We start from the raw sequence: 144,179 nt of genomic DNA, 5'->3' as shown, positions 1-144,179 counted from the left end.
TGCCTCCCGAGTGCTAGGATTAAAGGCATGCGCCACCACCGCCTGGCTGGTAGTTGCTTTTTAAAAGATAAAAAAAATCTACTTCTTGTCTTATCATATCTATATTCTTCCTTTTTTACTTTTCAGAGTAGATTCAATAACCTACCCTTTTATTCTATCATGTCTGTATCCTTTTCTTTTCAAAAGAAGAACTCTGAATCTAATCTCATTTGTTCAACTTTCCTCCTGACCATAACCAATAACAACTTAAAATCAACCCCCTAAACAATGACAAATATCCACTATCTATAGTGATACTTTGTTTGTGATATAACAAGTAAAGCATGCCTGAAGATCAGAGTACAAAACTAGCCACACAAGTCAGCCATATGAGCCAGTGGTGTAGAAAGTCCTTTTGTCTATGTGTTGCTTTTAGTGGCTAATGAATAAAGAAGTTGTTTTGGCCAGTGACTTAGAAGAATAGAACTAGACAGGGAAACCTAAACTGAATGCTGGGAGAAAAAAAGGCAAAATAGGTGAGAAACCATGTAGCCCCACCAGAGACAGATGCTGGAACTTTACCCCGTAAGCCTCACCCTTATGGAGATTCACAGATTAATGTAGATGGATTAATTTAAGATATAACTTAGCCAGAAATACGCTTAAGCTATTGGCCAAACAGTATTGCAAATAATGTGGTTTCTGTGTGATTATTTCCAGGGTGTGCTGCCAGCAACAAACAAGTGGGCTCCTACAACAGGCAAGGCAGTGGTGGTATACACTTTTGATACCAGCAACCACAGTCATTAGCCAAGATTTCATAGAGGTAAGATCTCTCTAGTGTTGGCTGCTTTGCTTCTCTGATCTTTCAACTTGAACCCCCATATCTGTCTCTGAGTTTTTATTGTTCATGCTACAATAACCCAATGAATGATGAAAAACCTCTCATCCCACTTCTGGTGAATGTGGACTTTGAATTCTTAAATTTACTTCCTGCTGTTTGGGGGTGACAGCATCTTTAGAGGATCCTGAAAAGAAAAATTTGTATTAATTGTCATGTCCTGGGAGAGATGGCTTTATTATTTGTTCAGTCTCTGTGCATAGGGAAAGTGCGGGCTTACCTCAAGTCTGGACCAGAGTGATCTGTTAGGCTGGATCATCTCAGTTGCCCACCTCAAAATTGTTCTCAGCAGTTTGTGGTCCAAAATTGTTCTTTAGGTAGTGTTTTTCAGCTTATCTTAGTGGTATTATCATAGTCCTGGAGAAATCATTGCTGTGTGACCCCATCCTCCTTATAGAGACTTCAAAGGTCGCTGTTAGGCATGCTCATGGTTCACTGCAGAGAACTGATAAAGACTCAAACCTGAAATTATGTACAGGAAGGTAGATGAAAACTTTTTCTAGAATTAGTACTCTATATGATCATTGATATCATGGCAAAAAGTTTAAAACATATAATTTTAAGATAATATTTATACCTTAAGAAAAGCTGTTAAAGAGTCAAAATAAAACCAAAAGATTATGAAATTAGTGGCAGTAAAAAGTCCTTAAATATTTGTTTTTCTTCTGTCCCATATCTAACATGAGACAGAGATTTTGCTTTCATAAGCAGACATGGGTCTAGAGAAGGAGAGAGGCACACTCCAACTCCAAAGCCAAATTTAATCTTTAACTAGACTGGTACTATAAGAAAGACCATTTGCATTGTATGTCTGTACAGAATAACAGAGACAAACATTTGGGAAGATTTATAAAATCTTATCCGGATGAAAATGTGATATACCAATAGGGCAATTTACTCTTTTTCTTGGGATATTTTTTTCTGGATTATTTATATTTTTTGTTCAGATGTCTCATTTGTCCAATAGTCTTTGGATTTCTTAGCTAGATACTGTTATTCTCCTGGAAAGACAAAAAAGAGAGACAGAGAGAGAGAGAGAGAGAGAGAGAGAGAGAGAGAGAGAGAGAGAGAGAGAGAGAAGAAAAAAGAAAAAACCTTTCCCCAACCCCAATTTTGGAGAGGTTCTCTTTTGGCAAGTTATACTGATCAAATAAAAAGCATTTGTTAATTTTATAGGTCAGTTTAAAAAGTATTATCTTTTTAAATTAAGAGGTATCTCCTGTTCAAATCGAATGTTTATCAATTTAGATAGTATCTGTAGTTTTTCTTCTTCTGTGGAAATGAAAGCAAAACTCCTTCCCTAATGTAACACATGTCCTTGTTTCCATTCTGAGGTCAACACATCTTTAAAGTATACTGGTTGATTTAATTCCATATTTTTTTTCTATAATCCAATGTCCTTTGCAGCTGTTGTTCCTTTCTCATTAGCATTTAATCTATTTCTGTTTTGATTATAGTTAGAAAATTATTGCTTCTTGGAATACCTTGTCTATAACTTCTAATAAGGTGACCTGTTTGCCACAATTGTAACATTCAACATTTTGATTTTTCCTCAAACCCCTGGAAATCACCTCTCTTATCTAAGCATCATTATGGTCATAAGATTCAATATTGACTGTATTTCAGTTCCATTTTTCTAACGGTGCTGACCTTGCCTTTAAAGGCCTAATTATCCTTTTACATTGAGAATCAGAATTTTCAAAACTCAGAGATTCAATTATTATTTGTCTAGCTTCTGAATTTGGTATCATTTTATTTACGACTGAAGTCAATCTTTGTAAGAAATCCATGAATGTTTCCTCTGGGTCCTGTTTCTTACATGATGCAGAGGTCAAACTTTCTCTGCAGTAATTGTGTTTCCCATTTTCTAATCTGGGAAAAAACTCTCCCTTTTAGCTAATCCCTCCCTTAAGAATTTCCAGTTTTCTCACCAATTCTGCCACTGTTGCTGCTGAAGATGTAGAGCTTATTGCTACTGAGTAGAACAGTAAAAGCCTGACTGTATTTTAAGGCAACTACCTAGTCTGGCAGCAGCCCAAGTAGGGAGTCTGGGAAAGGCCCACCAGGAGAGAAGAAAGGAAACCCTAGCTGGTAGGGCAGTGACTCTAGCCATGTGTAGCTCTGATCTATGCCAGTGGCTGTAAAGTCACAGTCAAATGACTTTTTCATGAATTTGTACCCCAAAAGTTGGGTGCCAGGTGTAGTATGAATCCTGAAAACCCAGAAAGAGAGATTGGGGTTCAAGATGAAGATCAGAAAAGCAAAGCAGCCAACTACTAGAGAATTTCTACATCTACCAAGATACTGTCCTCAGCAGAGCTGCAGACTGCAACCCTGAGCTCCTGCCTCTTCTTGTCTTATGTTCCTCTCTAGTGCTGGGTTAAAGGTGTGCACCACCACTGCCTGGTCTCCATGGTTAACTAGTATGGCTGCTGGGATTAAAGGTGTGCACCACCACTGCCTGGTCTCCATGGTTAACTAGTATGGCTGCTGGGATTAAAGGAGGGTGACACTGCTACCTGGCCTGTGTGACTGATTAGTGTGACTAACTCTGCACTCTGATCTTTAGGCAAGTAGTATTTATTAAAACACGAATAAAATATCACTATAAGTACTTGCACTGCTATGTTTCCAATGACAAAATCATGGCCTAGGTACAAACTGGGGACAATTATTCTTACCCTCATTCTGTAGATGTCAAAAATATAGAGTAGAAGTTTAAATTAAATTACTTACATCTACACCAACAATGACTGTATCAAATAATAACTGAGGACCAGAGGAGATAAAAATGTAGAAGAGGAAGCCAAGTGTGGTAGTATACACCTATAATCCCAGAAATCAGAAGGCTGAATTGTCAGAACTATGTAGCTTGAATTCTAAGTGGTCTTAATAATAAAAATCCAGAGTCAGGTATCAGGGTAAATGCTGAAAGATCAGAGAAGTAAAGTAGCCAATCAATAGAGAGACTTTTTACCTCTACCAAATCCGCAGACTGAAAGGAGCAAGATCCTGTCTCCACAAATCCTCAAACTGAATGTTCTGACCTCCTGTCGCCTCCAGCCTTATATTCCTCTCTCTGTCCAGCCATAGTGTTATAATCTGCTGGCCTGGTCTGTCACCTAGGTACCCTTTCCCTTTAATAGCTAAGCCCTGTCCACTCCCAACCCCCTCTTCTGCTGAGACGAGCAGATCTCCTGCCTCCTCTCCAGCCTACCTCCCTCTCTCCCCTCAACTGTCTTGTTCTATTTCTCTCTCTCTCTCTGTCTCTCTCTCTCTCTCTCTCTCTCTCTCTCTCTCTCTCTCTTTCTTTCTTCTTCCCATTACTCCCTTATCCCCTTCCTCCTTCCCTTTTCCCTCCATAACCCACTAAATAAACTCTATACCCAAACTCTCTCTGCGTGGTCTATCTGTCTCCCATGGAGGCCTCAAGTCACCCACCAGGGGATTGGAAGAGGCTTTTGGTGACCCACTGCTGACCTACTAAGTAAGGTCTTGGGTGACCCACCAATGCCTCATCAAGGTCCCTTGTGGGACTGGCCTCAAGTCACATACATGTGAGTGACTCCGCCTCCCTAGTGCTGGGCTTAAAGTTGTGAGCCACTAGTACCTGGCTCTGTTTCTCTTTTAGACTGCATCAATACTGTGTAGCCCAGGGTGACCTTGAACTCACAGAGATCCATCAGCCTCTGTCTCCCTAGTGCTGGGATTAAAGGTGTCTACCACCATTGTCTGGCCTCTGTTACTAACTAGTGTGGCAAGCTTTATTTGTTACAACACAAACAAAATATCATCACATTGAATCATGAGTTCAAGGCTAGCCTGAGGCATGTAGCAAATACCAGGCTAGTCTGAGCTACCTAGAGGAATTCCATTAAAAACAAGCAACCAAATCAGTGGGTAAAGACACCTACTGCCAAGGCTGTTTCCATTCCTGTGGCTAATGCAGAAGAAGAAAGCTGATTTCTTCAAGTTGTCTTCTGACCTCCACATGGTATGTGATTATCTCCCCACAAACACAAAGTAAATGAATGTAAATTTTTTAAGATTTATTTGTTTATTATGTACAGTGTTCTGCCTGCACACCAGAAGAGGGCATCCGATCTTGTTACTAATGGTTGTGAACCACCATGTGGTTGCTGGGAACTAAACTCAACCTCTGGAAGAGCAGCTAGTGCTCTTGATCTCTGAGACATCTCTCTAAGGTGGTTTTAAATAGAAAAGAAAACCATGAAAGAAGGGAAGATAACACAAATAAATTAATGTTTTTGAGGATCAAATGTGACAAGAAGGGTTACAGGCAATGGAGATGGAAAACTACAGCTGCCCAAACTTCGCAGTGAGAGTATGTGCTAACAGCATTGAAGTTCTGAAGTATTACATGTCGCAGACATATTGGATGTAGCTCCTCCTCCACTTTATATAGTGCTGAGAACGAAGCATACTTCCAGTTAGGTGAAATACTGGCTGGGAAGCACCCTGGCTCCAGAGTTCCTATAATGGAGGAAGCAAGCTAGAGTCACTGTAAGAGAAGAAGCAGCACTGCTCCCCACCAGCATTTTACTTAAATAATAATTTCACCTGGGATCATTTATAATGGCAGCAGGATCTTGACATCCCTGTAATGATCTCTGCTTTACAGGAAGTAAGTGGAGGCTTACATCATCAAGAAATCCCTAGGTCATGGAGCTAACCTGGTTGCCATGTCTGAAAGATGGGAACCCTTAATGAAATGTAATTTTGAGATTGTGACATCAGCACCAATACTAGGAAAATTACATTCAGGACCATCTAGTTAAACTTTATTTAAAGAACATACTACAACAGGACTGTCAAAACAAAAACTGCCAATATTCTTTTATAGCATGATATTTAATGATGTGGGATTCCCCTTTGTATGCTGTGAATACAATTGATTAATAAAGAAAACTGGCTTGGCATAAAAGGACCAAAGAATAGAGGTAGGCAGAGAAAACTAAACTGAATGCTGGGAGAAAAATAAAAACCATGTAGCCCTGCTGGAGCCAGACAGAACTTTATCCGGTAACTCACAGCTACGTGGTGTTACACAGAATATTAGAAATGGGTTAAATTAAATTAAAGTAAAGTAAAATTAAAATGTAAGAGCTAGCTGATAAGAAGTTAGAGCTAATAGGTCAAGCAGTGTTTTAAATAATATAGTTTCTGTGTGTTTATTTTGGGATTAAGCAGCCAGGAACTAATAAGTGGCCCCCTCCTCCAACAATTTAATAATATTTAAAATCCTGGATTTTAAATAAATTCCCTGAACTAAAACTAACATGGCCATAAATTTCATCCTTTTAAAATGCAGTTCAATGATTTTTAAAAGTATAATCATGTTGTCCACTTCACCACAACCTAATAGCAGATTATCTGTATGAATCCAGAAGAAAATCGTCTACTACCAGTCACTTCTCATTAACCAAGAACCCTCTGATCCTAAGCAACATGATCTGTGTTTTGTTTGTTATTTATTCCTATGGATTTATCTATTCTGCATACTTCTTGTGCACAGAATCATGTGATATCTGTCCTTTCATTATCTAGTATATTTTAAATGTTCACCTGTATATGTAATTGCTTTATTTTATTTAACTTTATCCAGTGTTTGCCTGAATGAGTGTGCAGTGTGCATACACCTGGCATTTGTGGAGACTAGAAGAGGGAGTCAGACTTGCTTGAACTGGTGTTGCGGGTAGTTGTGAATGACTACACAGATGCTGAGAACCAAACCTGGATCCTCTGCAAAAGCAGAGAGTCCTCTTAACCTTTGACCCACATCTTTATCACTTCATTCTTTTCTGTGACCAAAATATTATTCCACTGTGCTGGATATACCACATTTTATTGACTATCCATCAACTAATGGGCAATATAATCCTGCTATGAACCTTGTAGAGTGTTGTGAAATCCACATTCCCTGTACCCCTAGGTCATGCAAGGGGTGGAATTGCTGGGATGCATGGTAACCCAGTGTTTACCTCCTAGAGGAACTGCTGGATTATTTTTCACAAGGGCTGCACCACTCTGTGTTCTCAGCAGCTATGTACCAGGGCTCCAATGTCTCCACATACTGGCCAGCATTTGTTATTGTCTACGTTAATGATCCCAGGTGAAATTATTTAAGTCAAATGCTGCAGATTTTCCAGTGGCAGCAGTTGGCAGCCAGCCATGAGACCATGCCACAGGTCCCTGAGTGGTGGTAGTGGGCAACTGGCCATGAGACCATGCTGCAGGTATCCGAGCAGCAGTAGGCAGTGGGCAACAGTCCCGAGAACAGCCAGACCTGGTGCAGTTCTGCAAGTGGCTGCAGGGGTCCATGAGGAGCAGTGAGTACCAGGCAGGCAGCCACATGGTGGGTGAGAGAACTCAACAGGGCAGCCAGCCAGCAGATGGAATGGCAGGCACACCATGAGACCCCTCCTGGCCATGCTGCAGGTCTCTGAAGGTGGCTGGTCCTGGGCAGGGAGCCATGTGGCTGGCCCTGGGCAGGGAGCCATGTGGCTGGCAAGAGACATGTGGAAAGGCACACCATGCAGAGTGAAGTTGGATATTTATTTAGTGGGTTATGCAGGGGAAAGGGGGGAAGAGCAGAGAGAGAAAGAGAGAAATGGGGGGAGAGAAGTCACAATAGAAGCTACTTCTCTGAGAGAGAGGCAGAAAAGGGAGGAACTCAGACTGGAAGCTGAAGATCAGCTTGCCTCAGTGGAAGGGGGAGGGAGTGTGCTTGGCTTGTCTCTTAAAGGGACAGATCATTATATTCCCATCTCTTTTTATAATAAAAAAAAGTGGGAAGTTAGGCACCATAGGTTAAAGGAATTGGGGCAGTGGATTCTCAAGACTTCTTCTTGCTTATTTGTGGGCGTCATATTTTAGGGGAAACCTGAGAAGGCTGGGTGCTAGTCACATTCTGGTATAACTGGTCTCTTTGCTTCTGTCCAGTGTTTGTGGTATGGAAATGTCTGGTGTCTCTTATACCTGTTTAAGTTATTAGCAGAATAGAGAACAAAGTTAAGTTAAGGAAAAAAAATGGGATCAGAGAATTGAGAGGGGTGTATCTGATCTGTTTAAGGTGGATCTTTTAATTTGGTTCCCTGGAACTCACAAGAATTTTTTGGGGTTTGTGAAAACATAAGTTTTAAACAGCAGCAGAATTACTGTGACAGATGTTTTTGCACAATTAAAAGTATTTTTAAGACTATGGAAGGCAGCATGAGAGAGAAATTTGATAATTTGTTTTTGTCCTCACACCTTTATAACTTGCAGGTACACACCTTAATAACTTGTATTTGTATTTTACTGAATTTGTTTGGTGAAGTTGTCCTTTTAAACTGATAAAACCTTTCAGCTGTCAAACTGCATCAGAGATCTTTGAGAAGGATGGAATTTTACTTGAGTTACTGATTAAAAATGACAGAGAACTTACTTGGTTGGCACCTAGAGCTACTCCTCAGGGTCCTCTATGGTTGCTGAAGGTCACATTTGTCTTGTGCTATTTAGCTCAGGGCCTTCCAGGCTCCAGAAGATCCTATGGGCTAATAAATCTGTAGGAAGATAAACCTACCTTGAACTAAGCAGTTAGGCTGTCAATTCCAGCAATTCTGTCTACTGTCTGGAGATCTTAAGTTTAGACGAAAGGCAGTTTTTCCCAGTGGTCAGCATTTGGCATTTGAAGTGAATTACAGACGGGCGTCGTTCTGTGCCCATCTGTCTTCTGTCTTCTTTGGAGAAAGTAGAGTGCTGCTGCTAGGAGCCAACCTTTCTCTTTTTGTTATGAAAAGTTTTTTAATAATTAAATATTTAAATGCCATAGTCCCCAGATATCTGAGCAGTTGAGAGCTGTTTATCAGGTGTAACAATGGTATAGAATTTTCCTGGAGTGCTGGGTCTGAGCTTAACTGTACTGGCTCTTAACTTAACAGGTAAGATTTATACTTGTAAAAAGACAGAAAGAAAAAGACTGCATGCAACAGAAGGTTAACAGCAGAATGGACAATAATAGAGAACAGCTAAATATATTTTAAATCAGGGTTGAATTAAATATTCTGTATTGTTGTAAGAGACTTAAAAGTACATACCAATTTAAAACATGAAATTTATTGTTTTTGTAATGTCCAAATCCACAAAGTCCCCACAAAAGCCAACAAGGAAACTGAGTCTCATATGTAAAGGCAAAGAGCCTTTATTTTAATCAAGTTTGAAAACTTGGTCTTTTCACATGCCCAGCGTATTGGAATAACCAGAGAGCCCTGAATTCAGTTAGAATTGGGTTTTTATAGTAGTAAAGGTGGGAGTGAGGGGTTTCTGAGGTTTTAGGACCTCTGATTGACTGACATTTGTCTAGGGGTGTCTTGGTGAGTGTGAGCTGGCAGGTGGTCCTCTCTACAGCAGTTAGAATGTTAGGCATTTCCTTTGGATGGTCTGTTCTTGGGTGGATGGTCTGTTCTTGGGTCAGGGAATCTCAGTTTGTGGTTCTTCCTGCAACTAGGCATTGCCTCAGGGTAAACTACTGAGACTTAGGTCTCCATTTAAATTTATCCATGGCCTAGTTCTACACTGGCAGGTGGTAATGGTTGGAAGTAAAGAACTTCCTTTGCTGACCTGCCCATACTTAGCTTATCATGGCTGGCCCCCACAGCTTTATAGTCTGAAATGAGATACAATGAGCAGACAATAATAACATTTAACAGTAAACATAGGTATATTTAAGTTACATGTATGAACACACACACAAAGTGAACAGGAATTAGGTGAAGTAGATCCTCTTGTGGGCCCTATCAAAGGCATGCCACTGCACAAAACACACATGCAACAGAGTCAGCACTGGGAGACCAGACAGGAAATATCTCAGTAAAGATGGCAGAACTTGGTCACCTGACCTGGCTCTCAGTCAAGATGGCAGTAAAGTCACCTGCTCTAAGTTAAGATGGTGGTAAGGCCACCTGACTTCTGTCAAAATGGCAATGGACACATGTTGTATGGAAAAGCCACTCATACAAAATGGCAGTGAAGTCACCTGCCCTCAGTTAAGATGGTGGTAAAGTCACCTGATCTCAGTCAAAATGGTAGCAGAATCACATGCTATATGGAAAAGTCATGATTTTTGAGCTGCAGAGATCTTAAGTTTAATAATAAGAAGACCTAGAGGCATGATCCACCCTACTATACCATTATACCACAAGACACAGTGGGGAGCAAAATGCTGAAATTGAAAACAGTCATCTCATGGATCCAACCAATCTTGTTGGCAGCAGAAGCGGTGGCAGTGACAGTTTGAAGAAACTCCTTCCATTTGCCTGTGCACTGACCGTAGTTAGAAGGCTCCCACAAAAGTGGAGCCAGCAGGATATCGGCGGAGTAATGGTAAGGACTAAAGAAGTAGGGCATTAAGGTCTGGTGGTTTAGAGCCTCTAGAAGGCATCCCAGGGGGATGCTGGATTGATGGACATGGATGGCTTGTTAACCATAGCTGAAACCATGAAAACAATGACACCACAAGGCCTATAGGAGCCATCTCTCCTCTATAGGCAGGGTGTGAGTCAAAGGCAAATACTTCAGGGCTTGCAGTGTCCTCTGTCTCCAGGCAGGTGCTAAAGCCTGACTGGCTCTGGTGGGGGCGACTCAGAAGCCGGAGAGGCCAGAGGCTGCTCTGAGTGGCCTTTCATGATGGGGAAGAAAGAAAAGAAAAAGAAAAAAGAGAAAGAAAAATCTGAGGGACCCTGGTTTCCCAGTCTTAGGAGGACTGATTATTTTGGCTAAGGGAAGCAACCCAGAGATAAATGTCTGGGAAGGGCCCAATTGTAGCCATAAAGACCATGGTTGGGGGCTGTCCCCTATTTCTAGGAACACTGGGAGCTCAACAGTCAATTCCTCAGGTTCAAAGAAATGGTGAAGCTGATCACAATTTGGAAACTCACCAAATGAAGCCAGTGGTGTGAGTAGAAATTACGCTCAGGCAGATGGAATGGAGAACTGTTGTAAAGAAACCTGGTTCTCAAGCCCAGGGTTCCACGAGTCCTCAGCCGGCCTGCCCATGGGCCGGAGGGAATATGGAGAGCCTATCTGAGTAGTGGCACCATTGTTATGGTTTAAGTAAAATGTTGCAGGTCCCCGAGTGGCTGCAGCAGGCAGCGAGTCCTGAGACCATGCCACAGGTCCCCGAAGTGGCAGCAGGCATTGAGTCCTGAGGTCACAGCAGGCCACGGAGGCAGCTGAGTCTCTGGCAGGAAGCTGCATGGTGGATGAGAGACCTCGACAGGGCAGTCAGTCCCACAAGAAGACACAGATGGATGAGCATGCCACGAGACCATGCCGCAGGTCTTTGAAAGCAGCTGGTCCCAGGTAGGGAGCCACACGGTGGGTGAGAGAAAGATGGATAGACACACCATGCAGAGTGAAATTGAATATTTATTTAGTGGATTATGGAAGGGAAGGGGAGAAGGGGGAAGAGCAAAGAGAGAGGCAGAGAGAGAGAGAGAAACAGAGAGGGAGGAAGGGGAGAAGTGCAAAGAAAGGAGAGACAGAAGTTGCCTCTTAGAGAGAGAGAGAGAGAGAGAGAGAGAGAGAGAGAAAGGGAGGGACTCAGTCTGGAAACTGAAGATCAGCTTGCCTCGGTGGACAGGGGAGGGAGTGGACATGGCTTGTCTCTTAAAGGGACAGGACAGACTATTACATTCCCATCTCTTTTTTATAATAAAATGCAGAAGGTTATCTCCTTGTGTTTTTATTGGTTTTTTTGTTTTTTGTTTTTTTACTTTTTTAAATAGTTTATATGTGGACAAACTCTGCAATTTAACTCTATGGTAATTTGAGTGAAGATTGTCCTCGTGGGCTCATGTGTTTGAACACTTGGTTCCTGGTTGGTGGTACCCTTTGGGAAGGTTTGTTGGAGAAGGTGAGTCACTGGGGTAGGCTTGAGGGTTCAAAAGACATATCGTTCCCAGTGTTCTCTCTCTTTGACCTCAGTGAGCTCTAAACTGTTTCTGCTGCAATGTTCTGGCTCCACCCTCACGGACTCTAATTCCCTGAAACTGTAAGCCTAATTAAATATATAATCTAATATTTAAATCCATATGCTATATTTACACACATATGTACACAGGTCTCCCGGGTTGTGGTATTTTGTCATAGCAATGGACAAATAGCTAAGGCAATTTCTATCACTGTGATCTCTGAAAATCTGGCAAGTTCTCTTTAAAGCCTATGTGATAGATCCAGTCCTGCTCATTCCCTGCGACTCGATCTGAAGATTGCACTGTGGAGTCAGTTGAAGGAAAATGATCATCTCCATGAGCCAAAAGGCAAGTAAATCATCATTTTCATGGCTCGTGGCATTATTACTATGTCACTCGGTCAGGGATAAGAAATATGAGAGACTCAGAAACTCAACTGTGTGCACATTAGAATATCTGGTGTCTACAATATGTCTTTTGATGACTTGCCCCATTCACTTTTAAAACCGGGAAGGTGACAATAAAAAGACTCTGTATCATGTAAAATGACAAATTTTATTTTTCATATTTGTTCCCTCAAGAAGCAGCATTGCAAAGAAATAGCGCCTCTGAAAGCCAGGCCTGCATCATTTATGAGCTCTGCGTGGCTCTGGCAGTGAAGCAGATATTTCCATTCTCAAAACTCAACGCACGATTTACCTTTTATTGGAGCCTTGTTATAAATCCTGTTTCCACACGTGTATGCAAGAGCCGTTTTATATCAGATGTTTTGGCCATAAGAAATGGTTATATGCCGCTGTTCATCAATCAGAACAAGACCCTGAGGTCTCTTTCGGTAAGAGAAGCCTAAGGATGACAAAAGGCCACCCTCTCCTCAGGGAGCCCCCAAACTCCTAGCATTCAAATGCCCATTGCCTTAGTTAGCTATATGGGATTCACTCTCAGGCAAGTTCATGTCAGCAGTTATACAGCTACTTTATCCTCTCAGAAAGAGATCACTAAATGTTCTTTATTTAATCCAAATCGTTATCTGGACAAACTGCAATGGTCTGTCAGAGAGAGAGCTCACAGGTTGGAAGCAGAGAAAAGATTCACTTGCATTGCTTGCATCTGTGGACGGGGAGGGAGTGAGTGGGGCTTGTCTCTTAAAGGGACAAAACAGAACATTACGTAAACCTGCTTCAGAAGACTGCATAAGTCAAGTTCTCCTCTGATTGAGGAGAAAATTTCATCTGTAGGTAAAAATCTCTCTCTCATATCCCTGCTTGTACTCAACTACTTCTGTTTCATTGTTTGCAAAAATGTGTGATACCCTCTCCCATCTTACTGTTTTCCCCACTATGCAGTAAGAATGACCAGGCCCTGGAGTTTTGATCTGTTTTCTTCCACTCTGATAGACTTAGGATGTAAACAGTTTTTAGCTTGTGGGTTTCTGTCAAGTACCAGCCTCGACAAAAATACTTTTTGCCAGTTTAGGGGCATGTAAATTTTAGAAATATAAGTAAAGAATATGAAAACACATAAAAAAATAACAGGACAGAAATCATAGAAAGTATCAGGACGGCATTTTAGTGACTGAAATCCTGAAATTCCTGTGTTTATTTTTCCAAGCTTTTATACCCAGTGTAAAGGGATGGGTGGGAAGAAGGTAATAAAAGACTTTATTAACATGATATAAAGGATAACTCAACACATTCAATGGCTTTGACACTCTGAGACACAAAATCATTAGCATTCTGTTGTCTAGGTAGGGAAGCTGCTCTACATCACACATGCTGATGGATGCCCCTTCCCAGGTGACACCATAGTTACAAAAGCAGGAGCAGAAGTATGTTTGCTTATCCTGAGCACCTGTTAGGGTGGCATGGACCTACTAGAATGAGCTATCTTAGCATCAAAGAACCAAGCCATCACATCCTGTTTTGGGACTTGCCACTACGTTTGTCCATCTAACCTCCAAACTCTCTGACCACCAGACCAGGGGGAAATGGGCTCCACTTCTCGGGCTCCACGGGTTTCTCTCAGCATTTTTGGACAAATGCAAGTATGAAAGTGGCTGCTGTTTATGTGACTGCTTTACTTCTCTGACCTTTCACTTTTTAAAGAAAAAGACATTAGCTTATTTTGAAACACTGAGTCTGGAACAAGTCTCCATACACTCCCTTCCTTTCTGGCCACTTCATTCCACACATCTCTTATTCTGCTTGCTCTGTCTAATCCTGATGATACTGTGTTGTTGGACACCAGTGCTGGTTCCTTTCCAACATAAACAATCATCTCCCTGAGCACCTGCTTCAGATGTGTAGGTTTCGTCTTGCTTTCGTTTTCTTGTTTGCTTTTTAAGGGTATTTTCTTGTTTTTGAGGAGGGGCTTCATGTAGCTCAGGCTCATTGTGAACTCTATGTATGTAGCGTCAAGTGACCCTGGGCTCCTGATTCTCCAGTGCTGGAATTACAGGCACAGGCCACTGGGCCCAGTCTATGTGGTCCCGGGGGTGAATCCAGGGCTTCTGGGTCATCTTCTGTTCTAGCAGTACTTTATCAACTGGGTGAGTTCGCAGATTCTTGGTTTTTATCACCCCCTAATACCAAAGCTTCAATGTGGATGATATCACAGTCATCTGTGACGCAATTAGACAAATTCTCCCTGTCAAATATCTCATTGATGTGGGATTCTCCTCTGAATGCTGGGAATATGTAACATGAGTGGGAATGGTGCCCACGTGGATAACTGCATCCACAGAAAGCCTGAGAAAGCTTGGGAAAGACTAGAGTAAAGCATTTCAGTTTTCAGCCGTAGCAGGAAAAATGCTGCGCTGTTTTAAAATGTTGGCTTCCTGGGCCATCCTGCCAGGGAAAACTCTGACTCTTTCAAGCAGGCAGTCCAGACTATGGAAACACTGTTGCAGCTTGCTTCCTGGCAAGGACCTTGAAAAGCCATAGGAGCTTTTGACTGTTGTTTTCTCCATATTCCTTAGCAAATTAAAGACCCATGTGTTCAGAAAAAGAGAGATATACAGTAAAGAGAGATTCAAACAGAAAGAAAACCTCTAAATGGTTTACAGTGTGTTAAAAATATATGCAGGCTTAAAAAAAAGAGGTTTGAAGCCTTAAAATAAAAAAGAAAGAAAGAGAGTAGTTGGGTGTGGTGGTAGACACCTTTAATCCCAGCACTGGGGAGGCAGAGACAGACGAATCTCTGGGAGTTCAAGGATAGCCTGGTCTACAGAGGGAGTTCCAGGACAAAGATATGCAGAGAACCTGTCTCAAAAAGCCAAAAATTAAAAGTAAAAATAAAAGAAATAGAGGTTAAAATAAAGCCACGTAAAGATGGAAAATACACAGGGAATCTTGATACTGTTTGCTGTTATGCTCTCTTTAAATTGTTTGAATGCTAAGGAAGGAGCAACAGCTGCTAAAAGATATTTGCTTATAAATGCTGCAGAATTAATCCAAGACAGGTATTTTGAAAATACCTTGGCTTCAAAATTGAAGTCAAAAGGTATGTTACTTTGGAGAAGAGATTTTGCTTTTGTATCCACAGAAAATGAGAGGCTCTGGATTTATTCAGAGTTAAGAAAAATCATCTTTGACCAAGGGAGACCACCTGAGCAATCTCTGGTAGAACAGATGGCCCAGATGTCTGAGTTCTACATCCAGAACAGGTTCAAGACTGCTGCCTGAGATGATAAAGACTCACAGGATACTTCAGTCAGGACTTGATCATAACTCTAAATTTTCTTTAAGTCCCCATAAGATTATCAGCGCCCCCAACTAGCAGGAAGTAGCCTGGAATACTACGTCCACATTCCCAAAAAATGGACTATGGATATTTTCCTTTGTTTTTTTTTTTTAAAAGAGGGGGAAGTGGTGCGGGAGAATCATCTGTATTTTGTCAATTATGTTTTAAATAAACGCTGATTGGCCAGGCAGGAGGTGTAGGTGGGAAAACCAGACAGGAAGTGGAAATGATGCAAGGAGAGCAGGAGAATTCTGGGGAGGAGGAAGTTGTTTCTTCCCACTCCTGCCCAGACCACAGAAGCAGCAGCATGTGAGCTGCCCCACTGAAAAAGGTACCGAGCCACATGGCTAACATAGATCAGAAAAATAGGTTAATCAAGATGAGAGAGTTAGCTAATAAGTAGCCTGACACAAAGGGCCAATCAGCTTCATAACTTACAAAGATTTCAGTGTGATTTTTCTCTGGGACTAAATAGCCGGGGGAATGGGCAGGACAGATACACACACACACAAAAAAAAACCAGGCCCCACTCATGTTACAGGAATACCATCAATTAATAAAGAAAACTGTCTTGGGCCTGTGCAGGGAGTAGAGGCAGGCAGGGGAAACTAAACTGAATGCTGGGAGAAAGGAGGCAGAGTAAGAGAAGTCATGGAGCCTCTGCCAGAGGCAGGTATGCTGAAACTTTGCTGTTAGGCCACAACCTCGTGGTGATGCATAGATTAATAGGAATAGGTTATATGTAATAGAAATAATTTCTATGTAAGAGTTAGCCAATAAGAAATTAGAGCTAATGGGCCAAGCAGTGATTTAAATAATATAGTTTCTATGTAATTATTTCAGGGCTGAGCATCCAGGACCCACCAAGCGGTTCTTCCTTCGACAAATTGGCCTCCTTCAACATCTCATGGCTCAAGTTTCTCACTTCCACACTGCGCAGCTGACCACTTAACCAGTGGACCACTGCAACCTTCTCACAGTGAGTTGTGTAACACCTGGGAAGCCTCAGACGCCTATACAATCCCAGGTCATTTTCAAAAAAAGGACTTACATGGTCCTGGGTAGAATTCATGGTATAGAATGTGCCTTGCTACTTGATTAAACTTGTGAGCAAAAATAAACATAACTGTGTTGTGGGTTGGGCAGAGGGGGATTATTGGAGAGTGCTGAGAGGCCTGGTGTGGGAGCCGGCTATCTCTGGAAACCTGCTCTCAGTGTGGTCAGCAGCCAGCCCCACTTTCACACTGAAGCCCCATGTTGTCCTCAGATCTCCCAGAGTCTCCCACCAGAGAAGACCACTTTTTGTAGTGACTAAGTGGCACCAACCAAACAGACTTCAGAAACTTGTCTAAACCCAGATGGAAACAAGGGCATTAGCAAACCATTAGTGCCAAATGTTCCCTCTCTCATCTAGCAGGAGTGAAGGCCACTTCTTCCCGGCTGCATGGCTGCCTTTGCTAGGAACCCTGGATGTATGGACATGTAAAGAGGTCAAATCAAATATTCACTGATAATAAATCACGATAAAGTTTATTTTAAAATAATTATTTGCTATGCATATAATTTTACTCTCTATTAAAGACAAAAGAAAACTCACACAATAATGAAGCGATGCGTGTCTAATACTACAACTCAAAGGCACACTAATGTACTATGTACTGAGAATGATGTGGAAGATCTTTTTTATTATTGTTAATTTTTTTAAAAAAATAATCTTTTCTCATTTTATATACCTATCCCAGTTCCCACTCCCCCTTCTCCTCCTACTCCTCCCACATTCCTCCTACCCCAGCCACCATCCACTCCTCAGAGAGGGTAAGGTTTCCCATGAGGAGTCAATAAAGTCTGACACATCACTTTGAGGCAAGACTGAGGCCCTCCCCCCATATGTATGCTTAACAAGGTATTCCTCCAAAAAGAAGTCTCAAAAAAGCCAGTTCAAGCACTAGGTATAAATCCTGGTTCCACTACAATGGCCCCACAACTGTCACCCACATTTAGTGGGCCTAGTTTGGTCCTATGTGTTATACTCAAATCTGTGAAGTCCCCCAAAAGCCAACAAGGAGATTGAGTCCCGTATGTAAAAGCAAAAAGCCTTTATTTTATGCATATTTGCAAACTGGGTCTCTCTGCATGCCCGATGTATTGGAATAAATGGAGAGCCCGAGCTCATTTAGAGTTGGGCTTTTATAGTAGTAAAAGTGGAGGTGAGGGGTTTCTGAGGTTTTAGGACTGCTGATTGGCTGACATTTGTCTAGCGGTGTCCTGGTGTGGTGTGCTGGCAGGTGATCATATCTACAGCTAGGCATTTCCTTTGGATGGTCTGTTCTTGAGGGGGGTGGTCAGGTAATCTCAGTTTGTGGTTCTTCCTACAACCAGGTATTGCTTCAGGGTAAAATACTGAGACTCAGACCTCTATTAAATTTATCAATGGCTAAGTCCTAGTCTGGCAGGTGATAATGGTTGGAAGTAAAGAAGCATCCTTGGGTGATCTGTTCATATTTAGCTTATCATGGCTGGCTCCTACACTATGCAGGTTCCCCCGCTATCAGCCCAGAGTCATTGTGCTCACACTAGCTCACGTCAGCTGTTTCTGTGTGTATCCCCATTATGATCATGACCCCTATGTTCATATTATCTTTCCTCCCTTACTTGGACTGGTCTCCGGAAGCTCAGTCTGGTGCTTAGATGTGAATCTCTGCATCTGCTTCCAGATGAAAGTTCTATGATGACAATTAAGGTAGTCATCAATCTGACTATAGTGCATTACTCTATTACTTAGAGTCTTATCTGGGTTCATCCTTGGGGATTCCTGAGAATTTCCCTAGTGCCAGGTTTCTCGCTAGCCCCATAACGGCTCTCTCAATCAAGATATCTCTTTCCATGTGCTCCCTCTCTGTCCTTGCCCCATCTCAACCATCTTGTTCCCTCATGTTCTCCTCCTCCCTCCCCTTCTCCCCTCCCCTTCCTTTTCTACACCTCTCCCAATTTTATCAGGAGATCTTGTCTATTTCCCCTTCCGAGGGGATCCATATATGTCTCTCTTAAGGTTTTCCTTGTTACCTAGCTTCTCTGGTGTGGTGGATTATAGGTTGGTTATCCTTTGCTTTATGTCTAATATCTACTTATGAGTGAGTACATGCCATGCTCATCTTTCTGGGTCTGGGTTACCTCACTCAGGATGGTTCTTCCTAGTTCCATACCTTTGCATGCAAATTTCAAGATGTCATTGATTTTTACTACTGAGTAGTACTCCATTGTATAAATATACCATGTTTTCTTTATCCATTCTTTGACTGAGGGGCATCTAGGTTGTTTCCAGGTTCTGGCTATTACAAGTAATGCTGCTATGAACACAGTTGAGCAAATGGCCTTGTGGTATGACTGTACAAATTTTGCGTATATGCCCAAGAGTGGGATTGCAGGGTCTTGAGGTTGTTGATCTCCTATTTTCTAAGAAACCACCATACTGATTCCCAAAGTGACTGTACAAGTTTGCACTCGACCAGCAATGGAGGAGTGTTTCCCTTACTCCCCATACACTCCAGCATAGGCTATCATCAAAGTTTTTTTTTTTTATCTTAGTCATTCTGACCAGTGTAAGATGGTATCTCGGAGTTGTTTTGCTTTGTACTTTCCTGATGGCTAAGGATGTTGAGCAAATCCGTAAGTGTCTTTAAGCCATTTGTAATTCTTCTGCTGAAAATTTTCTTTTTAGTTCTTTAACCCATTTTTTAATTAGATTATTTGGTATTTTGATGTCTAGTTTCTTGAGTTCTTTATATGTTTTGGAGATCAGTCCTCTGTCTGATGTGGGGTTAGTAAAGATTCTTTTCCATTCAGTAGGCTGTCGTTTTGTCTTGTTGACCATGTCCTTTGCCTTACAGAAGCTTTTCAGTTTCAGAAGGTTCTATTTATTAACTGTTGTTCTCAGAGTCTGTGCTATTGGTGTTATATTCAGGAAGTGATCTCCTGTGCCCATGTGTACAAGGCTGCTTCCCACTTTCTCTTCAGTGAAGTTCAGTGTGGCTGAATTTATGTTGAGGTCTTTGATCCATTTCTTGGACTTGAGTTTTGTGCGTAGGGATAAATATGGATCTATTTGCATTCTTTTACATGTCAACATCAGTTATTTCAGCACCATTTGTTGAAAATGTTTTCTTTTTTCCATTTTATAATTTTGTTTCATTGTCAAAATCTGGTGTTCATAGGTTAATATCAGCATCTTTCATTAAATTCCACTGGTTCACCTCTCTGTTTTTATTCCAATACCAAGCATTTTCATTACTCTACTGTAACAGAGCTTGAAGTCAGAAAATGTGATGTTTCTGGAAGTTCCTTTATGGTACAGGATTGTTTTGGTTATCTTGGGTATTTGTTTTTCCATATATAAGTTATGTATTGTACTTTCAAGGTCTGTTAAGAATTGTGTTGGGATTTTGATGGGGATTGCATTGAATCTGTAAATTGTTTTTGGTAAGATTGCCATTTTTATTATGTTTATCCTACCTATCAAAGAACATGGGAGATCTCTCCATTTCCTGATATTGTCTTCAATTTCTTGCTTCAAAGATTTAGAGTTCTTTTCATACAGGTCTTTTACTTCTTTGTTTAACATGACCCCAAGATACTTTATGTTATTTGTGGTTATTTTAAAAGGTCATGTTTTTCTGATTTCTTTTTCAGTCCTATTATCATTTTATAAAGCAGGCCTACTGATGTTTTTTTTTAGTTGACCTTGTATCCTGCCAAATTACTTAAGGTGTTTATTAATTGTGGGAGTTCCCTGGTAGAATTTTTGGGGTCACTTATGTACACTATCTTATCAACTGCAAATAGCAAAAGTTTGACTTCTTCCTTTCCAATTTGTATTTCCTGATCTCCTTTTGTTGTCTTATTGCTCTACTTAGGACTTAGCGTACTATATTGATAGATATGGAGAGAGTGAACAGCCTTGACTTGTTCCTTATTTTAGTGGAATCGCTTTGAGTTTCTCTTAATTTAAGTTGATGTTGGCTGTTGACTTGTTATATATTGCTTTTATTAAGGTTAGATATGTTCCTTGTATCTCTGATCTCTCCCAGACCTTTATCATGAATGGGTGTTGGATTTTGTCAAAAAGGCTTTTTTCAGTTCAGCATCTAATGAGATGATCATGTGGTTTTTTTTTCATTTCAGTTTATTAAATGGTGGATTACATTGACTGACTATCGTATGTTGAACCATCCTCACATCTCTGGGATGAAGCTAACTTGGTCATGGTGAATGGTTTTTTGATGTGGTTTTGGCCTCGATTTGCCAGTATTTTATTGAGTATTTTTACATCATTGTTCATTTGTGGGATTGTTCTGTAATTCTCTTTCTTGGTTGAGTCTTTGGATGTTTTGGGTATCAGGGTAACTGTAGCCTCGTAGAAGGAGTTTAGCAATATTCCTTATGTTTCTCTTGTGTGGAGCAATCTGAGCAGCAGAGGATTTAGCACTTTGCAGTTCTGGTAGAATTCTATACTGAAACCATTTGGCTCTGAACTTTCTTTGTTTGGGAAACTTTTGATAACTGTTTCTATTTTCTTAGGTGTTATAGGTCTATTTAAACTGTTTATCTAGTCTTGATTTAGTTTGGTATGTGTACATATCCAGAAAATTGTCCTTTTTTTAATATTTTCCAATTTTGTGGAGTACTGGCTTCAAAGTATGATTATTTGGATTTCCTTAGTGTCTGTTGTTATGTTCCTCTTTCATTTCTGACTTTTTTAATTTGGATATTTTCTCTTTGCTTTCTGGTTAGTTTGGCTAAGGGTTTGTCTATCTTGTTGACTTTTTTGAAGAGCCAGCTCTGTGTTTCATTGATTCTTTGTATTGTTTTCTTTGTTTCTATTTCATTGGCATCAGCCTTCAATTTGATTATCTCCTGTCTTCTACTCCTCCTGGTTGAGTCGGCTTCTTTTTGTTCTAGAGCTTTCAGGTGTGCTGTTAGGTCACTAGTGTGATATTTGTTCACTTTTTTTTTTCATGTAGGTACTTAGTACTATAAACTTTCCTTTTAGCATTGATTTCATAGTGTCACATAGGTTTGGGTATAATGTGCATTCATTTTCATTGAATTCTTGAAAGCTTTTAATTCTTCATTTCTTTCTTTCCAAGGGTGATTCACTTGAGCATTGTTCCAGTTCCATTAGTTTATAGACTTTCTACAATTAGTGTTGTTGAATTCTAACTTTAAGTCATGGTGATCAGATAAAATACAAGGGTTATTCCAATTTTTTTTTTGTATCTGCTAAGGTTTTCTTTGTGACCAAGTATATGGTTAGCTTTAGAGAAGGTTACATGAGGTTCTGAGAAGAAGGTATATTTTTTTGTGTGTTTGGGTGAAATGCTCTGTAGATGTCTGTTAAGACCAGTTGAGTCATGACATCTGTTAGTTTTCTTATTTCTCTGTTAAATTTCTCAGACTTGTCCATTGGTGAGAGTGGAGTGTTGAAGTCTTCTACTATTAGTGTATGGGGTTTGATGTGTGATTTAAACTTTACTAATTTTTTTTTACATATGTAGGTGCTCTTGTATTTGGGGCATAGATGTTTAGAATTGAGACTTCATCTTGATAGGTTTTTTTCTGTTTTTATCCTTCTCCATCTCTTTTGATTGATTTTAGTCTGAAGTCTATTTTGTTAGATATTAGGATAGCTACACCAGCTTGTTTCGTAGGTTCATTTGATTGGAAAATCTTTTCCCAACCCTTTACTCTCAGATAATGTCTGTCTTTGAGGTTGAGGTGTGTTTCTTGTATGCAACAGAAGGCTGGATCCTGTTTTCATGTCCATTCTCTTAGCCTGTGTCTTCTTTGATATTAAGAGATATTAGTGACCAGTGATTGTTTATTCCTGTTATGTTTTTTGGTGGTAGTGTTTGTTTCCCTTCTTCTGGGTTTGCTGGTATGAGGTGTAGGTTATCTGTTGCCTGTGCTTTTGTGGGTGTTTCTATAAGGCTGGGTTTATGGATAGGTATTCTTTAAGTATGGTTTTGTAATGGAATATCTTGTTTTCTCTGTCTATGGAGATTGAAAACTTTGCTGGGTATAGTAGTCTAGGCTTGCATCCATGATATCTTAGTGTCTTCAGCACATCTGTCCAGGACCTTCAGGCTTTTAGATTTTCCATTGAGAAGTCCGGTGTAATTCTTATGGGTCTACCTTTATATGTTACTTGACTTTTTCTTCTTGGCTCTTAATATTCTTTCTTTATTCTGTATGTTTAGTGTTTTGATTATTATATGGGAAGAGTTCTTTTTTCTGGTACAGTCTGTTTAGTGTTCTGTAAGCTTCTTGTACCTTCATAGGCATATTCTTCTTTAAGTTGGGAAAGTTTTCTTCTATGATTTTGTTGAATATATTTTCTGTTTCTTTGAGCTGGAGTTCTTCTTCTTCTATCCCCATTATTCTTAGAGTTGGTCTTTTTATGGTGTCCCAGATTTCCGGGATTTTTGTATTAAGAATTTGTTGGATTTAACATTTTCTTTGACCAATTAATCTATTTCCTCTATTATATGTTCAACTCCTGAGATTCTCTCCTCCATCTCTTGTAATTTGTTGGTTATGCTTGCCTCTGTAGTTTCTGTTTCCATTTCTAGAATCCCCTCAGTTTGTGTTTTCTTAATTGACTCTATTTCAATTTTCAAGTCTTGAACTATTTGAGCTGTTTGTTTCACCTGTTTGATTGTTTATTATTGGTTTTCTTGGCTTTCTTTAAGAGATTTATTGACTTCTTCCAATTTTTTATTTGTCTTTTTCTCCATTTCTTTAAAGGAATTTTTATTTAAGAGTCTCATCTTTATAAAGTTGTATTTAAGGTCATTTTCTTCTTCTAGGTTAGGATGTTCAGGTCTTCCTTAACTGGAGTTTGGTTCTCAGAAACCATAAAAGGTAGTTCACTGTGTCCATAACTCCAGCTCCAGGGAAGTCCAGGCCCTCTTCTGACCTCCATAGGCCACACACACACACACACACACACACACACACACACACACACACACAACAGACACACAAGCATAAATTAAAAATTAAAACACAGTTTACAAAGGAAAAACTTTAATATATCTGGTCATGAAATTAATCCCCACTTCCCAACAACATCCAGTCCAGATGAAAACCCTGCTTCCTGAGGCCTTCCCAATTCACCAGACAACTGAAAAAACTCCCACAAGAGTCGTGTTTAACAGTCTAGTTCAATCTGCCCTGAACTTGCCCAGGTGTGCATTTCCAAGGAGTGGTAAACCCAGTTGTCTGGCTCAAGCTTTACCTGGGCCATCTGTGATTGGAACACAAGGACCTTGGGAAGAGAATTCTCCTCATCTGGCTGAATGGCTCAGGCTGGTGTTTGGCAATATTTAGTGCTGGGCAGATGGAGGGGAAGTGGGTAACTGGAATTCAGGCTATAGCTGGGTTCTTGGGATAGCCAAGGTTCGCAGTGTTGAGAATTGCACAGGAAGAAACCTTCCTCTGGTTTCCTGTGGTACTTCAATTGGTACGATGGGTTTTTTTAAAAACCATTTGTATATTATTTCCTTTCTGTCCCAAGAATCTTTCCAGCCATTGCAGATAAAGGAGCATGTCAAACTCATGTACCTTTCTTGAGCCTTAGGATTCATAGTTGGCCATGAAAGACAATAGAAATATCTCAGTCTGAAGAAAAAAAAATGTTAGAAGGCAATAAACATTGCTGAGACTGTCAAGTTAGACAATGTTACTATTTTAGATGTTCTTCCATTCTGGGTGATGGGATAGAAGTGAAGATCTGAGGTGGGGGTGTGGGCTTAAGCAGACATATGAATCTGGAGAAAAATGCCACCACCTTTGGATCAGGGGGAGGGGATTCTAGGCAGAGTGAGACCCAGGGGCCCTCAGCTGAGCCACCCTTGAACTGAGCAGTCTCAGTGTAGCAGTGTTTTCCTACAAGTCATTGCCTTAGGAATCCTATGCTTCTGATTCTACAGCACCCCCACCACTGATTCCTGAGCACGAAGTCCAGCTGAGCAAGGATCCCATTCCCCATCCTTCGGGCCTTGTTCAAGTTCACAAGTGTAGTGACTTGGGCAGCTTCTTTTGCTCACACCGCCAGCCCCCATCTCTCTGGGAAATATTCTTTAATGCTTGGTTCATGGGCAGAAAGAACAAGTGCTTTCTTTCTGAGAACAAATGTTAGCATCATATAACACCTCCTGTCCATACCTGAAGTACTAGTTGCCTGCACAGTCTGATAAGAGTGCTCTAGGTCCCCAGTCAGGGTGAGAAACGCAAAGATAGGGCATCAAGAATAGTCATGATGCAGAATTATTTGGCACAATTACATTCATGTGGAAATAGCCCACTGATTGAAAAGCAACAAAGTGTCAGTAATCATAACTACTAACATTTCACATTTTTAAGAACTTACTATTCTCCATGCTGAAGTCTCCTTGGGAAGTGGGTATTGTTATCATGTTTGTAAATGAGGGAAGAGAGAGACAGAGACACAGAGTCAAACAGAGATACAGGCAGACAGAAAGACACATGCACACACATGCATGCATTCATGTGCACACACATACATTCCATGGCACCCATGTGGAGGTCAGAGGAGTGGGTTCTCATCCTTTACCATGTGGGACCTAGGGATGAAACTCAAATCATCAGGCTTGGTGGCAAGTGCTTTTACCCTCTGAACAAGATCACCAACCACACTAGAATTTTATTTCCATAGAATTTTTTTTTAAAAAAAAAACTGTGACTATTAGATGCAGAAAAATACGTGCTTGTGAGTGTCTGTTGCATGTTTCTTTGTAAAAAGACAGTTCGATGTGCAGCTCCTGGAGAGCATGACTGACTTTCTCGTTTTCCACTGTCCAGACATCTGTAGCTGCTTTTTTTTTGTTGTTGTTGTTGTTGTTTTGTTTTTGTTTTTTTTTTTTTTTGCAGAGCTAGGCTCCGTCTGGTGGGTATAAAATGTTCTATTGGCTTGTGTTAGCCAAATGTCCCCGACTGCTGGAAGCAACAACCATCCTTTTCTGCATCAGTAGCTATTTGAAATTCCTCTTGTGTCAAATGTCACTCACTTTCCATTTCCCTGTCTTTATTCTTTTTCTTTTTCTTTTTTTCATCTTACACCTATAAGAATGGCCAAGATAAAAAACACTGAGGACAACTTATGCTGGAGAGGTTGTGGGGAAAAGGGAACACTCCTGCATTGCTGGTGGGTATGCAAGCTAGTACAGTTCTTTTGGATGTCAGTGTGGCAATTTCTCAGAAAATTAGGAAACAACCTTCCTCACGATCCAGTAATACCACTTTTAGGTACATTTAAAGGATGCTCAGTCATACCACAAGGACATGTGCTCAATTATGTTCATAGCAGCATTGTTTGTCATAGCCAAAACCTGGAAACAACTTAAATGCCCCTCGACCAAAGAATGGATAAGGAAAATGTGGTACATTTACACAATGGAGTACTACACAGCAGAAAAAAAAATAATGACATCTTGAATTTTACAGGCAAATAGATGGATCTGAAAACATCATTCTGAGTGAGATAACCCAGATCCAGAAAGACAATTATCACATGTACTCACTCATAAGTGGTTTTTAAACATAAAGCAAAGAAAATCAGCCTACAAATCACAATCCCAGAGAACCCTACCCTTATTCTTGTTGTAGTACATCTTACTAGCTTCTAAAAGTTAAAAAATCAGCAGCATACATTTCAAGAACCCTTCTTGGAAAGCTGATTTAGTAACTCTGGCTTAGGGACTCTAGAATTAACATTCAAGTTCCCACCTCCTTCATTCAAATTGATACCTCCTTCCCACGTGTGGGAGTGAGGCCAAGAGAGTCTGGGATTTGTTACTGTGACAGTAAGTCCTCAATGACAGCTTGCCTGAGTTTGGAGTTACCACAGAAGCACATCTCTGGGTGTCTATGGAGGTGTCTCCAGAAAGGTTTAACTGAGGAGGGAAGACACAGCCTGAAGTTGGGTGGCCCGACCTGTGAGTGGGCAAAGCAATGAGAAAGCAAGCTGATGGATGCCTCCATTCTTCTGTCTGTCTGGTGATGTAGGATGCAGCATGACCGGTTGCATCAAGCTTCGTCTGCTGACGTAGGATGCAGTATGACCGGCTGCATCAAGCTTTGTCTGGTGACGTAGGATGCAGCATGACCAGATGCATCAAACTTTGGTGTCTTTCCTTCCCTGACAGGATGGATGGGGCCTTAAGATTTTTCTTGAGTATTCACTCACAACAGAAAATGTAATTGATGTAGCTACATACATAATCTTCCAAATAACTTGCCTAAAGATTCTTAACCTTGCTTTCTGGTTATATTCTACAGTTACTGGGAAGCCTCTAGACTTATGTACAACTTCACATATTTCTGTGAATCTTTTTATGAGAATGTATCCACACACAGATGAAAAAGATTTGTGGGTGCCTCTCCTTAGCAGTGGTGGTAGAAGTGAGTATATTAGAAACAAGAATAAACAAAACAAAGAAATCTTCTAGACTAGTGGTTCTCAACCTGTGGACCACGACTCCTTTAGGGGTCAAAGGGCTTTCACAGGGGTAGCCTAAGACCATCAGAAAACACAGATACTTACATTACTGGTGCGGGAGAATTATCTGTATTCTGTCAATCATATTTTAATAAAACGCTGATTGGCCAGGCAGGCAGTATAGGCGGGAAAGCCAGACAGGAAGTAGGGGTGGAGCAAAGAGACTGGGAGTATTCTGGAAGCAGAAGCTCTCTCTCAGTCACTCCTGCGCAGACCACCGAAGAGGCAACATGTAAGCTGTCACACTGAGAAAGGTACTGAGCCCATGTGGCTAACATAGATAAGGATAATGGGGTAATATATGTTATAAGAGTTAACAAGAAGCCTGACCTAATGGGCCAATCAGTTTATAACCTTATGGAGTCCTGTGTGTGATTTTCTTTGGGGCCTGCCTGCTGGGGGGTACTGGGCGGGACAGAAACCCCAACAAGCCGGCCCTCATGTTACATATGGCGCCCAGACGTGGATAAATGAATCCACAGAAAGCCTGAGAAAGCTTGGGAAAGAATAGAATAAAGTATGTTTTCTTGGTAGCAGCAATTTTTTGGTTCTGCTCTGCTTGCTAGAGGCAAGCAAATGCTCTCATCTAAGACAAGCTTCTTGACTCAGCCTTAGCTGCAAAACCTTGCAGCTCATTAAGAGGTCCTGCCACGAAACACTTAAATGCTGTTGGTGAAAAGCTGAACACATGCTTTTCGGTTTTCAGTCGTAGCAGGAAAAAAGCTGTGCTGTTTTAAAATGCCGGCTTTCTGGGCTGTCCTGCCAGAGCAAACTCTGACTCTTTCAGGCAGGCAGTCCGACTGAGTGTGGTCTGTGAGCAGAATGCTGCAGCTTGCTTGCTGGCAAGGACTTTGAAACGCCATAGAGTTGTGGCAGTGAACACAGCTCTGGCTGGTACCTCAGCCTTGAGGCTGAAATGCTAAGGAATGAGCTGGATCTAGCTGTCAAAGCCACGGCTCTCCATATTGCTTAGTAAATTAATGGCTCATGTGGTCAGAAAAAGAAAAATATACAGTAAAGAGAGATTCAAAGAGGAAGAAAACCTCTAAATGGTTTACAGTGTGTATATGCAGGCTAAAAGTTAAAGTTCTTAAAGTTAAAAGGAAAGAAAGAGAGTAGTTGGGTGTGGTGGTACACACCTTTAATCCCAATGCCTGGGAGGCAGAGGCATATTGACCTCTGTGACTTCAAGGGGTAGAGGTAGATTGACCTCTGTGACCTCAAGGTGTGGTAGTACACGCCTTTAATCCCAATGCCTGGGAGGCAGAGACAGATCTCTGTGAGTTCAAGGTGTGGTAGCATACACCTTTAATCCCAGCACTGGGGAGGCAGAGACAGGAGGATCTCTGAGTTCAAAGACAGCCTGGTCTACAGTGTTATTCCAGGACAAAGATATACAAAGATCCTGTCTCAAAAAGTAAAAGTAAAAATAAAAGAAATAGAGGTTAAAATAAAGCCACATAAAGATGGAAAATGCACAGAGAATCTTCATACTGTATGCTTTTATGCTCTCTTTAAATTGTTTGATTGCTGAGGAAGGAGCAACAACTGCTAAAAGACTTTTATTTATAAATGCTGCTGAACTAACCCAAGATAGGCATTTTGAAAATACCTTGGCTTCAAAACTGAAGTCAAAAGGTATGTTACTTTGGAGAAGAGATTTTGCTTTTGTTTCCACAGAAAACGAGAGACTCTGGATTTATTCAGAGTTAAGAATAATCACCTTTGACCAAGGGAGGCCACCTGAAAAATCTCCGATAGGAACAGATGGCCCAGATGACAGAGGTCTACATCCAGAACTGATCCAAGACTGCTGCCTGAGATGATCGAGACTCACAGGATACTCCAGTCATGACTTGATTATAACTCTAAATTTTCTTTAGGTCCCCTTAAGACTATCAGCGCCCCCAACCAGCAGGAAGTAGCCTGAAATACTACGCCCACATTCCCAACAAATGGATTATGGGTATTTTCCTTTGTTTAAAAAAAAAAAAAGAGGGAAATGGTGCGGGAGAATTATCTGTATTCTGTCAATCATATTTTAATAAAACGCTGATTGGCCAGGCAGGCAGTATAGGCGGGAAAGCCAGACAGGAAGTAGGGGTGGAGCAAAGAGACTGAAAGTATTCTGGAAGCAGAAGCTCTCTCTCAGTCACTCCTGCGCAGACCACCGAAGAGGCAACATGTAAGCTGTCACACTGAGAAAGGTACTGAGCCCATGTGGCTAACATAGATAAGGATAATGGGGTAATATATGTTATAAGAGTTAACAAGAAGCCTGACCTAATGGGCCAATCAGTTTATAACCTTATGGAGTCCTGTGTGTGATTTTCTTTGGGGCCTGCCTGCTGGGGGGTACTGGGCGGGACAGAAACCCCAACAAGCCGGCCCTCATGTTACACATTACAATCCATAATAGTAGGAAAACTACAGTTATAAAGTAGCAACAAATATAATTTTATGGTTGGGGTTCACCACAACACAAGGAACTGTGGTGTCGTCATGTGATAAATCCTTTTGTACACGGTGAAGATGTGTCTGTTTTACCTCATCTGCCTAAGGCACCTTCTGATTGGTTTCAAAAAGAGATGTTGGTCAATAGCTAGGCAGGAGAGGACAGGTGGGACTTCTGGGGGAGAGAGAGGAACCTAGGAGAAGAATTTGAGCCTTGTGGAATTCATTCACCAGTGAGACGTAGGAAAAGTCAGACATACAGTGTGAAGAAGAGGTAACAAGCCATGTGGTGAAACATAGATTAAAATAAATGGGTTAAGAGTTAGTTTGGAACAAACCTAAGCTAAGGCCAAGTTTTCATACTTAATAATAAGTCTCTATGTCATTATTTGGGAGCTGGTGGTCCAAAGAAAGACCTGTAACACTGTATTAAGGGGTCACAGCATTAGGAAGGTTGAGAACCACTGGTCTAGACATTTAATGATAGCTCCATGTGATTTCAACTACAGCTGCTATTAGGATAATGAGATATTTTAAACTGCCTAGAACTGCTCCAGTTTTAGCAAACAACAACAACAACAAAAAAAATCAAAACCCAGTTCTGGGCAAAGTGAGATAGCTTATCACATTTTAGATATTCCTGTCTAACAGCTGGAGATAGTAGATTTTCCTTCCTTCCTCCCTTCTCCTCCCTTCTTCTCCTCCTCTTCTCCTCCTTCTCCTCTTCTTCCATAATTAAAATTTGTTTCCTTTTAAAATTATTTGAAATTTTCATACAGTATCAATTTTGCAATTATTTCCCACCCCAGACCCTTCCAGATCATCCCCTTCCTTACCCACCCAACTCGATGTTCTTCCTCTCTCTTAAAAATAGAGCAAAATGCGCCCCCCCCCATGCCATCAGGATCACTCAGGTGAAGAACACTCACACACCTGCCTGGGGCCTCTTGCCATGGGGAGATAGACAAAACCACCTGCCTAGCCAGTTCTTTGCATCACTGGGTAGTTGGGTGCCATTATGGTGAGCTGTGGTATATGATATATGGTGGGGTATGGAAGAGAGAGACAGAGAGACAGAGAGAGACAGAGAGGGGGGAGAGAAAGAGAGAGAGACAGAGACACAGAGAGAGGCAGAGCAGTTCCTGTCCTGAGGAGAAAAGCAGATCAGAAGAGGCAAAGGCAGGGAGGAATGGGCTGATGTGGAAGGGTGCTGGTAATGTCTATGTTTGAGCTGCAGCCTAGATCTGAGTCAATGTCTGGGTCCATGGTCCTACTGAAGCCAGGATCTGTGTTGATATCCATGGCCCATATTGCCACCAAAGACCACAAGGATGCAGAACATCTGGGGCACTACCTAGTGGCAATGTTTGAGTCTGGGGTCTATGGTGCTGATAGGGCCATGCGAATTTGAGAGGTCTGTGATGCCATTTAGGGCCATGGTGACATCTGGACCCAAGTTGCTGCTTATGGCCATGTCTAGGTCACTTGTCCTGCTGCAGCTGGGGTCTATGTTGAAGTCCATTGCTGTGTTGCCACAGGTGCCCATAAAAACCATGTGTTGAACCAAGCATTGAAATATAAGGGTGTGCTGAGCAAATCCATCCCTCACTGGTCTAGAAAAAGCTCCCTCTGTCACCAGAATGTTGACCCCTCCCCTTGCTAGTCCCTGATGGTAGACCCTAGCACAAAAGAACTGCCCCGGCCCAATACTTTGGAGATCTAGCTCCACCCTTTACCTCAGGTGTTGGGAGAGCTGACCCCCTAACCTGAGGGGGATGATCCTAGAGGCCCAAACTGCTTCAGCTACCACCCAAGCATATACCCATGGTAGTGAGTTGGCACTCTCCAACATCTATTTCTTGCATGATCTGCTCAATTGTATGAAGAGACATAGTCATAGCATCTCTATGACTTGGGACAACTGTAGGATATCCAAGGAGACTCTTGGTCAGGGTCCAGTACTGATGGTGTGCCAGAAGCCAGAGACCTTGAACCTGACCAACAACACTTTGCACAATGAACACTTGCAAGTGAAGATGAGTGGACAAAAGGGTCTACTACGTGCACACAGCAGCTCCCAGTGCCACTGCAAATGAAGCGGTGATGGAGAACAGTGACCTGGCTTTGTTGGCTTTTGTTTTTTTGATTTTTATTTTAATTTTTTTTTTTTACTTTTTTAGTTTTATAATTTCTTTAAAGTTTTCAGGTGGTCATTGTTACAAGGTAAATGGCAGATACAGAGGGACTGGGAAATGAGTGGATTGGAGGCATGATGTGAAGTTTCTGAGTAGCAATAAAAAACTATGTTCAAGAAAAGCAGAAGAAAGGAAAAGGCCACTATAAAACATGGCATCTCATTTGTGTAAGCTATCTACTCTTAATCACGGGGCTTGTTCCAGAGTGTAATTGGCATCCCAGTGCTACTCCACTGGTAAAGAAAACAAAACTGTCTCTCTCTCTCTCATAAGCTATCATTAGTCATAGCTTCCTGAGCAGTGCTGGGATTTTGTGAGCACTTCCTTTCCTACATGCTGGCGTTTTACCTGGATAGCTTAGTGCAGGTTTGGGGCATGCATCCTGTCATGGCTTCTGTGTGTTTACATCTTCATTTGTCCTGTTGTTTCTGTAAAATGCTGTATTTTTAAAATTGTCCACCACCTCTGGCTCTTACAGTTTCTCTGCTTACTCTTTCATGAAGATCCCTAAAGCTTGAGGGAAGAGTATGATAAAGACATTCTATTCAGGGATGAACACTCTGGTCTCACTCTCTAGACATCTTCCAGTTATGTCTCTGTGTTAATTACCAACTATTACATGAAGAAACTTCTGTGCTGAGGACTGAGCAACACATTGCTCTCTGGATATAGTGTCATGTCTTTAGAAGTCATTGTACTGTTATGTTCATTTAGTATATAATAGTAGTAGGCTTCTCCTTGCGTCCATAGCCTCAGGTTCTTGGCTTTATTAACAACAGGTATGCATTTCATCTCATTCAGGGACTTTAATCCAATCAAAAGGTGGTTGGTTGTTTCCCTAACATTTGGGTCATTATTTCACCAGCAGGCACACCTTCAAGGTAGGGTCACAGGTGAGTGAAACCAATGAGCTCATTGGCACAAGAAAGGTTTCCTGAACAGGACTGTGCTAGTTCAGGAATTAAGAACAACAACTAATAAATGGGACCTCGTGAAACTAAAAACCTGCTCAGCAAAGGACACCATCATTCAAGAGGCAACCTAAAGAATGGAAAAAAAGTCTTTTAAACTATGCATCTGATAGTGGGTTAGTATCTAGAGTATACAAAGAACTCAAAATACTAAACATCTAGAAAACAAACTAATGAAAAATAGGGTATAGAACCAAGCAGAGTTCTCAAAAGATGAAAAGCAAATGGCTGAGAAATGCTTTTTAAAAAAATGTTCAACACCCTTAGTCATCGGGGAAATAAAAATTACTTTTAGATTTTGCCTTAGCCCAGTCAGAGTGGCTAATATTAATAAATGTCATCAGATGCTGCCAAGGACGTAGGAAGAGAATGCTTAGTCATTGCTGACAGGAAAGAAAACAGGTACAGTTTCTATGAAAATCAACACAGATGTTCCTCAAAAGGCTAAACTCAATCTACCATAAGCCCCAGATATACCTTCTTGGACATATGCTGAAAGAACTCTACATCTCACTACAGAGATATTTGCTCATTTATGCGGATTGCTGCTGTACTCAAAATTAGAAACTAGAAACATCTTAGCTGTCTAACAATTGATGAATGGATAATGAAAATGTGGTTCATTTACAGCAAGAAAAAGTAAATTTCGGGTAAATGAATGGAGATAGAAATATCATCCTGAATGAGGTAAGCAAAACCCCAAACCACAAACTGTGTGTTTTCTCCTTTATGTGGTTGTTAACTTTTATTCTTTAAACCCAAAGAAGGTAGGTTGATTATTAGGGACCAGGTGAGAAGAGGAGATCTTCCAAGGAAGGACAATAGAACGTATTGTTACAAAGGAATATAGGGGAAGTGAGAAAAGGAATGATTAAAGAGGATGGGGAGAGGTAGAGGGTAGAGGGGTGAGTATGGAGATGAATAACTAATAGTAAAGCTCTTTTGAAGAGTCATATGGGAACCTAATACTGTAGATGCGTCCTAAAATGTATGTGTATATATAAAAGGAACTTAAATGGAATCACCTTATGATGAGGAAGACAAAAAGAGCAATCCATCTAGGCATCATGTGCTACCTCATAGAAACCCCCAGGACCAGGAATGGAATGCATCATTTTTGTGTAGTTGACCAAAGGGGTCTCACAGATTCCAAACTCCACAGGATATTTTCACCATTATTGGTTACCCTCCACATTGAGAATAAGGCCCCCATTGCTGAAGACACCTCTTAACTAATGGCATAGGGCACAGATAAGCTAAACTGGTGCTCAGGGAAGCTTCACCCTGCCCCAATATCCTGATGCCTCTCATAGGAGCCAGTTGTACTCAAGTAAAGTTTGAAGATTTGCTTAAAGTGACTTATGTAGGAAGGAGGAGGGCCTACTTGCTTGTCTCGGCTGCCTGGCTAGCTTAGCGCTGAAGTAACCATACAGAAACTGTATTAATTAAATCACTGCTTGGCCCATTAGTTCTAGTTTCTTATTGGCTAACTTTTACATCCTAATTTAACCTATTTTCTATTAATCTGTGTATTGCCACATGGCAGTGGCTTACTGGGTAAAATTCCCAGTATCTGTCTCTCAGGGATTCACAGTATTTCTCTGACTCTGCCTTCTTTCTCCCAGCATTGTGTTTAATTTTCCCTGCCTAACTAAGTTCTGCCCTATCAAGGGCCCAAAACAGTTTGTTTATTAACCAATGAAAGCAGCACAAAGACAGAAGGAACTCCTACACCATTTCCCCATTTCTGTTTAAACAAAAAGGAAGGCTTTAACATAGTAAAATTACATATAACAAAACAGTTACCAAACAAGAATTATAGTTACAATATTTATATCTACTTTATCTTTTATCATAACAAAGGAAAACTATATATATATATATATATATATATATATATATATATATATATATTTCAACTTTATCAAAGACTCCAGAAGGATATACTATTATCTAAGTAAACAGGAAGTTCATTGTAAGCAACTTCCAAAACTCTAGAATTGACAGAGATATCTTGCTGCCTGGACAGTAACCCAAAGTTCTTCTGTACTGTTGGGGCATCCATCTTTAGCCTACAGGCCCATAGTATCTGGCTGACTTTTCCACGAAGAAGGAAATTTTAAAGACAGTTCAGTCACTTTCTTCTGTATTCTGCAGAATGTCTAGCAGACTCTTCCATGAAGCAGGAACCCCAAAAGATCATCTCACCTTTAGTCAAGTTTAGTAGTCATTTCTTTGCTGGTCCTCCTTGTCCAGTGAAGCAGTCCAGGCAAGAGCAGGTTCTTGTCCAAATGGCTAACCAACTCCATAAGGAGCCTCTTCGATGCCCATCTTCTTCTTGAAGTAGCTTGTGCTGCCATAAACAGATGTGTCTCACTGTCATGAAAAGTCTTAAGTTCTTAAACATTTTAAATGCCATATTCTAAAAGTCTCTGAAAGATTTGAAGAATACCACACTAACTGAAATATATTTCTATATATGTAGAAAACCTAACATGACTGCAATCTTGCCTGTTATAGATGACTATCTATTGACCTATATTTTTTAATTATACATTACATTTTTAAATGAACTACACAATCACAATACCTTAATCAATATCAGAAATACATATACATATAACAAAATTGATCTTAAATTTTTTTCAATAAACCAAGATTCATATCAAAGCAAATTATTCATATTTATGTCATATCCCCCTTTAAATGTAAATAAACATTTATAGACAATATTTGGGAATATGGGTGTAGTTTTGTCCATACTGCTTCCTGCTATTTGGGGGTGCTGTTAATCAAGTCTTTCATGGTGTATCCTGTGTGTTATGTTTATCTCAGTCAGTAGTTGGGTGAAGTAATTTTTAAAGAATGTTTACAGTGACCTTTCAGGGGGCTGTGGTCTATCAAACTATATTTGTTTGGAAGTATTACACAGGTTCTCATCTTTTGTGGAGGTTTTACATGGATTAGTTGGCAAGAGGGCCTGCTTGTTTGTCCCAGCCACCTGGCTAGCTTAGCCCTGAAATAACCACACAGAAACTATATTAATTAAATCACTGTTTGGCCCATTAGTTCTAGTTTCTTATTGGCTAACTTTTACATCCTAATTCAACCCATTTTTATTAATCTGTGTATCGCCACATGGCAGTGGCTTACTGGGTAAATTTTCCAGTGTCTGTCTCAGGGGGATCCTTGGCATCTCTCTGACTCTGCATTCTTCCTCCAAGCATTCTGTTTAATTTTTCCCACCTACCTAAGTTCTGCCCTATCAAGGGCCAAAAGCAGTTTCTTTGTTAACCAATAAAAACAAGGACCTCTTATCCCAGACTTAGGGTATTGTGGCAAACTTTCAGAAAGTTTAAAGTTTCTGAGAAAATAATAATATGGAACTGAGAATTAGGATGATTTTATTTGCATGTCAAGTTTGTTGGGGATTGTGGGGTGGGAAAGAAAAATGAAACACTTGAGAAAAGTCTTATATCTATAGACAAACATACACTGTCTTATTTAAAATCTAAGCAAATATTAAAATCTTGTATTTAAAAAAGTTAAGAAGCACACTTATAAACCCAGCACTCAGGAGGCTGAGGCTGGATAGTTATATATTTGAGGCAAGCCTAGGCTATACTGTGAGATAGACCCTGTCTCAAAATAAAATAATAAAGCATATTAGAAGAACATAGCAGTAAATATAATTTCTAATCCCCCTAGAGAGGGATGGTAGAGAGTTGCTAACTAGAGGACAGTTTCTATAACTGGGGGCAATTTCAAACTCAAAACCAAACTTGGAATTGACCATGGTAATTCCATGTAATTCCTAGCACAAGGGAGGCTGAGACAAGAGGATTACTACAAGTTCCAGGCTAGCTTGGGCTACATAGCGAGTTCATGGCCATCCTAAGGTGTAGTGTGAGACCCTGTCTCAAGAAACATCAAAGTGGAAACATAGCCTGCTACTATACAGAGAACCAACTACCCAGAGGAACACCCTACTCTCTAGGCCCGCTATAGCAGGACAAAACATTGGGCTCCTCCTTCACCTGCCTCAGCTTCACTAGCCAGATGGTAGGAGAGTTTCCGGCAAGACACCCCACTCTGTAGGCCCTCCATACTAGAGAAAAATCCCAGGCCCCTTTTCTACCTGCCTTGGCTTCTATAGTCAGCCATCAGGTGAGTTTCCTGCAGGTAGGCTTCTGCAAAACCCCTGAGATTCAGACAGTGACAGTACAGAGCAGACCAAAAACAGTTCCCAAGACACAGACAGCCACTGCAAGAATTGGACCAAGATGCAAAGACACTGCCAGCATCAGTTGAAGGAAAAGGTGGGTAGGCACCAATGCAAGAATTCATCCAACAACCTAAAAATCAAAATGGTAACACCAGAACCCAGTGGTCATACAACAGGAAGACTTGATCATCATAACTCTGAAGAAGCAGAAGAAAATGATTTTAAATGTAACTTTATGAGAATGATGGAGACCTTTAAAGAGAAAATGAAAAACTCCCTTAAAAATGGAGGAAAAGACAAACAAAAAATTGGAAGAAATTATTAAATCTCTCAAAAAATATAAAAAGAAAAACAAGAAAAAATCAAATAAGTAAAGCAAACAGTTCAAGACTTGAAGTCTGAAATAGAGGCAATAAAGAAAACAAATTGGTAGCATTCTGGGTAAATGAAAGGGAACTACAGAGGCAAGCATAATCAACAGAATACAAGAGATGGAAGAGAGAATCTCAGGGGTTGAAGATACTATAGAGGAAATAGATTCATTGGTCAAAGAAAAAGAAAACATTAAATCCAACAAATTCTTAACACAAAACCTCCAGAAAATCTGGGGCACCATGAAAGACCAAACTTAAAAATAATAGGGATAGAAGGAGAAGAACTCCAGCTCAAAGGCACAGAAAATATATGCAACAAAATCATAGAAGAAAACTTTCCCAACCTAAAGAAGGATATCCCTATGAAGGTACAAGAAGCTTACAGAAAGCCAAATAGACTAGATAGAAAAAAATTCCCCTCACCATATAATAATCAAAACACAAAATATACAGAATAAAGAAAGAATATTAAGAGCTGCTGATGGTAAAAGTTACAAAATAATCCCACATTAGTTCAGAATGATGTATAATAAAGGATTATTTATTTAGGAGTAGATTCCCAGATCACAATCCTAGATCACAGTCCTCTACACAAATGGGGAACAAGAACCAAATCTAGCAGCTGGACGTGAGAGGTGGAAGGAAGAGAGCAAGTGCACGCTTTACAATTACATTTATAGTATAAGAGACCATGCCCAAGTGGACTGATATCTTAAAGACTTTTGGCTGAAGGAGCTCCCACAGAACTTCCTCCTTTTGTTTAAATAAGAGAGTTCCAAACCCAGTACAAAACTGTGTACACTAGGAACCGATATCAAGTATAAAGTTAGAATTACAATCAGCATAAACAATATTAAGCAAGGAACATATTCTAATGTTTTAATAAACATTCTATCCTAAGTAGTCTAAGTTTTGTATTGAAAATGGCTTGAGTAGATCCTAAGAGGATGATAACTATGACTATCTAATCTTCAACCCATCGAAGGCCTGAGAAGGGAGATAATATTACTTGTGCAGGCAGGAAGTACAGTCAAGCAGCTTCCAAAATGTCCAGTACATGACAGAGACAACTGGCTGCCTGAATAATCACCCAAAGTCTCATTTGCTGTGTGGAAACAACCAACTTTGGCTAAGGCCTAGAGTAACTGACTGACCATTTTCAGAGGCAGGAAAATTTTCAGAACTGTCTTACCCTGTCTTCTCAAGGTTTAGCAGTCTTTTTCCTTGCATCCTGCTTGTCCAGTCCAGACATCATGCACTTTGTTAGTGATCAAGACATGGGCAGTTCTTTGCTCAAAGCCAGTTGTACCAAGAAGAAAACAAACTCCAAGTGGAGTGTATTTGATGTTCATCACTCTCTTGAGATTAGATCTTTGTGCCAGGAGCAATTGTGTCTCACATCAACAGAATCCTAAGTTATTTAAATATCATGTTCTATGGATCTTTGAAGTGGTTGAAGATTACCTACCTATCTATGCAGAATACATTCTCTATATATCTAAAGAACCTAATTAGTCTGACTAAAAGTATAACAAACATGAATGACTATTGACCTATAATATTTATACCTATATAATTTAAAGATTAAGACTTCATATCAGAATGCTAAACAATTTTAAACAATTGTGCCATAAAGGAGTACAATGACCTCTAAATGTAAATAATGTAAAAATATCTTGATCAGACTTAGAAATATATAATGCAATATGATAAGTATATTATAAAATTTTATCAATATACAAAATGTCTTAAGCAGAGGTATAAACATGCATACATACAATTTGGTGAAATAACTTTGTATAAGTATACAAATATTGCAAACAGAAGTAGGAGCATATTCAATACATGCTCAGTATAAAATATAATTTTATATCAATATACAAAAATCTATACCAATGTAAATTGTCCATAAATAATAGCTCACAAATATTCATTCTATTACTCATTATTATTATTAGGATGAGTAAGTTTACACTAATCTACCTATTATCCCATTCAGTTTTCCCTCTTGGTTTTTTTAGAGATCTCTGGGCCTAAATAATTTCCACCCCAACGTCCAACCCTATGCAAGTAACTTTGAAATGGTGTCCCTAACCCTGAGGATAAACTTTGTTGGAAGAGGGGACATTGTCTTCTAGAATTGCTTCCAGCTGTCATGGGGGTGATGTTCTTTTTATGGGGTCCTGTAAAAATAAAATGATGGTTAAGTTTCAAGATTGCTGTTTTGTATAATTTCAAATGGTCTCGCAATAGTCGATAGGTTTTTTTTTTTTTCTTTTTAAGTTCTTATTTGGAGTTCTGGGCAGAATGTTTTATGAAGGTGTACCATTTCTGCAGCTGGTACCCAGAAACCAGTCTCATAGAAGCACTATCAGCATCAAGATGTCATATCAACTAGGTGGAGTTCTTGTTGTGAGGCCCCATCTTCTTCCTTGAAGATTCAAAGATTACTGCAGGAAAATCTACTGTTCATTATTGAAAACTTAAAATCTATCTTCTTTTCATCCCATATCAGATAACTCTTGACATGAAACAGAGATTCTGAATTTTTCTTTTAACAACATCTTGAATTTAAAGAAGGATAGCCATCATCCAACTCTAAAGTTAGCTCTGATTTTTAAGTAGAGATGTATGCATGCCCTAATAATCAAATTTTGCCATGCAGATGATACAGCATCTTAAGTCAGATTTCTCTTTGCTTGGTGAGCCTTTCTGGATAGTTATCTTTTCATTTTTAGGTGTCTAGATAACCAAGGTCTCTCAATTCTTTAAAGATGAGTATTTTCCTGCAAAAACAAGAACAGAACCCTGGTACAATTCTTACAAGGTTTTCTTACCACCTTTATGGTTGTTACCTCTGTAGATTAGCTGTCATTTCTCTTTCTCAAGAGGTTCCTCTTTTTCAAACCAAATCTTTATTAATTTTGATGGTATCCATAGCTTTTCTTCTCCTGTGGAAACCAAAACTAAACCCCTTCCCCAATGTAGCACATCTTCTGGTTTCCATTGTGAGGTCAACATATTCTTGAAATATACTGGCTGATTTAATTCAGGTTTTATTATTATCCAATGTCTCTCCACTGCCATTGTTCCTTTCTCATTAGTGTTAAGAAAATTCAAGGTTAATAAAGCATTATGCAATCTTGGGTTATTTTCCATCTCTTTCTCTTTCTTTAGCATATCCTTTATAATTTGATTTGATCTACATGTGCCTCCTGCAATTTCTCCTCAATGATAGTCAATTCTTTTTCCATTTCAGTTGTTAATTCCCTGGGATTATATAAGTCTTTGTCACTATCTAAGGTTTTGTTTAAATGAATTATTAGATCAGGGTTATCCCAACAGCTGGTCCTAGACTGGAAATGTCTCCTAACAATCTTTGAAAGTCATTAGGAGTTTGCAACCAGTCTCTCCTAATTTGTGCCTTTTGTATTCTAATTTTCTGTAAACCAATTTTATAACCTTGGTAATTGATAGAATCGCCTTTTTGTACTTTTTTCAGGAGCAATTTGTAATCCCCATTTAGGCAAAACTTTCTTTAATTCTTCAAACATTCTTTCTAAAGTATCTGCATTTGAGTCAGATAAAAAAATGTCATCCATGTAATGGTAAATTATAGACTTAGGAAATTGCTTGTGTATTATTTCCAATGGTTGACTTGCAAAGTATTGGCACAGGGTGGGGTTATTGAGCATTTCCTGTGGGAGGACAGTCCATTGTCTTCTCCTAGTAGGCTGAGAATTAGTATAAGTAGGCACTGTGAAGGAAAATTTTCCCTGTCCTTTTCTTATGAACGTATAGTGAAGAAACAATCCTTTAAATCAATAAGTATAAGAGGCCATCCTTTTGCTAATAGAGAAGGCAGAAAAATTCCAGATTGTAGAGGGCCCATAGATTGAATAACCTTGTTGGGGGCTCTTAGAGCTGTCACTATTCTCCATTTTCCAGATTTCTTTTTTTTAATCAATAAATACAGGAGAATTCCAAGGTCTGGTTGATTCTTCAATGTAGTGAGCATTTAGTTGCTTCTGTACCACCTGTTCTATAGCCTGCAGTTTGTCTTCTATTAAAGGCCATTGTTTAACCCATATGGGTTTCTCAGTTAATCATTTTAAAGGCAAGGCCATTAGTACCTCTGAAGGTTTACTAGTTTCTTTGTCTTTTTGTACAGCCTGAATGGCTGGTATCCTTTGTTTATAATATCTTATAATGTCCTACCTAGAAACATGAGTTTTGGGGACTGCAGGAATGTTCATCTGGATATTCCATTACAATAGTTCATGGCCCCATAAATTCACTGCAATATTAGCTACATATGATCTCAGCTATTCTTTCTGTCTTTCTGGCTCTATGCAGTCAACCCATTTTGTGCTTTGTTTCACTTGAGAATAGGGTTCTTCTTGAAGAAGCCAATCTGGATGCCAAAATTCTGGAGTAATGATACTCACATCTGCACCCTTGTCTTGTAATCCTACAGTTACAATGCCATTTATATGCATTCTTAGCTTTGGCCTTTGGTCTTTTCTATAAGTCTGCCAAAATACACGTTCCCTATTTCCTACTGGAGTTTTTTACTCATCCTCCATGTTTATTCCATCATCCAGAACAGTATGGTTTTTTAACAGTAGGCACTGGGTTGTTTAATTTTCCTGGTGAGACATGTTATCCACAGTCACTGAGTGACTGAACCTTGTTTGACATGGGGGCCTGTGAGAGGTCCCCCAAGGAGTTTCTCATTGGTATTGGGTTGTCTTGTCTGTGTTTTGTTGACCTACATTAATTGATCCAATGTGGGCCTTTGTCACATCTTCTACGTACCAGAAGAGTGAATGCTCCTATTCTTGCCATATCTAGAGACAGTATTCCTAGGAATTCCTTGTCTACAGTCTTTTCTTAGATTTCCTATTCTACCTTAATTAAAACATTTGGCATTGGTGTGTCCTCATACCACTGGAAATCTCTTCTCATACTTAAGCCTCAGTACAAATGTTTCAACATTCATTGTATGCAAGATCCATTCATCTATGGGTGCTGATCTGACCTTTAAAGGCCCAAGGATCTTCTTACATACTAAACTGGCATTTTAAAATGCCAACAATTCAGTAAGTACTCATCTTGCTTCAGGGTCTGTCACTTCTATTTGTACAGTCTTAGTTAATCTTTGTAAGAAGTCACTAAAAAGTGCTCTCTGACCTTGTTTAACCATAATATATGATTCAGTTCTATTTCTTGGCTCCTGAATCCTGTCCCAAGCATTAAAAGCAGCTGAGGGACAAGGTGTGTTCATCATAGAGAGCCTGTTCCTAAGAATCAGAGTAATGACCCATGCCAAGAATTTGATCTTGGGAAGTCTGATACTTTTGGTTTCCCTTGTTGTTCTAAAATGTTTGCTTCTTCTCTCCAATAGCATTTCCAAAGTAGCTGAGGTCCATCTTCAAGGACTGCTGAGATTAATTGAAGTCAATCATGTGGGGTGGCTTTATTTTTTTTGAAGCCCACATTTTTTACCATTTCCCTGACAAAAGCTGAAAGTAGTCTATGAAAAACTATTGCTTGTTTACTTTCTTTTAGATCACCTATATGTATTGGTTTCTATGCATATTCTTTGACTACCTTAGGGTACTTTGTGCCAGGTGGTCTTTTTGTGGAAATTACCAGATATGCAGTTAAAACTCTGTGTAAGTCATCCAGAGTCTGTCATGTACTGATGAGGCTAAATCTTGTTCTTGTACCTTCTGTTCCTGCTCCTCAATTTCTATAAATTCCTCAATCTTTTCAATTCTTTTTACTACTATCTTTTGTAAAGTCTGAATCTCCTGTCCAGTGTTCTGTTCTAATGCTGAGGCTCCTCACTGAGGATTCCAAGGTATGAAATTTGTTCAGTAAAGATAATGTCTCATCCTTGGACAAAATTTTGGTTGTGTGCATATGACCTTCTTGGATAGCTATCTTTATCCATTCCTCCATCATAACTTTTCAACAGATTCTGACTGTTAAATCCAGCAGCATAAATTGTTTTAGATAATTCCGTCAAATTGTTGTTATTCCTCTCTATAGTATTGATCATCCCAACTGACTGTCCATTATTAGTCTGTAAAGACTATATTATTTCTAAAAGTGCCTCATTCTTGGCCCTGTTGTCAAACCATTTTTAATGAGCTAATACAAAAAAACAAAACTAATTCTTAGAATCAAGTAAAGGGATATAGAAGAAAAATCGCATAATTCTTGTAGAATATCATCCATAGTATAAGCAAAATAATTATTGAACCCCTGAATAGTTATGTTATCAGTAATTTTTTAATTTTTCAGATCTTACCTGTTGTAAGGCAATTATAATGACTTGGAGTAGTTGTAATAATTATTATTGGCCAGTAGGTGTCAGAGTTGCTGCCATGTGGCCAAGAGATGCTAGCAGCTAAGTAAGTACATGTTGCTTACTTAGGTACTGAGAACTATGCTTTACCTAACAAATTAAGAACAGTTATTAAGGCAATCAAATGATTCTGAGAGTTGGAACCCAGAATAAAGAGAAAACTGAAGTTTACTGTCAGTGTGAGCTGCAGATTGTTTGTGCCTGTGTGTAGTGTGCCAAGTGGCTGCGTGTGGGTCATGATCTGGGAAGTGTAGGGAGCAGCCTGTTGCACCTGGGTGCTGGCTAGAGCTGCAGGTGGGAGATTCAGTGTCCAGTGTACCATGTGGCTGGCACACTGATCCCCCCCAAAACAGGGTAGACTGGTCCCCACATTTGGGTGCCAGGTGATGCTGAAAGTTACAAAATAATCACACACTAGTTCAAAAATTACACATAATAAAGGGTTACATATTTAGGGGTAGGCTTACTGATCGTAGTCCTTGATCACAGTCCTCTTCACAAACAGGGAACAGGAACGAAATCTAGCAGCTGGAAGTGAGAGCTGGAAGCAAGAGAGCAGGTGCATGTTTTACAACTACATTTATAGTATAAGAGACCACACCCAAGTGGGCTGGTATCTTCAAGGATATTGGTTGAAGGAGCTACCACACCAAGCTGCAAAGAAAAATGGTCAAGTAACATATAAAAGTAGACCTATCAGAATTACACCCAACTTCTCAATGAAAACTATAAAAGCCAGAAGGTTCTGGGCAGATGTGCTGCAGACACTAAGAGACCATGGATGCAATCCCAGACTACTATACCCTGCAAAACTTTCAGTCACCACTGATAAAGAATACAAGATATTTCATGACAAAATCAGATTTAAACAATACTTATCCACAAATTCAGTTCTATAGAAAGTACTAGAAGGAAAATTCCAACCCAAGGAATCGAAGTATCCACAATACCAAAAAATAACAGAAATTAACAATCACTGGTAATTATCTCTTAATATCAATGGATCAATTCACCTATAAAATGACATAGGCTAAGAGAATAGATATGGAAGCAGGATTCAGCCTTCTGTTGCATACAAGAAGCTGTATTTGACCTGGAATTGTCGCAGCTTAGATTCTTAAGAGCTTAGCATTTTAAAAGCTCTTCAAGACAGTAGAGAATTAAAGACAATGCAATAGGACAGATTTAAACATGAAAGACCTCTAAATGAGTTATAATGTTAGATAGGCATACGTAGACTTGAGAGAGAGACTTAACAGCACACTTGAAAGCTCTAGAACAAATAGAAGCAGACTCACTGAGGAGGAGTAAGAGACAGAAAATAATCAAATTGAAGGCTGAATTCAATAAAAACAAAGAAAGCAATACAAAGAATCAATGAAACAAAGAAGCTAGTTGGTTGAGAAAATCAACAAGACAGACAGACAAACCCTTATTCAAACTAATCAAAACGTAAAGAGAGAACATCCGAATTGACAAAATCAGAAATGAAAAGGGGGACACAACAACAGAAACTGAGGAAATCCAAATAATCATTAGTTCATACTACAAAAACCTCTACTCCACAAAATTGGAAAATGTAAAAGAAATGTATAATTTTCTGAAAAGCACCACATACCAAAATTGAATCAAGACCAGGGGAACAATTAAAATAGACCTCTAAACTGCAAGGAAATAGAAGCTATCATCAAAAACCTCCCAACCAAAAAAGGTTCAGGTCCAGATGGTTTTAGTACAGAATTCTACAAAAACTTCAACGAAGAGCTAATACCTATACTCCTCAAAGTGTTCCACATAATTGAAACAGAAGGAACATTGTCAAACTCTTTTTTATGAGGCTATAGTTACCCTGATACCAAAACCACACAAAGAATCAACCAAGAAAGAGAATTACAGACCAATTTCACTCATGAACATAGCGAAAATACTCAACAAAATACTGGCAAACCAAATCCAAGAACACATAAAAAAAATCATCCACCGTGATCAAGTAGGCTTCACTTAAGAGATGCAGGGATAGTTCAACATATGAAAATCTATCAATGTAATCACTATATAAATCAACTGGAAGAAGAAAACCATATGATCATCTCATTAAATGCTAAAAAAGCATTTGACAAAATCCAACACCCCTTCATGATAAAGATCTTGGAGAGATCCGCAGCACATGGGACATATATAAACATACTCAAATCAATAGATAGCAAGCCAACAGTCAACACCAAATTAAATGGAGAGAAACTCAAAGCAATCCCACTAAAATCAGGAATAAGACACTGATTCACTCTCTCCATATCTACTCAACATAGTTCTTGAATTTCTGGCTAGAGCAATAAGACAACAAAAGTAGATCAAAGGGATTCAAATTGGAAAGGAAGAAGTCAAACTTTCATTATTTACAGATGATATGATGGTATACACAAGTGACCACAAAAACTCGACTAGGGAACTTCTACAGCTGATAAATACCTTCAGTAATGTGGCAGGGTACAAGGTCAATTAAAAAACATCAGTAGCCCTCCTATATACAAATGATAAACAAGCTGAGAAAGAAATCAGAGAAACTCCCTTCACAATAACCACAAATAACATAAAATATCTTTGAGTGACAATAACCAAACACATGAAAGACCTGTATGACAAGAACTTTATGTCTTTGAAGAAAGAAACTGAAGAAGATATAAGAAAATGGAAAGATCTCCCATGCTCTTGAATAGGTACGATCAACATAATAAAATGGTAATTCTACCAAAAGCAATAATCTATAGATTCAATAGAATTCCCATCAAAATTCCAACAAAATTCTTCACAGACCTTGAAAGAACAACTTTCAGCTTCATATGGAAAAACAAAAAAGCCAGGGTAGCCCAAACAATCCTGTACAATAAAGGAAATTTCAAAGGCATCACCATCCTTGACATCAAGCCCTATTATAGAGCTACAGGAATGAAAACAGCTTGGTATTGGCATAAAAACAGACAGGTTGACTAATGGAATTGAATTGAAGACCCAGATATTAATCCATACACCTATGAACATCTGATTTTTGACAAAGAAGCTAGAAATATACAATGGAATAAAGAAAGCTTCTTCAATAAATGGTTCTAGCAAAACTTGATGTCAACATGTAGAAGAATGAAAATAGATCCATAACTATGCCCATGCACAAAACTCAAGACAGATGGATCAAAGACCTCAACATAAATCCAACCACACTGAATCTCATAGAAGAGAAAGTAGGAAGTAGCCTTATATGCATGGGCACAGGAGACCACTTCCTATATATAACACCAGTAGTACAGACACTGAGAGCCACAATAAATAAATGGGACTTCCTAAAACTGAGAAGCTTCTGTAAAGCAAAGGATACAGTCAATACGACAAAAAGGCTGCCTCCTGAATTGGAAAAGATACCAACCCCACATCAGACAGAGAACTGATTTCCAAAACTTTATAAAGAACTTGAGAAATTAGACATCAAAACTCCAAATAACCCAATAAAAATGGGGTACAGAACTAAACAGAGAATTCTCAACAGAAGAATCTCAAATGACTAAAAGACACTTACAAAAATGTTCAGCATCCTTAGCCATCAGGGAAATGCAAATCAAATCAACTCTGAGATACCATCTTACACCTGTCAAAATGGCTAAGGTCAGAAACACACCAATGATAGCTTATGCTGGAGAGGATGTGGAGTAAGGAAAACACTCATCCATTGCTGGTGGGAATGCAACCACTTTGGAAATCAGTCTAGCGATTTCTCAGAAAATTGGGAATCAACCTACTTCAGGACCCATCAATACCACTCTTGGACATATACCCAAAAGATGCCCAATCATACTACAAAGACATTTGTTCAACTATGTTCATAGTGGCATTATTTGTAATAGCCAGAACCTGGCAACAACCTAGATGCCCCTCAACCAAAGAATGGATGAAGAAAATGTGGCACATTTACACTTTAGAGTACTATTCAGCAGTAAAAAACAATGACATCTTGAGATTTGCATGCAAATGGATGGGACTAGAAAAAAATCTGTGTGAGGTAACTCAGACCCAGAAAGATAAACATGGTATATACTCAATCATAAGTGGATACTAGCTATAACAAAGCTATAAACAAAGAACACTGAACCTATAGTTCATGATTCTAGAGAAGCTAAGTAACAAGGTGTACCCTAAGAAAAAACATACATATATCCACCTAGAAAGGGGAAATAGACAAGATCACCTGACAAAACTGGGAGAATGAGGGTGGGGGAAGTAGGGAGAGTGGAAGGGTAAGATGAGGAGAGAAGGAAAGGTGGGAGGAGAACTTGAGGGAATGGGATAGCCAAGATGGAGGAAGGACAGAGATGAGTGCAAGGAAAGAGATATTTTTATTGAGGGAGACATTATGGGACTAGCAAGAAACTTAGCACTAGAGAAATTTCTAGGAATCCACAGGAATGATCCCAACTAAGACCCTAAGCAATAGAGGAGAGGGGGCTTGAACTGGCCTTGCCTGCAGTCAGATTAATGACTATCTTAAATGTCACCATAAAAACCTTCATTCAGCAACTGATGGAAGCAGAGGCAGAGACTTGCATTGGAGCTCTCGACTGAGCTCCCAAAGACCAGATGAAGAGTGGGAGGAGCGAGAATATGAGCAAAGAGGTCAAGACCATGATGGTACACCCACTGAAACAGTGTGTCTGAGCTAATGGAGCTCACCAACTTCAGCTGGACAGAATAGGAACCAGCAGAGGTCCAAACCTGTCCCTCTGAATTTGGGGGACAGTTGCATGGCTGGGGCAGACTGAGAGGCCACTATCAGGATTTATCCTTACTGCTTGTACTGGCTCTTTTGTAACTGATTTTCTTTGGATGATGCCTTGCTCAGCCTAGATAAAGTAGAGAGTCCTTGGACCTTCCCCAAAGCAGTGTGCCTTACCCTCTCTGAGTAGTAGATGGGGGTGGAGTGGGAGGGAAGATGGAGAAAATGGGAGGAGAGGAGGGAGTGGGAACTGGGATTGGCATGTAAAATGAAAAAAGATATTTTCTTTTTTTCTTTTCTTTCTTTCTTTCTTTCTTTTTTTTTTTTTTGATATTTGAGACAGGGTTTCTCTTTAGCTTTTGTTGCCTGTCCTGGAACTAAGGTAAAAATTTTAAAAAATAAAATAATAATAATAAAAAGAAACAACAAAGTATTAGTTTAGAATGAACTGACACATTACTGCTTAGGCTTCTATGTAAATCCTTTACTCTCCCCCAACAGTAGTGTACCGTTTTCCACTTGCAATCACTGCACATTTTCCTTTCTGTGTGTTCTAGGTATGGTACACAGTGCTGTGATCACATGCACACTGTTTTTTAAAAAGTTCTTTGTTTTGTTTTATTTATTTTACCAGACATTGTCTCATGGTGTAGCTCAAAACAGCCTGGTCCTTGGGATCCTTGGTACTGGTATTATAGTTTTGTGTTACCATGCCAGATTTACTCTCCACTTTTAAAAGTTATTAAGTTTATTCACTTATTTACTGTGTGTGTGTACCTGTATGGTGTGTGTGTGTATGTGTGTGTGTGCATGTGCTTGTGTGTGCACCTGTATGGTATGTGTGTGTATGTGTACATGTGTGTATGTGTGCACCAGTATAGTGTGTGTGCATATGTGTGTGCGTGTGTCTATGCGTATGTGTGTACCTGTATGGTATGTGTGCACACATGTATGTGTACACGTGTGTATGTGTATGTGTGTGTATTATGCACCTGTATGGTGTGTGTGTGCACGTGTGTGTATGTATGTGGTGGTGGGTGTTCACCTGTATGGCATGTGTGTGCATGTGTGTGTATGTGTACATGTGTGTGCACCTGTGTGGTGTGTGTATGTGCACATGTGTGTATGTGTACATGTGTGGGTGGGTGAATATACCTGTATGGTGTGTGTGTGCACGTGTATGTGTACATGTGTGTGTGCACCTGTGTGTGTACATGTGTGTGTATTGTGCACCTGTATGGTGTGCATGTGTGTGCATGTGTGTGTTTGTGTGCGCACCTGTATGGTGTGTGTGCACGTGTATGTATGTGTGTGGTTGTGGGTGTGAACCTGTGTGGTGTGTGTGTGTGTGTGTGCACGTGTAGATGTGCATGTGCACCTGTATGGTGTGTGTGTGCATGTTATGTGTACATGTGTGGGTGGGTGCGTGCACCTGTATAGTGTGTATGTGTGCACCTGTATGGTTGTGTGTGTTTGCACACACATTTGTGCATGTGTGTATGTGTACGTGTGTGTGTGCGTGCACACACTATGGCAGGCCTGTGGAGGTCAGAGAACAACTTGCAGGAATTGGCTCTCTCCCTCCACTATGTGGCTCTGTTATCAAACTCAGGCCAACAGATTTGCTTTAAGTACCTTCACCCTTTGACCCATCTTGCCAACAGAATCTTAATTCTTTACATAAAAAATTTTCAAAATTATGGTTAACTTGTGTATTTATCCATATATATGGATAAATATATATTATATTATTTTTATATAAATATATATAATATATAAAATATATATTAGATTATATATATTAGATATTTTAGATAGGGTTTCTCTGGTTGTCTTGGAACTCACTCTCTAGATCAGGATGGGCTCTAAACTCACAAAGATCCACCTGCCTCAGGCTCCCAAGTGCTGGGATGGTGAAATTAAAAGTGTGCACCACCACAGCCTGCATTTTTAAATGCATTTTAAATAAAATGTTTTTATGGTATATGTTCTTCCTGCTCAAAGTTAGTGATTAATTTCCAGCCAGTCATGAGAGTACATCCCTGTGAGCTTACATTTACGGAGTGGGCGGAAGGACCAGGAGTTTAAGGCAAGCCTATGCTGCATAGCAACTTCAAGGTCAGTCTGAGCAACACAAGACTCTGCTGTGAAAAATCAAAATGCAACAACAAATTCTTCCTCATTTTTTGGCATTCTGCTATTTTGCTTATGTTTTATATTTGACTACTTGGCCAACACACAACAACAATAAAAATAATAAATTTGTGAAGAGATTCTTTTCTTCTTCCTTTTTTAATTTTAATGGAAATACCTGTGGTGTTTCACCATCCAATGTAGTGCTGCATCTTGGCTATAGACACGTGTTATTTATCCACATTAAGGAACTACCTATTGAAAGAGATTTTTTTCAGTTAAGCAGAATTAGATGTTAAGTTTTAACTATTTCTTAGGTGACTAGAAAAGATTTGGAACATATTTTTAACACAACTTGATTATGGCCAATTAAGTAAAAACTGTTTAGTAACTAGTACACAGTGTAATTTCTCCACAACATGCAACAATTTTATAATGCTTAACAGTGTTCAGGGCCAACGGTAAGGTTGCCTCTCTGCTCCTTTCCTCTTCATTTAAGCTAAAGTAATAACTCAAAATCATGCTTTTTAATATTGTGCTTATTCAATTGTTTTGAGTTTTTGTCACAAATATTTTTCCCCTGTAGGTTATAATACATCGAATCTGATTAATGCGGAAAGCTCTGACAGATATTTTAGTGAGTTGATTTGTGCCTCTAAATGCTTGGAATTATTGCTGTTGGTTGACAGCCAGGCTAAGGCAATAAAATACCGAGAAGTAAAGATGCGAGTTTGTCCTCTGTTAGCATATGCTTTTTTGTGTCAGCACTTTAAAGCCCGAGGTTGGTAGCAGCCCCATGAAGTCCATGTTAGTAGCTGCACCCCAAACTGCTGCATTTGCAAATTCGTTCGTTCATGCGATACTTCACTATAGGGAGCAACTTGTAATGTGGATTTCGTCAAGTTTAAACAAAGAAAAGACAGTTCTCTAGGAAAGTGCACATCAGTTAACAAACAATTTTCTTAACGTTATGGAAAAGTGGCGCTCCCTCCAGCCTCATCCCCAGGGCACAAGTCCTCTGGAAAGCTTCCCTCAGCACTCGGAACTAAAGCACGTGCCCATCCACGGTGTTCTGAAATCTTCTGGTTCCTCCACTGCCCTGGACAGTGCGGGCCTTGTCTCTCCTATGGACTTGCAGCTAACGAGCTAGGTAGCCGCCTCTGCACACCTGGCATCTACTGCTCGGTAAACAGCATGAGGAATGAGCAACGGACGCACAGACGGGGTCCTGTGGGCATGTGGCCCTACATTAACAGCTCAAAATTTGGACTCATGTTTTTCAAAACTCCTTTAACAAACATTTTATAATATGTAAAATATTCCTTGTATAAAGAGAAATATGCAAAAGATGAGTCAGAGCAACAAAATCATAGAGATTTGTCCTTCTAAGTGCAAATATAGGTCTAGTTCTCTTTACTAAATACTCTTTTTACAATTGTGTAAAAATAATAGAATCGAGAGTAAAATCAACTTAACGGAAATCTCTCTCCAGCCTCAGCCCCATGTTCTTCTTCAGGAATCCTTCCTTGACACTTAAAAGGATCAAATGGCCCACATCTGTGTTTCTAGAACCTTCTTGAAAAAAAGAAAAAGAGAAATGCATGTAATGCTTGGTCCCTATTACTGTATGCCTTCTGCACTGGGACTGCACATGCAGGACCTCTTGTACTTTGGAGTATATTTCATGGGAATTAAGAGATAGCTTGTCATCCAGTCTACAGTACTGCTGGTCTGAGTTTCTCTGGGGGCTCCCCCCACTAGCCGAGTGAACACATTATTTCAGAGAGTGACTGCTCTGTCTCTTAGCCTCAGTGTGAGTCCCACCTGCAGCAGGTCCCTTGTCCACTGGGATGAATTCAGTCCAGTGAGCAGTTGCCATTTGTAAGGTAAAGTTACCCAGGACTTAGGATTACTTGTCATTGAAGCAGAATTTAATGTGTCCGGCTTCATCCTCTGCAAGATGAAATACCAAGCTGAAAAACTGAGTAGACATTTCTGCCGTGGTTCCCGTTAGGTTGTCTGTTACTCAGAGCTCTTATGTAAAATGCAGGGACATATTTCTTTGCTGTGACGTTTGGGGCCATTTGAACATTTTAAGTTTTAGGGTTATTGTGGTTACAAAGAAGATAGGCTGTGACTAATCATATTGCTATAGGGTTCTTGGATTTTAAAGCCCTAAATGCCAGTAGCTGGAGTGACCCTTATCACTCTCTCAAGCACTGGCAGTAAAAACAGGAGTTGTAAATGCCACTTTTGATGTGTGTTTTAGTGCCTTCCACCAACACTGGCTGTTGAAGGAAACAACCAGGCCATCAATATGGGCGCTCCTGGCCTTACCAGCTCCCGGCTGATGGATTTGCATTTGTTGGTAGCTTCTCCAACATCTGTGAAAAAAACCAGCTCAGATCTTTGAACAATCTCCAGACTCAGTGTGAGCAGACAAGTGCCAGCCCTGTCGCCCTATAAATTACACGACAAGATGAGTTTTTGAGGGTTTGTACAAATCTAGCCCTCATTTCTTAATTGCTCTATCTATTAAGGACCACACGTGAGAGTTTTTACCCAAAACGCAGATCATGCTCTCCAGCTCAAAGGGATTGACTCTGTACTCCATTGAGTACTTGACAGTCTCCAGCTCAAAGGGATTGGCTCTGTACTCCATTGAGTACTTGACAGTCTCCAGCTCAAAGGGATTGGCTCTGTACTCCATTGAGTACTTGACAGGGTACAGTTCCATTGTAGTTGTACCCCGAGAGATCTTACTGCTAGATTCTGACCCCCCACAAATCCAAGAAACTGGATGAAACCCAGTTTCTTTCTGGGGTTGGCTGAAGAGGAAGTGGGTGAATCCTGTTCCTCACCTAGTGGACTTCCCATTGGCATTCATGCTCATGGCTTGAACGAGGTGTCTTGAGCTTCCTGGACTCTGGGAGTTTGATAAATTCCTCAGCAACACCTTTACTCTAGGAGAGGGAGTGGTTCCTAGCCTTGCTGGTTTGGGCAGCTCTGAGAAGTACTTCCATAATGTGAATGTTCAGAAGTATGACATTTATGTCTCGGCTGAAACATCTGGCTATGCCTGATGACTCTGATGAGCTCTCCTTAAATCCTGACAGCACCAGCCTTAGGCCAGTAAATGCTACATGCTTAAATCTGAAGCAGAAATTATTTTGGATGAACTGAATTGGAATTAGCATATTGGTTTGGGTTCTAAGCAAATAGTCTTTGTGCATTGGTCATGAGGTGCATTGAGTACGCATGCCATATTTTCATGATTTAGTATTCATAGGGACTCTAAGAGATTGTCTAAGAAATAATAGCAATTATTAGAATGGTTTAATTCAGCCTTCTTAATTCCTCACATCCCCCCGTGGAAAAATAAAATCTCTCAAAGACATTTCAATTTTATTTTAAATTTGATTCACCTGGATGTTCTTACTCAAATATATGCAAGAATGGGAATGGTTTCTTTCATATACGTGGGTCAAATAAGGATACTGTACCTCAGAGCTCTCAAATTTCTGGGACACAGACATCTAACATGAAGACATGAGTTGGTGGGCAGGGGATTAAACCCAAGGGCAGAGAGGTTTTTAGCATGTACAAAATCATGGGCTTGATTTTTATAGCAATGTAAGCACCAGCATTTTTTCCACTTTTGACCTCGAGGTCCTCAGCTAGACAAGAGGGTATTTTTTCCCCACATTTATTGAATACTGTGTGTCAGGCACTTTTCATATTACTATCATACTTAAGACTCAAGCAGACCTCAGATATCCTCATTTTATTCTCATTTTTCTGATTAGAAAAAAAAATGTGACCTGAGGCTATTGCACAAAGCCCAAACAGCCCCTGCTATCAGCACTCATGCTGGGAGTGTCAGTCCTGGGTCCATGCTGCCCCCTGCATCCGAGGCACTGTGAAGGCATGGATTCAGAAAGCCAAAAAGTGGTCGACAGCCGTTCGGAGTATGTCTGTGCACATCAGAGCACACAATGTAGCTCAGAGCTACCTATGCTGGTGAATGTTTTGTCCACTTGACAAAAGGCACAGGATCTGGGCAGAGGAACCTCAGCTGAGACAATACCTCCACCAGATTGGCCTGTGGGCAACTCTGTTGGACATTTTCATGATTAATGTTTGATGTGGGGGACACACACGCAAACACACACACATATGCACAAACTGTAGCTAGTGCTACCCCTGGGCAGGTGGTCCTCAATGGTAGAAGAGCACACACTGAGCAAGTCATGGGGAGTGAGCCAGCAAGCAGCATTCCTCCATAGCCTATGATAATGGACTATCACTTGTAAGGCAAATCAACTTTTCCCTCCCCAAACTGGCCATGGTGCTTATCGCAGCAATAGAAAGCGAACTGGAACATTGGCTTTGTGTGGGACCCAGCTCCAAATGAATCACACACAGAGAATTATTCTTAGTGATGAATGCCTGACCTTAGCTTGGCTTGTTTCTTGCCAGCTTTTCTTAAATGAAATTAACCCATCTACCTTTCGCCTCTGGGTTTTTCCTTTTCTTCTGTGTATCTTACTCTATTGCTGACTGCCTGGCCCCTGACACTTTCCTCCCCTTGTTTTCTCATTTCTCCTCCTCGTCCTAATTTCTCCTATCTATCCCCTCTGCCCTGCCTACCCCTGCTCCTGTCTCACCATTGGCCATTCATTACTATTAGGACCATCAGGTGTTTTAGACAGGCACAGTGACAGCTTCACAGAGTAAAGCAAACGCAGCATAAACAAAAGCAACCTACCTTAAAATAATATTTCCCAACAAAACGTGATACTTTAAATTTTAAAAAAAGCTCCGAAGGTTGTAGAGACGGCTCAGCAGTTGTCCCAGAGAAGGACCTGCACTTTACTCTCAGCCTGCACATCACGTGCCTCCACCTCCAGCTCCAACGGACATTTGCACACTTCCACTCGTGTACATACACATATGGAGAACAAGTGCGGGGAGGAAAAGGAAAAAGTATTCCCCCTAAACAATAAATCAAAAGCAAATAACCACAAGAGGAAAATGTTTCAGAACTCTGGTTTCTTCTCTGGTTCCTGAATTCCAAGATGAGTTAGCAAATGAAGCGGCAGTATACTGGTGTGGTTCTTGTATTTTGGGCAAGTCTTTTAGTACAGGTGTTTGGCTGAGTATTATTAAAGCATCGACGCCCTCAAAAGGAAACACTGCCACTAGAGTCTCATTGTTGTCTCTTCTACAGGATTTGAAAGTATTTCATTCGCAGAGCTCGGAATTGGGAGAACCAGAGCTTTGCACCCGACTGCCTACCGTCGGGGGTTTGTTCTCTCCGTTACCTCCAGGAGCCTCAACCTCACTGTCCTCCTGCCTTAGCCTTCAAAGTGCTAGGATCACAAGCGTCTGTCTAGATCGTTTTCATTTTAACCAAGCCACATGCTCAAGGATGCCCAGGTCCTTTCAGTCACCTAAATGAGCAGCTTCACAGCCAATGACAGATGATGTCAGGCCGTTTGGTGGCAGCAGCATGGCGCCTGCGTGAGAAAGCAAACTCAGGAATCATGTTCAGAAGGTCCCTTGCATCTTTTGTACAATGTATATAATATTAAGCATATTATTCACAATTAGCACCCAAATCAGACTTATTCCAGACTTAATATTAATAATTAGTATTAATATCCCAGACAGAGGTACAAGGAAACTGTCTCTCATATACTTTCTCAGTGGGGGTTTTTCTGAAGTGTCTAGTGATTGAAGCATATTACTGCCTCCAACTCACCTCAGATCAGAATAACCCTTATTTTATAACAAAGCATTAATACCACAATAACCAACTGAGGCTGTACAGAAGGGCAAATGTTGAAATACTTTGAGATTTTTAATCAGAATGATTGAAGTCTTAGACTTTGCCACCTTAAGTCAGGACTTTATGGATGTAAGAAATAATGCAATTTTAATTCAAAATTCAACCAACCATGCCAATAAATTTCTTTCAAATACGTTAGACTAAAAGCTGACTGCCCTCTGGTGGGCTGTTTCTAAAATATTTAGTGTCTTTTAACTGAAGTGCTTAAAATATTGCACAGTGGCATGAAATATTTCACAACGCAATTTGTGAGAAGAAAATTATTTGGGCAAGGAGGAAACTTTAAAATACTTTTATTATGTATTTATTAGTATTTATTTATTATGTATTATTAGTATTTATTTATTATGTATTATTAGTATTTATTTTTAAATACTTTTATTATGTAACGAGTTTAATTGATTTATAATATTTTAACTAAATATTCTATTTGCGTGTAAATTTATCTGATTTTCAAATCTAAATTAAAACAGGGATAAAAAAACTTTTTCTGGGGGATCATTTACATTTTTGAAATGCTGACATTTCGGTGATTTTCTGCTGCTCATAACAGTGGGGAAAGTTACATTCTTATCACAGTTAAGTTCTGTTCCCTGGCACCATTTTTGCTCAATTTTATTGTCTGGAAAAGAAACAGCATAATCCTATTCTCCATAAAATATGTATTAAATCAAGAAAAAAAAGTCTAAACATATCACCTCAAAACAGGTAAGGCAGGTATAATGTAGGGAAGGCTCGGAGGGTGTTGACGGATGCCCTGGCCATCCAGGGACCTGGCAAAGCCTCGCCCTCCTCTGTTTGCAGTTCCTTCCTGAAATATTGGGTGGGCTGCAATTTCCGAAGGCTACCGAATCTGTCAGTTTTCATCTGTTTCATGTGGATTTTGCGTGTTAACAGCCTCCCAGGTACCCCTGTTCCCACCATCAGACCGGTAGGCTTAGTTCAGGATTCTGACCCGGGTCATAAATTGCCTTCTTAGCACCTGGGCCTCATCCTATGTGAAGAAATATTGTGGATAACAGTTCACATAAATGTGAGAACTTCAGACAGCTAAGATGGAAGACAGAAAAAAATTGAAGGAATATTACTTTAAAACTTCTCATCTCTCTGAGAAAAAAATAAAAATGAGCACCAAGTAATGTATCTGGTGAGTTTGGTTAGACGCCGGCAACAGCACTGCAAATTCTTTTCCATGACCATCCTTGCTTTCTTCTTGGTGACTTTCTTAACAAGGACTAATTTTTTGTCTCTCGAATTCGAAATGAAACTTACAAGAAAGATAAGTGTACTTTCGAGACAATGGAACTAAAGATTGCAATCAAATCACGAAATTGAATCAACTTCTTGGCTGTAAACACTCAGCTTCAGGTGACTTGAGCGCCGCTGGGATATCTGGACCGCAGTCTGCAAGTGCAGTCTCCCATAAAGTTTAAAAGTGCCTGGCTAACAGAGTCAAGAAAGCCACGTTTTCAGATCCTACCTGGAAGACTGGCAGAGCGAGGTAATTTAAAACAACTACGTTTTTTGCAACTAATTAACACACGCAAAGCCCCTAACATGTAAGCATGCCGCTTCTGTGGAAACACAGAACTGAAGAAGCGTCTATCAGAAAACTGCTGCTTTAAAATGCCAGCCCCCAAATAAAATGTACCCCAGCTTACTGTTTTATGAAGGCTCTCTGGAACTTAGTGGGAAAGCAATAAAACACAAGCCAGGCCAAAATCAGCTAAAGTCATGCTGTTTTGTTGTGGTGTCTCCCCACCCTTTCTGGTCTTTTTCTCTTGTAGCTCTCTCTATGTTGAATGGAGATTTAGTCTTTCATTAAGAAAAAATTAAGGTGTTGATCCTACGTATTTAGCATTATTACTCACGCCATGTTTTCTGGCAGTTCTACAATATATGAATGGAAACAAACGCGTGTATAAATGAAAATCCACCGAGGAAAAAGCAGCCTCCCTACCCAGCTTCAGGTAGGTAGAGACTGCGACGAGCTTGTTCGTGTATCTACTTAAATACATACCGTCCTATCAATCTGTCGGCGCTTGCAGTCATGTGAGCTCTCTGTGTCCAGCGGATCAATATTATTATATTTTTAAGCGAGGTTTCTTCATCCCCCACCCCCATCCCGCCTTCGTTTCAGGTGGAACCGGTTAATGTCAGCGTTGCAGTTTCAGGTCCCTAGGACTGGAGTCGGCTCCCGTGCTGCGCGTTGCTTTTTCTATCAACAGAGGGCGCTCTGCGGTTTGCCAAGGAACCCGGCTATTTCGCGGCTCGGGCTGGGCAGCATAAGGCATCCCAGCAAGCCGGGTTTGTAGTTTCATCCAGTACGAGGCAGACGCTCTTCCAACTAGCCTGTGTATAATTTATTAGAAATGCTACTGATCACCGAAACAAGATACGTGAATAAAAGGGAATCCCATGATTTACAAAAGTTGGATGCCCGTGACATCTAAGACTGCTGCTATTAACCCAACCGGTTAGTACTGGAAGTGATCATATGCATAGAATTGAGATTGAAGGCTCAAATGCCTCCACCTTGGGAAGCCCGGGCGACAGTTTCATTTACCGTGATCTGCCTCAGCCTGGAGCGCGGGAGTGTCTTTAGTGTGCCTGGTTGTTTCCTACTTTAATATATTATAACCGTCTTATACCTAATCCCAGACAAATGAAATAATTCCTCCTGAGGTAATATGCCTGGGTCCTAATTGACACATTAGGATGTCTCTGGGAAGCTCTTTCTTTGCTGTAAGTTAGAGAGACGATTCCAGATGCCAGTGTTATTAATTTCTCACCAGTCAAAAGCACTAAATTTCAACTGAAAACTTGAGAGAATTAAAAAGATGTACTTCAAGAAAATTAGATTTTCTCGGAGTATTTGTCCAAGATCCACATTTATGGATGTATAATTTATTAGATGTTTCAACACATAACCATAATCAGCTAACACGAAGATTGCATTCACTCTGCTTGGCAGTGTGAATTTTTTAAAAAAAAAAAAATACCTTAAAGCCACTGTGAACATGGGAGCAGCAACCCTAACAGACGCCAGAATCAACATATTTGATAGAAGTAGATGCATCACCATAGCCCATTATTTCAAATGAGAATATTCCATCTCAAGAACTGGAGTGATACCACCAATAATAGAATAAATGGGGATGTGGAAATCACGCGGCATGACAGCAGCGGCTCCCAACTAGTATGTAAGAGTGGTGTAAAGTACAGATGTGTTCAGAGGTCCTCCTCTGAGACAGTGTGCTCCGGGGCCACAAAAGGAAAGAAACGCCTGCTTGCCTTCCGTGGAGGGCCTGCTTGTGGAATATGGAGGATGATAAAATGAGTATTTAAGAGCTAAGACAGGGCAATCCAGCGAACCATCCCTCTGCGGCTGCCAATTGGAGGATACGAGCCATTCTCTTCCTTTTGCAAGTCTGTTTGCTAGCAGCTGTTCCAACATTCATAAAGACCATTCCCACTGATTGCAAAATAACCATAAATTTATTTACGCATATTTTTGAGTTGGAGGTATAAAAATAATTATATGTCTGATTAAATCCACTCGTGCCTTCATGTCTTACTAAATCTATAACAGATATGAATTGTTACAGTGTACCTCATCTAAGCACATGAATAACGCCATACTCCTGTAGACGCCTGCTGTGCGGCCACAGAGTTCACGGCAGCCATTTACACAGATGTAGTGGGACTGTTTCATGAATATCATTTATTTTAGACATTGGTATGGATTCTGTGACATATGATTGCTCTATAGAAAGCTGAAATGTTCTTTTCTATCATTAGTTCAGTTTCTTAGAATATATGAAATTCTTTTATAAATTGTCTTAATGAGCCTGTCACGAGACACAAATGATGGACTGAAATCCCATACTTTTCAATGTGTAACCATGAAAAAAATCACATATTTACTTCGCAGGTGACTGAATTCTTTCCCATGGGAGTTGCTCCCTTATTCACACCCACCTACATCCCACCTTTTCCCACCATTCTGCCCACCTCTGCCCACCCCCTCTGCCACTTTGAACCAAGGGAATTTAAATGGCTGCAGTATTGGAGAAGACTGTGGAGGACGTCAGACTTAGGAAGCATGATGCTTAGAACCACGAGTTTGGTTCCGTTCTTCAGTCCCTGCAACAGACATGAAATTTTGCTTTCTTTTGATTGAGACTCAGCTTATAATAACTTCAGTCACATAATGTTTAACCACATTTGTTACACCACAACACTTGTTAACACTTCATTTTGAGTGTCCAAGCATTATTAATTCATTGGTATTCCTTGTAACAACAGAGATCATAGTGAACTCATCTGGTATTCTCGCAGATGCCGTAAGTACTTCCGTAGGAATTCTACTACATTTCAGTATTAATTAAACAAACTCCCCAATTTTCATAGGAAAATAGGAATATTCTGTATTTCCTAAGTCTGTGTCTTTCAGTGGTGTATATACACATGCTAATTATGAAGTCATACATATGATTATTTGTATAAATCTTTATGAAAATACTTTATATGCAGAACAGATAACAAGCTAAGATAAATGTCTAGGGGTTTTTTGTTTATCTTCCTTTTTGTGTGTCAGCATTTCAGAAATTCAGAGAAGTGACCTTTGCAGCACATCCCTCACGTAAGGAGGGCAGCAGCCCCGCTCAGACACAGGTCAATAACCACAGGCGACGTCCCAGGCTGTGTTCGTCCCCAGACTGCTGATGCCTATGCCCAGGTTGCCACTGTGCATGTGATGTACTAGGGCAGCCCAAATGCTAGCCCCGTTTGCAGCCCTAGCTGGAAGCTTGAAGTGGCTTACCAAACAAGAATACAAAACCATTTAAAAGAGAGATCTAGAATTTACAAACCTTCAATCGCATCAAGGTTTCTGAAATCATAACAGGGGCTTTCGATGTGTTCGTAAAGGTAGTCAACCCCGCTTCCTTTTCTGCTTGTGGGTATTACCTTCCTCCCCCGCCACACCCATCCCTGAGAGAAAGAACAATCATGTTTCTAGGCTCTTGCAGGAGGCTTTCAGAGTCGCATCCATAAGTGCCGAGAAGAAGGGGGAGCATGGGTTAATGTGAGTAGTAGGGGCTGAAAGATGGGGTCTGTGTTAATGTGAGGCTTTTGTCGCTGTGTATCTTGTTTGGTTTGGTGGGGAGGGGCCTCACCACCGATTCTCAGGCAACAGCCTGAGGAAGCCAACCTTTATGGAAAGCTACATCCTCCGAGGCTACGACTTTAAGCGGAGTATGGCATAGCTTAACTCTTTAAGCATCTGAGTGTGTCTTAAGACAGGAATCTTTAAATAGCACTTACAGCTCAGCATTATTTGCTCACTATTTCTCATTTGCAATATGAATGGAAAATCACTGGTTTCAAAGCTCCATCTTTGCCAGAGAAACTGTCACAGCCCTGAGCTGGACTCGCAGCACTTCTGGCAGCTAATCTAAAAAACCGATGCCTTTAAAATGTTTTAAATCGACCTTGGCACTGTAAGACCCCAAACAGAGCACGGAACAGAGGCGTTGTGCAGCTGGTGAACATGTTTATTTTTTTCCAGAACAAGCAGAGATGGTGCCGTGATTTTTCTCGCATACCCCAGGCAGTAAGAAGAGAAAATTCTGTTCACAATTCTAAATGTCGGAGAGCAGGCAGATGTGGGTTTTTCTCTTCCGGCTTTCATCTTCTGTTCCCTTTAACAGAGCCGTACATCAAGGCGGGGAGACAGGGCAGGGTTCTGCTTTGCACCTTGAAGAACCGCAGGCTGTTCTGACCCCCGGGGCACCTGGACACAGCAGAATAGTTTAAAATGCTCTTCCTATGAATTCTTCGCGTTTTCTGATTTCACCTTTTAAGACAGACCTCTCTCATAACGCAGAAAGTTCTTTTAAGGTAGGTATCACGCTCGGCCCTTTAGCCTGACAGTCCTTGCTCAGAACACAAGATCTTTGTGCTGGAACCCCAGTGCCGGTTACCTTGATGTTGCCTGTTAAGCAGTGGCAGATTCTGTTTTGCCACCAGCAGCAAACAATTTAATTAGGAACAGAAAATAGCTGCCTGCTCTATTTCCCCCTGCAAGCGGCGGCTCCTTGTCTAAGCAAGAAGAAACTACCACTATAAAAATCTCCGTCTTTGAGCTGTCTCAAAGGAAACTTCTCAACCCCACTTGTTTCACCTTGCTTTCTCTGCAACAATTTAGTCTTTCTTTCTAAAACGACCTTAGGTATGTAAGGCCGTTTGTAAATTATACAGTGCTGGTAATATCGTGAAGTATCCCGACTGCAGTTTATGGGCAGATGAAGGGGAATGAGTTGTAACAAGAATAAATTACACAAGATACACTGGAGGAAGAAACACCGGAGCCAGGAAAATTATTAAATTTTAGAGTGGCACTTAGTGAGGACCCCAAACGAAGTGACCTTCCAAATGGACGGCCACAGTAAACGGGGTTCTCAGGGAACTGTCTGCCATTATCTGAAGAGGAGATTAGAGGCCCCAGCACCACAAGCCCAGATGAGAGAGGAACAGGTGCATGGACATCACCAAATTAGGTGACTTCACCGACAAACAATGGTCCCTCTAGAACTGAGGTGAGTGTATGACACAGAATCGTGTGCTGTCGAAACTAATATCGTCTGTGGTTTGGGATGGCATGTTGCAGGTCTACTTTTGCCTTCTTCCAAATGCAACTGCCTTAATGAGCAAATGCTTGCATCATCCTTAAAATTGATGCAAAGCTCTGACGAGAGATAAGAAGCAGAAGCCAGTGGCCTGAAATAGCCCGTTCCCTCTACTGTGCTTGATCTGGGAAGCAGAGTTAACTTCTGATTGTCCTATAACAACAACTAAGTACCTATGTCTTTGGGATTGAGGTAGAACTGACAGGTAAGAATATCCTCACACCTTCCATGGACAACTCAGTGTGTTGGTTATGCATACACCGCTATGACTAGCACTCAGATCTTCCTTGACCCAGAAAGTTCTGCCCTGCCCCACCTAGTTCATCTCCCTCCGCCGCTAGTCTACCAGCGTAGACCAGCTGTGAACGTTCCTGGACTGCGTGTACATGTATACACACGTGCCAGAAAACATGCTGTTGTGTCAGCATTTGTCAAACTCATTACTAGCTGTGGTTATCAGCACCTTGGGATGAAAGAGCAGAGACACGGGCGGATCTGCACTTGAACCCCGACCCCAGCGTCCGGGCGTCTCACTTCCCCATCTCTTTTTAATTCCGCAGTGCTCTGCACAACTGTACTTCAGAAGTGCAGTGCTGGCTCTGTGACTGCTTGGCTGGGTGGTAACCAACCTCTCCACGGCTGCCCAAGGAAAGCAGGTAACCCCCTCAAAACTGCCACAGCCCAGATTCTACAAAGAAAAACGAGATCAATAACTATTTAGAGCAGGTAAATCCCGACAACCTGAGTTACACCTATGAGACTCACATAATGTGAGGAGGGAAGCTGGCCCCAAAAGTCATCCTCTGGCCTTCAACACCCACCACAGCATGCAGTGCATATACAAATATGCATACCATAATAAAGAAAGAATGGAACACAATTTAATCACCATTTCATGTGTTTGTCATGAGGGCTCAATGAGAAAATCCTCTTGTGCTCAGTACAGGTTCTGCTTCCAAAATACTTAAAGCAAATGAGACAGCATGTGCCGACACATGCCTGCAACCCTAGCACATGAGGCAGAGGCAGAAAGATCACCTTCAGATCAGAACCGAAGCCGCAGAGTGAGCTCCAGGCCTACGCAAGACCCTGTCTCAACCAACAGACAAACAGCCACAGAAAGAGCCACTAGGACAGAAACACTCCTGTGAGCTGGCACGATAAGTCTCAGCGTTTGGAAGGTGCAGACGGGGGGGGGGGGGGGGGGGGACAGGCATTCCAGGCCAGTCAAAGCAATATGACATCCTGCCAAAGAAAGCAATTATCTGGAGACTGGAGACATGATTCTGGGGTTATAAATTCTTGCTGGTCTTGCGGAGGACCTGGGTTCACTTCCCAGAAACCATTTTGGGTGACTCACAACTGCCACCAACTCCAGCTGTAGGACATCGGAGATGGCCTTAGTTTGCGTTCTATCAGGGGATAAAACAACACGACCAAAAGCCACTGGTGTGGGAAAGGTTTCATTTCAGCTCCCATCATGGAAGGACGTCAAAGCAACTTAAAAAAAAAAAAAAAACCTGGATACAGAAGTGAAGCGGAGACCGTGGGTTAAGCTATTTTCTGGCTTGCTCTATGCAGCTTTCTGAGTCTGTTTTGTTATACAAGCCAGGATCACCTTCCTAGGGGTGGCGGCATCCAGAATGATGGTGCCTCCCACATCAATTACTAAGAAAATGTCCACACAGCCTTGCCTACATGTCAGTCTGATGGAAGCAATTCTTCCACTGAGATTTTCTCTTCTCAGGTATTTCTATGTTCTGTATGTCAATTTTCCAAACACTAACCAAAAGAGAGGCCCTCTTCTGGCCTGCACATGCAACTGCACACATGTTGTACAAAGTACATAAAGATGTAAATAAAAATAGAATAAAGTTTTTAAAATCCGAATCATGAAAAATTACAACAAATAGAAATTGCCAGAACATATTTCTGTGAAATTTACAATTGCCATGACATCTGAGTTTATTTAGAAACAGCTGCCAGTGGGAGCAGGAAGCTTTCAGAACTGGACAGGCGCTTGACTCTCAAGCATCCTCATGTTTCGAATGCTCAGGCCCCTGAGAGTGTTTTGAAGGCTGTGCAGCCCTGAGGAGGGAGGCCTGGCTGGTAGTGGAGGAAGGTCATTGGGGCAGGGCTCCAAACTGCCTCCGTGGACGGAGCAGCATTCACTGTCACGTGACCCAGTATGGTGCTCTGCTTTCCTAAAGTGAGAGACAGAACAAGCCGCCATTCTGCTCTCCTGTTGCCTCTGCCATGGGCTTCGTCCCAGCAATGAGAAATGTGACTCACATTAAGAGTTTACGAATGATTTTTTTTAAAACAACAAAACTAAAGAAAGTCTAGTAATTTGCTTACGATCAGTGGAAAGGCTGGGTCTGGAGTGGTAGTGGCGCATGCCCACAGGGCTGCCTTTACCTGCCTGCCTATACTCCTAGAAGGTGAATGCTATTGCTGTCTCAGCCTTTTCAGCCTTTAGCAGACAGAAGGCCAGCGGCTCTCCAGGAATCCTCAGGGCTTTCGGTGCCAGATCAGAACCACTGAGATACCCGGATCTGTGAACTGAGCAGCTCCTGGGTTCTCGGTTTCTCCAGTGTACAAACAAACAGCTATTGTTGGATACTCAGACTTTATGAACTTGCCTAACAAATACCCTCTGTAATATGTAACCACAGTGTGTAATCTGCTTCTCTGGAGACCCTGATGAGTATAAGGTTGGCTTTTCTCAGGATGCTCAATCAGAAGCGTGCTGAAGCTCCATCGGCTTACCTTTGAAACCTCTTGCTGCTTTGATTTCAGTTTAGTCTTGTCTGATTCTGACACCATCTCAGTCAGATCTTTAATAGTGTCCAGTTCTCTACTGAAATTTCTTTAAGTGATGAAACATACTTTTAAACTTATTCCTGATATATAGATCTACGGGCAAGTCCAAAAACTCTAGTGAAGTTCTAGCCTTTACTTCACTTTGCCTTTTCGATTCAGAAAATGAAGTGGATACTTGTATTTACAACTGAATGTTTTATCCACACTGTATATCTTTAAGAAGTGCATCTATACTGTGTTGTACTCAGCCATGTTGGCCGAGATGAGCATATAACAAGGCATTGTAATCATTTGTGCCTTATTTCAGAAAAGTAAGCACTAGGTTAGTGCTTTAGGACTAGACATGGGTTTCTTTCTTTATAAAGCAGAAAAGAAAATAAGCACTCAACTATAGAGATATTTTGTACAGGGGATAATTTGTAAGCCAGTCAAAGAAAACCAACGTTCCCTGTCTTATCAGTTGAAGTTGCCTTAAGTTCCAAAGCCTTTGCGTGATGTGGGACAAATGTCTATATTCTGTCAATTATATTTTAAATAAACGCCGATTGGCCAGTAGCCAGGCAGGAAGTATAGGTGGGGCAACCAGACAGGAAATAGAAACGGGTCACTGAGAACAGAATTCTGGGAAGAGGAAAGCCCATTCCTCTGCAGTTGTGAGCCTGCCACAGAAGAAGCAAGATGTGACTGCCCCACTGAAAAAGGTACTGATCCACGTGGCTAGCATCGACAAGAATAATGGGCTAATATAAGTTATAAGAGTTTATACGAAGCCTGAGCTAATGGGCCAATCAGTTTATAATTAATGTAGACCTCTCCGTGATTTCTTTGGGACTTAACAACTGCGGGAACTGGGCAGGACAGAAAGCCCTCAGACAATATTTGGGTTTCACACATTCAATATATTTTGAATAAATACAAATAAGAATTGTTGGGTAGGAGATTTCTCCAACATAAAACACTCACCCTGGAAACAAATTCACTAAGAAATCAGGAAATTTCTACAGAAACTCCTTTACACAGGAAGTAGACAACTGGAAAGTCTAAAACTTATCAGATACACAAAGCTCCATCTTCCCCAAGGTTATATAAGCAGTAAGAGGCTGCTGAGGAGGAGAGACTCTCCATTTTGTTCCGCTGTCTGCAAGTTGCTCAGAGAGCTCCAGGCTCCAGCTCTCCTGAGGCATCACCCAAACTGGGATGAACTTCTGGCTATGTTATTTTTTGCGGTTCTTGCTACTGTGAGTAACCCCACTCTTACCCCCGTGAGTAACCCCTCACCCTCCTGTGAGAAACCCCTCATCCTCACTCCTGTGAGTAGCCCCTCACCCTCACTCCTGTGAGTAACCCCTCACCCTCACTCTTGTGAGTAACCCCTCACCCTCACTCCTGTGAGGAACCCCTCACCCTCACTCCTGTGAGTAACTGCTCACCCACATTTGCTCCTGTGAGTAACTGCTCACCCACACTCGTTCCTGTGAGTAACCCCTCATTGGTTAAGCACACTGGACTTTGGTGTATGTTAAGTTGGTCTGGCATCATTTCCTCATCCGGTCATCTGAGGTGAGTTGATATTTGTTAATGTCTTTCCCATGATTAGTATCACACAGTAGAATAAAAACCCTTCACGTGTCCTTTAAATGTGGAGACAACTGGTGACATGTAAGTAAAGACAACTCAAGCCAGAGGGGATTTGACTGGAAAAAGAAAGACAGGGCAGAAAACTTCTATTTTTCTTTCTTCTTTTTTGTTTTCTACCTTCATGTTTAAAATTTGGAATTTCCCATTTTTCATGAGTAGTGAAGTTTTATGTATAATCAGCAATACAATTTAACTAGGTTTTATCCAATAATATTCTTTTATTTTTGAAACTTTTGAAATGACTAAGTTGGAAAAACTTTTTCCATGTTACATATTATCCATGAACATCTTTAACTTTTACTTTTGGCAGCAATCAGTTTTTCTGGGCTACCCTGGGTGAGAGTGTAAAGGGTTGGGCACACAGATGGGGGCACTGGATTTTGGCATAACCTCCATGGAGACTGAGGTGTGGTAGCTGCTAAGATGGAAAAGCATATAACCCTTGGCCTAACAAGTCCTTCTCTAAAAATTTAGGTTAAAGTATCTAATTATACTCCTACGATACTCAGCGAGGTGTCATTTGGGAGAGCATTTGTTTGTCAATACCTGAGTGACTGACTGCTGCTTCAGCTATACAAGAGAACACAATGCACCTATTAGACTTGTTATACATTGGTGTGAGACAATCCTAAAGAGACATTAAGAATAGATCATGTCTGTATTAATCTCATATATAATACCTTTAAAATACTATAGAAAAAGCTGGTATGGTATGAATGAATGAAGAGCTCAAGGTGGGAGGGAAATTATCATCATGTTTTTTCCTTTTGAATTTTACACTCTCAGAATTTATTTACTGTTCAAATAAATTTAAAAACTTAATCCCATAGGAATCTCATATGAAAAGTAAACTTGAAATAAGCAGGGTTAGTCCAGTTGTGCTCAATTATTTTATCAACCCAAAAATCAAAAGTCTAAATTACCTGTTTCTGAATGTAAACTCATTACAGGCTGAGGTGCAAAGATGTCTCATTGGTTAAGAGCTCTTCCACAGAACCTGAGTTGGTTCTCAGAACCCAAAACAGGCAGCTCACAACTGCATGTTAACTCCGGTTCCAAAAGACCTGGCCTCTGAGGGTACTGAACTCATGGGATGCACATACAAGCACCTGGGCACATACAAATGCATAAAATAAATAAACCAAAAAAAAGCACTTTAACCACATATGGTGGCACATGCTTTTAATCCCAGAAATGGGGAAGCAAAGGCAGGGAATCTCTTTGAGTTTGAGGTTAGCCTTCTCTATGTAGAGTTCCAGGACAGCCAGGGATATAAAATAAAACTCTCAAATAACATCAAACAAACAAACAACAACAACAAAATAAAACCAACTTATCACAGTTTGAGTTTTCGTTATCTAAAATGCTTAGGACCAGAAGTGGTTTGGATTTCAGATTCTGAGATATTTGTGTATACGGAATGAGATATCCTGGGTATCAGATCTAAGTCAAAACACAAAAATCATGGGTGTTTTATTTGTGCCTTCTACATAAAACTTAAAGGTCATTTTGTAAAATATTTCTTACAGAGCCTGAATTGTGATTTCTGCCCATCTTATGTGGCAGGAGTAGAAATTTCCACTTCATGACACCATGTTAACAGTCAAATTTTTAAAATTTGGGAGCATTTCTGATTTGTACTATTTAGAATAAGCATAATCAGTCTGTGTATACCAAAGGCAAAAATACTATAATCCTGGGCCACAAAAGCTCAAGAACAGAAGGGAACTGCTTTTTAGCCACATATTTAAGGAAAAATTGTGAAAACTAAACACAGCCATTTTTTCTTTTTTCCACACTTAGTGAGATGCAATCGTGTCTCTGTAAAGTTAGATAAAGGAAGTCTTGTAGCCATCGTTAAATGTCTTTACTGTAAGATTTATTGCCATAATTATGACAGAGCAAATGATTTTTTTTCCTGGAAACAAAAATAGTTTTAAAAAGAACTAGGTATTTTTTTCTTTTCCCAGCAAAGTGTAGATACCCCGAAATTACATGGTGTCATAGAGCATGCCATAGTTAGAAAAAATGATGCCCTGCCTTTTCAGTCTTATTAAGAAAATTACACACTTAACTCTTTGTGCCTTTGAAGGATGCCTCTGCCTGATGAACTTTGTTATTAGAACAGCATTCAGCTGGAAATTGTGTATTTAAACCAACTCATTTCAGAGTTAGCAAAGCAAGTTCTAAAATAAAGCAGAAATGTCATAGCAATAGATCCACACTCTGCAGCAGGGGTTGGGCACTCCAAGAGCTTAAAGCTCTTTTTTTTTTTTAGTTTTAGTTTTATGTATTTGTTTTATGGATGTGAATATTTTGCTTATTTGTGTGTATGTTTATTACACACCTGCCTGGTGCCCTCAGTGGTCAGAAAGGGGTTTCGGATTCCCTGGAACTGGAGTTAATAACAGGTGTGAGCCACCATGTGTGTGCAACGAATTGAACCTGGGTCCTCTACCGAGGCAGCAAATTCAATGACTGAGCTATCTCCAGCTCCACACTGCAAAACTTTTCAAGGAGTGCATGGCAGAGGAAGAACAAGAACTAAGAAGGATTTCCACTAGAGCAGTGCTTCTCAACCTTCCCAACGCTGTGACCCTAACCATAACATCATTTCTGTTGCTACTTCATAACTGTAATTTTGCTACTGTTATAAATTGTAAAATATTATGAATGTAAATATTTTGGAGACAGCTGTTTGTGAAGGGCTTGTAGCCCACAGGTTGAGAACTAGGTGCTTGCTAACTGGGTTATTACATACTGCCTCCAGCGGAAACCAGGCCATTTTCTTCATTGCCTTCTGCATACCGGAGAGGGCCCTGCCTCCCATGTTCTCACGTTCTTGTATGTTTCCCTTTCCTTTCTTATCCATGGTTTGTGTCACAGCTCTGATCTCGTTACTAGGTGTTGGGGACAAAAGAAGAAGTGGGATGCATTTTTTTTCCTCCAAGAATTTGGAGGTTTGTAAAGAAAGGTTGGAGGGTGGTAAACACAGAAAAAGATAAAAGCAATGACATTTACTAATCCCTGGCAGTCCATATGGAGGCCATGTAATTTAGCCTGAAGTGCGGCCCGTTTGGGTGTCTAGGGGAGAGAGACTGTACAGAACCAAGACAAAGTTTCAGAGAGAAAGTGTAGCTCCTTGGCAGGGTTCACCTGCCATGCATAAGGTTCAGTCTTCAACAGAAGGAAGGTAAGATTTAAAGGAGAAAAGAAAAGAGGGAGGAGTGGAGGGAGGGAGAAGGGGAAGGAGCAGGGAGGGCTGACTGGAGGCACTAAGGTACTGGAAAGGAGTTTTATTGACTTGCTGAGATTTTCTCTCTCTCATGCTTTCTCATGTTTTCTTGTGTATTTGTGTTCATGGGACTTGGGCAACATCAAGAAAATTCCAGGTGGATTACACAATAATAAACTAATATGGAAATGAGGAATACCCGGATGATGGTTGAGGATGGACACCAGTCAGCTTCACAATGCTGCTACTTAAAGATACAATTAAAGGCGGGGGAGAGGGGAAAGGTGTGTCAGACCAAAAAACAGGGCTCACACAGGGGATTCCCAGCAGCTCAAATGTGTGATCTGGGGGGAATGTGAGCATGGCATGGCAGCAACCATGGAGCCTACTTACACCAGAAGATACACTGTACGGCTTCAGGGTGCTTGCTGTAACAGCCAGCCAGAAGGAGGAACTGAAACTGCGGTGGTAGTCATAATCAGGTTGTTTTCTCAGAGACTGTGCAGAGCTGGGAGCCATGCCACAGGCCCAGCCACATCTGACAAACCCAACTCATGGAAACATCACCAGCCTTCAGGGAGGCAGATCAGGAGTCTGGCGAAGCTGCACACAGTGCTTTTCTCTTTGAAAATACTCCCCAAATATGGATATTTTTCAAAATAAAATACATAGGGTAGACAATTAAAGTTAACTATTAATGCCTCATGGAGTGAAGTATAGCCATACTTTACTATGATTGTATGAAGGGAAGCAGCCGTGCTAGGGCAAATTGTCGCCCAGTCTTTCAGCACCGTGGCAAAATACCTGGGCAAAAGAAGAAAGAAGAATATTCCCAGCTGTGTTCAGAGGTCTCACCCCCTGGTCACCTGCCTGCCTTAATTCTGGGCCTAGGGCAGGCAGAACATGGGGGTGAAGGGGCAGGCACATGAGCAAAGTAGACAGGAGGCAGAGGGACAGGGCATGATCAGGAACAAGGATGTCCTTCCCAAGACGTCCAACCACGTTCCACAGTCCATGGTGACATCAAGTAGCTGACCCATCAATGACTTAAGTCAGAGCCACCAGAATCACCTTTCAGTGATTGGACAGCCAACTGAGGACCGAGTCTTCAGCATATGGTTGTTTTTTGAGGACTGTGTATATCTACACCTATAAACAGGGTAAAGTGTCTTCAAGTGATTTATCAATTATTTTTTCTTTCACTGTCGGTTACATTCACATTGGTTGTATCACTATGACTGCCTTCCATTTCTCGACCTTTCACCAGCTTCCCCACCAAGTGAAACCATGACCATTAGAAAAGCTCTCCACAGACTGGAGAGATGGCTCAGCAGTGAAGGTCTCTGGCTGCTCTTCCAGTGACCCAGGTTCAGTTCCTTGCACCCACACGATAGTTCAAACTGTCTGTAACCCCAAGATCCGACCCCCTCACACAGGCACACATGCGGTCTCTGTGAATTTGACTGTCCTAGGTCTCTGCTGTCAGCAGGGATTTTTTTTTCATTTATTAGTTTCCGTGTAAGGTTTCTAAACTGCCTTCACTTCTGTGCCCCACTGAGAACCCACACATATGTTCATGACTAGACTTAGCTCGAGCAGATGAAATCTACGCACTCAACTGTTTCTCGGTCTTAAAGTTTGGTTCACAGAAAAGGAGAAGATAGTTAAATTTCAAACTTAGCAACTTCCTATAACTTAGTTCCTGAGTGGACCTGGTCTGCCTCTGTGACCGTTTGATGAGCAGAAGCCTTTCTTACTGGCTACAGGAATCTCAAGCTTCCATCTTTAATGCCTAGTGACCCTTTCTCAAGGAAGGATAACGTGGCCACTATTGTAAATATGTGGGGAACTAATCTTACTCCCAGGAAGTGAAAGGGCCATGAAAATGGATAGTACACAGAGAAACAATTTCACAGCTATTTCTTTTACAATATAAACTGAGTGATTTCAAATCTCTACTGCCTCCAGTCAAACAACATTGCTACAATTATGTTATAACCTGACTGAACAACAAAATGCCCAAATACTAAAGAAATGGAGGTTTTAATCAGCTGGTTGTGTGTGCTTTCAATCTTTTGGTTTTTTTATGCAAGAGTTACTTACCTGCTTGTGTTATTAATTCAGTTCAGTTAAGCAGAAGGAAATTCTCCAGAATGGTTGTTGCCATTATTCTAATCAGTGTTTAGCCTCTGCATCATTGGGGGAAGTGTCTTTTGATGTATTTCTTGTGGTTGAAAAATAATGCATGTAAATGATTTCAAGTGCAGATATTTTAAAGTAGAAAATTTAGGAATTATTCATAAAACATTACCACCAAAAGATAATGAATGCTGATATTGGGGGCATTTTCCTATAAATATATATTAAATATGCAGATGGTACCCTTCTCTTTGTACTAAAATGTATCACATTTTCCCAAGCCACCCATTGTTTTCAGAAGTAAAAAATTAGCTGCAATGATGCTCCATAATATGGTTTGTACTTAATTATTTTCTTGTTTCTCTTATTTTAGGGAATTACTGATAGGGAGAAGCAGCTTGCCCTGATTGTTCAGAGCTAAAGCCAACATCTTCTCTGCCCTTTTTTGATCACTATGATTCCAGGCAAGTCTATAAACTGCATAACATGCAAGGTGCTAAACCACAAAACAAGATGAATTCAAAGAATTATTTGAGGATCATCCATGAATGTGTGTTCATCAGCTTTCTGTTGCTATGGTGAGGTACCCAAGACAATGGAAGTGAGAGGGAAAAAAGGGATGTCTGTCCCGGTTTCTGTCTTCCAGGCTTTGAGCCACACTTATGTGGTCCTATTCCTTTGAGCCTGTGGTGGCTTGGTATGTCACATCACAAACACACGGCGCAGGAGGCTGCCCACCTAAGGGTGACAGATGGAAAGAGGGTGCACCCAATGTCCTCATTAAGGGTATACCCCCAGTGACCAAAAATCCACCCAGAGTCCACCCCCTAAAGAGCAGCTGCCCCTTGGAGCTGAGGGAGGGAGCACGGCCGCACTTGCACCAGATAGTTCTCAGTTATTGTGCTGTTTATATCCCACAGTAAAGCAAATTGACATTTTTTCTTTCATAATTTTCTTAATTAGCATACTTATATCTCTGTATTTCTCTCAGGTTAATTTTTCCTGTTTGTCTTGTGCTCAGGAGATGTTCAGTTCTTCCATCTGTTAAAATCATGAAGAAATTGTCCTTAATGTTCCTCATACCTGGGACTCTCAGTGTCCCAAAAGTACTGATTTGTGGCATGAGCAAATAACCAAATCAAAGGAAATTCAAGTCTAGAGACAGTCAGAGTATTGAGGGCTCCGAGCTCATCATGGATGCTCTCCCTGAGGTTCTCCATGAACTGTCCCGTCTTCAGCTGTTGCTGTATAGAAGTCATGTGATTTGCTGTTGGCAGTTCTCATTTTGAGAGCATGTTCTCTGCTTCTCGTCACTGTTAGAACTGTACTTACGGAATGTCAAACCAGGAGTAGAGCTGACACTCCCATGTGAAGGTATGAGAGCCTAGCAGAATCCAGGTGACTAAAATAAAAGGCATGCAGATATACTCTGTGCACAGGGGCTTGCCTAAGAGGCGAACAAGACAGGCCTGGACATCTCGCTAAATGGCTTCATGCTAGAATACCTTCCTAGCACACACGAGGCCCTGGGCATGACCATCTTCCCTATTAAAAATGTTACCTCTGCTTAAATGCACAGATAAGGGCTGAAGTCCCAAGGTTCTGTTTCTAGACCCTGGGTGGAAGAAAATCTTGAAGGCAGGCATATTGTAATCCTCCACAGTGACCACGGCACTGTCTCAATAAAGGTTACAAAATGCTTTCCTTTGACTGATGCAGTTTTTTACCATTGCCAAATCAAAACAAAACAAAGCCACAACAACCAAAAAACTCCATTGCTTAAGGATATTCAAAACAAAAGAACAGCTTGATTATTAAATGTCAAAATTTGGGAAGCATCTTATTAAGCATGGTCATGTCAAGCGCCCCAATGCCACAGACCCATGGGGATGACAAAGCCTTATTCTGGACCAAGTACAGATGTTATGAATGGTGAACTCGTAGCTAAAACCAGTGTGCATAGAAAGTGTGTGCCACTGCTTCCTCCTCCCAGGTGTTTCTAGCCTGAGACTCCCTCTACAGAGACCTCTAGAGAAATTAGCCAAAGTAGCCTCCTCTTTGGGCAGTATACAATGAGCAAACCTCCTCTATTTAGGTGTATTCTTTTTTTTTTTTTTAAATATTTATTTATTTATTTATTATGTATACAATATTCTGTCTGCATGTATGCCTGCAGGCCAGAAGAGGGCACCAGACCTCATTACAGATGGTTGTGAGCCATCATGTGGTTGCTGGGAATTGAACTCAGGACCTTTGGAGGAACAGGCGATACTTTTAACCGCTGAGCCATCTCTCCAGCCCTAGGTGTATTCTTAAAAATTTTAAAAATAAAAGAGTTTCTGGTGCCAGGGCAGAGGTATGCTGAAGGCTATAGCTCCAAGTCCCAAACACTGAGTCTCTAGGGTGTATTTCAGCATCAGGAACCTCACTCCCACGGTATGGCAAGATGATGCATATTATCCATGAACAACAAGACACTAAGGGGGAAAATATCTTCTTACCTTGGCGGAGCTCAAAAGATCCAGCTGCAAACATCATCTCATATTATTTTTCCAAAAAGATTCCAAAGAGTAGAATTTCACCAAGAAAGAAGGACAAGATAAAATAAGAACTTAGCAAGAAGACAGTCTGGAGAAGACATGGGTTCTATCCCCGGAAGTCTAAGTTTCTAAAGGGAACTCTTCCTTCACATATGTAGCAGGGTAGATGGAAGTAATTTTTAAAAGTAGTTTAATTTTTAATTTTATTTACATGTATGAGTATTTTGCCTACAAGTCTGCCTGGTGCCTGCAGAGGCCATCATTCCCCACTGGAATCGTCACAGATGACTGTGAGCTGCCATGTGGGGATTGAAAATTGGTCCCTAGTCTGTTGTAGGAGCAGCCGTACTCCCAGCTGCTGAGCTATCACTCCAGCTCAAATGAAAGTGATTTAAACAAGGCAGAATCTCTCAAGATATGAGACTGGGGAGTGCTTTAACCAGTTCTGGTTCCTAATACTACCTGAACATTACTCTCAGGCAGATCATCCCCTTTCCATTATTTCTCCGGTCTGCAAACAAATAAAAATCTGATCACCTTATGAGTCGGTTCCACTTGTTGCAGGCACAAACAGCAAGGTGCTAACCGTTATTCAGGCTACACCGAGGAATGGCAGTTTTCATAGTCTGACCAGACAAGAAGCCCCCAGAAGGGTCATTTCCTCCCACTTGGGCTTGTTTATTTTACAAGTGTCAAGGAAATTAAATGTGTCATATGCTTGAAAAATCAACTAAATTGGTGATTCTTTTCTTGATGTTTCTGTTCCTAACAGAACAGACAATATTGGATGCTTATGGGCTAGGGCGCAGGGCTGAAGAAGATGCACTCTGATCAGTATAGACTGTTAGGAATTGAGATTTTAGAACAGTGTAGACTTCAGTTCCTGATCAAAGTTCCCCCAGAACCACAACCATGTATATAGAGTCTTGGCTACCGAGAGGGACAAGGGGCTGGCACTGAGCTCTGGAAGCGATATTTTCTAGGAATGAAGAGAGAAAGAAAGAGAGAAAGTTCATGTAAGGACTGAGAACAAGGCTTACAAACCAGGACACCTGGTTCTGCCCATATGTAATTGCAGGGGCAGCACCTGTTCTCAGAGCTTTCACCATTATAGGTCTTACACTGTTGACTCTGGAGTACTTCTTCACTAGAAGGTAGTTATCTCTACAAGATAGCTAAAAGTAGAAAGTCTAAATAAATACCAACGTACTGCGGGTCATGTCAGGCTCATATTCTACACCCACAGTTACTCACTAGATATTTGACTGGGGAAGTTACTCAGTCTCTCTAGATGTCAGTGCCACTAACAGTTAGAAGGGTACCTAAACTAACTCAGAGAAAACTTCCAGGACAGTGCCTGGCATGCAGTGACCACTCAACAAAGAACAACTGTCATCTTGGAATGTGATACAGCAACCTTTGGAAATATAACACTTACTTCAGGGGTACTTCATACAAGTGAACCAAGTTGATGAATGACTTGATTATGTGATTTCCACATTTCCCATGCTGTCTTTGCTTTCATTTTCTGTCCAGTCACTTTGGCAATCATTCTCAAAACAACCTAGAGTGGAATGATTCCACTGGAGGAGAGACAGGTATGGAGTGAGACGATGGTGGGATTTCTGTGAGTAGACAGATACAGTAGACAGGTGAATACAGTAGACAGATACAGTAGACAGATACAGTAGACAGATGAATACAGTAGACAGATACAGTAGACAGGTGAATACAGTAGACAGATACAGTAGACAGATACAGTAGACAGATGAATACAGTAGACAGATACAGTAGACAGATGAATACAGTAGACAGATATGTAGACAGGTGAATACAGTAGACAGATGAATACAGTAAAAAAGTGAACCCCTGAATCATTGTAGAATGCTTAATGGGGAACCTGGACAAGGAGGCATTGAAATCCATTTTCCTGTTAAGTGCAATCTCTGCAACCATGATTAATTTCTTTTTTTGTTATAAGTGGTATGCTAATCTTCTGGGTCCCTTTTCAGATAGAGTTGTGTACCTATAGCTAGCCCTCTGAGTGCACAGGCTTGGCAAGTTTCCTTCTGATGTGAGAGCTTCCATACAGTTAGGATAAATTCTGCCCTCAATTCTGTATGACATTGCTGGCAGAAGGACCCAGTTGCTAGATAAGTGTTTGAGGCCCTAACAGCAGCCCCTGGATTCCAACATTGATTTGCTGGCCTTCTGCCATCATCTATAAAGATCCTGTTTCTTGGCATTTTTGAAAGAGAAATCTTCAAAGAGGGAGTTGGTTAAGAATGAACATTTTAGTAAAACTGCCTGCTGCTCCTTGGCCACTCCCGCGATGGGAAGATGCAGTCAATTTAGCAGCTGCAGCTGTAGCTGACTGCGGAAGAAAGGATATACTCAGGTCTCTTTAGATGCATATTGCATAGGGAGCTGGCACCAGGGCTGTGATTTTGCAAACTGCAACCTGGTCTGACTTCCAAACACAGGATCCTTAGCCTTCAAACAGGGAGGGGTAAGGCTCTGCATCTTGGTGCCCTTTACGGGCATCCCAGATCATTTCTGTAATGTATGTGGGAGGCTTCCATTTCCCTAATTTTCTTGTCACTCTTGCTGTTCAGAACAGGTATGAATGAGCACGGCCAAATGCCATCACTGTGGAGCAAGATCCCATACTACAAGGACAGCCTCTTCCCCAGTGTCACTGCCAGATGCCGGAAATGGAAGCTGCAAACTTCCTTCCAGGAAGTCAGTATCCTTGAAGTCCCAAGTTGATAGGAGGAAATCCAGTCTCTGAGTGAAGTGATTGAGGGACCTTGTATACAAGTGTCTCCCTGTTCAGCTGTGTGCAGAGTGGAGTTTGCTGATCTTAACTGTAGGACTCAGGAAAAGCACCAAATGTGTTCAATTAATAAATATTAAATTTAAACAGTTTGTATGTCTAATTCATTTGTAAATTAGTTCACTAAGTATTTACTTAGCCTCTGGTATAGGTCAGACACTAAGTGATCAAAGCAAACACCAACTGGGTGTGGTGATACAGCCCTTGAGTCAGGAGGGTTTCAAGTTCAGGGCCCACCTGAGCTGTAGACTGAGTGCAAGATTAGCCTGGGCAACTTAGTGAAAAAGGGTTCTGAAATAAATACCAAAACCAAAACCAAACAGGTGAGATGCATTTACTGGCTAGATGAATGTTTTTACAGCACGTGTGTGGCCCTGCATCTAATCCCCAATACCGCCCAAAGCCCAAGTCCTTTAGAATGCAATCAATGACGGTAAATTAACCACACTTGGTGCAGGGCAGCAGGAGTACAGGATGATAGTGGAAGTGTGAAGTATAGGCATTTGATATTGTCTAGGCGACAACAGAAGGTTACTCAAGAAAGCAAAGACCCCAGCAGAAATCAAAAGTGTATGTTGCAATTCTTTAAATAAGTGGGAGAGAGGAGAAGAACTGCGAGTAGAGGGAGATGCACCACGAGATGCTCAGTGACTGACTGCAGCCATAGGCAGAACTGCATCCTGTGCAGACTGGTGTCAGTGTGTGTTGGATTGATGTCCACATACACCCACTTCCCATGCAACACCAGGAAAGGCAATCTAATATCTGAGATGGTGTGAGGGACTGGTGGGTGGATTCACAGACAGTGTGGTTACATGGGACAGTGAGAGTAGTCGTGTCCTAAGTGTGTCCAATAGAATGTAGCTCAATCCAAAATGTATGAATCCTTACTCTCTGGAATCTTCCATGTAATACTTTCAGACTGCAGCTGACTATGTGTAACTAAAAGCATGCAAAGGAAGCCTCAACTAAAGTATGTACACATGCTTTGTGAGAGGAAGGGTCACCAGCTTTGAGGGGCTCAAGGGGATGAATATGAAGCAGAATGGATAGTGTGGGGAAGGCGGCTGGCAGACTGGCTCCCCATCCTTCTGGTCTCTTAGGCCATTGTAATTATTTTGTTGGTCCTGAGATTAATAGAAAGACTTGAAATAGTTTTGAGTTTTAAAAGCTGATGGTGTCATAAATCAGCCACGATAGTTTCCCTGCTCTCATCCCAGGAACACAGCACAGTTTGCAGGAAGCAGGTCTAGATTCTGTGTGTCCCCGCCAGGGGCTGCAGCTGCGGTCCTCATAGCACTCGCTCTTGCCTGCGACTCAGTGGGCTTTCAGAGACCTTGGTCATATTCTGTCAGGTCTCTGAGCTCAGACAGGCTGCTATTCTTCAAATAGAGACTTCAAGGACATACTTAAAACAGAAGGTATGCAAGGGGCCGTCGAAGGGGTTAAGTGCCAGGTACAGCAGTGATTTGCCTTCTTATCTTGTTACCGATAAAGCTAACATTCCTAGAAGTGTGTGTGTGTGTGGTGGTAGTGGAGTTGTGTGTGTGATGTGTAGTATGTGTATATGTATTTAACAAAAAATCCAAAGCAAGGAGATCATGAAGATCCTACCATTAGCATATTTTTTGGTACCATGCGATGAAGAGGTGAAGAAAACATCAGATTTGGAAAAAGGCGATTTTCACACCTTACACTAGGCAACACGCAATTAATCTTTCTTTCTTTCTTTTAAAAACTAAACAAGCCCTACACTTTGTACAAAATGTAGAAAATCCGCACAAACAAAAACTTCTAATTTTGCTAACAGCTATTTTTTTCTCTTCTTTTTATTTTTCTTATTTATTTATTTATAAGAATTTCCACTTCCTCCCCTCCTCCCAATACCCTCCCGCTCCCCCAACTCCCTCTCCAGTCCCAAGAGCAGTCAGGGTTTCCTGCCCTGTGGGAAGTCCAAGTTCCTCCCCTCTCCCTCCAGTTCTAGGAAGCTGAGCATCCAAACAGACCAGGATCCCAAAAAGCCAGTACATGCAGACGAAACAAGACCCAGTGACATTGTCAATGGCTTCTCAGTCAGTCCCCATGTCAGCCACATTCAGAGACACCGGTTTGATTACATGCTCGTTCAGTCCCAGTCCAGCTGGCCTTGGTGAGCTCTCATTCGATCAGTACCCTTGTATCAGTGGGTGAACGCACCCCTCGCGGTCCTGATTTCCTTTTTCATGTTCTCCCTCCTTCTGCTCTTCATTTGGACCTTGGGGGTTCAGTCCAGTGCTCCAATGCGGGTCTCCGTCTCTATCTTCATCCATCGTCGGATGAAGGTTCCCTCTGGTTCTGCCTTCCTTGCTCATGTTCTCCCTCCTTCTGCTTCTCATTTGGACCTAGGGAGTTAAGTCCAGTGTTCCAATATGTGTCTCTGTCTCTATCTCTATCCATCACCAGATGAAGGTTCTGTGGTGACATGCAAAATATTCATCAGTATGGTTATGGGCCAAGGCCAGTTCAGGCATCCTCTCCTCTGCTGTCCAGGGAACAATCTGGGGACCTCTCCTTGGGCCTGGGAACCCCTCCAGAATCAAGTCTCTTGCAAACCCTAAAATGGCTCCCTTAGTTGAGATATAAACTTCCCTGCTCCCATAACCATCCTTCCTCCCTCCCTCCTCCCATTCCCCCAAGCCATCCCCAATCCTCCCCCTCTCCCCTCTCCCTAACCATCTCCCCTTACTTCCACCCCTCCACCCCCCGTGCACCCAAGTTTGCCTGGCAATCTTGTCTACTTCTAATATCCAGGAGGATAACTATATGATTTTCTTCAGGTTCACCTTCTTATTTATCTTCTCTAGGATCACGAATTATAGGCTCAAAGACCTTTAACTATGGCTAGAATCCACTTATGAGTGAGTACATACCATATTCCTCCTTTTGGGTCTGGGTTACCTCACTCAGTAAAGCGTTTTCTATACAAGATATAGGCACAGGAGACCACTTCCTAAGTAGAACCCCAGTAGCACAGACAATAAGAGAATCAATGAATAAATGGGACCTACTGAAACTGAGTAGCTTCTGTAAAGCAAAGGACACTGTCAATAAGACAAAAAGGCTACCTTCTGACTGGGAGAAGATCTTCACCAACCCCTCATCAGAAAAAGGTCTGATCTCCAAAATATACAAAGAACTCAAGAAACTAGACACTAAAACTCTAATTAACCCAATTAAAAAATGGGGTACTGAACTGAACAGAGAATTCACAACAGATGAACTTCGAATGGCCAAAAGACACTTAAGGTCATGCTCAACCTCCTTAGCAATCAGGGAAATGCAAATCAAAACCACTTTCAGATACCATCTTACACCTGTCAGAATAGCTAAACTCAAAAACACCAATGATAGCCTATGCTGGAGAGGATGTAGAGTGAGGGGAACACTCATCCATTGTTGGTGGGAATGCAAACTTGTGCAGACACTGTGGAAATCAGTGTGGCGGTTTCTCAGGAAACTGGAAGTCAACCTCCCTCAGGACCCAGCAATTCCACTCTTGGGAATATACCCAAGAAATGCCCTACCATACTACAAAAGCATTTGTTCAACCATGTTCATAGCTGCACTATTTGTAATAGCCAGAACCTGGAAACAACCTAGGTGCCCCTCAATAGAAGAATGGTTAAAAAAGGTGTGAAACATATACACATTAGAGTTTTACTCAGTGGAAAAAAACAATGACATCTATTTTTTCTCTTCTTGAGAAGTTTAAAAATTTGATACACCAGTGTTATTGAGTGATTGGCATGTTCCTTTTTCATAGGAAACCCACTTCCCATTAATAATGGGAATTGACCTGGAGGCACCAGGAGCCAGAGGCAGCTCTTCTGTGGAGATGAAGCCTCACCTCACAACAGCCTTGGCGTCCGACTCTCAATGGCGTTGTTTCCTTTCAAGCCGTCAGTGATTTGAAGTGGTAACGAGGACAAACTAAGTGTATGTACATCACAAGCAAAAGCGAGTCGATGTTCTTGGGACTGTTGAAATGAGAAAGAACAGTCCAGATAGAAAGCGGGTGTTTCTACCTGGAGCTAAAACTGTACAAATCCATTTTCTCACAATCAAGAAGTCACAGGTCCCGGAGCCAGGTTCTGTGGGCTTGATTCCCTCTGCGGAAGGAGAGAAAGTCTGCCTCATGCTGTTCTAACTGTTCTGCTGGGTTTACAGCGGCACCTCTCCCATCTCTGTCTCCATGGTCACATGATAGTCTCTCCGTGTGAATCCTCTGTTTCTCTATATTGAAAGCACCCTTCCCTTTGTGTGCCCTGCTCAGTCCCTGGCTTTACATTTGCTCTAATCCACTGTACTGCCATCATTGTGAAGCCCTGTTTGCAAATACAGCCACACACATATATGAGGATTAGCTCTATGGCAATGAAGCGTTGTGCGGAACAAGGCCTTAATTTCGCCAACAGAGTTTCACAGAAGGAATCTTTTTTCCCCTCGAAGGACCCCTCCTCCAACTTGGCTCTATATTTCAAAATAATCATAGAGGTTTGAGAGCTTAATACAGCCATTTTTTATTTTAATTTAACTTTATGTGTATATACAATATTTATGTGTGCACATGTGGAGATCTGAAGACACCCTTGAGTGTTGGTCCTCGCCTTCCATCGGGCTATCGGGAACAACAGCAGGGCTAAGAGTATGCGTGTGGGTCATAATGCCCAGCTTTACTCCGGTTCAGGGATCCAATCTCAGGTCCTCATGCCTACGTGGCAAGCACTTTTTACCTTCTGTATCACCTCCCAAGCCCCTACAGAATGAATTAATTCATAATGAGCTCTTCCCCATTCACTGCTAACGAGCATGGAGGAGAAGTAGCTGCTATACGTCTGGCCCATGCTGGGTCTCAGGATACGGCCATGGCTTAGTATACATGCCCTCTGTTGTCTGGTTGTCCATGGCGAGACTTCTTATAAACGGCAACATGTCGAAGAGAATGACGACAATAAAATTTGTTAAACAGTCTCTGTGGGTTCCTTTTCTTTTCCCAGTGGGGAACAGGAAAATGGCATCCTGTTGCCAGCAGCTGAGGTTTCATGGTTGTCTCTTCTCCATAAACCATTAATCGTTTTTTGTTAGATCACATAATTTATCGTATCCGTTCTGAATGTGTAATGTAATAAATAGTGTGTGCTAGAAGGTAGTTAGTCTTTCTTCAAACAGGATATGGAAAATGAGATAAATACCTAGATTAAATTACCATATGAGAGAGAGAAAAATGAAACAATTTGCTGACTTGCAAAAATATGTAATAGCCATTGTAGAGACAATCTAAATTTTCAAACATCACTCGCCTCCCTACGTGTGGCAGAAAAAAGCGATTCATGAGAAAATTTTTGTAGCAGTGTTGAACAAAATAATTATTTCTAAGTTAAAAGACCTGATAAATAATCTATGTAGATAGAATAAATTCATTTAGGAACTTACAATATAACATTTAAAAGTGACCAATTTATTTAAGTGTCTCTAATTTGTGAATGAAGGGGCTCATAAACTTTTAAAATATATTATCAGCAAGAACTAAGTTTTTTGCTCCATTGGTCTTTTTGGTGCTTTGTTTTACTTTAAGAAAAAGTTACTAGAGATTTACTTATACAAATCAATTTGCATCTTTAGAGATGAGTTTGTTGTATTTGTAGCAAATACAATTCCTATTTGCTTCCTGTTAGGAGCTTGTGAAAAATGACTGCAGCTTTTCCACCATCTGTCCTTGCTGGTATGGATTATAAATCAATCACATTATTCTTGTTATTATTATTATTTCATATTTTTCATGGGTCCAAACCCCTTATTATTAAGCTTTTATCTTCCTGAGAAACTATCAAACTTCATCTGTGGGACTGAACCCACGACCCCGTGGGAATCCCAAATAGAATCTGAATTTTCTCTGGGCATTGGGCACCATTTGTTGTTTGTGCCTCTGAACTGGTATCATTGTCGCTCTAATAGGATTATGTTCGTTGGGATGTGTGGCCTGCTGCAGCATTTGTTCACTTGTATGCAGGCAGAATCTGCTTATTCGTTTTCTGTCCACCCAGACCCGAAAAAAATCACACAGAAACTGTATTAATTACGACACTGCTTGGTCAATAGCTTAGGCTTCTTATGAACCAACTCTTACATCTTAAATTCATCCATTTCTATTATTCTATATCTTACCACGAGACTCGTGGTTCTGGTGAGGTTCTGTGTGGGCTGTCTCCTGTGGTGGCTACATGGCATCTCTCTGACTTTGCCTAGTCTCTCTCTGTATCAGATTTCCTGCCTGGCTATACTGTGCCCTGCTATGGGCCCAAAGCAGCTTCTTTATTAACCAATGGTAATGAAACATATTCGCAGCAGACAGAGGGGAATCCCACATCACTGTGTCCTTCTGCAAAGCAGGGACCTCAGGATTAGAGAAGGGTGCAGGAAGTATGGAGGGATGAATTAAAGTACAGATTACAGACATCTGGATCCTTTAGACAGGAGCATGCTGTGTGTCAAAATCAAGAGGGAAAACTGACTTGTGAAATAATGTTTCAGTAATGCATTTAAACGAACTATTCCATAGAATTTTTTTTCTCATTGAAACATTTACCTATATAGAGTCACTTGAAATGTCTAACTTTCCATTGTTTCATTCTTTCTATTTCATGAGCATGCTCTCAAGCAGAACAATCTGCCTGGATTATTGATTTAGCAACATGTTGAAAGCTATCTTCCACTGGATATTTGGAAGTTTGAGACTTTATATTCTCAAATACACCAAACAACAGTAGCAACATTGAAATAATTAAGACTCTTTAAGATAGAGCTCTGGAAAAAAAAAATTAAATGTTGAATCCATTCAGCTTTCCTAGGTAGCAGGCTGATTTACAAAGCCTTCGTGATTTGCTGGTGTTTCTCTGTGTTTATAAAGCTCTCTCTATCTCTAAATGTAGAAGTCTTCGCTAATGTGATTAAGACACTCTTAGTTCTCGACGCCAGTCTCACTCAGGCTGTACACAAAATAAAGAGCCTCCTGAGCTCCAGCCAGAGCAACTACAGAGTCGTGATGAGCTTCGTAATGCTAATGCTGTTTTGATAGAGAAAACCACAAGTCACGCAAACAGCAGCCTCCTCTCTCAGCACAGGTGTGTAATAAGCACATGTAATTAAACCAAAGACTCCTAATGGTTTGTTGTTGGATACGCATTCACAGCAGCTGACTGTGCTCTGAATGTGCGCTTCATGACTTGGGTAATTTTCTTCTGTCTCCACTTCTTGAACAGAATATTCCTCATGGACTCATATATGAAATGATCCTCTGCCTTTTACAGAGCAGATTCCCACCGCTGCCTGTAATTTAGCATCTTTGCCATCTCAGTATTACCTAAAGATGATTAAAAAGAGCATGTAAATTCACAAACAGGTCGTTTTATTCTTCAAGTTAAATAATATAGAAATGCCCCCCAAAAGGAAAGTTATGAAAATGTAAGCCTTTCACCATGGTTCTCATCCCAGTGAAATACATCAACCTTGCATTTAATCACTGTTATGCATAAAATATGGCTTATGGCTCTGCTCTATATATCAAATAAACTCCTTTGTCTGTCATGGATCCGAGTCTTTTCAATGCTGTAAAGCAAATGTGAATGCTAAAACTGCTCTGAAAAAGTCAGTGTAGAAGGAAACAGCAGCTCCAGACTGTGGCTGTGCTTTCAAGTTCTCTTTGTCCATTTGGAAATAATTTTAATAATTAAAAACACTCACACACTGCCTTTTAGGAATGACAAATCTGTGTAAGTAGTATGTGAATTGATTTATTTTAATCTCTTTAGTTCTTTCCCTTCCAGTGTGATTTCCTGTTACTGTTACATAAAGCAGACATACATGTAGGCTTCCATGTGTGTGCAGTGGTGCCTCTTCCTCTCTGTAATGGTTTGAAGAATCTGTCTACTGAGGTTCACAACACAAAAGAAAACAGATAGTGTAAACTCGTTTTGTATTTCTAGAACGGTGATATCTTATCCATGAATTGAATGATAGTATGTGGTAAAAGTGGTCATGATAACACCCAGGCTCAATAGCATTTTTCCATAAATTACTGTTTGGGAGCTATTAATCACTGTATTCGGATGCTGGGCATTGCCTGTTTAATTCAGCTGCTTCTTATTTACACATCATCTTGAAGAATGCCACCGGAACAGAAATGAAAAGTTTGACATTGGCTACACAGCTCACCTAACTCCACCTCTAGCAGGAACTAAATAATCACCTTCATTTACGTGGGTATCTTCCAGAGCCTTGCTTGGTTCTAATACTAGACAAAGATTTTATTTTAATTGCGTCTCTTTTATGAATTTAAAGGACTGGAACTCATTTCTTGGTATGTTCATAGTTGCAATGACATACTTTATTTTGTTGCTTATGAGATAAATGAGTCATTTCTCCTTCAATTTCCCCTTTTTATGACCTTGAATTGGTGTGATTGTAATTGAGTATGTTAGAGAGCGCAGGATGCCCTTGTTCAGTGTATTTTGCTAATAACAGATGTGGGATGTGTCCTTTAAAAAGAGAAGTCATCAAAGTGGGCTCAGGTTCCTTCCCCCAACTCCTGAAAACCCACCTCTGTCTTCCTAACCACTGCTCTGTCTTCTTTCCAAAGCCTTGCTTTCCTCCTCTCAGAGACCTTCCACCTGCAGGGACCTCCACACCCCCTCCTCTCTCCCTGCACCCACCCCATCCCCTCTCCCTGCACCCACCCTATTTCCTCTCCCTGCACCCACCCCATCTCCTCTCCCTGCACCCACCCCATCCCCTCTCCCTGCACCCACCCTATTTCCTCTCCCTGCACCCACCCCATCTCCTCTCCCTGCACCCACCTCATCCCCTTTCCCTGCACCCACCCTATTTCCTCTCCCTGTACCCACCCCATTCCCTTTCCTGCATCCTCTGCGGTCTTACTGAAAGACACATCCCATCAAATATGCTCTCATCTCTTTCCTGTTAGAAAAATGCACGAAGACCCACACCATGCCTTCTCCTTTTATTCTCCAGTTTTCCACACAGAGACACGCCCAGTTCACGTGTCAATCATTGGCTGGCTGCAGGATGTACTGACCTTTCTTCCGCAGATCCCTGTCTCTAACTCACTCTCAGTCCTCTTTTTCTTGAAACAACTTGTAAATTCCGTACATAGTGACCAAAAGATTTTCATTCTCTGCAGCCCTGTGCCCACAGTCTCCTGTCTTCTCCTTGCATCTCTGATGACTCCTGACGCTTTGATTTTTGTTGCCACTTGTTTGGTTTAAACGGGTTGCCTAGAACTCCCAGAGACCCACTTTGCTCTGTTTCCCATTCGGAAGCACCTGAAGTGTGTCAATGGCTCAGGTCTTGCATTGGGGAAGGGATGATACTTTGGGTGGCTTATGGTTTCCTATAAACTTCAGCAGATAGTAGCTCCTCACGAGTCAACAGAATTCCGTGTTCACTCTCAAACCTTGTTTTGAGGGTCAAAAGAATAACGTATGTTGCATTTTGTTAGGTAGTAAAGGTCAGTCGAGTTCATGTCTAATGACTGGTGTCTGAGTCAGGCTGAATTCTCTGTCTCTAAGGGCTCTCATCTGGAGCCCCTCCAGACAGCTGATGTTCTGGCTCCTGCAGGCTCTTCTAGGGAACTGACCTGATGTCTCTCACTGTTCTTCTGCAAGAAGGGCTCGGGGAGGAGAAGTCGGTGATGTCCAGCTCCCTCCCATGGTAAGTGAATTTAAAATAGATTGCCCTGTTCTCTAAAGGCTGCTCTACTTAATTAAAGTTTATTAAGAATCTTAGATGTTCAAACTTGGTAAGAGTAGACAAGTGAAGTATCATTATTATTGCTATTATTTTATTATTTTGCTACAATGAAGCCACACAGTTGCCGGTGAGCTGAGTAGTCACTGTCATTTAGCAGAATGAGTATCTGTCTCTATTTTGAGTTCTGTTTTGAATGACTAAGTGATTTAACTACATCAATCTTTCTTGAAAAGAATTGTCTTTTAGTTCTGTGAGTGTGTGTGTGTGTGTGTGTGTGTGTGTGTGTGTGTGTGTGCGCGCGCGCACAATATACATATATTTACATACATACTTGGGTATATGTATATATGTATGTGTGTATGTGTGTGTGTGTGTGTGTGTTTATATCTATATTTGCATGACTGTGTCAGCCAGAAGACAACTTAAAGTGTGATTCTTCAGGTAACATCTACCTTATTTTGAAACATTATCACTCACTGACCTGGAACTTATCACATAGGCACAAATGGTGGCGGAGAAGCCCCAGCAAGCTGCCCGTTTCCCTTCACCAAGGCCTTCCATTACAAGTATGCACTGCCATGCTCATTTGTTCTCACATGGTTCTGGGGACTGAACTCAAATCCCCGCAGTTGCAAGGCAGATAGTTTACCAACCAAGCATCTCCCCAACCCCAGGCTTCTGTTTCTTCACCCATCCAGGCTAGTGTTAATCAATACCTTCCAAATTAGCTATTTTAACCTTCAATTAGGCACATGCCATGAATGTGTAACACCATCTCTCTCCACTTTCTTTTCTTTCTGAAACAGGGTTGGTGTAGGAGGGTCTTCTGTCTATATGTTACTTTCATTGGTTAAATGAAAAGACTGCCTTGGCCTTTTGATAGGGCAGAAAATTAGGTGGGCAGAGTAGACAGAACAGGATGCTGAGAGAAAGAAGGCAGTGTGGCAGACACCATGGCTCTCCTCTCCTAGACAGACAGACGCTGGTCAGACTCATCCTGGTAAGCCACAGTCAAGTGGTGATATAGATTATTAGAAATGGGTTGAATCAAGATGTAGGTAGGAGTTAGTCAATAAGAGGCTAGAACTAATGGGCTAGGCAGTGTTTAAATGAATACATTTTGTGTGTTTGTTATTTCGAGCTATAAACTAGCCAGGCGGCTGGGAGCCGGGTGGCAAGAAGTGGCCCACCGCTGCCGCTATTACTACACAGGGTTTCTCTGTGCTGCCCTGGATGTTCTGTAACTGGCTGTCCTCAAACTCACAGAGATCCGCCTGCCTCAGGTTTCCAAGTGCTGGGATTAAAGGTGTGCGCCATGACTGCCCAACTGTAACATTAACTTTTTATTTTTGTATGTTGTATATATTTTTCTTTCCTTTTTTTCAGCTGCTGTTTATTGACATTTGGGAGGGCACCATAGCAACAGGCTGGAGATGCTGCAGCAGAATGGAAGGTGGAGAGTGGACGGTGTGTCTGTGGTGAAGCCGCTGGGAAGCCGAGGAGTGCACAAGGAGAGGCCAAAGTTGTTGGGAAAGCCAGTCAGGGCCAGCGCCAAAGGTTACCTACACAGGAGCCTGGTCCTCATGCCCTAAACCCCTACAGTTTTCATATTACTCTATTATTCTGAACATTTTAGCAAATGCCCAAAAAAGCTCAAGTGTGTGCAGGTCTGTGATCAGAATAAAGACAATGTATGCATCATAATCTGCTGGCTTGATCTGTCACCTGGGCACCCTGTCCCTTTAAGAGACAAGCCCCACCCACTCCCGATTTCCCCTCCTCTTTCTGCCTAGGCAAGAGGATCTACTGCCTCATCCTCAGTCTACTCTCTCTCTCTCTCTCTCTCCTTCTGGAGGCCTCTCTCTCCTCCTCCCCTTCTCCCCATTCCTTTCCCCCTTCCCTTTCCCCTCTATAACCCACTAAATAAACGCTATACCCCAAACTCTCTGCAGAGGCAGAGTATCTAGTATCTATCTGTCTTCCGGGGAGGCCTCACACTACCCACCAGGGGACCCACAAAGGCCTCGGGTGAACCGCTGCTGACCCTCATGGCACCAGCCTCAGGTCCCACCTGTTTATAAATAATAACAGTATGTCCTCTCAGGAGCAGCATATTCTAGATCAAACTCTCATGGGAACTGCAGAGTCATGTGACAGCAGTTGTCACATGGCCTTTCTCTTACTCTGCTTGTACATTCTCCACCAAAGCAGAAGACAGAGCTGTGAATTGCTTTTGACAAAGTCTTATTGGATAATCCCTAGCCCTGAGCTCTTTTTTAAACTGGTTCAGAATTATAGTCTTTTTCTACTTCCAAGTTTTCCTAGAATGTTACATTAGTGGTGGAAAGGTTTTCAATGATGGGAACTTCTGAGTCCCAGACTCCAGCTTAAAAAAAAAAAAAATGAGCTCCAAGAAATTTCCAGAGAGGTGTGTGACTTCTTCCTGGAGGATGTAAATGCCTGTTCATCCAGACAGGGCACTGAAGACAGACAAAGAAGCAACTCTGCCCATGGTTAGCATATTGAAGCAATGAATTTCTCAAAGTCCCTTCTGCCATAGTGGATGACCTAAATCTAGCTGCTGTACCTGAATGCTCACCCCAGGATGGGGACAGCTCACACAAGCTACACTCTAGGACTCTTATGTCCCAAGACAGCTACACCCCAGGAGTCCTATGTCCCAGGACAGCTACACCCCAGGAGTCCTATGTCCCAGGACAGCTACACCCCAGGACTCCTACATCCCAGGACAGCTACACCCCAGGAGTCCTATGTCCCAGCACAGCTACACCCCAGGAGTCCTATGTCCCAGGACAGCTACACCCCAGGACTCCTATGTCCCAGCACAACTGCACCCCAGGCCTCCTACGTCCCAGGACAGCTACACGCCAGGACTCCTACATCCCAGGACAGCTACACCCCAGGAGTTTTATGTCCCAGGACAGCTACACGCCAGGACTCCTACATCCCAGGACAGCTACACCCCAGGACTCCTACATCCCAGGACAGCTACACCCCAGAACTCCTACGTCTCAGGACAGCTTGCAGGCATCCTGGCCATGACACTCTTTTCTTCTTAAACTTCTTTTATGACCTTGGGAGTGAGCTTGTGAGTCTCACAGTTTTCTAGAGCTTCCTGCACCTTTTGGGTTTCATTTACTTTCTGTGTCTTCTATGTTTTGAATATTTCCTGCACTTAAAAGAAATGGTCACAAAATACACTTCTGGTCCCCAAGAAGAAAGGTGAATTGGTATCTGGAAAGATGAAAACTGAATTTCAAAGTCATATCAACATGAACTGTAAAGGTCAGAAATAAAATTTATCTTACTAATTTTTATTATTTTTATTTTATTATATTTATGTATATGATCTTTTCACTGTATGCATGCCTGTGCACCATGTGCAAGACTGGTGCACTCTTAGACTAGAAGAAGGCATCATATAGCCTGGAACTTGGGTGTCACGAGGGTGGTGGGAATCAAACCCAAGTCCTCTGAAAGAGCAATCACTGCTGAGCCATCTCTCCAGCCACCTTATTATTAATTTTGAAATGAGTATATCTTCCACATCATCACAGAAATACAGAGAATGTGCCATGTCCAAGTACTGCACACTCCAGAACGGAACAATAGGCTGCAGCTCTGGCTGCCTCCTGCTCTGCCTACCTGAGAGCGCATCACTGTCCTAACCTGCAGGAAGGAAGGGTACCTAGAGCAGACTCACAGCCACATTCAAAGGGTAACACACAAGGTGCTTTTGTAAATTCTGTTTTAGGGGAGAATTTCATGGAGAAATTTTACAGTTTACAAAAAAAAACAGTTTTAATATAGATTTACATGTGGGCCCATGAAAAGGGTTAAGAAGAGAAAAGTATGCTCTGTAGAATGGGTTTAGGCTTCTCAAGAAAGGAAACTGCCTGGTTTTGTAATGTTTAAGGGGAAGCAATGGAGATAGAATTTTTTGCAGATAAGAAGTTAAGTGAAAATATTTAAAACAGTAATACAAAGAAGAAAGAACTAGCAGAAGTTGAAAGTTTGGAGCTGCAGGGCTGCACAGCTGTGTGACCTCTGTCCTCTCCTCCTTCACCCTGAGCTGCAGGGCTGCACAGCTGTGTGACCTCTGTCCTCTCCTCCTTCACCCTGAGCTGCAGGGCTGCACAGCTGTGAGACCTCTGTCCTCTCCTCCTTCACCCTGAGCTGCAGAGCTGGGTTTCACCTCTCCAAGGAGACATGCAATCTTTAGTTGCATTTCCTTTGGTGGGCATGGGTAGTAGAACTTTCAAACTTTCTCAAAATTGAAATTTAGACTCTGAAAAAACAAAATGTAGTCATACACACACACACGTTAAAATGACATATATACATAATACGTCAAAATGAAACTCACTGCTTTGTATGTTAACGAAATTTCTAAAAGCAATAAACAGTCTCTTTTCTTTATTTTGATTTAAAACCATTTTTCCTACACTCACATTGCATATAAGCTCATACATATATGTACACACATATGTGTATATACTCATACACATGAAAATAGTAAGTATGTATGTATATATACCTGTGCAGTTGTATGGCTCACATGTATTTTGCATGTATGAGCATACATATATGTACACATATATGTGCATATACTCATACACATGAAAATAGTAAGTATGTATAATACCTGTGTGTTTGTATGACTCACATGTATTTTGCATGTATGAGCATACATATGTGTACACAAATGCATTATTATAAGAGATTTTATAAATCTTGACTGCAAAATAAGAACAGCAAGAAATTGCTGAAAAGGTGGCTCAGCAGGTAAAAGTTCTTGCCACACTCGCGTAACAGCTCATGAGCTTCCGTAACTCCCGTTTCAGAGCACCTAGTCTCTGAGTGCACCACGTATACACATACTCCACACAGTACACTTACCCACATGCAGGCAAACACTCGCACATATATATAATATAAGAATAATGACAAAGGGAAGTTCTTGATAAAGCATAACAAAAAATTAACTTTTATTGGAAGATATTATAAAAAACCAAAACCAAAAATAATTCCCTAAACCAGTCTAACCAGAAGAAAAAGAAAAATATAAAAACAAAAGAAAAAGACAAGACGTGAAATTTTCATGGAAACTTGAAGAATCTAATAAATCCAACATTTAGTGTGTTCTGGCTCAGAAAAATAGAAAAATCAGAAAAATAGAAATTGCCAAAGAAATACTAAAAGGAAGTCTCTTAGATCCTGCAGGTTAAAAACATTCTGGGAGTATCCACATCAAAGGGGGATTTTTTTGTGATTTTTAAAATATTAGGAATAAGGAAAAGATTGTTTTAAGTTTTACAAGAGGAAACACATAAGAACCTGAAGACAGAATGGTAGCCAACTTCCGAAGGCTGACGGAATCCTAGATGGCTAATCCACACCTCCAACTCTCACTTCTGGGTAAAGGAATTCTGCTGAGGGCTGGACCTGTGGCTGGAGGGTGGGTGAAGTGTGGAGCATGCACTATGATGGCACGTGCCTGTGATCCTAGTACTTCGGGGGAGGGGGATGAAGGAAAATCAGGAGGTCAGGGTCCTTCTTGGCTCCCAAGTGCATACCCAGCTTGTACTATGTGAGAACTTATCTCAAAAAACAACCAATTAGGTGTGAGAATAAAGTGTCATAGAAGAAATTGGAGTCTACCTATCTTAACACATCTCTGTCTTGCTTTCTAAGACATTACAGAAGCTTTGGGCAAAATATTCAGCAATATGGAGGGCTAGAACCGGAATCAGGGAAGTGTCTCTTTGAGGCTCCCTGACTGAGACAGTCTAGTGATGGCTGAGGACAAAAGCTTCCTCCTGCTGGTGGTCTTCAGAGTGAAGTGCCCTGTTGAGGAGAAACCACTTGTCTGGGAACAAGTGTCCCTCGGGAGCTCAGAATTACGAGTAGCAGCTCTCAGGAGGCAGTCAGTAAGAAGAGGGGACTGTGGGCCTAAAGCTACACCTCTTAGAGATCAAACCCAGATGGGAGTGGAGACCCAGAAAACCTAGGCAAAGGACACAGCGGCAAGCGTTCCTCACCCATGGGATCCATGACAGTGAGTTAGTGGTATTATAGTGGCTGGGGTGGTCATTTAATTTGCAGAAATAAGAGAGGGCTAAGAGTCACTGAAGATTCTACTTATCATGAAGACACAGTTTAAATGTCTGTCTTCTCCATGCTTGCTCTGACATCCCAGGGCAAAAATGACCTCTTTACATTTCTGTGGGATTTCCTTTTATGGTGGCTCTGTTTTGTGCATGTATTTCTCCTTCTGGATCATAAATTCCTTGAAAGCAGAGGTGGCATTTCTTACGAACTTGTGAAGTCATTTGAATAAACCAGTGAACCAAGAATTCACTTCTGTCAGCCAGGAACGAGCCCCAGGCGTCAGCTTCAGCTTCACCGCGATTTGTCTCGTGCTTATGAGCAGCTAAGACTTAGCATAGTACAGATCTGGGGAGCTGAAAGTCCTGTCACCCAAAGGGAAATTTCTTAAGGATGAACAACATTCATGCTCATCATAAAGCCCCACCATTGCAGGTCATTAGAAACAGACATATGGCTTTGGAAACGTGGAGACAAGCCAGAAGCTCCTCCGGACGCTCTGGGCACTGTGGTCCTTGTAAGGATTTGATGTTGGTTCATACTGCACAGTGACTGTCCAGAGGAGTCAATCCATGTGTCTTAGACTCGTGAACACTCAGATGGGTTTAAATAATAAATACCCAGGAGCCCAGGCTTGGAAAAGAGCCTCCCTCCTACCGCAGTACAGACATTCTAGCCAGATTTGGTTAATTGAAATCATGCATCGAACTAAGTCGCCAGTCTGATGGGATCTGACAAAAATGATCATAGGATGAAATTGCCTCTCGCTGATCCCCACCTATCTTACGTTTCAACTTACAGCAAGATTGAAGCAAACTGCTCCAATTTACTGCTCCCGACCGCTGATAATGGACACTTTGCCGTGCACTCTCCCTCATTACCGCTCAGGTCAGGCCGTTAACAGGGACTCTTGCCACTTTTGACAGATAGTCGCTAGCAAGATGAATGGCGGTAGCCACATGACCACTTAGGACCAGGCCTCTCCTCTTTAGCACCTTCAAAATGTCTTTAAAATCATAAATAAAGATAAAAGCCCGCCCTGCTCTGTTTAACTCTTTATTAACTGGCAGAGTCGATAGACACCAGGCACCTGTGACCCTGTTAGTCCTTCGCAGCTCAGCTCTGAGACTATTTCAAAGCCGCCACTTAGCAGAATCTTTAGAAGTTTCTAGCGAAGCTACGGGGTCACTTTGTCCTCACGGGGACAGAAGATGGACTGTAAATTGAGGCAGGTACTGGCCAGATGTCTCAACTCTGCTGAAGACTGGGAGACACCCGTGACTTGGAAGAGCTTAGGTGGAGTTAAGTGTGTGTTAGGAAAACTAGGCCATGTTCCATAACAAGCCGATGGAAGGAGACTGAGAGGTAGCTCATCTCTTCCTATATTCCTAACAGCCTTTCCTAAAAATCTTATCAGTATTCCACACTGTCTTATTTATGTTTAGAAGTATCCTGCCACTGGGTTGTCTTGAGTGGACAGGCTCTGCTATAGAGGATGTATAATGAAGAAGTTTTAAAAGAAAATGGAAGGGCCAGTAAGGGGTCTTTGAGTCCGACTTGATCCCCGGTAGCTGCATGGTGGAAGGGGGGTGTGACCCCTGCAAGATGACCTCTGACCTCTGTGCATGTTCACACACACAATTCAAAAGTATAGAAAATGCTACAATAAAATATTTTTAAAAGATTAAATTCATATGCTTTATGTTCCTGAAGGCTATGTTACTTTCTATATAAACAAAGCATAACATATACAATGCTTGGGTTTGTACCTGACTCCTGATAATCACATTCATTTTGCCTTTTTTTAAAAATATTTATTTATTTATTATGTATACAATATTCTGTCTGTGTGTATGTCTGCTGGCCAGAAGAGGGCACCAGACCCCATTACAGATGGTTGTGAGCCACCATGTGGTTGCTGGGAATTGAACTCAGGACCTTTGGAAGAGCAGGCAATGCTCTTAACCTCTGAGCCATCTCTCCAGCCCCTCATTTTGCTTTTGAGAAACAGAAGAATGGACCCCACAACTCTTCTTAGATTTATATCACATTGTCTTGTTCACTGTGCTTCATGAAATCAGATGAACTATTAAGTACTGTAATCTGTTATCCTCCATTAAAGTTAATTGATTTTTCATGTCACTTTAGAAGAAATGAATTGTCTGGAGAGAGTCTCACAAACAGTAGAGGCTAGGGGAAGCTCTTCTGTCCCCATCATAGCGGAAGCCGTTCTGTTCCCATCATAGGGGAAGCCATTCTCTTCCCATCATAGGGGAAGCCGTTCTGTTCCTCATAGGGGAAGCCGTTCTGTTCCATCATAGGGGAAGCTGTTCTGTTCCCCATCATAAGGGAAGCCGTTCTGTTCCTCATAGGGGAAGCCGTTCTGTTCCATCATAGGGAAAGCTGTTCTGTCCCCATCATAGGGGAAGCTGTTCTGTCCCCATCATAGGGGAAGCCATTCTGTTCCATCATAGGGGAAGCTGTTCTGTTTCTCATAGGAGAAGCTGTTCTGTTCCATCATAGGGGAAGCCGTTCTGTTCCATCATAGAGGAAGCCGTTCTGTTCCATCATAGGGGAAGCCGTTCTGTCCCCATCACAGGGGAAGCTGTTCTGTCCCCATCTTAGGAGAAGCTGTTCTGTTCCTCATAGGGGAAGCTGTTCTGTTCCCATCATAGGGGAAGCTGTTCTGTCCCCATCATAAGGGAAGCCGTTCTGTTTCTCATAGGGGAAGCTGTTCTGTTCCTCATAGGGGAAGCCGTTCTGTCCCCACCATAGGGGAAGCTGTTCTGTTCCTCATCATCTTTTGATGTCGTGCAAGGTGCTGGCTCTGCTAATTTTTCTCTCCACAGAAATCTCAAAAATATAATTATTCCAACGCCATTATTTTTATTGCTTTATGATCATGCTTACAAATAGCATGGCTGTATTCAATAATTAGACTCAATGGATAAAAGCCGTAGTCATAAAAAAAGGCTTTGAAGATGTGGAGATGCTTAATGTTGATCTGGGAGCGGTTCATCTGTCATATACCTTATGGTCCTGCCATAAGAATAATATAATTTGAATGAACCTGTCATTAAAAAGAAATAAAGTGCAACCAGATAGAAATATTCACAACTGAAGTGCATGGATAGCGTTTTATTATGTTTCCTGAAAATAAAATCTTATTTTTCATTTTGCTTCAAACATTACAGAGCTAAGGGATAATGATATCACATATTTACTGGAAAATTCTTATGTTCTAGACACTGCACCAATATATACAACCAGCATCATTTTCATAGAATCTGCAAAATGCTACCCTGAAGCCAGCTTCAGTTTTACCTTTATTTTACAGGTAGGGAAACGGAGGCATAAAAAGTCTAAGTAGCTTGTCCAAGTTCAACTGGCGATCCCAAAACTGTTGGGACAGGAGCTGAAGCCATCTTCCACCCATGTAAAGCTGTTGACAGTTACACACCACCGCCATTCTGATCATCCTAAAAAGTCATTGTGTCACTTAACATGAACCGTATACAGGCTTAATCAATTGTTCATTGTTTTATGGTCTTAGTGTTTATTTGAAAATGGTTCTGGAGCTGAGGTTATAACTGAATGAGAGAGTTTGTCTTTTCGTATATGAGCCCTGAGTTCAATCTCCAAAGCAATTAAGAACTATACCTCTGCTTAGAAACAGTTGGTTTATGCAAAGTAGATCATTACTAGTTTAAAAACTGTCTGTCAATATCAGTGAAATAATCTCCAGAAAATTGTGCATACACATGTGCTGTGTGGATATATGTATACAAGTTTGTATGTTGTATGTGCTTGCACATGGAGCCCAAAAGTCAGATGTTGTGTCTTCTTAAATTTCTCTCCACTCTATTTTTTAATTTTTATTTTTATTTATTATGTATGTATATTAGGGGGTGTGTGCATGTATGTGCACATGCATGTGGAGCTAAAGATAGTATTAGGTGTCTTTCTCAGTCACTCTGCCCTTTGATTTTTGAGGCAGGGTCTTGGATATATCAGTCTGTCACACACAGCGTTGAGGTTACAGACCTCAACCCTGTGGCAGCTTTTTACGCAGCAGCTGGGGATTTGAACCAAGGTCCTCCTGCTTGCATAGCAAGCACTGTACTGACAGAACCATCTCTTCTCCTGAATGATTGACACAGGTATGGAGGAAGCAGTCACCTATGGCAGCAGCTTCCCCCTGAGCACATGGGTTGTCCCCTACCTCTCCTGATCACCTGCCCTGTGAAGTTCAGATTTGTAAGGCAGCCCCAGAAACACACAAGCCAATTCCTCAAAATTAGCCTCAACATATATCTGCTCCTGGTCCTGCTTCTCTGCTTGAACTCTGGGTGGTGTGGGCGTTGATGACTACTGAATACTACTTCATACCCTTCACATGCTCTATTTTGTGCCTAGATAGTTCTAATGACTTTCTGTCTCTTTCTTCGCCTGCGCCCAAAGCCATATTAAGTCTCCCATGGCTTTACTCTGAATATCTTGCACTTTGTTCTCTTTGAGGGCTGGTATATGCACTTTGCTAGATATGTGACTACAAAGATGAATAAAATACAGATTGTTTTCAGGAACTAACTTTTCATCCCTTAGAACATAGTGTTGGTGATCTTCTCCGTTGTATGAGAGAATAGGAAACTGTTCCACCCAGCAGAGGCCTCATGAGCTCACATCTGCAGTGCTCTCCTCCTGGCCTCCAACGGGGATGGCAAAGACCGATGCCTACTTAAGTCCTGTCTCATGCTGTGCGGAATATAATCTGGCTAAATTAAAGTGAATGGGGAGAGCCAGAATAACCAATTGATGGGAGCACATGCATTTAGAACACACATAGATCTGGGTTCAGTCTCCAGCACCAAAAAAGAATTCAGTGTAAAATCACAAGAGCCATAGACTGAGACTCTTGGCTGGGACTGCTGAATCACCACAGTCAATTGGCCCATTGTGGAAGCCACCAGCTTTGCCACACTCAGGATTTGGATTCTATGGTATCTAGTTGGAGCTCCCACACCCCACCCCGCCAGCAGCTGGAAGGCTATTGCTTGCTATCACACCACATTTGCCTCTCAGCTCTGTAAAGTTAATCCCTGATCTCGGAGAAACTATCACGTGAAACAACACTGTGCTAATGGCACTTGCCAACAATGAGACAGGAACTGGTGGGAAGATGTCTTTCACTTCACCCCGCTGTCCAGACCAGGGTCAAATGTGTGGAGTTGGTACCCAGAACTCCATCTGCAGTGAATTCTGGGAAACAAGTCATTTGGCATCTCAGCTGCTACAGTAGGGAGGGTGAGCAGAAGGCAGTTGGGGTGACTGAGTTATAGCCCACATTTCCCACACAGCTGCTAGCTGTATCAATGCCTGGAGGCATTGATAACTTGTACACAGAGAAGGCCAACTGGTTAATGAAGAGTCCTGGTGTCCTAGCACTTCACGATCACGAACACAGTCAAAAGTTTCTGTGAGGGGTTGAATCAACCATTAATGAAAGCTACTCTTTAAAGTTTACAACCGTGCCAGGTGGTGGCAGCAGCGCACGCCTTTAATCAGGAAGCAGAGCAAGCGAATCTGTGAGTTCAAAGTCAGCCTGGTCTACAAGAGCTAGTTCCAGGACAACCAGGGCTACACAGAAAAACCCTGTCTCAAGCAAAGAAACAGCCAACAAAAATTTATATCTGGGGTCAGGGAGATGGCTCAGTGGGGTAAAAACCTAGTACATAAACCTGGCAACCTGAGTTTAATCCTGTGCTCATGTGAAGGCAGAAAAAGAGAAGCATGCATGCACTCACACCCTTCTTTCTCTATGCCTCCCTCTCTCTCTCCCTCCCCCCCTCTCTTCCTCCCCCCCTCACACATACACACATAAATAATTAAATAAAATGTAAAATATATTTTTAAATTTACACCTGGGGGTTGAAGAGGTAAGGTCAAACAGACCTGAGATCAAATTTCCAGCATTTTTGTAGGAAGTAGCATACAACCCCAGTGTTGGGGTGAAGACAGACAGCGCAGCTTCCTGGCCCACCAAGCTGAAAAGCAAGCTTCATGAAAGACTCTGCCTCTGACAGTAAGGTGGGTCGTGATAGAGAAGAGGTGCTCGGGGACCTTTGCAGGTGTGTTCATGGGTGCACACAAACTTCTGCATGCACCATTCACCTATCCAGTGCATACACTATATACAAAAAATACTGTTTTAATTACTGCTGGTAAGGTGTAGTGGTGCATACTTATAACCTCAGCATTCAAATGGAAGAAAATCACAAGCCCAAAATCAACTTTGATTATATGGCTATTATTAGTTCAAAAAAATAACAAAATTTAATTAACATATATACAGCTTTCTTCATCATTACTCTCTAAAAATTTGTTTTATTTGGATGTCATTCTATTTGATATGATAAATACAGAGGTAGTGAGAGGATGTTTGTTGTAGGTTTTATTCAAGTACTATGAAATTTTATGTGAGGTATATGAACAAGTGGGATCCTGGTATCTTTGGTGAGGCCTAAACTGGTCCCCAGTACTTAGGGCTAACTGACTATATTAAATGGATGAATGAAATATAACAATACAAATACAATAACTAATTCATTGATTTTGAGAATTGAAGTTGATATATTTGTCATTATTTTTCCCAGCTAATTGTGAAAAATAAGTTTGAGGCAATGGCCATACAGAGCCTCTGAGTGCAGCGCACTCAGTAAGTGTTTCCTGGGCATGGATGGAGGAATACCCACTGTCAGAGACCGGAATCTGCTCAGCATATCTCCAGTTGGCCTACACAGCCCGTGTTATTGATTCCCCAGAGCACAAGGCTATTGGACCTGAAGCTGGGACCCACTTTTTATATCACAGAAAACCATAATAAAAATGCCACCTCTTTATGTATTTTATTTGCATGGAATTATTTCTTATTGAGCACATCCTCCTACAAATAAATCCCATAAAAAAGTGGCCCGGGGGCAGGGCCTACTTCATTGCAAGAGTTCCTGCTAGACAAATCCGGAACTTTGGGTTCTGTGCATCAGTTGTGCATGGCGACATAATGTCTAGAATTCCAGAATGGGGGAGGTGAAATGAGGATCAGAAGTTCTGTGCCGTCATTGGCTACATAGCAAATTTGGGGCCATCTTGAGCTACATGGAATCTTGTCACACACACACACACACACACAAAAAAAAAAAACCTTAATTTTTTTATGTAGCAATAACACATCTGAACATGTAGTGCGCTTCACTGAACACTAAAGGCAAAGGAGATGTGTGTGATACCCCGGCCCTCACTGTGCTAACAGTGACAGGAAGACAGGCAAATCTTAAGGGAGCCAAGAACATTCTTTGATGTAATTGTGACAGACATTAAAAACCAATCAAAACAACCACAACAACGAACCACAAAAGCTGTCCAGAAAAGATAGAAAGATGGCCTTTCAGAATGGGGTCACAGTTAGCACGCACCCATTCCACTGGTGTCCACTCACACATGGGAGAAGCCTATGCCTTTGACTCTGACGTCTGTGACAGGGTACTACAAGGGGCAGCTTCGTGATCCGCTGCCAGCAGGAGCTGGCAGCACCTTGCATGCCGAGAATTTCCTTGGAGAGAGAGCATCTCTGTGGTTCACATGTTCTAACAAGCAAGGCTTCTGACTCTGTCCTTGGAAATTTTTATTTACTAAAATTAGTAAAATTTAACTTTGTAAATGTTTCTCTACATTTTCCCGAAGGAAGTCCTGGCTGAGAAGATTCCCTTGTAGTGACCCCCTACACTAGTTCATAACATCTTAGATCCACCTCTATGCCAGCACCTCTCAACCTTGGATCTACTTACACAAGATCATGAGTCCTGGCAGTTCTGTGCCTTGCTACCTTTCTCCTACCCAGCATTTAGTTGCCTGACAACAATGCCCTCCCACTATTTGATAACCAAAACTATCTCCAGGGTTGAGGATGTAGCTTTAATCATAGGCTATTTGCTTAGCAAGCCTTAAGTCCAGAATTTCATTCTCAGAACGTTGGAGGGGGAGGCACAATGATTTCTATTTCTTGCCAAACTTGACTTGGTAGCTAAAATTGTACTTAGCTGAGGATCTGGTGCTGTGTGCAAAAGTCTTACTGTGGTAGCATAAGAACATGAGTTCAGATTCCCAATATTTATGTGAACAGTGAGCATGGCCATGTGTGCCTTTAACGCTAGTGCCAGGAAGCAGAGCCAGGCACATCCTGGTGCCAACCTGTGCAGATGAAATAGGAAGGTCAGGTTCAGGGAGAAAACATGTCTCCAAAAGTAAGGTAGAAGATAACTGAAGTAGATACATGGCACCTGCATGCCCACCTGTATCTATATCTAATGCACACCTGCACACACATCTGCATGCACACCTGTATTTATACCTGTATGCATACCTGCACACACATCTGCATGCACACCTGTATGTAGGTGTTGATTTCATTGGTTAATTAAAAAAGAAACTGCTTGGCCTGATAGGTCAGAACATAGGTGGGTGGAGTAGACAGAACAGAATGCTGGGAAGAAGGCAATGAGGCAATCGCCATGACTCTCCTCTCCAAGATAGCCGCAGGTTAGAATCCTCCCGGTAAGCCACCACCTCGTGGTGCTACACAGATTATTAGAAATGGGTTAATCAAGATGTGAGAGTTAGCCAATATGAGGCTGAAACTAATGGGCCAAGCAGTGTTTAAAAGAAAACAATTTGTGTGTTGTTATTTCGGGTGTAAAGCTAGCCGTGTGTGAGCCGAGCGGGAATGCAGCCCGCTGCTACTTCTACACCTGTATCTATACCTGCATGCATACCTGCACACACACCTGCATGCACACCTGTATCTATACCTACATGCATACCTACACACACATCTGCGTGCATACCTGTATCTATACCTGCATGCATACCTACACACACATCTGCATGCACACCTGCACAAACACCTGCATGCAAATGTGAACACTGACATATACACCTCACACACAGCTGTACTTGGTTAACAATCATCATCTTAACTGCTCAAGGTCAAGATTCTGGATGACTAACTAATGATTGATAGAAATTAAAACAACCGACACTGTATCTTCTTACTATTTAGAAAAACATTGTTCCTTTCTTCTTGTTCTATGAGGTCAAACACAATGTGCTTATTCAAATCCGGTTAAAGTGACTACAAACACTGCTTTTCCATCACCGAAGATGATCTGGGAATCCCATTCTCCCCTGTACATCAGATGATCTGTCACTGTACGAATCATAAGAGCTGGGTTTACCTTTGAAGGTCTCAGGAAGCTTTGTGGACCTTGACTTTGATCGCGCTGGCCTCAGTGGTGTGAGAGGGTCTCGAGGCTTGGTGGGGAGGCAGCCAGTACAGTGACTGCAGAGGCTTGGCCGATTTCTGGGCTGCAGACAGATGATCAGACCTTGTGCTTTCATCACTTTTTCATCTCTAGTTCTGTGCTTCCGGCCGCGACACGTGTCCAGTGTCCTGGGTCACCATGTGAAACGGCTCCTCCAGTCAGACTTCTCTCACGGCGCGCATCGCTAACCCCAGGGCTGTGGGGGACTCAGTAAACCAAGCTGCATCCTCTGCGTCAGCACAAGCCAGACTTTCACAAGGAAGACCTTTCGTACAGAATGTCTGCATCTCCCTCTAAAAAACAAGCTTTTTTGCTGTCTGGAATATCCCATAAGTTTTTCTTACACCCTCCCCACTCTTTTACTTGAGTACATTGACCCGGCAGAAGCCCTAGGGCAGCTTTCCGAGTGACTAGGTGAGGGAGATGAGCACAGAGTGAGCCAGAGGCTCTAAAACATCCCTTCTGTACGCTAAAAATCCTTGCCGCTTCCCACCAGACACCAGGAGCATTCAGGAAAATCCTACCTGTTTCCTTCACAGCACCTGAAGAAACAGTAGGTTCTTGGTAGGGATGTACGCAGCTGTAATAAAGTGGTCCATGACTTCCTAGAGTCCCTGATGTGGACAAACACTGGTGTAAGTCCTTGATCTCTGCATTAATGCCAACATTGTCCACAGCTGTCACATATGGGGAGCGGCCTGATTGATGATGCTGGGCACAGTTAAACAAGAGTATCTGCTGACCCATACAACATATATCCAAGGGAGCTTCCCTGAAGGAACTGGGTCTCAGTGCAAGCAGGCTAAGTCAATCCTAAGCACTTCTGCCCCCTTCTATATACAGCACAGCCATCTGCGGTTCCCCATGGATCTGACTGTACGGAGAAACACTTGAGGCCAAGTTGCGCATTAACTCATCCAGTTGTCTAAAGTAACCATGACGCTAAGCACAGCTCTCTAGGGAAGTGAAAGTACAGGTTCAGAAAATTATGCAGGCACCTGCCACCTGTTGCCTGGTGCTTTAGGACATCTGTTGAAGTGGATTCAGAAAGAGTGTTGTACTAACATACTGCATATTAACACAAGAAGGGGAAACCAGGTCTTAAAATGTCTTTGAAAAGCCAAGGAATAAAGCTTCCTTAAGTATCTCAGAACAAAGTTTTCTGTTCCTACTGGTTTCAGTACACTGCACACAAATGAACTTTAGATGTTTATAGATCTGAACACTAGGAGACTGTAGCGGATGTTTCCGCCCCTGCGGCAGAGGAAGCATAAGAAACAGTTTCAGGCAAAGCAGAACTGAACAAGCAAGCAAGCAGGCCTGTGTGCATATAGGCTGGGGTGCTCACTTTTCAGTGGGGACAAAAGAAAAACAAAATGAATGATGTAAGCAGTGTGCTGTATCAGGCACAGTTCTGAATAATACTCGAAGGGAAAGCACCCCAAGCCCTTTCTGCTGACTCCTCCACAGATGGCTTCATAACAGGACCTCAGGTCCTGTACAAGGTTATGACGTCCTTAGGCTCGGATCAAGTTTCTTTGGTTAACTGGTACTGAATGCCTGCAGGAAATACTCCTTGGCATCAGACGACTTCTAGAGTTTTAGGTACTGCACGGAGGACTGACCAGCAGCAGCAATTAGGAAGGCAGAGCTCAGTGTGTATGTGAAGACTCTGGCGCCAATACCACAACATCTATGAGTGGTCATTGAGCACAGCAAGAACACAGACAGGTCCCTGCACAGCACCTGTCCCCGCTGGCTGTGGAGACCTGTTCCCTTGGTCTGCTGTCTGATGCACATCTGCCCCTAACCCTCTACCAGGGAACTTAAACTGTGCCTAGGGAGGGAGCTTTGTTCTCAGGCCCAGTCCCTGTTAAAGTCCCTTCTTGGGAACCTGCTCACCAGGAAGAGAGAAAGACAGAGGTTTACACGATGAAGCTCCAAGGGAAAATGTCAAGGAGCCAGCAAACTTTGTAAAAGGTTGAAACAGCAACGGGGTGATAGAGTGGAAGCACCTGCACTGAGGGCGCCCCCAAACATCAACACCCAGTATCTAGTTCATGTCAGATAACAACAACAAAGCAGCACAGATGACCACACACAGGCAGAGGCGCATGTTTGCAGTGAGAACAAAGGCAGCCATAAATATTCCAAGGAGCCAATAAAAGAAGATGAAGAAGAAGGAAGGAAAAAAAAACAGCCCAGAAGTGGTTAGCTCTCCAGAGTAATGGGCTCCATAAAAGCCTTTATTGTTAAGGGAGTCGCTTTAGTAAGAGGTGCATGAAGAAAGCCGAGTGAATGTGAAAAATTGCATGCAATAACCAGCGCCCAAAGACGATTATCAACCTCTGAATCCTGTATTTTGGAGCGAATCGGTGCTGCTATTAGAAGATTGCCATTGTAAGTTAAAGAAAAGCTTCTGTGGTACTTCCCTCCTCCTTCTGGGGAAACAGAAAGTCAATATAGGCTTCTCCTCTGTGCTCAGTCCATTTATGTGAACAATTATTGTAAAGATGTAATCCAATCTCACAGCGTTTCCCAAAGCCTAACTCCCGTGAACTTTCCAGCAGAATTCTGCACATGCAACTCCCAACCCAGAGCTGAACTGATTGTAGAGGAAGGGCTTCCCTCGCCATCTGCCCTTCCCCCTCCTGCCCATTCTTCAGCCATCTGTTTGTTTGTCCTTGCCTATTGAGAGGACAGTGGGTGACATTCAAGAAAGCTGACCTGTCTGAATCTCAATCACTTAGAGACTAGTCAACTAGAATTGTGAAAATATAAATAAAAAATGAAAAACTGGATGTTTTTACCATCATGCTTTCAGTGTTTTCTTGCATTCTCTGGGAAGAAAGCTGTCCTGTGTGCTCCTCGGCAGATGGCGGCAGCAAGGTCTTCGAGAATGTCTGTGTATGAGGGTCGGATAGGTTGGTGAGAGAGGATGCTGCTGAACCTAGCGGCTGACACCGCTGAAGTTCTGTCTGACGCAGATGAAATGTCCTAGGCAAACAGTTGGCTTCTCCCACGTACAGCCCATTCTGGCCTTGTGGTTTATGTAGCCCAGGATGACCTCTCTCCACCTCCCGGTGTGTGTTCTGTACCTGGTCCGTACTGTGCTAGAGACAAGGCTAGGCTTCCTCTACACTAGGCAAGCTCTGTGCCAGCTGAGCCCTGCCCCAGCCTCAACAGTTCTTTCATTCTTGCTTGAAGTTGCTCTTGATTGGGAGTCTCTCAGTACCGGAGATAAGAAGGCCATGTTACAGCACGGCAGAAAACCAGAACGGTCCATATGAAATCATGATGAAACTCATTTGGTCACATAGCCCTGAGATGAATTGTTTTCAAATCTCTCCTAACAGTTTAAAAACACTTACCTAGAATTTGTAGCAGGCCAGGCAAGGTGGTTCAGTGGTCACCATGACCTGGGCAAGCCTGATGACTGGAGTTTGCTGATGTGAGGGACGGAGAGAACCGCTGTCTGCAGGCTGTCCTTTTGCCTCGATAACTGCTTGTGTCCGCATGCAGGCACACCTGGACCTGCCCTGGGCCTGACAGAGAGCATCACCCCTGCTCGTGCCTGTCCCTTTAAAAGGTGTGAAAGACTCCCGAGGGCATCTTCCTTCGGGAGAGACCCCGTGCCCAAAGATCAGTCGAAAACACCAGCCGGATGCAAACAGCAAGAGGTTTATTGGATACGCAGGTACGTGGGGCGACAAAGTCTCTCGGAGGACTTGCACGCCCGCAGGTTGGGGATGAGGGGTTCTTATAGGAGAGCAAAAAGCGAGGTTTACAGAAGCAAGATGCAGGGTGGTAAATTCTTAACCTAAATAACAATGAGGGGACTACTCAGCGGTTTACTGTTCCTCCTATCCTGCCCCCCTTTTCCTGGCTGGCGACCAGATGTCTGATTGCACAGCCCCTGACTCGTGACGAGCCCCGCTTTATACATGACTCAGGCCTCGCAATCCTCTCTTTCTTTGTTTCTATGGCCAGTCCATAAATCCCCTGTCTTGCATCCAGATAAGGCTGTCCTTGCTCTAACCTCAGGTATCTTTGCTCAGCATTTCGGAGGCCCTGAATTAAACTTGTTATCTGCTCAGCATTCCGGAGGTCCTGAACTGAGCTTGTTATCTGCGAACCTTTGCAAAACGGTATAACTGTGGTTAAAACGAGTTGGGGTCCTTCAGGTGAAACTCCACCTACTTCTCTCTTCTTCCTCTTCCTCTTTCTCTCTGTATCTCTCTCTTCTCTTCCACCACTCCTGTCCCCAGAGGCCAGCCTCTTCCCTCCCCACCCCCTTTTCCATTCCCTTTCTCTCAGTAAAACCTCCTGTTTGGCTGGGGCCATCATCCCAGCTCCTGGCATAAGCCCCCTCCCCCAGGAGTTGCCTCAGTCCAAACTTTACCTCTGAGAAAGCCCACCAAGCAGTGATCCCTCCTCAGAGGGGGTCAAGACCACTCCCACGGGCTATTTAAACTGACCCCCAGAGGAAGAACATGTGGTCTTTTGGTTCTCTGTTTCCCTCTCTGTGTCCCTCCCGGGAGGGGGGGCACCCAGAAGTGTTGCCATCCATTAAATCTGGATGTCTTCTAATTTGGTCAAATTGGGATTATTTATGTCGGTGGAGAGGTTTATCTGCCAAGGAAAAGCAGTTAACACTTCCCTCTCTCATAAGCTCTGTCTGTATGGCGTATCTGTCTCTCATCCTGTGTGTGGCCCCTTAGCCTGCCAAGGTCTCTCTCCCACTGAGTTATAACCACTTGTATACACACACACACACACACACACACACACACACCATACATGCACATATCACATGCATCACACACACACACACACACACACACACACACACACTACATACATTGCACACACTAGCACATACACAGAAAAGTGTAATTAAAATTTTCTTAATTAAAAACTAAAAGCATTTGTAGCCACTTCCTCATCACAGGTTCCCACATGGGACTCCTGTCCTCCCCCACGTCCTATAAGCCTGAGCAAAGGAAGGGCTCTGACGCCTGAGGGTTCTTAACTTCACCTGGTGTCTGTACTTGACTAGTTCTTTATGACATGGGAACCCAAGACAGTGATGACTTTATTGTTGCTAAGGAGGAATAGAAAGAAGTTAGTCAGTAGGTACCTGATTTCCCAAAAGGGGCAAGAAGGCCTGGATGATACAGTCATGTGAGGTGACCATCAATAACAATTACTACACTGTGCATTGCAAAAGCTAGACATATGCATATTTAATTCTTTCTCTGCAAGGAAATGATAACTGAGGCTGAAGATGTATGTAGCCAGTCAGTGGAGTGCTTGTTTAGCACCCAGGTTCATTCTCTAAGACCACGTAAAACCCAGAGCTCACACCTGTAACTCCTGCACCCACCCGAGACAGGTGGAGACAGGATGAGTTAAGTCCATCCTCACCTACATAGCGGATTCTAGACCAGCCTGGACACACGGCTAAAACGAGAGAGAGAGGTAAGAAGGTTAGTTTTGCCCTGGCCTAAGCATTGCACACACGTGTACTAAAACATCACTGGGCACCCCGTGGTATAAACAACTCTTCTACTTTTATTGTCACTAAGATGAAACTGGAGGTAACATGCTACAGAAAGGTCCTGGTAAAGCAACCTGGGCTATGAGTTTCCTCGAGAAATATGACATGGAGAGGGTGTGCACCAGGAGCTTCCTTTGAAGGGAAAGCACAGACTCTGGCTCCTGTGTGTGAAAGTGGTCCATGGGAGGGGGAAGAGTAAAGAGAATGAGTGGTGGCTGCTGGGAAATGCACTGCTGCCTTCCTTCCTCTCTTAGGCAGGGGAGCCTGTGTGACAGACGTGTAAGTCTATACTCAGGTGTGTGCATTTCTGTCTGCCTGACTGCGTGTTTACGTATAGATTGAATCCATGGCTGTCCACATGTTAGACAAGCAATTTGGGTTATATTTTGAAGGTAAAGTAGATAAGATTTGTTAATGGGTTGGATACATGCTTTGAAAACACTGGAGTCCAAGGGGAACATTTAAAGGTTTTACTGTTTACTATTGATAATTTGACCCAAGTATACACTGAAATATGATCGTATCCACTATATTTCCCTGTCAACTCCCTCTATATCCCTCCCACCAACAGTATTTCCCCTTTCACAGGATCTTTGATTTGACAACACACAAGTCAGTTAGTGCTGCCTACATGTACCTGGGTGTGGGGACATCCACTGGAGAATGGCTGCCTACAAGTGGCCACACCCTCTAAAAAGAAAGATTCTCCCTTCCCAGCAGCTACCAATGGCCAGTAGCTGCTCCTCAGTGAGGGGTGGGGTCTGGAGACTCCACACACGTGCGCACGCAAATGCGCACGCAAATGCACACACACACACACACACACACACACACACACACACTAAATTTTTGGCTGGCTTGATCTTGAACATGTAATCTCAGCTGTTTTGAGTTCATGAGTGTGACAGTCATGTCAAATCTGGAAAATAGCATTACACTGCACTCCTCCACATCCTATGATTCTTATATTAGATTTTTGTCCTTACCTGCAGAAATATAGGGATGTGATTTGCAGGAATAAGAGAGCTGGAGAACATAACTAGGGTGCGGTAGGTTGAGATAAACCTCTAGAAGGGAGCTACCAGTAAGGCATTTGTATGCTTACGTCTGGAGTGCAGTAGGAAGTCAGGAAAGAAGAGTATGCTAGGTAAAAATGGGCTCCCAGAAACTGGAGGCAGAGCCCTAGAATGAAGTATGTGTCTTTGCTGTAAATACTTTACCCTGCCTGTTACAGGAGGCTGCTTGTTTGTACCCGGCTGCTCAGCCCTGAAATAACCACACAGAAACTGTATTGATTAAATCATTGCTTGTCCAATCACTATAGCATATTCCTAGCAAGCTCTTACATATTAAATTAACCCATTTCTATTATTTTATAATTTACTACAAGGTTCGTGGCCTACTATGAACTTGCAGCTCGCATCTTGGTGTCTCCTGACTCTGCCTTCTTTCTCCTAGCATTTAGTTTAGTTTGTCCTGCCTACCTCTATTCTGCCCTGTGCAGGCCAAAGACAGTTTCTTTATTAACCAATGATATTTATGGCATACAGAGAGGAATCCCACATCACCTGGATGCCATCTAGTCCCCAACATGAAATCACTGTCATGGTGAAGAATGTTCTTCTCCTGTGGCCAGCAACTTAGCTCAGGCATGTCCCTTAGAATCAAACATAAACATGGGAGTTTGTAACATGAAGGGCCAGCTTGTTTGGGTTTTCTGTCCTGCCCGGTTCCCACAGCTGTTTAGCCCCCAAAGAAAATCCATCACACAGGAATTTCTATAAGTTATAAAGCTGATTGGCCCATTAGGTCAGGCTTCTTAATGGCTAACTCTCATATCTTGATTAACCCATTTTTCTGATCTATGTTAGCCATGTGGCTCAGTACCTTTTTCAGTGGGGCAGCTCACATCCTGCTGCTTCGGTGGTCTGGGCGGGAGTGGGAGAAATCAACTTCCTCCTCCCCAGAATTCACCTGTTCTCCTTGCATCATTTTCACTTCCTGTCTGGTTTTCCCGCCTACACCTCCTGCCTGGCCAATCAGCATTTATTTAAAACATGATTGACAGAATACAGACAATTCTCCCGCACCAGGAGTTACCATGGCACTAGATAGTGGCATATATAGAATGGAGAAAATAAGAGAAGAAATTCTAAATGGAGCCCTGAACAGCCCTGTGTTGAGAGTTGAGGAGTGAGAAGGAGTTAAAGGGAAGTGGTTTGGGGAAGTGGGAAGCAGCCCTCTGGCACAATCTGCTAGCAATGAGCTTGGCAGTGTGGGAGCCTTGTGACCTGGCAGAAGTGGCTGAGAGTGGTGTGGGGAAACAACAGTCTGGAATGCTTCAGAACCACCCAGACCCCTCAGAATAGCAGCACCTGGAGGTAGGCTGGCTCTGGCAGCTGAACCCTGTATTAGAACTTTTAGAATGTACTCAGAGCCTTTGAATGAAGCAGTTTTCAGATTCCAATGATGTCAGTAGTAGGAAAGAATTAGAATGGGCTTTTGGCTGAAAGGTCTTGGAGGAACAGAAAGGAAACCAATCTATCTTCACCATTTGAAAAACTGCTCAGTGCTCTGTACAGATCCCAGTCCTGCTAATTGCCTGTTTCCTGTGGTTTAAAAACAAAAGCCAAGGCCTTCATCAGGAGTCACTAACCAGCACTTCATTTTGTGAACAAAGTTGTGGAGGACATTGTCTGATTCATATCTGAACTTAAGTGTTTCAGGGCTGTCTGTTGGCTCTTAAGGGTCTATGCTTGGGTACAATAGCAGAAAGGGACATCTGGGACACGTGAGGCTTTGAGATGAATTCCATCAGTGTCCTCCATTTTTGAATCCTCATTTCTACACAAATGTGGTAGTGTAATAGTGTAATAGTTCTGCTTAGGTAGAACTAACTGGTTTTCCGGGGCATAGTTCTTTGCTACCTTTTGATTGATTACTCACTTGTCCACTCAAAAACTGGCAAAGGGCTGAGGATGTAGCTCAGAAGGTACAGTTCCCTTGATCCTTAGCTGATGGGAAACCTCCTTCAACCAATGGCCTTTGAGAGGCTGGGCCAGGTTGAGATGTGACTTTGGGTACCAAAGTGCCACAGTCTGAAGGCGTAAGTCACAGACAATCCCACACCAGTTTGGAATTATGATTAATAGAATGGTTATTTATTCAAAGGGGAAAAAACTTACAAATTACCGTCCCAGACAACAGCCCCTCCGCGCGAACAGGAAAGGAGTCTAGGAGCCGGAAGCGGAGCCAAAGAGGGAGTGGAGGACAGCCGCTGCTTTTTTAAAGAGAGAGAGAGAGAGAGAGAGAGAGAGAGAGAGAGAGAGAGACCACGCACCAATGGGCTGGTAACTCAGCGGCGATTGGCTGAAGGAGCGGAAAGAGCTCCCGCAGCAACAGTCCTATTCCATGAGTTTTCCCTTTTAATAATAATAATAATAATAATAATATAAAAAAACTTCATATACCCTACTTAGCGCTAGCGTGGGACTATTTAATTCGTGTTCCCCCACCTGACACATTCTGCTTCACTCAGCATCTTAGTAATCGGGTGTGGTGCTGTAGACCTGTAATCTGAGCTTTAGAGAGGTGGTTGGTGGCTGGGGGAGCTCAAAAGCATTCCTGTATATATACCAACTTTGATATCAACCTGGGTTACATGAGACCATGTTTCAAAAGAAAAATCAGACAACAATAACAGCAAAGAAGTAATGTGGAAGAGAGAAGTGAGGAAAGTATTTCCAATAATACAGTACCAGAGAACATATTATGCCCTATAAACAGTTTATGTAACTAAGGCTTATGAGGCTACCAACACTGGCCAGGCATATATTCTAGGGACTTAAGAGGTGTTGGAAGAATTGGTTTTATCCTAGAGGCACAAAAGGCTTTAAAATTAAGGGACATTTTAGTCTGATCTGTGTTTTAATGCTTGAGACAGAAGGCATTACATGGGAGTCTGTCAGGACAGGGTGGTTCCTGAGATATCACAGAGGAAAGCTGACTAGGCTTGGTGCACAGCTGGACGTGTCAAGGAGAGAGGGAAAGGGGGCAAGGACTCTCGATCCCTTGATCACCCTCCCAGGGGCTCACCGAGTCTTACTCCCTTCCAGTCACTCTTACTATCTGTGTGTTCCTACCACCGAATACTCTGGCAGTGCAGTGTATCAACAAGAGACTGGTTCCTTAAGTGCTAGAGGCTGAGTTTCTTTGAAAAACAATGGGAGTGCCTCCCTAGAGGCTCCACTGTCATGACCTATCAATCACACCCAAAGGCCCTGCTATGAAGAGCATCACACAGGGTTCCAGTCTGTTAGAGGGAATGCGGCACCCAGACCGTAGTTGCTCACTCCCAATTCCCGGCAGTGTCCACACAAAGTTGCTCCCCAGGCCTTCCCCCATCGCAGTCTTTGCCCTGCTCTCCTCAAGCATTTGCTGTCTCTTCTGTGTGGTCTTGCCTCCACTGTGCCTGTGATGCTGTTTGGGGACCTTTCCTGTTTCTTCTACCCTGCTCTTTCTGTGTGGTTGTCCTGTGTGGTTGCTTTGTTGCCCCTTTCCAGCAGTTGATGCCCTTTGCAGACTTTCCAGGGACCTGCTCCCTCTTTCTGGCTTCTCCACAGCTGTCTGGAGCTTTTCTGGGTGCCTGCAGTTGGCTGTCACAGTCCCCAGCACCTTTAATGACCTATCTACACTTCCGAAGACAACATTCACTTTCCCAGGGGAAGGAGCTTGTGTCTAGCTCCCATGCCAGGCCTCCACTAGTGAGTTAAACTTGGGTTTGCAAACAGATTGTGCATGTTTTCCTCAAGTTGACACAAACCTAGACATTCTTGGGAAGAGTAGACCTCACCTAAGGGATTGCCTTCGCCACATGGGCCTGTGAACATGTTGTGTGTGGGGGGCATTTTCTTTACGTGTTGACTGACATGGGAAGGCCCAGACCTATGTGGGTGGGCCCATCCCTAGGTAGTAAGGCCGGAGTGTATAAAAAAGCAGACTTGAGACACAAGTCAGTAAACAGCTCTCCTCCATAGCCCCTGCTTTCAGATCTTGGCTTCACATTCCTGCCTTGAGTTTATGTCCTGACTTTTCTCAGTGATGGACTGTTACATGGACATATAAGCTAAAATAAACACTTCCTTCCCCTAGCTGCTTCTGGGCAGAGTGTTTTACCACGGTAGCGGATCCTAGCTAGAGCGGACGATGAGTACAAAGGAGCCAGGCACACGTGTCTGTTGATTAATTAGCGTTGTGTGTGTTGATAGGTCAACCTGACTACACAGAATGCCTGATTCTCTCTTAGACTTCTATTGTTTGTATTTCTTTTATTTGTTTGCTTGTTTTTGTTTTGTTTTGTTTTGTTTTGAGACAGGGCCCTGGAATTAGCTCTGTATACCAGGCTGGCCTCAAACTCAGAGATCTGACTGTCTCTGCCTCCCGAGTGCTGGAATTAAAGGTGTGTGCCACCACTGCCCAGCTGGATTTTACTGTTTTTAATAATTCAGACCACTTCTTGGCATTCCCAAAAGAAGCAATTCAATAAGTTTTTGATGAATTAAAAATGGGAAAAGTGAGTCAATAAAACATAGTTTTTCTTTTTAAATCGAGCTTTTAATTTTGAGGTCACTGTAGATTCTCTTATAGTTTTCCTTTATCCAGTGCCTGCCAGTGGTGACACCTTAGAGTATGCGCTAGCACAGCTGGGGTAAGACTGTCTATATGAGTTACCTTTCTGAAACTGTGACCAGACACTTAAAAGAGCAGAGGTCCATTCTGGCTCAGAGTCTAATGGTGTTCAGGCAGCGAGAGCATGGAATGGCTTGTCTCCTCTTGTTGGGTCGGTGCACAGTTCTGCTGCCTGTGTGACGTGTGACCTGACACCTCAGTCCCACGTAGCTTGAGACTTTTCCATATCCTTCTCAGTCCCACAGGACCATTTTCCCCCCTGCCTGCTGGTCCCTGCAGTCACGTATTAAACAATCATTCAAATGCTTAATATTAATTATAACTGTTTGTTCAATTGCTCAGGTTTCTCACTGGCTTACTACATCTAAATTAACCCATTTTTAATTATCTGTGTATTGACACGTTCCACATGGTTTACTGGTAATTCTCTTGCATCTTACTCCTCTGGCAGCAGCTGCTGGTCTCTCTTATAACTCTGCCCCTCTTCTCCCTGTATCTCTGCTTGAATTTCCTGCCTGGTTCTATCCTCCCTGGCTATTGGCCAAATCAGCTTCTTTATTAGCCATTGGTAATAAAACATATTCACAGCATACAGAAAGACATCCCACATCATTTCCTTTCTTTTGTCTAATTAAAGAGGAGGGTTTTTAACTTTAATGTCATAAAACTACAATAGCAAAAAAAGGTATCAAGCAATAACTAGAATTACAATATTTAGTCTATTTGTATTGATAAAAATAAAGAAAAACTCTACCATCTATGCTATCTTTTTGGGTCTAAAGTTTCATATCTAATTTATCTTTCTCACAACTAAAAAAACTATAATTATAACTATCTAGGCTTCAACCCCATCAAAGATGCCAAAAGTCTATAATATTACCTAAGGAAACAAGAAGTGCATTGTAAGCACCTTGCAAAAATCTTGAAATGACAGTGAGACATCTCACTGCCTGGACAGTCACCCAAAGTTCTTTTATAATGTTGAGGCATCCATCTTCAGCCTGTAGACCTCAAGTATCTGGCAGACATTTTAGTGAATTAGGAAATTTGAAGGATTGTCCCACTAATATTGCCAAAATTCATCAGTCACTATCCTTCTTGTCCTGCAGAATGTCTAGCAGTTTCTTCTGTGAAGCAGAGACCTGAAGCACCATCCCACTAAGTCTTGGCAAAGTTTAGAGGTCATTTCCTATGGGTCCTGCATGTCGAGTTTATACAACACACTACACTATCAAGCAGTCCAGGCAGAGCCCTTCCTTTCCCCAATGACTAGTTTTGCCACACTAAAAGCAAACTCCATATTGAGTTTTTTTGATGTTCATCATCTTCTTTAAAGTAATTGATGTTGCCAGGAGCAGATATTTCTCACTGTTGAGAAAAGTCTAAGTTCTTAAAACATTTTAAATGCCATATTCTGTAGGTTGTTGATGTGTTTGAAGATTATATCTTTGTATAGCTAAAAATTCTAACTGATATAGCTATAAATTTAACTATTATAGATGAATAACTATTAATCTGCATTATTAATTTTATGTTACATTTTAAATAATTTGCATAAACTTAACAACTTAAACAAGAGTAGAACTATACATATAATATTAAGAATTTGACTTTAAATTTATATCAAAAAACCAAAATCCATACCAGTGTAAAATATTTTGAGATTAACAGTTGTTTTTTATACTAAGATATATTTAATAATATGCCCTTTTTATATTTTTATATTATATCCCCCTTTCTTTTTTTAGAAAGAGATTAACTATGACCAATAACAATTACCAAACCCCCTTAAATGAAAATAAACATTCATAAAAAATATTTTGGGAATTTAGGCTTAGTTCTCTAAACCACTTTCTTCCAATTGTTGGGCACTGGTAATCTTTAATGAACCCTGAGAAAATTTAGGATTATCATCAAGTCCTGACCTGAGTGTTTTGAGTGGCTGGTCCAACTTAGCCAGCAGTTTTGAAGCTGTTGTTGATGTTGGATCACGTGGGCCATCATTCCCATCAAAGACCTTTCAGCGTGTCTTCCTCCATCAAGTCATATTAACCTTGAAGGAATCCACAGCTTCTCATCTTCTATGGAAACAAAAGCAGAACCTCTTTTCCAAAGCAACATATCCTTAGACCCAAATTTTGAAGTCAAGATACTTATTTAGCTTAGCAGCACCCACAATCAAATGTCTCTCTCTAGTTAGCTCATTAACAGTCAAACATTTCAAAGAAAGCAAAATAGTACGCATAATCCAGACTCTCTTTGTATTTTCCATCTTTTTAAGGCTTTTTTCATATTACTATTGCTGTCTCTTTATAGATTTTATTTTATTTTTTAAAACTATTTCTTTTTATAACTGCCTATACTCATTTTCTTTCTTTCTTAAGCCTACATACATCTTTTTTTAATACACTGTGACTCATTTAGAGGTTTTTTTTTGTCTGAATTTATCTTTTTTGCAAATATGTAATCATGTTCTGACCAGGAGAGTTTTTAAAATGTTAAGCAGGCATGACTAGGACCATCAACTGTTGGCTTCACCCTGTTCAGCTTTCCAGCATGGCAAAGGTACATTCACCACCAGCTCTGGGAGCCATATTTGCTGCACCAACTCTGGGAAGCAGCAGGTCCATATTTACATCAAGTAGCTTACCAGTAATGCTCTGACATCTTACTCTTCCACTGACTGCTGGCTCTTCCTCGAGTCTACCCTTCTTCTCCCTGTCTCTCTGCTTGAATTTCTGGAATAGGAGGGCCTTCTGTCTGTGTGTTGCTTTCATTGGCCAAATAAAGAAACTGCCTTGTCCTTTTGATAGGACAGTAGCTTAGATAGACAGAGTAGACCAAACAGAATGCTGGGAGGAAGAAAGCAGAGTCAGGCAGACGCCATGGCTCTCCTCTCTTAGACGGACGTAGGTTAGACTTATCCCAGTAAGCCACAGTCACATGGTGAAACACATATTTAATAGAAAATGGGTTAATCAAGATGTGAGAGTTAGCCAGTAAGAGGCTAGCGCTAATGGGCCAGACAGTGTCTAAATGAATACAGTTTTCCGTGTAATTATTCCAGGTGCCAGGTGCCGGGAGCCGGGTGGGTGGCGTGAAGCGGCTCACTGCTCCTTTTACAACAAGTTTCCTGTCTGGCTCTATCCTGCCTGGATATTGGCCAAATCAGCTTCTTTATTAACCAATTGTAATAAAACATATTAACAACACAGAGAAAGATTATCCCACAATATTTCCTCTTTTCTGTTGGGTGTCATATGTAGCCGGAAGCTTTTCTGTGTCACACCCAGTCTCACAGTCATTTATAAAATAATCACTTAGAGGCTTAATATTAATTATAATTGTTTGACTGATGGATCAGGCTTATTACTGGCTAGCTCTTACATTTAAATTAACCCATTTCCAATAATCTGCTTATCAACATCTTAAGATTTATTAAGATTATCCCATGGCTTACTGGTAATTCTCTGGCATCTTATTCCTCCCTGGATCTCTCCTTGGTTTCCTGTCTGGCTCTATTCTTCCTGGCTATTAGTCAAATTGGCTTATTTATTATCGAATGGTAATAAAACATATTCATAGCATACAGAAAGACATCCCACATTGGTTCCAGACAGCAGTCTTTCCAGATCATAAAAACCCAGCTTTATAATGAGATCCTACTAACAGAAATTTGGGAGCCATGCATTCCTGCCCTGAGCTCAACTCATTTCCTTACATCTTCAAATGCTTGGTTTTAATTGTACTCTAAAAGACTCCACTCTTCTCTCCAGAAAGAAGTCATTGATCCTTAAATAGTCCCTGACAAACAACCGGAGGACCAGTGGAGTCACTGAGTCTCTAAGATGAAGCCTTGGCACTGGGCTTGATTTCCTAGAACTTAGTAATAGTGAAAAGGAGCCTTTCTGTTTCCCTTCTGCTGGCTCAAAAGTGTGATTTCTGTGGCTGGAGAGATGGCTCAGTGGTTAAGAATAGTGCCTACTCTCCCAGAAGTCCTGAGTTCAGTTTCCAGCATCCACATAGCACCTCATAACTGACTATAACTGTATTCTCTGGTACCTAATGTCCTCTTCTGGTGTGCATACATGCAGACAAAATACCTACATATATAAAATACACAAATAAATAAATCTTAGAACATGAGATTTGTGTCCTAGCTCTTTGGAGCTCAGGCTTTGCCTGATTAGAGGCAGAGACACATTTTATAAGATCCCTGTAACCACAATCTTTGCTACCGAGGAGCCTATGTAACGTGTCATGACCTTCATGGTAGATTAATGTAGGGAAGAAAGGGAAGGAAAAGCTATTGAGTTCAGTGTCCACTAAGGACATGACTTAAAAAATAAAACTAATTATGAGAGATAGCTCAGTTGGCAGAGTGCTCTCCTAACACACATAAAGCCATGGGCTCCATGTCTAGTGCTCCATAAACTGGGCATGGTGGTGTGCACCAGAGATAGACACAGCACCCAGGATGGTGTGCACAAGGCAGAGGGATTCAGATGTTCAATGGCATCTCTACAACATAGAAAGTTCCTACACAGTGGGGGCTACTGTAATTATTCAACCCCAGATAAGGCTGCACTTCCGGGTTCTAAAGGCAGGCACATGTGGTCAGGCCCTCGGGCACAAAAGGCCCCATGTGACCCATGTGCGCACATGCGTGGTTACCTATGTATGACTCAGCTAAACCCTTGTGGTCATGCATGAGTCATCTGTCATCCGAGCCCCACGTGACCCATGTATGCGCATGCGTGGTTACATCCACGTATGACTCAGTTAAACCCTTGCGGGCATGCGTGAGTCACCCATCATCTACATCATCAGTGTGACGCAGTCACGTCAACCCCCTGTGCGCATGTGCAGGGCAGCCTTTAAAAGCTGGACGACATTCGCTCCCTTTGCACCTCGATCTACAGGCCTGTGCACACTCCCCTCCCCTCTAATGAACTCCTAAGCGGGTTTGTTTGCGGTCTGTGTCTCCTCACTCACACTAGGTATCAGCCACCAGACAACCTACCTCCTTTTCATCCTCATCAAAACAAATTAGAAAACAGTTCTGGTTCTTTATTTCTTTCCCTTTCCATTTTTTTTTTCTTTCTCTTTTCAGACAGGAAGACTGTCCTACATGGGATCAAACTCAGAGAGTCTCAGTGTGAGGGAGAGCGTTGGCTTAGGAGGATGTGAAAGATTGGAAACCACATCTCTCACAGCTGAGATGGGATTTCAGAGATGCAGGCTGCTTCCTGGGGCTTATGCTTTTTATGCTGATTGATAGGCTTCATTATGTCCTAGAGATTAGAGAAATAAGAGAAACACCACGTGACAATTAGCAAACAGTCAGGAACCCGAAGAAACACATGACAGATCAGTAGATTTATGAAAAACAGTACTGACAGGCCCATTTTTCAGAGTTCAGTGTTTCACCTGCAGAATTTAAAATAAAGAAAAAACTCCCAAGATTCATGTTCACATTTCAGATGCTTCACTTAAATGAGAATGCAACACAGTCAGGCGGGTTCTCTCTCCTCTGGAACTGTTTTCAGGGAGAGAGCTTCTGGGAGTAGCAGAAGATGCCGAAACACTTTGCCCCACCTGATTCAGCCAAGGTTCCTGACAACATAGAAATGAGCAGAGATTTACCAAGGAAGGGATTCAAGTCAGCAACTGCCCCAGATAAAACATAAAAATAGGAGGGGTTGATGCTTCTTAGCTTTTCTTTGCAAGTTTTCTTTCAAACTTCAGCATTTTTGTCCTTCCCTTCGCATTGCCTCTTTCTTGTCTACATAGACAGAGATCATGTGCTCACACTTAGGTGCAATGACTAACACTTGTGTTCTGTGTCTCACAAGGCTTCACATTTGGCTAGAGTTCTTGAACCAAGTGTTTTTTTTTTTTTAAAAAAAAAAAACTCTTCTGCTCTTTTCTCCTTGAGTCTCTTCATCAGCTCAGTCAGAAAACCCCGCTCCACCTCCACCAGACACCATGAACTCTCCCTGGTGCGCAGGAGCGCTTTTCCACCTTTCTCCACAGGAAACTGGAAGAGCATAAACACAACAAAGAGAACAGCTGGAGCACAGCCATGACTTGGATTCTAAAATCGGGGTGGGGTTGTCCAGGAACGGGGGTCACTGTTCTACAGTCAGTCTGCTGGCTCAACCTGGGCCACTTGGTGAATCCTAGGTTAAATTTTTGTTCACTGGGAGACCTTGCTGGATTTGGTGCTGGATGCTTTTCAGCGTCTAATTGTGGTGTTTGGAAGACAATGGAAACAGCTTAAAATAATATGAATGCTGCTAAAAGGAATGTGTGGCTGTGTGAATAAAAGCAATGCTGCTTTTTGTAGTGTACATTTAGTCTGTGAGCAAACACAGCTCACTCAGGTACCATGGGAGATTCACTTGGGGGAAGCCATGAACTTCGAGTTCTGAGTTTTGCTTTCACAAGCAGCTGCTGAAATTAGAACAGCGGCTTACCAGAAATTAGAGTTTATCCTTTTGAATCCCTTAGCAATTTGCTTCTGTTGGGCCGCAGTCATTATGATGCAAAGAGGAAGGCTCCCGGAACAGGGTGTGATTCAGGCCTGCATTCCTGTTGCCACGTCCAATTCAGCTGAAAGCTACAAGTAGTGAGTGCACTTCCTGGTCTTTGACCCTTCCTGGGAGCTTTTGAAAGGCAGAGTTTGTGTGGAACACTGAAGTCCTTCTCCACATTCACAGCCCACTGAAGGTGGTCAACCCACTCAGAGGCCTGCGGAAACCGCTTTTTAAAAACTGTCCCTCCACCTCCCCACTAACTTAAAAACAGGGCATCCACCTTCCTACTACTCCCCTCAGCAAACCGAAACAGTCACCTGAAAACAGAGGTTAAATGGCCCAAAGTATCTCTTACTCTTTGTCACAAATGGGCCAGTGACACAGAGGACAGTTGTTTTAAAATCTCTCAGCTTGATCTGACCAAAGACAGATAAAATAGTGCAATCCAGCACGAGAGCCTATCAGACTTTAATCTGTGTCATATCCTCTTACAGCACCCCAAATTACAGACAGGCAACTGGGGAACAACAGAGATTAAGTAATTCATCTAAGGCCACACAGCCATTGGGCAGAGCGCAGGTGATCCAAGCCCAGGAAACCTGAATCTAGGTCCCTCCCCTGCCTCTCAGGATGGGAGCAGAACTGGACTCCATGATTTAAAAAAAAAAAAAGAAAAAAAAAAAAAAAGAAAAAACAACAACAACAACAAAAAAAACAAAAAACAAAAAAAACCAGAAAAGCTGGTAAAGCAAATTTCAAAATAGATGAGTTACAGAAAAAAAATAAATATAAACAACTGATTCATTCATCTTTAGAGGCCATTTAAAGTCAAGTTCAGAAATCCATGAGGTTGAATTTAAACATGCATGTACACTGGTTGACGTGTAACACTAGGTAGCCAAAGGGTGAAGAATAAAGGGTCATCCAGCCACTAAGTTTGTCTATTCATCTTCCAGCTGAAGGTGCACCCTTGAGCAATAGAACAGATAACCAACATACTGAAGTCCTCACAGGACAGGTAAATCTGATCAGACTAAAATATTGTTCAAACAAAAATTGCAGGAACAGAACAAACTCAAGGACTCAAACCAAATCACAGGCCCCCAGGAACCTTCAGTTCCCCAAACACCTGCCCTCAGGCAAAGCAATGAAGCTAATTGGTGTGCACTGAGCTTGCCAATCACACAAGATTTCAGGGTAAAATGGAAATACCCCGGGCTGTAGAAGCAGTAGGGATTCCAGGCCTTGAATAGGCCCAGAAGAACTGCTCTGAAGCAGAAAGAAGGATTTCTGCTCTGCGGTCACTAGCCTGTAGGCATCCAGGGGCAACGAGAGGGTACAAACTCAACACAAGAGCTGGAGATCTCTGCAGGCCTGTTAGAACTGGGGCGAGTGCCAGAGCCGCTGTGCTAGGTGATGGGTCATTTTACCTGAGCAAAATCTGTCCTCTGTAAAAACAAGGGGAGGGCAGCATTAACCCTAACAAGATCTGCTTTGATACAAAGTGCTCAGGTTTGAGCAATGAGGTGGCATAGCTGTACCAGGGGTCCTTACGGTGAGCTGAAAACTTCCCACACACTCTGCCACCAGTGTTATGCTTTTGGCCCTTTAAGGGGCAAGGCACGCCCACTCCCGGTGGCCCCTGACCTCTTCCCGTCATCTTGAATCACTCTCTTACTGTCCTCACTCTTGGGTGTGCGCGCATCTCCCCGTGTCTCTCTCTCTCTCTCTCTCTCTCTCTCTCTCTCTCTCTCTCTCTCTGCCCCCCCCTTTCCCCTTCCCCTCCATAACCCCCTAAATAAATATTTCAATCTCACTCTACATACTGTGTCTATCCGTGTCTCTGCCTGCCTGCACCTGCAGGCTGCATGGCGGGACCACCGCAAGCCCATCTTCTGGGACTCGGGGATTTTAAAGTATAAAAACCAGTCAGTTCTTACGGATTGAACGCCCAGTGCTTGAGGAGAAGGTGAAGCAGAGTCAACCAGGCATGGTCTGTTTGTCCATCAATGAACAAGGAGGGTCTAGAGCCAAAGCACCTACAACACACTGCAGAGTGGGGCCCCAAGACTGGCAGCAACTACGGTAGCTAACTTTGTTAGCAACTACGGTGGTTTGAAAAAGAAATGGCCCCCACAGGCCCATAGGGAGTGGCAGTACAAGGAGATGTGGCCCTTTGGAATAGGTAAGGCTTTGTTGGAGAAAGTGTGTCACTAGAGGGTGAGCTTTGAGGTCTCAGATGCTCGAACCACGCTCAGTGTACCCAGTGTCTTTCTGCTCCCTATGAATCTGGTTGTAGAGCTCTCCGCTCCCCCAGCACCATGTCTGCCACTGTGACAGTAATGCACCAAACCTCTGAACTGCAAAGCCAGCCCAAATTAAATGTTTTTCTTTGTAAGAGTTGCAGTGGTTGGGGCTAGAGAGGTGGCTCAGAAGTGGTTAAGAACACTGGCTGCTTTTCCAGAGGACCCAAGTTCAATTCCCAGCACCCACATGAAAGCTCACAACTGTCTGTATGTAATTCTAGTTACAGGGAATCTGACACCTTCACACCAATGCATACAAAATAAATGAAAAAAAAAACTTACAGTGGTCATGGTGTCTCTTCACAGCAATAAAATCTTAAGATAGCAACCATGGATAGAAATGAATGGTGAAGAGGAGGTGATAAAAAGCAAGAACCTCATGCGTAAGATATTCAGTAATGTAGCTGGAGTTGAGGTCAGAATGCCCAGCTCCTGTAGCCCAGGGCACCACACTCAGTCACCCAATTAAATTGATTAGAGATGATAGACAGCAGAAAAGAGATTTACATTCAGAGGATGCATTCAGAAGGGATTAAAAAGGACCCAGTGACTCCAACTCCATTGTCTTTTCTAAAAATAGGTAGTTTTCAAACTTTAATTGTGTGTATATATGTATGTGCGTACATGCATGTGTGTGTTATTGTTGGAATACAAAACAACAACAACAAAAACCATACCAAAGTCCTGGCCAAGAGTGTGGCCCTCTGGCTTGGGTGGAAACTGAACACTCCAGCTGTGTGTCAGTCACTTGACTACGGGCTCATCCCTAGGAGGCTGCTGGTTATCATCATGCTAAGGAGAGATGGGCAGAACAATTAGTCCTTTAGTGAGATATGTGGTTTTTAGCTTTTGTTCCGAGAATTCCTGCCTCTATGACAGCAGCTAACAGACTGCAGCGTTTTCAGAGTCCATAACTTCTTTTCATTCTCCTCCTTTCTAAGTATGATTTCCTTAATGTAAAGCTTTTATGGCCCGATAAAGCAATAATCCAAATCAGACCAAATCAAACCACGTTACAAAAAGTCCAGGTTTAATGAATGTCAGAGCTCTCTGGTGGCCTTCCAGTCCCCAGAGAGAAGATGAGAAGGAAGACTGGAAAACCACGGCCGGGGGAGCGGGGAGAGGAGAGCTGGAAAGACCATGTGTTCATTCTCTCTGTGTGTAGGGGGACAGTTTAAATAACCTGTGGGAATAGTCTTGACCCTCTCTGCGGAGGAGTCACCATTTAGCAGGCTTTCTCGGAGGTGGAGTCTGGACTATGGTAACTCCCAGGGGAGGGGGCTTGGGATGGATGCTAGGGGCTGGAGTGATGCTTCCTACCAAACATTCCAGACTCCTTGGATACAGGGGTGTCAGAGGGCTGGGGTCCCATTTCCAACCAAACATTCCAGACTCCTTGGATATAGGGGGTGCCAGCTCAAGACTGGCTACTTCCTGCGGGCATGGAATGACGTGGGAGAGGGGAGAGTTGAGAGTTGGAGGGCTCATGCTCAGTGAGAGGTGTGGCTAGAGAGACATAAAGTGTACTGCCATCTTGAAGGTTTCAGGCATTTGTCCCTTGAGGGAGATTAGAAAGCAAGTGGCTAGGAGAAAAAATATATTGTTATTATTGGCCCTATGAATGGGGCTAGCCATGGGGCATTAGTTGCCAGAAAGAATGGGAGAGAGAAGTGCCATGGTTGTACAGGAGAGGCACAGGTGAATAAGTAAGAAACGAGAGCAGATAGGCTCTTTAAAACCAGATTTTAGTTGGTAGGTGTCCTTTTGAGCCAGGAGAGTTGATACCAATGGTAAAGTCCCAGGAGCTGGTGCAGGTGTTGGCGCTAACAGGAGGGCCTTTTATAAGTTGGACTTGACCCAGACAGCAAGAGTGACCTGTAAAATGTGCTTGAAAATGGGTAGGGTTAAAATAGGCTCTGGAGACTTTGTTTTTACCAGACCTGATTTTTTGGTACAGCAGTAGAACTTTTCTCAGGAACCTGCAGGTAGCTGTGAGACAACTGGAACAGGAAGTTTTAGAAGACAATTAAAGGGAACTGGTGAAATTACCTGACGCGAGTGAGAAGGAATCTAGTGTCTGGGAGATACAAATGTTAGGGTGTTGATAGGCTAAGCTCTGATCTGTTCAGGGACGGGACCAATCTAAGCCTTCCCTTTGGCTTCTGCTTCCTGCTTCATGTTCTTCCCCTTTATTGTGTCATTTACCATGACATTAACTGATCCCTCACCACTCTCCAGCGTCCTGCAGAGGCAGGATAAGAGAATAAAGAATAATACTCCCTTATCACCACCTATATAGAGGGTTTTAAACTCCCATCAGGAGAGGACCTTGCCTTGAGGGAGGTCTTTCTTCAGAAAAGTCTTCATCAACAGAGAGCCTGCAGCAGTTCATGTAAGTGCCAGGGTCTTAACGCAGCTGCTGGGGCCAGCACTACACTTTCCACAATAGGCACCACTAACAAGACCACTATTAATAAATATTTTATATGCAATCAACCCACTACAAACCCTAGTACCCATACTGGGAACAGATTTCTACTGTTGGACAACTAAGTAGAAGTCCCGGTCTTGAAACACTAAATGCTGACTTCTGAAAAGTCCTAGGGTTCAGCAGGAATCCCTGTGATACACGCTTTTCTAAAAACCCTTCTTTTCAATGTCTGTGGTAGCTTGAGTTGACCTATAACTTAGTATGATGGTGGACTTAATCTCAAATTCTGATCAAAAGTATTGTGCATATTAACTTAAAGTTACTTTTGGGGTATTGGGGGTGAGGATTAGTTATCTTTCAAGTTCCCAAGATTCCTGGAAACCTGATTCAGGCAGAGCAGTGGGAGGAAATGACCAAGCAGGCAAAGAGAGCACAGAGGGCGGATATTAGAAAACAGTGGCTGTGCCTTTCCTTGTGGGATGGAGGAGGAGGGATGCCACGGAGGGAGGCAGGGCACTGCACAGCACAATGCCCATTTCCTCACTTGATCTCTGGCATTACCTGACCAAGATGCTTCCCGCTCTTGCGCACAGTGGTGGCCTACCTCCATTTCTCTAGAAACCACATATAATCTGGGTTTAAAACACCAGTTCCCCTCCAGATCCCACATTGCTTCTGCTAATTGTTTAAAAGTAATTACAATTTTACAGCAATCCTGGCCATATCTGTGTGCTGGTGATGTGTGTTCTCAGAGACCCTAATGTGACAGTACACAAAACCTGCATAACAAGTCCCAGGCGACTCGTCCTGTCCAGTGGACATCAAACACGCTCAATCCGTCGACAGTGATGGATGTTTGAAAATTGTCTCCTGGCTGCTTGAAGATATTTTCATTTCTGATGGGCCTGTAATCTGTGAGAAATGAACTTCAATTGCTTTTTCTGCAAGTACTAAAAAGTTACTCTTCTGTCTTGAAGGGCTCCAGCAAAGCACATGTCAAGGACCGGTAGGTCAGTGGGGCTGAAATCACAGCTCTGAAATGAACACTTGATACTGTATATAAATTGAATGATCAGCTGGGTGATTTTAGAACTCCCTGGGTGGAATTTATGTGTCTTCTGAATGAGATGATGGTTCTAGGCCGATGGGAGTACCTGACATACAGCCCTGCAATCAGCAGGTGAGGGGAGGAGAGCTGGGCGGAGGAGGTGGCTGAGCGGCTTGACCTCCAGTCTTTTCACCCTCTCCTTCTGATTGTCCTTCAGCGTGAGAGCAGCTGCTTCCAGAGCAGTGGTGCCTTGCAGTGTACAGCTTGCGTGCCTACCTGAGCACGCACAGGACGGCTCAGCATTAGCTTGCTCTGTGAGAGACAGTCAAGTGCGCCTTGACCTCCAGATCCCCAGCAGATTGGGAGCTTCTGAGAACAGCCTAACAGTTTGTAGCCTTGGCTTTGGAAAGTGAATCGTTATTGTCTGATGAGTTTTTTCAGAATATGGCTCATATTCACACAGTTAATTCTAATCTTTTCATTTAGATCCTGGGCTTTCAAGGAAGAGATTGAGAGGAAGAAAGACTTTATAGAGGGGAAGAAGTAATGTGTGAGAGAGACTAATGAAATTGTAGAAGAAACAAAAATTAAAACAAACTGAACAAGAGGAGAAGAAGTCGAGACACATGGAGGGTAGATGAGGTGTAACTGAGCAAAGGAGAAAGCGGCAAGGAGGAGAAGGGTTAAAACCTCGGAGTAATCCTGAATGTTACTCAGAATGTTGATCATTCCAGCTCTCATAACTATCTTTGTTAATTAGTCTCTTTTCTTTTCTTTTTAAAATATTTTTTTCATTTTATTTTTTATATTCATCAGTGTTTTGCCTGCATATATATCTGTGTGAAGGTGTCAGGTCCCCTGGAACTGGAGTTACAGACAGACAGTTGTGAGCTGCCATGTGGATGCTGAGAAGTGAACTCGGTCCTTTGGAAGAGCAGCTAGTGTTCATAGCTGCTGAGCCATCTCTCCAGCCTCTCTTTGTCTCTCGTCAATAGTTCATGGTGGGATTCCCTTCTATTCCCTTCTTGTCTTCCAAACTGTGTTAACTCCTTCTGACAAGTACAACTGGACTTCCGTTAATGGAGTATTGGGACGAATGGAAAGAGAAAGGAAGGGAAGATGGAGGAAAGGTTGTCCTCCTGTTGCCAGCCTCCTGAGGATGCAGGCCATGAGGCTTGTGCTCAGTGTGTGTTCTCCACGGAAGTCTCTAGAGGAATCAAGGCATTCAAATTCACCCACTGCTCACAGCCTTCCACTGCACCCACAGCAGAATCTCCTGGTCACATGGGGAGAAGACTGACCCCAGAGGACAAGTGCTCAGAGCCCAAGACTGAACCCACAGGGCTCCCATACTCGACTCCATCTTAATCTCCACATTAACTCTGTGGGTCTGGTTTCTTACATCCCTTGGAGCATTTTCTTTGTTTAGATAGTTGCCAGTTTGAATCTGCTGCCATTCTTGGTCCCAGCAAGGAAGCATGAGTTTCAGGTTATTTTAACAAGTCATTTATTTAACAAGGACCAAATATGAACGACTTATCAACTTTGATTAAGATTAGGGATTCTGCTTGTTGCAACAGAAGTTATTGACGCACATAAATAAGTTGTTAATATTTTAGTACAGGTAAAACATAGAAAGAAAAGTTCAAAAGAGGGCTATTCTACTATGAAAGTTGATGATATTCGGGTGTATCTCAACTGATTTAACCTGAAACAGACTCCAAAGGTTGTGAGCCACATCTTTGCACAAGCAAACGGGGATTCTTGCTCAGACTTACTCAATTTGCATGAATTTGTGCTCATATTTAACTGCACTCTCTTTCTTATTACAGCACCAAAAGACAGAGATCCTGGTGAATCAGGTTAATGTGCCTGTCCTGATCCAATGTTTGGATCCATTCCCTAGTCGTGTTCTGCCTTCCACATCACCGCGCTGGCTGCAGGGATTGTTCTGCTCCCCTAAGAACCTGCATTACAAGGATTCCACACTTACTAACTGTGCCTGGTTTGTCACATCCCAGTTCTAGGCTGAAGATCAAAAGCATAAAAGGCATGGCGATTCTTAGACTACTAATCCATTTCGATTCCATAATTTAGAAATATGTTTTTTACAAGGGGCTGTGGCAATTAAAGTAAAAAACACATCGAAGAGTCAAAGAAGCCTGAAATTTATGATAAGATTCAGACGTGTGATGTTTCTGTCTTGGCGCAGAACAGGTGGCATCCAGTCTCGCTGGAGTCCTCTCGGTGACTGCATACATCCCATTAGCACGTGTGTAAGAAGTAGGACTTCGTTTATAAACATGCCAAAGGTGGCTCCCACTCCAAACCTTCTCTTTCTGGAGGACAAAGTGCCTGGGCCAGGATAACAATGTCAATCAACTTGCGTCCCCCCCCCCCCCCCCGAAAGGGGACAGAACCTCACTTTCTCATTTCTATCCAACCCTGATTCCCAGATAGTGGCACTGGTGGGCAGCGCAGGCCGGCAAGAGCATTAATCCACACAAACCTGAGATCTGGGATAGGCTGCCTCTGCTTTCCTCAGATAAACTGTGGATTGCTATGGGCTGTGGCTGGGCTTTGCGCCCCTGGGAGTAATGAACACGCCACGCCGACGGATCTCAGTCTGTACATACCTTTCTCTGAGCAATTTTAACTTTTCCCATGTCCATTAGGCCTTCCAGCCTAATCTCACTCTGCCAATTGCTCCCATGGTGAGATCATTAAGTAAATTATTTTAAGATCAAACACCCTGCAGTGACAATGGCGTCCCATGTAAGGTAAATGCTTCAAAGGCCCCCCTTTCAAATTACAGCTCTCCGGAGTTCCTAGTCGCCTCTGTAGGGCCTGCCCCGCCATCTCCTGCACCGCTTGGCTTGTTGCCCCAGGCAAAGGTAGCACTGCTAATTGGCCTCTGTAACAAAACTGACCTGTGGACAGGATAAGGCTTGTTTGGAGCTTAGAGACAAAAATTATTCAAGGTTAAAAACACTTGAATACCCCAACTACGTCATCAAGAAAGCGTACTGAAAGAACGTCTTCCCCCGCCGCTCCTGGTGTGAAAGAATGCGCTCCCGGCGCCCGAGCGGAACAAAGGCGCCTTCAGGTGGCCCGCGCCCGCACCCTCTCCGCGGGGCTCCTCGTCATCCTCTTAAACCCCGAGCCCAGGAGCCCCAACCTCGCCGGGGTTCCCGGCCCCCTCCTGGGGAGGGCCTTTGATCTCCCGGCCTAGTGGCAGATGGGACAATTTAACTGCTTGGAACAGGTGCAGCGAGTTTGCTTGACAGGTTGGGGCTTTTATTTCTAGCGCATTAGCCGGGCGCATACAAATGGGTTTTTGACAGATTCAAGCAGGTAAAATAACCCCGAGGCTCTGCGAAAGCGCGGTCACACCCGCCGAGGGGGCACAATTGTAGAAATGCTGCATAAATTAAAGACAGGTAAAACCTTGGGGCTCCCTGCTGCACGAGGCTCTGGGGTTTAGGTTTTGTTGTTGTTTGCTTTTCACTACTTGCAAAGGTGGTGTGTGGGGGTGGAAGTAGGAGGGCATTCTCCATCAAGTAAACACTACACTCCTTGATCTCTTCGGACTCAAAAGAAGCCGGGCTTGGTCGAGGTGGTTCCCAGCCATCCTCCTGTGGCGGTGGCTTGTCACACTTAAGCGAGACTGGCCGGGACTGAGGAGCAGTGGGGAATAAAACGAGCCCCCTGCCAGGCTGCCCTAGGGCTACCCTCCAGCTCCCGCCCCTTGCTTCCCTCCCTTCATTCTTCCTCTCCAGGTGAAAGACTGGGATCTACAAATTGTGCTTAGCTAATGAAATAGCTCACCCATTGAGAAAAGTTTGGTAAACAGCGGTCTTCTGAGGACAGTCTATAGAGTCAGGGAGTTGCTAGCTGCACTAGCCAGTCTTCTCCAATGTGGAAAATGAAACGATCTGGGATACTCGACCAGTTAGTTACTCCTTACTTTTCTCGGAAAAGAAAAATGTTGAGGACTAACGTTCTTTTTTCTCTTCTAATTTTGGAACACATAAATAATTTCCTTACAGCAAAAGTGTTCCAGAATATTCTTTTTGTGAAATGACACATTGAAAAAATTTAAAAGTTGTGAAATGTGATTTGGCATTATTTTTTCTCTTGTTTTATATAATATATATATATATATATATATATATATATATATGTTCGTGGTTGTCGCCTTTGTGACATAAGTTAGATTGCAAATTAATAATTTAAACTTGTTTCCTTTCATTTTTTACTTCTGAAGGTTTTGAGAATGCTCTTTCATTGTCAAGAATCTTAGCTAGGCATCACAGTTAAAAATCTCAGCTCCTCGGGAAGGAGGCTGCTCCTTTCTTGACTGTACTTCTAGACCAAGAAAAATTAAAAATCACCTCTTGCCTTTTTCTTGGCCTTGCTGCTCACTAATGGGCTGACAGAGACAGCACTTACAAGACAGCAGCTCTCAGAATCCAGCCTTCACAAGAGGACCCCTCCTGACAAAGATGCCTCTCTGGATGTCACAGCATTTCCCCTGCTGCAGTCTCAATCCTGGGCTGGTACCATAGAGAATGGCTAAGACCGCACAGGACACTGCGTCCAGTTCCCGGTTGTGTAGAGGAACTAACTATAACGAAGGGAAACCAAGGACTGGGTACTTAAAGTAAGTTGTGTTGTTAATGCTTTATGTTTGTTTGCTCAATGGCTGAATTCATCCAGCATGGCTGCGCCATGATGTGGGAGGCACTACACAGATGCAGACACCGTGTTCAGAATGGGGCCAAGAAGACCTCTGGGACAAGGGTGTGCACACACACGTATGTGCACAAAGAGAAATGATGGTCAATGAACATTTAGTTGGGTGGTACATTAAACACCGATACTTTGTAGGGCACAGAGTACTATGGAAGAGTAACCAGCCTTAACAAGAGTGAGTTACCACCAAGTTCAGGAAGAGGGTTTTTGTTTGTTTTGTTCCTCTTTTCTTTTCTTTTCTTTTTTTTTCTTTTCTTTCTTTCCTTCCTTCTTTCCTTCCTTCCTTCCTATCTTTCTTTCTTTCTTTTTTTGAGACAGGGTTTCTCTATGTAGCCTTGGCTGTCCTGGAACTTGTTCTGTAGGACAGGGTGGCCTCAAACTCACAGAGATCCACCTGTCTCTCCTTCCTGCATTCTGGGATTAAAGGTGTGCACCAGCACACGGGGCCCAGGAAGGTTTTAAACAAAATATTTAAAAATAAATGGGTGTTTACCTGGGTAAGAGAACATAAATATATAAAGCACATATCAAAGAAGATAAGGAACTCAAACTGTTTGGACAGTGTAAAAACGTTTAAGACAGAAGTCCTGAGGATGAGCCTAGGAAGCAAGTGCCTGGTGGTTGGTGGTCATGGGGCACTGCAGAGCTGGCACTTACTGTCCAACACCTCTGTGAAGACTAGCCAGCAGTCTGAGGACGGCACACTCCACACAAGTTCTGGAATACTAATTCTCAGATAGGTTCATATGAGAGAAGCAACTTCTGACTCTCCTGGTTCCCAAATCTTTGGTCAGGATCATCACTGCTCAGGCCACGTGCACGGGTCTAATGCAGCAGAGTATACTACTTTTGTTTCTTTTAATCTGGAGCTTTCTAAATTTAATTTTTTATATTCATTTATTTTCTTTGTGTGTGTGTGTGTGTGTGTGTGTGTGTGTGTGTGTGTGTGTGTGTGAGAGAGAGAGAGAGAGAGAGAGAGAGAGAGAGAGAGAGAGAGAGAGAAACCAGAGAAAAACTTTAGAGATTAGATTCTTTCCTTCCACCAGAGCTGAATTCAGGCTGACAGACATGGCAGCAAGCACCCTTATCCACCGAGTATCTCACAAGTCCCCTTCTCCAGCTTTTAAATAACTGAAACATGTGCAAGGAATCTATGGTTGTGATGTTTTAAATATATGAACTTAGAAATTCTGTGTTTTTAGAAGCCCTGAGGCTTTGGGATTGTGAATTATCTAATGCAGAGGTATGCATTACAATCTTTCTGGTTACCTGTGTAAGGTTTTTGTCTGATACTCTAACTGAAACCCTGTGGTCAGACTCTACCACATCACAGACACCCTGTCTGAGAGCCTCTGTCTAGCATGCGGTCAGCAGGAGTTCATGACCACTGTACCTTGGGTGAGACCTGCTACTGAGATACCCTCTTCTCTCAGTCCTTGCTTTTCTTGAAGAACAATCAAATCATACCTGTTAGAAATATTTTTTCAGACAAGCCTCTCCACTTACACAAATAATTTCAATCAGACCTAATTAAACTGAATTAAAAGATGCCCATGTTTAATGCAGTGCTCCCAGGTGGCCCTGTAACAGCATGGAGAGGGGAAGAGAGGAAAGGGCAGACCACACGGAACACGAAGACCACGTGTTCATTCTCTGGGGGGTAGTTTAAGTAGCCTGTGGGAGTGGTCTTGACCTTCCCTGGGGAGGGGTCGTCGTTTGGTGGGCTTTCTCAGAGGTGGAGTTTGGACTAAGGCAATTTCCAGGGGAGGGGGCTTGAAATGGAGTTTCCTGCCCAGTATTCCAAACATGGATGGGATGAGCCCCCCAACTAAATATTTTAAACATTCCCGGCTTTTTGGATAAGGGGGTGCCAGTGACCTGAGGTGAAGCCCCTCAACATAACATTTTAGACTCCTTGGATAAAGGGGCACCTGCTCAAGTCTGGCTGCTTCCTGTGGGCATGGGGCAACCTGGGAAAGGGGAGAGCTAGGAGTTGGTGGGCTTACTCTCAGCGAGAGGTGTGGCTGGAGTGGCATCCAGTTTACTTTCATCCTGGAGACGTCAGGCAGGAGGTCCCTGAGGGAGATGAGAAGGCAGCTGGCTAGGAGAAAAAAAATATTGTTATTATTGGTCCTATGAATGGGGCTACCCATGGGAAGAGTCATTAACTGTCAGAAAGAATGGGACATAGAAGTGTTCTGGTTGTACAGGTGAGGCTCAGGTGTATAATTGGGACACAACAGCAGATAAAACCAGATTTTAGTTGGTAGGTATCCTTGATCCAGGAGAGTTGGTACCAATGGTGAAGTCCCAGGAGCTGGTGCAGGTGTTGGCATTGTCGGGAGAGCGCTTTGTAAGTGGGTCTTGGCCTAGACAGCAGGAGTGACCTGTAAAATATTCTCAAAAATGGTTGGGTTTAAAATATGCTCTGGAGACTGTTAATCTTTACCAGATCAGATTTCCTGATAACACAGCAGAACTTTTTCCAGGAACCTGTGGGTATCTGTAAGAGAACTGGAACAGATTTACATCTTGGTGTCATAGCAAAAGGTTATTGCTTTAGGTTAAAAGATATAAACATTTTAGAAAACAATTAAAGGGAGTTGGAAACTCTGAGTCTCTGAAGATACACCTGAAACCTGTTGATCCTGGACTATGAAGCCTGTAAAAGAGGCACAATCTGTCTTATTTTAACGGGAAACTTAACAAATGAAGTAATGAGCTACCAGTACCTTAAGTAATCAAATACCATTAGACAGATCTAAGGGGAATAAATGAGCAGAAATGGAATAGCATTTTTAGCTAAGCAGGCAATCCCATGTCTCTCCTTAGACCTTGGAGAACACCAGCCTAGAAGCAGTGCTTGTTGTTAACTGGTGAGTACAAGAGGCCCAAAGAATTTCCTATGGGGAGATTTAGTCTATTTGTCTTGGCAGAATGAGAAGATCAATTCCCTGGGGTGACATCCAGGAAGCTGAAGAAGTAGAAGGCTGCTTTTTGCTGTGTGGGTGGCTTTGCTAAACCCAAAGGCAAGCCTCCAGGCAAAAGGTCTTCTGTAACCATGTATCCTATTGGGGAGCTATAGGATGCTGTGGGAGCTGGCATGTCTCTGTGTTAGAAGCTCTTTTGTTAAATGCCATACACTTCAGATCTGTAAAAGCACTTGAGAATTGGGTACCATTACCTGTTATATTTAAACTAGGCATAGAAGCTAAATTTAGCTTTGTATTTTATCCAAGAAGATTAAAGGAATATTTTAATAAGTCAAAGACTACCAGCACATGTGTGTGCTCTTACCCACCATGGTGGTGGGGTCAAAATGGGGGTTACCCACATGTTTGTATTTTTCCAGAGCTGTTGTAATCTGGATATGTTTTACAGATCTTAAAATATACACACATACACACATAAAAACATAAAGCAAGCACGCTATGAAAATGCAACCACATATTCACAGAGACATACTGTGGCCACATTATTCTAACAGACATACAAATAAAATGCGCTTAGGAACCTGTGTCAGATGACCAACTTAAAAATCCAGGTGTAGGCAGGTGTCGGGAGCCAGGGAAGCACAGAGGTGGTCTCTTTAAAGACCAGATTAGCAGATGCTGTGAGTGGGAACAGAAACATAAGGACAGAACAGCTATAGGGTTTTAAAGTAGAAGGACAGGGGAAGCAGATCCGCCTTAGCAAATCCCAGAGTGAGATAAACAGAAGGGTCTTGGATTAAAGGTATGTGCAAGGGCTGATCCATACCACAGCTAGAAACAATTTTTTCCAGTAAATGACACAATCCCAGGGTTCACAGTGTGATCAAATACCCTGCAACAATCAGGAGATGTGGCCTTGTTAGAGGAAGTGTGTCACTAGAGGGTAGGCTTCGAGCTTCCAAGTGCTTAAGCCAGGCCCAGTCTCACCCTCTCTTCCTGCTGCCCACTGATCCAGATGTAGACCTCTCAATTCCTCTTCAATAAGGTGTCTGCTTGCTTGTTTGCTACCATGCTTCCTGCCATCATGATGATGGACTAAGCCTCTGAATTGTAAGCCAGCCCCAATTAAATGTTTTCTTTTATAAGAGTTGCCATGACCATGGTGCCTCTTCACAGTAATAAAATCCTAACTAAGACGTCAGTCCATACAATATTACATTTATGTACATGTTTTCAGGGATGGCCATTTGGTATTGGACAACCAGTTGGTACGCTCTTCCCTGGAGAAGGTCATTTCTTCTGCTCTCAGCACTCCTCAGTTGCCTGTAGTTCTAAATATAGGGCTGAGGCCTCAACAAGCTTTCTCCCTTCCTGGTAGTATGACTGTTATCACTTATAAACAGGTGGTGAGGGACCAGTCCCAGGAGGGGCAGTGGTGGGTCATCCAAGGCCTTGGTGGGTCCCCTTGGCTGGTGAGATACCACGTAGGTGAGAGACGGACAAATATGCCATGCAGAGAGAGTTTGGGGTATAGAGTTTATTTAGTGGGTTATGGAGGGGAAAGGGAATGGAGAAAAATGGGGGGAGAAGGGAGAGAAGCAGAAGCTACCTCTCTAGAAGAAGGGGGGAGAAAGAGAGAGAGAGAGAGAGAGAGAGAGAGAGAGAGAGAGAGAGAGAGAGACTCTGCTTGCCTCAGCAGAAAGGGGGGGAGAGATTGGGAGTGGGTGGAGCTTGTCTCTTAAAGGGCCAGGGTACCCAGGTGGCAGACCAGGCCAGCAGACTGCAATAATAACTATTGGTGTCATCCTTGTTCAGGTTATTTTTAGGCAGTCATGCTGGTGAGGAGTCATGGGTATAGCTTCTCCAACACCCTAGGAGACCCAGTCTCACAACAAAACTCCCTGTTTTTCCATCTCTTGCAAGCTTATTATGCGTGTCCTCTTCTGAAGTGACGACTGAGCCTTTGGTGCAAGAGTTGTGTTCTAGATGTATTGGTTATGGGTATTCTCTTCTAAATTTGAGACATGTTTTAGATAAAGCCTTAATGAAAACTTCTCTAAGAGAAAATGCAAAAGTCTTTGGTGACCCATGTGCCTGCAGCTTTGCTTTCTCTGTCCTCTGTGCAAGCCCCATTCAGGGCCCAGTCCCTGGGCTGGACTATAGGGAATTCCATTCTCCAAATGCTGGTCAAATATTGTGTCCCACAGGCCTCATCTGCAGTGTTGTTTCCTGAGAGCCGCTCATCTTGCCGAGACCATAGCTTCAGGCTTGTGCTCCTAGTCATAGCTTACAGCTTGTCTCCCCCACTCCCTCCATGTCACTGTGCAGATACGGGTGGCTCCTGCTGATAGATGATAAATGAATGCAAGATGGGATAGGCTGAGCTTACAGTGAGTCAGACCATTATTGCAGAAAATTTATAATGAAAATAAGGAAAAGTAACTTGAATTAGAGGGATATGCTTATGCAAATTGATATATATGTCTCAGCATGGTAAGAAGTCACCAGATATGTCTGGAAAAAATAAGTAGTGTAAACTAGCTACTGACTGTAAATGGGTTTATAAAATCCATTTTGCACATGAACACTTATTCACTCAAAACAAAGAAATACTTAAAACTAAATTCAATAAAAAATGCATGACTGGTGAAAAAAGGAAATCATGCAAAATTGAAAAACTAAAAGATATGTGAGAATATTTGAACAAATGGAGACATATACCAAGCTACTGAATGAACATCAGGCTTGTAAAATATTATCCTTGTAAAACTGCTGTGTCTCATATGCAAGCAAAGTCCATTGGATGTGGTAGAGAACTTCACAGTTTCCCTTTGACATCCTCTTGGAAGAAGGAAGAATGAAGAAGAATATCATTTAAAAATTTAAAAAGAAGTTGGCAGGAAGGTGTGGTGGTCGGTGTTAACTGTCAACCTGACAGGCTCCAGACTTGCCTGAGAGATAGCTTCTGGGCATGCCTGTGGGAGATTATCTTCACTGCTTTAATTTGCTGTGGGAAGACCCTCCCATTGTAGGTGGAATCCTGGACAGGAAGGGAGAAAGCAGAGCCAAGCAGCAGCAAGCAGTCTTTACCAGCTTCAGCCTGACCTGACAGGTTGCCCCAAACTCCTGCTGTCTCCGCTTCCCTACTGTGAGGCAGAACCTTGAATTGTGAACTAAGGCAAAGGCTTTCTGCCCTAGGTTGTTTCTGCCAGACACTGAAACATAAGTAACATCCAATGAGTTTGCCAAGGTAGGATTACAAAAAAGGGCACAAGTACTGTCGGAATTGCTGATGCAGTTCTGCAGTACAGAGGGCCACCAGAACTAAGGAGGGTATTTTAACTCAATGCCAGAAGTGTGTTTTATTTTCAATAAATGCTGCTGGGTAATTACTTACCTGTTACAGACCAGTAACATAAGCTCTCAGCCCCCTCTTATATTGGATATGTTTGTTACAAATCATTAATGCACTGTAAGGCACTGATGCAAAGGCATGGTATTTTATGGCACTTGCTTCTCTCTCAGCAAACCAGGGTTGGATGTCTAGCAACCACATGGTGACTCACAACCATCTGAAACTCTGGTTCCAAGGCATCCAATGCCTTCTTCTGACTTCTGAGAACACTATGTATGCACAAGTTGTAGGAATATACATGCAGGCAAAATATTCATATACATAAACACTTTAAAAATCTGAAAATAATTTTTAAAAAGTAAACTGAAACTGAAGTGACAAATTTACGAAAAGATGAGCAGACTGACAATGAGTTTTAATTCAGCAAAGCTAACCATAACCAGATTTTGAAAAATCAATATTAAGCAAAAATAACTTTTAAAGATTTCTAATACCAAAATGGGCAGAAGATCAAATAAACACAAATTCGAGCAAAATATCTATAGAATTCAACAAGACACAATACTTGTAACATTACGTGTGTTTAGAATGTCTGCAATCCCTGACAGTTATGAGAAGGAAACTCAAATGTTATCATTTTCTTATTGTTAGGAATATTTTCTAACTGAGCCTTCCCGGCGATGCAAAATAATCCCAATCAAACCAAATCAGATCAAATTAAAAGATATCCAGTTTTAATTAGACACCTGAGCTCCTGGGTGCTCCAGAGGGGAAACACAAAGTCACCAATGCAACCACTGGAGAGAAAGAGAGAAAACCACAGATTTATTTTCTGAGGAGTAGTTTAAATAGCCTGTGGGAGTGGTCTGGACCTTTCTTGGGGAAGGGTTCAAGGTTTGGCGGGCTACCTTGACCTTTCTCAGGGGTCAAGGTTCACTGGGCACAGGGGAGGGGCCTCTAAAGATGGAGGCTGCAGGCTAGGATTACACTTACAGTTACCTTACATTGAGTAGATTGTCCATAATTTTTTTTAAATAAATCTTTCTTTCCATGTTGATACAGATTTCAGGTACTTGGAAAAAAACACTATTGATGTACTTTGTGTAGTTTTCATGTGTGATTTCATTAATACAATTTCTCAGTAGTAAGAGGTGTGGGCAGAGTCTCGCCGCCTGGCTAGCTTCACCCCCTGAAATAACCACATGGAAATTGTATTAATGAAATTACTGCCTGGCCCATTAGTTCTAGCCTCTTATTGGCTAACTCTCATATCTTGATTCAACCCATTTCTAATAATCTGTATGTTACCACGAGGTCGTGGCTTACCAGGAAAGATTCAGCATGTCTGACTCTGGTGATTCCATGGTGGCTCCCTGACACTGCTCTTCTTCCCAGCATCCAGTTCTGTCTTCCCCGCCTACCTAAGTTTCTGCCCTATCAAAAGGTCAAGGCAGTCTCTTTATTCAATCAGTGAAAGCAACACATCCTACACCATTTCCCCTTTTCTGTTTAAACAAAAAGGAAGGCTTCAACATAGTAAAATTACATATAACAAGTATCAAGCAAGAATTACAATCACAATATTTATATCTATTTTGTCTTTTATCATAACAATAGAAAACTATAGCTATCCATTCTTTAACTCCATCGAAGACTCCAGAAGGAGATAATATTACCTAAATAAACAAGAAGTAAGCAACTTCCAAAATTCTAGAAATAACAGAGACATCTCGCTGTCTGGACAGTCATCCAAAGTTCTTTTCTATTGTTGGGGCATCATCTTCAGCCTTCAGGCCCATATCATCCAGCAGACATTTCCATGAAGCAGGCAAATTTAAAGACAATCCAGTCATTTTCTTTTGTGTCCTGCAGAATGTCTCACAGACTCTTTTATGAATCAGGAACCCTGAAAGACCATCTCACCTTTAGGCAAGTTCAGCAGTCCTTTCTCTGTGGGTTCTCTGAGTCCAGTTTATGCAACAGTCCAGGCAAGAGCAGTTTCTTGCACAAATGGCTATCAAACTCCATAAGGAGCCTCTTTGATGCCCCTCTTTCTGTTGAAGTAATTGGTGCTGTCAGGAGCAGATGTGTCTCATTGTCATAAAAAGCCCTAAGTTATTAAAACATTAAATGCCATATTCTGTAGTCTTTGAAAGATATAAAGAATACCTATCTAACTGAAATATATCTCTATATATCTAGAAAATCTAACTAACATGACTACAAGCTTGATTATTATCGACAATTATCCATTAACAACCTATATTTCCTAATTATACATTGCATTTTTAAATGAACTACACAATCACAATACCTTAATCAAGAGCAGAAATACATATACATATAACAAGATTGACCTTAAATTTTATCAATAAAGTAAAATTTATACCAATGTAAATTATTCATATCTATATCATATTCCCCCTTTAAACGTAAAAGAATATTTTAAGCAATATTTGGGAATATGGGCGTAGTTTTGTCCATATTGCTTCCTGTTGTTAGGGGGTGCTGTTAATCAGGTCTTTAATGGTGTATCCTGTATGCTAGGTACATCTCAGTCATCAGTTGAGCAAAGTAATTTTTGAGGGTGTTTACAGCAACCTTTTAGGAGGGCATGATGTATCATACCATATTGGTCTAGAAGCAATCCACAGGTTCTCATCCTCTGTGAAAACAAGAGAAGAATCTCTTTTCCAAAGTATCATATCCTAAGACCCAAATTTTGTAGTCAAGATAACTTTATGATATACATGCTGGTTTAGCTTAGCAGCCCACACAATGAAACGTCTCTCTATACTTAGCTCCTTTACAGTCAAAAAATTTAAAGAAAACACAATAATATACAGAATCCAGGCTCTCTGTGAATTTTCCATTTTTACGTGGCTTATTTTTTTATTTCTTTTAATCTATAGCTATTTGTACTCTGTCTCTTTAAAGATTTTACCCTTTTTTTGGCATTAACTTTATTTTAAGGCTTTAACTTTATTCTCTATATTCTTTTTCTTCTCTCTCCCAAGCCAACGTACACCCATCCAAACTGTGCCCCATTTAGAGGTCTTTTATGTCTGAATCTGCCCTATTGTGACTCTGTACTTCTCTACTGTCTTGAAGAGCTTTTAAAATTCTAAGCAGTTAGGTAGCCACTGCTCTGAATGTTGGTTCCACCTCTCTCCAATTTCACAATGGTGGACATACTATTTCTGCTAGATCCGGGGTTGCCAGGTAGTAGCCGCAGTCAGCACTTTAACTCTGAGAATGAGCTTTTTATCTGCCAGGCAGAGCACTGTGCAGCCTGGAAACATCTCTGTGTATGGCGGCAGAAATCCACCATGCTCTCCTGCTTGGGCACGTCTAATAAACCTGATCCCGCCTCCTGCCCAGGCAGGGAGCACTGAGTCACAGGCATGGTCTCAGCCGCTTTCCTCCCAACCCTGGTGGGCACAGTAACACCTGAACCCACAAATGCCACATAGTCATTTCTGCGTGTTTTTTTTGGAGTTAAGCTAGACGGGTGGCCGGGACAAACAAGCAGCCCTCTCCCTTGCAACAACCGATGGCCTGTTTTTCTGGAAATAAGCAGGTTTACACATCCGTGGATATGGCATAGTGAGTACAAGTAGCCCCATTCACTCTCAACCGTCCTGGGTGAAGTGGTAAAGTGCCTGGGCCTGATGCTAAGCAGTCGACACACAGCTTTAGAGCTATGCTACAAAGTCCGTTTGAACTTAACCGTTTCAAAATTGCATGTAATTGTAAAATATCAGAAACAACTTATCTAAGAAAAAATAAACCAGTGTTTAACATTATTGACAGAATACCAGATTTACTGGGGAGCCTTAGAAAAAGTATTGGTGTTCAAGTTCCTCCTAGACCCACTGAGTCCAAATTTCATTATGGGAGACCAGGCCCTCAGCACTTTCTAAGACTTTTTAGTGGTTGCAGTGTTTGGAGAATGAGAAGCTGAACACCCCAAGGTGCACATCCACAAGGTGGGACCTGGCAGTGAAGGGGAATCTTCTGAGTATGACACCTGGCAAGGAGAGCGGGTGCCCAAAAGGAGCACGGCCTCACTTTATTTTAAAGGTTTGCGTTTATTTTTGTGTACATATCTCTGTGTGTGTGAAACGTGGGCTGGACCCCATAGAGTCTGATCGAGGGTGTTGGAGCAACAAGCAGTTGTAAGCTACTCAATCTAGGTGTGAAAACTCAGCTCAGGTCTGCTAGCAGAGCGGCAGGAGCTCCTCCATTTGCTCTACCCACCAGGTCTCACTTCCAGTTGTGTTTCCATGTGGCGGGAAATACATGTAAAGCTTACTACTTATCTATTTTAAGTATATAGATCAGTGGTATTTGTAATGACCCAGCTGCAATATTGCTGTCACTTCTGGGTTCTAGGACCATGCATATGCCGACAAGCCCTCAGGCAGAAGTGCCTAATGGCCCTGGGAGATCTTAAAGGACCCTGCATGAGCCACGCGTGGCATGGTTGAGTCACCTACATCTGATGCAACTGCATGAGCCTTTGTGCACATGCACAAGGTCTGTCATCTGCATATGATGTAACCATGTCATCCCCTGTGCGCATGTGCTAGGCAGCCCTAAAAAGTTGGAGGCACCATCTTCAGCACTCTCTCTCTCTCTCTCTCTTTCTCTCTCTCTGTACACCGACCTTCATGTACCCCCCCCCCCCCAGTAAACTCATAAGTAACATGTTCCGTGTTTCCTTCTCACTCGCACCAGGTAATTTCATTGGTGCTGTGACTTGGCCAGGCTCTCCTGCCTACGAGCTGTCTGAGAACACGTGGAACCCTAGGCTCAGGAACCAGGTTTCTTTGCAACAGCTCTGCATGACAGTATTAAGCATCCTTACAATGCGTCTTGGTTGCTATTTTTTTGCTATGAAGAGACACCATGACCAAGGCAAGTCTTATAAAAGGAAGCATTTAACTGGAGACTTGCTTACAGTTTTAGAGGGTCAGTCCATGATCCGCATGGTGGAGAAGCTGACAGGCACAATACTGGAGAAGTAGCTGAGATCTTTACATCCTAGTCCCCAAGCAGCAATCAGAGAGATGGAGATACTGTGCCTGGTGTGGACTTTTGAGTCCTCAATCCCACCCTCAGTGACATTCCTTTTCAACAAGGCCATAACTTCTAATCCTTCCTAAACTAGAGGTTTAACTAGAGGGGAACAAGCATTCAGACAGAGGAGACTATGGGAGTCAATCTCATTCAAACCACCACACATTCTTACTAAATATTATCATTATTTAAAAATGTACATTTGAATTACATTCAATTATATATTTCATTTTGCTCAACATACAGACAAACATATATACTTAAGTTATACATGATAAGTTTCAAAAAGAAGGTTAAGTAGAATCAAATAAGTATAGATTCATTTTCCCCTCACCCTTCTATAGGATTTAGCTTAACACTGGACATTTGGGCTCTTCAGACTCACTTCATTTCTAAGATAATATCCAAAGAACTCAGTAGTCTCACTTTTGAAATACTCACTTTAATGTAGAGTTTAGCACAGCTCCCCTGGGGTCCTTAGAACAACTTCAACAAAGAGCCAGCATGGGAAGTGTCATTTGATACCCACTATGGTGGGGGTTCTCTCAAGAACTGTTTGGTGACATTTGCTTGAGAACCGAGCTCTGCTGACCCGGCCACGTCTTGGGTCTTGCCATCTAGCTGAGACTAATGGTCCTCCTGCCTCAGACTCCTGAGTGTTGAGACTATACGTTTGTACCACTATACCTGACTTAATGCAGTGCTGGGGACTGAACCCATGCATGCTTCTTGCATGCTAGGCAAACATGGCACCTCATTCCT

The sequence above is a fragment of the Myodes glareolus genome, chromosome 11 (assembly GCF_982192425.1).
Source record: "Myodes glareolus chromosome 11, mMyoGla1.1, whole genome shotgun sequence".
NCBI lineage: Eukaryota > Metazoa > Chordata > Mammalia > Rodentia > Cricetidae > Myodes > Myodes glareolus.
This window is presented reverse-complemented; position numbering follows the sequence as displayed.